Below are 118,045 nucleotides of genomic sequence, written 5' to 3'. Positions count from 1 at the left end.
TTTGTACAATTCTCCTTTAAGGGGCGTGGCAAGGGGTGTGTCCTATGCCTGCATACTTTCGCTGATAGGTGGCCCTCATTCCCATCTCAATGGATATTATCCAATCAGACATACACAAAACAAAATTTAGTTTAATCAGTACAGTTGTCATCCGAAAATACAATACAAATACACTACATACATGACATCACTTCCGATTTTATTCTGTCATACGAGAATTTTCATAGGTATGACTTTAGTAACCTCTCCATTTTTGATATGTGACTAGCATGCAAAAAAAAAAACAGACGATCTGTCGTCCGATTTTCGGACGGCGTGTATAAGTCTTAAAGCACGCAATACACCATTGGACGTCGGGTCGTACACATGATGAGAATATCGAACGAATGATTTTATGTTTTTTTTTGCCTGTAAAGGCTCAAACACACTATAAGTAAATCGGGCAAACGTTTTTGTCTGAGGATTGATCGTACGATTTTTGCATAGTGTGTGCGCAACTTTAACCGATTCCAACCTTCCGAAAGAAAATTTCAAAGGGACAAACTCAAAAATTTTTCTCGTACGGGAACCAAACAAATGATTTTTGTTTAACCACTTCAGCCCCGGAAGATTTTACCCCTTTCCTGACCAGAGCATTTTTTACGATTCAGCACTGCGTCGCTTTAACTGACAATTGAGCAGTCGTGCGATGTTGCACCCAAACAAAATTGATGTCCTTTTTCCCCCCACAAATAGAGCTTTCTTTTGGTGGTATTTGATCACCTCTGCGGTTTTTATTTTTTGCGCTATAAACAAAGAAAGAGTGACAATTTTGAACAAAAAGCAATATTTTTACCTTTTTGTTATATCAAATATCCCCAAAAAAATATATAATAAAACAAATTTCTTCCTCAGTTTAGGCCGATATGTATTCTACGTATTTTTGGTGAAAAAAAAAAATGCAATAAGTGTATTTATGGCATTTTTATTATTATTTTTTTTTTTTTATTAGTAATGGCGGCGATCTGCAATTTTTATCGTGACTGCGACATTGCGGCGGACAGATCGGACACTTTTGACACTATTTTGGGACCATTGTCATTTATACAGAGATCAGTGCACTATTTGTGGGGGAAAAAGGACATCAATTTTGTTTGGGTATAACATCGCACGACCACGCAATTGTCAGTTAAAGCGATGCAGTGCAAAAAATGGCCTGGTCAGGAAAGGGGTAAATCCTTTTGGAGCTGAAGTGGTTAAGATGAAAAAACCTTCTGCCTTTAGAACTACTTTAAGTCTCATATTGGAAGTGGAGAGGTGAAGAAAATTCTCATAAAACAGAATAGAACTTCGGAAGTGATGTAATGTATTTGTATTGTATTTTCGGGCCGAAAACTGTACTGTTTAAACAAAAATCGTACAATCTGGTATCATACGAGAACATTTTTTGTGTTTGTCCCTTCGGATAATTTTCGGATGAGCTGTTGATGATTGGTGTTTGAAAGCTGTATGCTAAGGATTAGATTATTTTACGATCGCTATGAAAGCGGTATTTGTCGTACGATATTCTGACCGTGTGTACTAAGGCCCATGATAATGGAAAATTGAATACTTACCTTTCCGTAATTTTCCTTTCCTGGTGCCTGCCCATGGCAGCATACCCATGGTTGGTTGCTCTGCCCTCTACCAACCCACAGGACCATTTTAACTCTATAAAAAAGAGTTCCTCCCCTTAGTCAGTATTCTTGTAACTAGATCTCATAACGCTAAGGATCATTGAAGGGAGGGTGTATGCTGCCATGGGCAGGCACCAGGAAAGGAAAATTACGGAAAGGTAAGTATTCAATTTTCCGTTTTCCTGGTGCCTCCCATGTCAGCATACCCATGGTAAATAACTCACTTACAGGGAGGATACTGCAATAAAGCAATTTAATTAAACAAAAAGCTACAGTACAGATGACTGCAAAGTCCTTTCCCCAAACTCTCGTGAAGTAAGGACTGCTGGGTCCACACTATAGTGGGACATGAACGTGCTGAAGGACGACCAGCTGGCCGCTCGACAAATTGTCTCAGGGGAGACCCGCGCCAAAGCTGCCCAGGAGGAGGCTATTCCACGCGTTGAGTGCTCATTGACCGCATCTGGAACTGGGAGACCACTAGCCCGATATGCTCTTTGGATTAACCTTACAATCCAGCTTGCCAAGGTCATCTTAGATGCTGCCATTCCCTTTCTGGCACCCTTGGGGATGACAAATAGCCGTTGATCTTTCCTGAACTGCTGCGTCAAATTTAGGTAGTGACTTAGGGATCTGGCTATATCCAACTCATGCAGTTTTGAGGAGGCTGAATCCTCCCCGAATGCTGGAAGAACCCACTCTTGGTTCAGAAGGAAGACTGAAGGTACTTTAGGGATGAACTGATGAATAGGTTGCAACACCACCCTGTCCGGGAAGAAGGTAATGTAGGGTTCTTGTGACCCTAATGCTTGGATCTCTGATACCCTGCGACACGAAGTGATGGCGACTCGAAAGACTGCCTTCAGAGAAATATCCTCCAAGGTGCTTTCTTCTATGGGAGCAAACGGAGGTTTTGAAAGGATATTAAGCACGCTAGTCAAATCCCATTTGGGGTATAGCGTCTTTCTAGGCGGTCTCAATCTTAGAACTGCTTTCAAGAAACGTTCCACCAGAGGATCTAGCGCCCACCGGGTGCCTGTTACAGCTGAAAGGGCTGAAACCTGGACCTTAAGCGTATTCAGGCCCAAACCTAAGTTCAATCCACCCTGTAAAAAGAGGAGTATGTTCTGGATTCTGGGGTTTAGAGGATCGAAATGGTTCATTTCTGCCAATTCCGTAAACTTTCTCCAAACTCTATAGTATGTGGAATTCGTAGATGCTTTTCTGGCCTGTAGTAGTGTTTGAATGACATTATGCGAACATCCTAACGTGCCCAACCTTTTCCGCTCAACTTCCAAACCCTCAAGTCTAGGATCTCCGGGTGCGGGTGACAGAACTTGCCTTGAGACAGAAGATTGTCTATGCGTGGAAGGTGAAGCGGTTTGCACAAGGTCATCTTGATTAGCAACGTGAACCACGGTCTCTTGGGCCAGTTTGGAATCACTGCTAAAACTGTGATCGCTTCTGTGGTTAGACGTTGGAGAAACCTCAGTATCAGTGGAGTTGGTGGGTATGCGTATGCCATCTGAAAGTTCCATGGCTGCGTTAGGGCATCCACCCCTGCTGATTTCGGAGATGGGAACCTTGAAAAGAAAAGCGGTGTCTTCGCATTGAGCTGGGAGGCAAATAGGTCTATTTGGGGAGTGCCCCATTGTTGGCATATCCAGGAGAAGACCCTCGGATTCAGAGACCACTCGTTGTTGTGGCTGAAAGATCTTGAAAGCTGATTGGCTAACTGGTTCTCTGGCCCTGGGATATATGAGGCTCGTAAGTTGACTAAATTCCTCTCGGCCCATGTCAGAATGGGTGTCACTTTGTTCAGAAGGGACCTGCTGTGCATTCCTCCTTGATTCTGAACATAAGCTACTGCCGCTTTGTTGTCCATCTGGAGAAGGATGGATTTTCCCCTGAGGAAGGTGGCCAGAGACAGGATTGCTAACCAAGCCGCACTTAGCTCCAAGGTGCTTGATACTACCTCTGTCGCATTGAATTGCCATCTGCCCTGTACCAACTGGTCTTGGTAATGTGTCCCCCATCCTAACTGACTTGCGTCTGTCGTCAGAACAGTCCATGGGATGGGGCCAAGGGGACAGTGAAGCAGAAGGTTGGATGGTCTTGTCCACCACCAAAGGCTAGATTTCATTGTAGGTGTAATCAATATCCTCTGCTCTAGGCGATCTTTCTTCCACTGTGATAAGAAGCCCACCTGGAAAGTCCGTAGATGCCATCTGGCCCATTTCACCATAGGTATGCATGAAGAGAGGGAACCTACTAGGCTTAGACAGTCTGATGCTGCCATAGAATGGCTTGCTAGCACCCTTTTCACTTTCCCTATCAATGAAGGGATTTTTTCTGCCGGGAGTGAAACTGCTCTTCCTGGAGTGTTGAAGAATGCCCCTAGGTAAATTATCTCCTGTGTGGGCGTAAGTTGACTTTTGGCGTAGTTGATTAGCCAACCAAACTTTATCAGTGTGCCTAGGACCAACTGTACACGTATCACCAAGGTCTGCCTGTGCTGAGAAAGAACTAGAATATCGTCCAAATAGTGTAGTACTCGAATCCCCTTCTCTCGAAGAGGAGCCAAGATCGCTACTAGCACTTTGGTGAAAGTTCTGGGCGCTGTTGAAATCCCGAAGGGAAGGCATTGTAATTGAAGATGTAAGTCGCCTATTCTGAACTGAAGAAAAGGTTGAAACTGAGGGCGGATAGGTATGTGCAGATACGCATCCTGAAGGTCTATGGACGCCATCCAATCTCCTGGCTGAACAGATAGAATGACCGTGTTTAAGGACTTCATCTTGAAATGTTCCACCCGGATATACCTGTTCAGCCTCTTCAGGTCTAGCACCGGCCTCCAACCCCCCGATTTTTTGGGGACCAAGAAGACTGGGGAATAAAAGCCTAAGTGCTTCTCCAAGTCTGGAACTGGTACTACTGCCTGCTGGAGAACAAGCATTTTGACATATTGAAGAAGGGCCTCCTTCTCTCTGGAGGTTTGAATCTTGGTGGCCTGAAAGGAATAGAGGGGAGGCTGCCTTTAGAATCCCCAGAAATGACCTTGACAGACCGTGGACACTGCCCACCGGTCTACGCAACTTTCCACCCAAACCCGGGCAAACGCCTTTAGACGGGCTCCTACCGGACCGGTTTGGGTGGAGAGGGCGTCAAAAGGACTTCTGGCCATCAACTGTGGATGTAGAGGCTTTTGGTTTAGCCGACCTCAGAAAGGTAGCTTGTGAACCTTTCCAGCCCCTTCTATACTCCCTTCCCGGACGGTAGGATCTGGAGTCCTTCCCTCTTAACTGGCCCACTGGGCGGTTTGCAAATCTCTTCCTCCTGCTTCTGTCCTGGGGAATTAGCCCACTTTCCCCCCTGTGACTCTGGTAATTGCCGTATCCATTTTTTCACCAAACAGGGCTTTCCCATCGTATGGAATAAGACACCATGATTGCTTAGACGTTGGGTCGGCCGACCATGGTTTTAGCCACAACGCTCTTCTGGCCATTATGTAATACAGCATGGCCCTGGAAGAGCATTTTAGGACGTCAATAGCCGCTTCTGCTATGAAATCTGAGGCCAGCTTTAATTCATCCAGTGCCTTAATGATTTCTTCTGAACCTACCCCTTGTCTGAGGGCCGTTTCCATGTTGTCTGACCATACTCCGGTGGCCCTTGAGATCGAAGTCAGAGCTACCGCCGGCTTGCATGCTCCCCCAGCCGCCTGATATGTTTTTTTTCAGGTCTGAGTCAATCCTTCGGTCAAGGACATCTTTAAAGCAGACTGCGTCTTCTAGTGGCAAAGTCGAGTTTCTAGCCAACCTTATAACTGAGGCGTCCACAGTTGGTACACCATCAAAAAGTTGTGCATCTGCTTCTGCCAGTGGATATAACTTAAGAAAACGATTATACGCCATAGGTCTTCTGTCTACCTTCTGCCATTCATCTGTTACCACCTCCTTGATTTCTTCCATCAAGGGAAAAGTTGATACCTTTTTTTTTTCAGATGTGGGAAATATTTCTTTGTTTTAGAAGGTGGCTCCGGATTTTCCTCCCACTGGATTGCATCCTTGACCGCGGTTATGAAAGGCTCAACTAGAGCGAAGTCAAAAGCTGAAATATTGCTATCCACCCCTTCCGCCTCGTCTTCAGAATCCACCTCTGCATCCATATGAGGAGTGGACGCGCTTACTGCTGCTTCAGGCGAGGGTGGGTTAATTTGGTCTTGGGAGAGGGCCAACTCCCTGATTGAATCCTTGATCAAGCTCTTAATTGATTCCAGAGACTGCTGCTTATCTTTCTCTTTATCCCCTGTAGCCTCTAGTAGACACTTCTCGCATACCAATTTTTCCGGCAGCGCTTGTCTTCCACATACCCAACAGGTCTTCTCTTTTGGATACACCGGTCTGTGGGATTCGTGTCTGCTAGGGGTATGTCGGGGTGACCTCTGGCCACTGCGGGAGGCATGAGCTGAGGATGAGTGAGAGTGTCTTCAGCTCCTATTACCTCAGATCTCCTATCTGAGGAGCTACGGTGAGATAATCCACGGGATGATCCCCAGTGCGGGCTGTAGAAACAAATATATGTTCTACTTTGCCCGTAGTGCTCTTTTTTATTTTCCTTTAAAACTTACCTGATTGTTGCAGCCCTTACCTAGTGGTATGATGAGGATCTTTTTGTTGCGGTATCTCATTACTAGGGGCAGCTGGGCAAGAAGAAAAACGAAAAAAAGGATAGATTTCTTTCTGCTTTCCTTTTTAACCATATACATATACTGTATATATATATATATATATATATATATATATATATATATATATATATGCACAATACATATATATAACATTAAACAAAAGTACCCATTTGCAAGCCCCTAAATACCTTGGCCAGGCTCCATTGCAAAAAATAGGGAAGACACTTAAGGGAGATGTCTTCACCTTGATAGCTGGCCCTGTAATGAATCCCAGGCTCTCCATTTATGCTGAGAGCACTTTGGGAGTACCAAGATGGCCGCCGACAGCTTCAGTTTGCTACTGGGCATGCATCGTACTGTCACATGTGCAAGTAACAGCCTACTCACATATGGATAGGAGACATACCATCAGGGAAGAGCATAGAGGAGAGGCTAAGCTCCTGTTAATCTTCCAATATGGCCCAAAAAAAGATCCACAGAAAAAAACAGCCTCCCATACTTATCTGGCGCCTTTAGCAGCCCAAGCGATGGGACTCCATACTGCAGGAGAGCATGAACCTGCAACGGTTACACCATAAAGTGGTGAGGTAAGGCTGATAATGATCCTGCAGGCATGAGGACAAAGTAAAGAATACTGACTAAGGGGAGGAACTCTTTTTTATAGAGTTAATATGGTCCTGTGGGTTGGTAGAGGGCGGAGCAACCAACCATGGGTATGCTGACATGGGAGGCACCAGGAAAACACATTACATCACTTCCGAAGTTGTATTCTGTCATGAAAATTTTCGTAACTCTTTATTTTCAACATGGTGACTAGCATGCGAAAAAAACTAACGATCATTCGTCCGATAATCTCATCAGGTGTACCAAGCTCTAAGCTTTACAGGAGTTCTATGGCCACAACTGTAGCTCTACCCTGGAAGGAAGCGCCTGGTAATGCTGGGTTCTCTGTTCTGTGCCATGACTCCTCATCAAGAACAATCGGTGTGAAAGGGGTCTTATCGGTTTTCTGCACTGCCCCTCCAGAGCTGACTGGAGCACCGGACTGTGGAGGGGGCAGGAGCGGCTGGCTCAGGCTCTCAGCGGCTCGCTGAGCCAACTACCAGCACAGAGCTCTGAACTGTGATTGCCGATCAGCAGGTCCTGGCTGTGAATCATTGGGCGGGAATTGATGACAGGCTCCTGCTGTGTACAATCACATGTGGTGCCAGGTGGGGGGCCCGCATGTGCGCACCCTTGATCTCGAAGGTAGGCAACGGTGTCCATGTACTTCACTTTGCCTACAGCGGCCGCTGGCCTGCAGTACATTGCAGGGGGACGTTCGCCCAGTTGTTAAGCATTTTAAATGTTTCTATTGTGAATAAAATACGGGTTAATGAGATTTGCAAATCAGGCTTTATTTAGATTTTACACAGCATAGTGTATACATAGCACAATATATACAGTTGGGGCGCTCTTAAACAGAGTTTTTGTATTTCTACTGGAAAGGGAGTGAGAGTTGGTTCACATTGAGGCAGCACGACTGCCTCAGGCAACTTGAACACGACTGCAGCGGCGACTTGCAAAACGACTTCTATATAGAAGTCAATGCAAGTCGCCTCAAGTCGCCCCCAAAGTAGTACAGGAACCTTTTTCTAAGATTAGAACAGTTCCATTGTACAGAACAGGACGCGACTTGTCAGGCGGCTAAGTCGCCTGACAAGTCGTCCCAGTGTGAACCGGCTCTTAATCTTCAAACAAATCCCTGGGGGGGGGGTTACAAAAGGGGGATGCTTGCTCTTTAAAGAGGAAGTAAACCTTGATCTTTGTTCCCCTGCAAAGTAAAAGCATAATGGGCTAGTATGCATCGCGTACTAGCCCATTATGTGGCACTTACCTGCAGAAGAAGCCCGCAATGTCCCCGCTGTGTGGCCGCATCCATCTTCAACCCCTCTTCTTCCTGGGGCCATGGACTCCAGCTCTGTTGCTGGCCGGAGTTGCGTGACGGGATGGGCACTATAGAAATGCCATGATTGTGCTCTTTCTTCAGTGCGCATGCACCGATGACGACGGCACAAGTGTATATGGCGAATATCTTCTAAACCGTACAGGTTTAGGAGATATTTCCAGTACCTACAGGTAAGCCTTATTATAGGCTTACCTGTAGGTAAAAGTGGTTGTACAGGGTTTACAACCACTTGTCGGCCAGCTGCCATCATTATACTGTGGCAGGTGGGCTCCTTTCTACGAATCGCCGTAGCTGTATGTCAGCTCCTTTAGGAGCCATAGAAATCGCACGCTCGCCCGCTGAACGGCGGAGGACCCGATGCACATGGCCGGTGGCCTTGATGTCCGCTAGCCACCTGCGATCGTGGGAAAGAGAGCCAGAATGGGGATCTGTCAATGTAAACAGCCAGATCCCTGTTTTGACAGGGGAGGAGAGAGAGATCTGCTGTTCCCAGCGATTAGGAATAGCGATTTCTCTCCTCCTCCAGTCAGTTCCATCCCCCCACAGTTAGAAACACATCCCAGGGAACAACTTTAACCCCTTGATCGCCCCCTAATGTTAACCCCTTCCCTGCCAGTGACATTTACATTTGGGGGGATGGAACTGACTGGAGGAGGAGAGAAATCGCTATTCCTAATCGCTGGGAACAGCAGATCTCTCTCTCCTCCCCTGTAATCTCCTCCCCTGTAATCAGTGCAATGGTCCCAAAAAAGTGTCCGATCTGTCCGCCGCAATGTCAAAGTCCCACTAAAAATCACACATCCCTGCATTACTAGTAAAAATCTATTCCCTATTTTGTAGACGCTATAAATTTTGCGCAAACCAATCAATATACGCTTATTGCGTTTTTTTTTTTACCAAAAATATGTAGAAGAATAGATATTGGCCTAAACTAATGAATTTGTTTTTTTTTTTACATTTTTTTTAGATATTTATTATAGCAAAAAGTAAAAAATATAGTTTTTTTTTTTCAAAATTGTCGCTTTTTTGTTTATAGCGCAAAAAATAAAAACCACAGAGGTGATCAAATCCCACTAAAAGAAAGCTCCATTTGTGGGAAAAAAAGTACATCAATTTTGTTTGGGTACAGCATCGCACCACCGCGCAATAGTTAGTTAAAGCGACGCAGTGCTGTATCGCAAAAAATGGCCTGGTCATTAAGGGGGAAAAGCTTCCGGTCTGTAAGTGGTTAAATTATAACTAAAGGCCAAAATTTATTTTGGATAGAGTGGGGAGGGATTAGCATGCTTGTGAGGTTTGTCCGTGTCCCCATTAAGGAGATTTACCATCTCTATTCGTCCTGTTTACCATTATCATTGAAAGTGAAAGTAAAATAGATAAAGAGAAATAATAGAGGAAAAATCTTCCAATGGGGACACTAGTTCTGGTGAGCTGGGGGTCCCCAAGGAATTCCCTTAATTTGCTAGGAATTCTGTTCCCTTCCTGTTTGGCTATGGGACAGGAAGTGAAGGGAAATCATCACATCGGGACACAGATGGCGAAAAAAAATCTGACGAGGGTATAACCCTTCCTTTGCTCTAGCTATCCAATATTAAAAAAAAGTGTTTTCCTATAGTTCCACTTTAATTATACCTTGATACAATAAGAAGTTGTGTTGAAATGTACACCCACCCTTTGCAGCTATTTTTGAGCAAGTTTGGGGTGGAGGAACTTGACTGGCCTGCACAGAGTCCTGGCCACTTTTGGGATGAATTACATCGGAGACTGCGAGCCAGGCCTTCTCGTCCACATCAGTGCCTGACCTCACAAATGCACTTCTAGAAGAATGGTCAAACATTCCCATAGACACACTCCTAAACCTTGTGGACAGCCTTCCCAGAAGAGTTAAAACTGTTATAGCTGCAAAGGGTGGGCCAACTCCATACTGAACCCTACGGACTTATGCTGGCCATACCCTATGCGAAAAATCGTCCGAAATTCGGTCATTTAGACAGTTTGTTCATTTTATTTTTCGGCCAGTTAATGGGCACAAAATCGATAATGGTTCCACAGTGCATATAACAAGCATGTTTTACTGCACATAGAGACTTTTTTATTATTGTGGGTTTAGTAACACGTTAAGACTGATTTTACCTTCAGGCATTAAGGGGTAAATAAGTTTTCAGCAGGTCCCAGTCCTGCACTTCCTAGTTTCTCACCACAATGAGAATGGCACCTTCCTAAAGTCTTCTGGGATACTCACATCACCCTTCCCAGGAGGTTTGGGGGCACTGTCGACCACACTGCGCATCTGCATTGGGGGGGGGGGGGGGGCGGGTACAAGAACCTGGAAGAGATACCAAGCCCCCTGTTGACGTCATTATAGAAGATGGCAGTGCAGGACCCAGTGTGCCGTGGAGAAGCAGGTTTTACCTGATAGTGCCCGTGGTTTTTGAGGACAACCAGCAGTACAGGTAAGGCTGGAAGAAAATAAAAAACTTAAAGAAGGGCAGTAAAGCTTACACCAAAACCAATGAGCCAAAGTTATCAAATGTTGTAAAATGTACACCATTACCACAGGGGGGTAAATGCTGGAGTGGGGGACAGGGAAGAGCAGCACTGCTATACAGGAGAGGAGGATGTGGACGGACAGTTAAAGTGGAACTTTAGTCAGAAAATGAAGTCCTGCTAGATGCAGGTATAGCTATGTAAAACATAAAAAATAAGTGTCTATATGGTTTAAACTCCAGTAATACACTGTCTGTCTCACCTTGCTCTGCACATGCTCAGTTGCTCTCTATTTTTAGGCACTGCCAGGTTCGTAGAGGCCGATCTGATGACAGCCTTAAAGTGGAAGTAAACCCTCCTATCATTTAAGTCAAGGAGGCTGCTATCTAAGCCTCTGTTTAATTTTCAACTGACATGATGCTGCACATGTGATCAGTTATGACCTCAGCCATTGGATGGTTTGACAGTCTGGTTGAGAGTACAACCAATGTGACAGTTACATTCTCAGCATGTATCGGGAATGTAACTGTTTTTTCAAACTGTAAAATCGATGGGTTTACTTCCGCTTTAAATTAAACCCTCCTATCCTTTACAGCCAAGGAAGCTGCTTCTATTTGATCTGCAACTGCTATGGCGCTGCAGATATGATCAGTTATGACACCAGCCATTTGTTGGTTTGACAGTTTGCTTGAGGATACAAGCAAATGTGACAATTAGCAATTCCAGCAACGTAACTGTTTTTTTAAACCGTTATATCGATGAGTTTAGTTCTGCTTTATGATTTACTGCTGTTCAGGGGCTTTGGGCTTCAGCAAAATGGCAGCCTCCAGCAAGAAGAAACAGGAGCAATGCTGGAGGTAATTTACAGCACACACTTATTCAGGTAGCATATCTATTAATGTGGAATGTGTGTTCCTTGCTAAAGAACATTATTTTTTATCAAGTTGTTATGGGTAAAATGATGCTTTAACCACTTATGGACCGCCCATCGTCGTTTTACGTCCTTACTTTAAAGAGGAATACCGTTGTTATGTTAGCAGCTAGCTGCCATAACCCCGGTATCATCTTCTTCAGCAGGAGGTCCGCTTCAAGATAAAAGTGGTCTCTGCGACGGATTCGCCACAAGATCACTTTTATCGGCGGCGGGAGAGGGGACCCCCCCACTGCTTACCGGAGCTGTCAGCAGCGGCGATCATTTCCTGTCCTTGGTTTGGCATGGAGATGAGTGAGGGGAAGATGGCCCACCCATTTCCAAACCACTGCAGGGCAGAAGTGACGTCAAAACGTCACTTCCGCCCACAGCTCTTAAAGGGACGTTTTTTTTTTTTTTTTTTTCAAATGACATAATTTTTTTTTTTATTGCATTTTAGTGTCAATATGAGATCTGAGGTCTTTTTGATCCCAGATCTCATATTTAAGAGGTCCTGTCATGCTTTTTTTCTATTACAAGGGATGTTTATATTCCTTGTAATAGGAATAAAAGTGACATAATTTTTTTTTTAAAAGAACAGTGTAAAAAAATAAAATAAAAGGTAAAATAAATAAGAAAAATAATTTTTAAATTTTTAACATGCCCCGTCCCGCCAAGCTCGCGTGCAGAAGCAAACGCATACGTGAGCAGCACCCGCATATGAAAACGGTGTTCAAACCACACATGTGAGGTATAGCCGTGATCGGTAGAGCGAGAGCAATAATTCTAGCCCTAGACCTCCTCTGCAAATCTAAACATGCAATCTGTAGAATTTTTTAAACGTCGCCTATGGAGATTTTTAAGGGTAAAAGTTTGTCGCCATTCCACGAGTGGGCCCAATTTTGAAGCGTGACATGTTGGGTATCAATTTACTCGCTGTAACATCTTTCACAATATAAAAAAAAATTGGGCTAACTTTACCGTTGTCTTATTTTTTAACTCAAAAAAGTGTATTTTTTCCCAAAAAAAGTGCGCTTGTAAGACCGCTGCACAAATACGGTGTGACAGAAAGTATTGCAACGACTGCCATTTTATTCTCTAGGGTGTTAGAAAAAAAATATATAATGTTTGGGGGTTCTAGGTCATTTTCTAGCAAAAAAAACTATTTTTAACTTGTAAACACCAAATCTCAGAAAGAGGCTCGGTCCTTAAGGAAATGTCCTGCCACACATTTGTTTGATACATAGAAAATGGCACATTATTCTCTAATCTTTGCTAACTCTCCTACATATCTCTGGTAGGATTCATAGATCATCCTTCAATCAGACTCCGCCCATAAGAAGTCAGCTGTCAGCGGCTACATCACATCCTCACAAAGTGAAACTCCCTCCTGTCCTGTCACACACAGCAAAGCTGGAGGAGTCTGCATGACACAGGGCGGCTTCCTGTTGTCTTCTCTCTGGGTCACCCTAGTAACAGCCTGTGTATTCCTCCCATCCACATTCTAACACTAACCAATGGAAGGCTGCCTGGGAAAGGTGAACAGGTTTGACCCAACCAGCTCCTCGTAGCTCGCTGACACTAAAGTCACATGACCTGGTGGAGAAGTAACCAGTGGGAGCTCAGGAAGCTGACAGTGTGGGAGAGCCGGGGAGGATCTGTTCCATGGCAGAGCTGTAAGTGTGTACATAGAACGGTGATAGGCTGTGATCGGAGCCGGTCTACCTTCACTATGTGTGCTGACCCAATGGCAGGGTATTGGCTGCTATCCACATTCTGTATTACTGTGTGAGCTCTGTGTATTACTACGGTGTGAGCTCTGTGTATTACTACGGTGTGAGCTCTGTGTATTATTACTGTGTATTACTACGGTGTGAGCTCTGTGTATTATTACTGTGTATTACTACGGTGTGAGCTCTGTGTATTACTACGGTGTGAGCTCTGTGTATTACTACAGTGTGAGCTCTGTGTATTACTACAGTGTGAGCTCTGTGTATTACTACAGTGTGAGCTCTGTGTATTACTACAGTGTGAGCTCTGTGTATTACTACAGTCTGAGCTCTGTGTATTATTACTGTGTATTACTACAGTCTAAGCTCTGTGTATTACTACAGTGTGAGCTCTGTGTATTATTACTGTGTATTACTACAGTGTGAGCTCTGTGTATTACTACAGTCTAAGCTCTGTGTATTACTACAGTCTGAGCTCTGTGTATTATTACTGTGTATTACTACAGTCTGAGCTCTGTGTATTATGGGAGGGGGGCGCGCTGTACTACTGGGAGCTCTGTGTACTATTGGGGGGGGGGCACGCTGTACTACTGGGAGCTCTGTGTACTATGGGGGGGGCACGCTGTACTACTGGGAGCTCTGTGTACTATGGGGGGGGGGCACGCTGTACTACTGGGAGCTCTGTGTACTATGGGGGGGGGGCACGCTGTACTACTGGGAGCTCTGTGTACTATGGGGGGGGGGGCACGCTGTACTACTGGGAGCTCTGTGTACTATGGGGGGGGGGGCACGCTGTACTACTGGGAGCTCTGTGTACTATGGGGGGGGGGCACGCTGTACTACTGGGAGCCCTGTGTACTATGGGGGGGGGGGCACGCTGTACTACTGGGAGCTCTGTGTACTATGGGGGGGGGGGCACGCTGTACTACTGGGAGCTCTGTGTACTATGGGGGGGGGGGGGCACGCTGTACTACTGGGAGCTCTGTGTACTATGGGGGGGGGGGCACGCTGTACTACTGGGAGCTCTGTGTACTATGGGGGGGGGGCACGCTGTACTACTGGGAGCTCTGTGTACTATGGGGGGGGGGCACGCTGTACTACTGGGAGCTCTGTGTACTATGGGGGGGGGCACGCTGTACTACTGGGAGCTCTGTGTACTATGGGGGGGGGGGCACGCTGTACTACTGGGAGCTCTGTGTACTATGGGGGGGGGGGGCACGCTGTGCTACTGGGAGCTCTGTGTACTATACTGCAGTCCTGTACTGCTGTATTCTACTGGGGGTACTCAGACACTATACTACACTGCACTATATACCACTGGGAGCATGCTGTACTCATGGGAGCACACCATATACTACACAGTACTGTGTAATGCTGGTGGCACCTTATACTAATGGAAGCATGCTGTTCACAGGCCTGATGATCCATGATTGTCCTCCCTGACATTGGGGGTTATTTACCAAAGGCAAATCCACTTTGCACTAAAAGTGCAAACTGCACTTGAAATTGCACTGAAAGAGCAGTCGCTGTAGATCCGAGGGGGGACATGCAAGGAAAATAAAAAAACAGCATTTTAACTTGCACATGATTGGATAAAATCAGCAGAGCTTCCCCTTATTTCAGATCTTCCCCTCAGATTTACAGCGACTGAACTTTCAGTGCAGTTTCAAGTTTTGTAAATAACCCCCACTGTGTGTACAATGAAGCTCGCCATACACAGTTCCAATTTTCTGTCTGGCTTCTTTATTTTTCAGTCAATGGGTGGCAGGGAATTTCATTTGGTTCATTAGGAAGCAGCTGAAATTTGCATAGTATACGTCCAGCTTAAAGTGGAAGTAAACCCTTTTTTGGCACCTACAGGTTAGCCTATAATAAGACTTACCTTTTAGGTACAGTGAATCTCACCTAAACCTGCACGGTTGAGGAGATAATAACGCTGCATGCTGACGTGAATGACGCATGCGCTCTGAAGGGACTGCATACCCGTACCGTCTCTTCACAGCTCCGTGCTGCAGCATGTGACTCTCGTGCAGGAGTGATGTCATTGCAGCGTGGCCAATCAGATGGCTGGAGGACATGAACCCGGAAGGAAAACCAGGTGAAGATGGAAGCTCTGTCATCAGTGACGGCGCAATGCTGGAGAGCTTCGTTTTAATTGAGGTACGTATTTCATAATGTGCTAGTATACGATGCATACTAGCACATTATGCCTTTACCTTTTGCAGGGTTTAAAAAAGAAAACGGTGCTGTTTACTACAGCTTTAAGGGCTTAGTCGCACCATATAAGTTGAGCTGTGTTGTATCTGCACAGATCAATGCAAGGACACCTAGAAAATCATTGTGTATACAATATGTGCCGTGTGCGCCCCAGTACTGCATTGAGGTGGCTTGGGGTTGGTGCATGTCCCCTTGAAGTGATTGTTTATTATACACAGTGCTTCAATCCTATGCTGGCCACACACCATACGAAAAATCGTTCAAACTAATTTTTAAAAAGCGAACACTCAGCCGTGAGAGCAACCGATAGTGTCATCATGTAATGACCGATTAATTGTTCAGTGGACATGAATCCGTTTTTTTTTTTTTTTTCACATATACCTAATGCAAACAGTTTGGTCAAGAAACAAATTAACCTTTCAATTTATCGTTCAGCAGAAAATTTCCAAACTTGTCCTTCTTCCCCTTTTTTTTTTTTTTTTTTCTTGACTTAAACGTCCCAACCGATTTGTGCCGAAAAATGAACGAACTGTCCAAATGACTGAATTTCGACCAATTTGTCGTACAGGGTATGGCAGCATTAGGCCTCTTTCACACGGACGAGCTGATCAGGTCTCCCTGTCAGTTTTTCAGACGGAACTGATCAGAAGGTCCATGGACCGGCAGGTGTAAACAGACTCGTGTCCATTTATAACAGACTACCTCCAGGTCCGAACAGGCCCTCTAAAAAAAAAAAAAAATGGAGGAAAACTGCGTCTTCCTTCATTTTTGGGTGGGCTGTATTGGAGGTAGCTGGACGTAAATGGACAGCCGAGTCTGAGTTACTCCTGGTCACCCATAGAGCAGAGCAGGCTCTGTCCATGTGTACTCGGCAGAACGTGAGTGAATACAGACTTGTCATCCGCCACACTCTGCTCCAATCAGCAGGTTTGAGCGGATCCCCTGCTGATTGGAACTCAAGCCGCCTGTGCGATCGGAGGTCTTAGCCTCGGTTCACACTGGGACGACTAGTCGCCTGACAAGTAGCGTCCCGTTCTGTACAATGGAACCGTTCTAATCGCTCCGACTTAGAAAAAGGTTCCTGTACTACTTTGAGGGTGACTTGCATTGACTTCTATACAGAAGTCGTTTTGCAAGTCGCCGCTGAGTCGTGTCCTGGGTCGCCTGAGGCAGTCGCGCTGCAAGTTGTGCTGCCTCAGTGTGAACCGACCGTTAGGCCCTGCCCAGAATAATACATGTTGCTCGTTGTGTTTAGCATACCTTTAAAGGCGCGTTAAAATGCAACACAGACATTTTTGTTTTGTTTTTTTTTGTGGCTGTTGTGAAGGACAAACGCGTACAAACTTGAATGGAAGGACTGGAGATTCTTCAACACCTTGCTCAAAATTTAGCTTCATTTTTGAAGCACAGCAACACAAATGCCTCATGTTTTCATCATGTGAACAGCTCTGTGTGCTCTCCCAATGATTATCAATTGCAGATTGCTGATAGCCTCTTTCACAAAGACTGCAGCTTGTACAGGAGCAGGGTGAACGGCAGCCTTTGAGAAAGCATTTGCAGAGCTTTCAGCAAGCTTTGTTGAAGCTTTGAAAGTACCATTCATCTCCAGTTTGTAAATGTTGAACACGGATCCTAATGGGAGTGCTGATTGCCACTTTAAACTAGCTGCTAGCAGGCTTCAGCACTTTTTGAAGCTTGTTGTAAGCCTGCTAGCAGCCTGCTTAAAGTGGCAATCGGCACTCCCATTAGTGTTTTAACATTTACAACATCAGGGGGTTAACTGTGTGCCTAACAGTATGTAATTTGTATGCTGATTTTACCAATAGATCAGGCTCTTCCCCCCCCCCCCCCCCTCCCGGCTTTGCAGAAGAAACTAGGGTTGTCCCGATACCACTTTTTTAAGATCGAGTACAAGTACCAATACTTTTTTCAAGTACTCGCCAATACCGATTTAATATTATTTATTTTTTTTTTTAATGTCATGTGAGGAGGAGGGGAACGGAGGGGCAGCGGAGGACGGGGGGACTGGAGGAGGAAAGAGGGGAGCTGGAGGTGGATACAGGGGACACTCGGGAAGAATCGGTGCAGTGGTGGGGGGGGTTATAATCACCAATCTCCCTGTATGGCTTTCAATAAACCAGCAGAAAGCCACGGATGGGAGAGGAGAAGCAGCTGTCATGATTATAACTTCCCCCGCACTGATTTGTTCCTGAATGTCCAGGTATCAGACTAGGCATCGGGAGCATTTGTACAAGTACTCCTGCAAATACTCGTTATCGGGACAACCCTAGAAGGAACCGCCAGATTGCAAATCTGTGTATGTAGATTCTTGTATGTAGACACAGAACTTTATGCTGTGATTTGGCTTAGCCAATCCACAGGTCTCAGCCATAAATCATTAGCTGGCACCTGTTGACAGAATCCCGCTGTAGCCAGTGACAGCGTAGATTTGCAGGGGTCACACGCATGCGCACACCAAAACAGGCTGGATGACATACATGTACGTGATCTAGTCTGCCCGAGCGACTGGTCCACAGTAAATGTAATGTGAGTGGGTGGGAAGCGGTTAAATGGTGTTTTTTGTTTACAGATTGTATGCCTGCCAGGTGCGTGTCACACAGACTGGAAAGAGACAATCAGAGTGGTTCTTTACCTTGTGATCGCTGTGAACCAATCACAGCTATCACAAGTGTAAACTTTGCCTTTGTTTACAAACATTCTGCCCATTCAAAACAGAAGTAGAGGGGGATTAAAAGTGCCATCGACCAACAATGATGGGGGGGGGGGGGAAATCTATTGCTACGATTTGACTCTAGACAGTGGTTAACTTATAAAGTCTAAGGGCAACTTAACTAACTCAATGCCAGCATGGTTCCTCATTTCCCAAAAAATGACAAAGTGGCAAAAAATAAGATCACCTTGGAGTGTCCACTTTCCAAAAATGGGTAGTTTTAGGGGTGTACTGTCCTGGCATTTTTAAATTATTTGTTTTAAAACACAAAGTATAGAAAGCACTGTTTGGTTTTTTTTTTTTTTTTTTTCAAACTTTGTCATTTTTTCCTTTTTTTTTTTTTTTTTATTTTTTTTTTTTTAAATAGCAAGGAATAAAAAAAAAATGTACTGGCTATTAAATATGACCAATATAAACCTCGATCTAAAAAAACAAAAAAATAAATAAAACATGGTTACAGTTACCAATAATGGTATTTCCAAGATTCCTCCAGGACACCTACTTGAGAGATGATTGGCTCTGTCTTCAACAGGAAACGCAAGCCAGAAAGATTAAAAAGCCCCTCATCCTCAGGCTCGGTTCACACATGGGCGGCACGACTTGCAGGTCGCCTCAGCGAGGCGACCTGCAAACGACTGCCGGGGCGACTTGCGAGACGACTTCTGCATAGAAGTCTATGCAAGTCGCCCCAAGTCGCCCCCAAAGTAATACAGGAACCTTTTTCTAAGTCGGAGCGACTTGCGTCGCTCCGATTAGAACGGTTCCATAGCACAGAACGGGAGGCGACTTGTCAGGCGACTAGGTCGCCTGACAAGTCGCCCCAGTGTGAACCGAGCCTTAGTTGTTGTAAGTAAAGAACCCCCACCAATGTACACAAAGAGAATTTATAGGTAAAATGCAACAATTTCAAACACCATTACTTTAAACCAAAAATATCTGAGTAGGAATGTGGATGCTGTCCTGGAAGATTCTGGGAAATACCATTACCGGTAAATGTAACCAAGGTTTTCTGAAATCATCTTCCAAGTCCTGGCTGGACCACATTTCCAAACAGTAAAGCCTCGTGCACACGAGCGGACTTTTCAACTGGACTTTTGACAGACTTTTTAACGAACGGACTTGCCTACACAAGATCACACCAAAGTCCGACAGATTCGTACGTGATGATGTACACCGGACTAAAATAAGGAAGTTCATAGCCAGTAGCCAATAGCTGCCCTAGCGTCGGTTTTTGTCCGTCGGACTAGCATACAGACAAGCGGATTTCTGGGTCCGGCGGAGTTACGACGTAAAGATTTGAAGCATGTTCCAAATCTAAAGTCCGTGACAGAATACCGGTTAAGCCCTGAAGAGAACGTTGGAGTAAACCTGACTGGGTATGCATATCGCCACACAGCAAGCGCAGTGTACCTACCTGTGTAATGCAATAAAATGCACATGATACTGCGCCCTGCTGCACAGCTCTGTAGCTCATAATGCTGGGCTGCAGGCTAGTGTGAATGGGCCCTAAATTTTTATCTGTACAATTTCAAGAAAGAACATTTAAAAAATAACAATATTGAGCCATTACAACCCAGCTTACAATATTGTGAAATGACGCAGTGCCAGTGACTATAGCAAAAATGTGCAAAAAAATAATAAAAACCGTGTTCAATGTGCCAAACATGAAGTCTCTCTTAAATCAAAGTCTGTGTACATTATATGGACTTTGATTTGAGAGAGACTTCACGTTTGGCACATTGAGCACGGTTTGTTTATTTTTTTGTATGTTTTTGTTCTATTCACTGGTGCTGCATCATTTCACGATATTGTAAGGTTTTTAGCTTTGAGTATATCAAACTTTGTTTGTCAGTGGCCACATGTGCCGTATCTATCTCAGTGGTAGATGAAGATATTTATGTGTGTGTTGTTTTTATTTTATTTTTTTATTATTGTTGTTGTTTTTGATGACATACCATTAACATACCAATCATACCTCATCTATAACTATGTAGGTGTGACTGCAGAGCTTTAGCTGAGCCGCCCTGGGATTTTAATAATTAGCAGTGATGTCGGGGTGTGCCCTCCATTATTGCATGTTCTATTCAGATGTTTTGTGTTTATTTTTAGATAGTGTTTTCTGTGTTGTGTGGTTAATGGCAAGGTAAAACTTAATTTAGAAATTTGCACTGGGAAATAAATCTTCAGCCATTCATAAAATTGGGAGGCATTGAACATTATGTTCAATTTCTCTTGATTTTATGAATGGCTGATGATATAGTTATACCCTCTGCTAGCCACCAGTGGAACATGAAACGCGTCAGTAGGGGGGACTGTAGCTGAAGCTTGTGCTTTCACTGTGAGACGTGATTGATACACACAGAGTGCGCCCAGGGCTTTGTATTACTGTGGAGCTGCAGGATGTGTTTAGAGATGGTGGGAAAGATAGATGGGAAAGGTATACATTTTGCCTGGAGTGGGGCATCTCTTTCCATTTAGACCTGTGCAATGTTGTCCTGCTTCAGCCATTGTCCACCATGTGGCCTGTTTATACCTGTGCAATATGCTTCTGTTCAACTTGGAAAGAGGTTCATGTGCTTCTTTGGCGTGACATTTCATTTTAGACCCCGGATCACATCGAAAACCCATAAGAAAAAATAAAATGCACAAAAAAACACATGAAATGCACAAGTTTTAATCTAAGCTTTTAACTTTTAAAGAGCAGTTCCAGCCACCTGTAAAGAAAAAGACATCAGCTACAAAAAAATATAGCTGCTGACTTAAAAAAAAAAAAACAGCCATTCACCTGTCCCATGATCCAGCAGTGTGCTCGCCCCAGTCGGTCTTACCTGGTGTCTTTGGTCCCTGGCATCTTCACTATGGGCACCCGGCTGTGACAGCTTGCGGCATTGTGGATGCAGTCTTTTGGGACCTGTCAGTGTCCCAGAAGTTTGCAGGGTACCTGCTCCCCCCCCCCCCCCCCCCCCCCCCACCACACTCCTCAAAAGTGCCAATTGTGCAAGAGGAGCAGGGAACGAGTCCTTAAAGCAGAACTTCCCCTTTTTGGTGGCGCTCCACTTTAACCTTGTGCCGCGTACACGCGACCGGACTGAAAATGTCCAACGGAACGAATCCGTTGGACATTCCGATCGCGTGTGGGCTTCATCGGACCTTTTCTGTTGAAAAATCTGACGGACCTTAGAAATAGAACATGTTTAAAATCTTTCCTCGATTCCTATCGAAAAGAAAATTCGTCTGTATGCTAGTCTGAGGCACTGAAAACGACGCAAGCTACTGGCTATTGAACTTCCTTTTCTAGTCCGGTCGTACGTCATCACGTTCGAAACGATCAGACTTTGGTGGGATCGTGTGTAGGCAAGTCCGTTTTTGTCTGAACTCCGTCGGAAAGTCCTTTGAAGTTCAGTCCGACGAGAAGTCCACTCGTGTGTACGTGGCATTATAACACCAGCCCCGCTTTCATAATTGGGATCCTTGTTGTAATCCTTCCAGAGCTTGGCTCAGCTCTGCCCCATTAGCTGATAGTAGGAGAACAAAAGCAAGTGCACTCCTGTGACCCAATGAGAAGTATGGCCAAAAAAGCTTTGATCATGCTTCTCTTTTAAAATAACACAAAAGCAAATCTACAACCGCGCTCGGGGTTAGGAACCATAAGCAGCCAGCACACATCTGTGACACCAGATTAACCGAAATTAAAATATAATCGTGCAGCGCTAATATTTCAGATAATCTCTCCAAAATGCAAGTGAAAAATATAAAGGCAAATGTTATGAGTAACCAAAAGTCCCAATAAAGTGTATGTGAACAAAGATGGTGGATCTTCCAAATAGTGTCCAGCAAATATATGGTTAAATCCTCTTCTCCAACAATTCCATGACAGCAAAAAAAAAAAAAAAAAAGACATGCTCCCTGCATCGGTGTGATCAAGCCACTTACCAGATGTATGTGACCATAGATTATAATAGTCACAAGGGCACACCTCAAAGGGTTAATACCTCTGATGTTAACCCAGATATTAAAAAAAACGCCACTTCACCTCACATCGGTATCTGTAGATCGGGTCTCACACTGTAAAAAAAAAAAAAAAAAAAGAAATGCCAAGAAAGAGGACAACAGACTTCATAGAACAATACCATTTATTCCATATATTTCTTAAAAACAGAGTGTACACTTACAGAAAAAAATTGCACCAACTTGCATAGATGCCGCAAACACCATCCAGTCTGAGAACAGATCGTGTGCGCAATTATGTCATGTTCTGGGGCCCTGCTCCACGTGTTTCGCTGAACACAGCATCATCAGGGGACTAACTTCTCTCTTTTAAAATAAGTTCAGGTACATACATATCTAAAGGAGCCTAAAGCCCCACCAATATGCCCAAATCCATAGGCAGTTTTGATTGGGCTAAGCTCACAATTTCTGGTAGTTCTGGAAACGCCCACTTTATCCTGCCTCCCGCCAATGCAGCCTATCATAGTGGTGGGCCAGTAGGAATGTGTGGAACCTGAGAGCAGGCATGCTTTTTGGTAGTTAGAATCTTGCCTGATTTGTCATGGATATTCAAGCGTATCGGCGAGGGCTGCAAGCTGTTGAAGATGCAGGGACCATGAATACCTGATCTTTTGTCCTGATATCAATAGATAATATAACATTTTAGTTAAAGTGTCACTAACCTACATCATAAGAAAACTATCAATAAATGCCGTATTGCATGCTGTTCATACTCACTTAGTCACTATGAGATTAGTTTTCTGTATTCTGAAAAAAACCTGGTTGATCCTGCTTCTCTCTATCTCCAACTTTTTGGCATGTCCCCAATTCAGCTGGGGATTTTGCAGCTGTGGTGGCAACTCTGCACATGCTCAGTTTTCAGTTTCTATGCTGAGTATTTCCTCCCTATTACATCTGAGCAGCCCATGTGACTATAGAGTCACACATGTGGGTGTATACACAGTGGTAAGAACAGCCCACTCCCTCCTCCCACCTCCATGACCACTAATCAGCTAAACACAATGGGAGCATGGTATTAATGTAGATTAATGGAGGCTTTACCTCCCTCTTAGTCTAAGACACAGGCTGGAAGGGGAGTGACACAGCCTGTGACCTTGGCAGAAATCCCCCCCCCATACCATGTTATTGCCAGAAAATAATAAAGAATTCATTTCAAATATATCTTTGTATGACCATTTAAAACCGTTTATTAATTATGTTTGCTCTGTATTCCAAAGGCTGTGTTTTTTGTATTTTTACCATGTAACCAGCAGCAGAGGACTAGAAGCTCCCCTGCTTATATTTCCCTGCAGGACAGGTTGGCAGAGAGCTGGGTCATGTGTAGGGCTGAAACTACTATTAATTGACAACTAATCGATTATGAAAATAGTAATCGATTAATTTAATAAATCGATTAATCGGGCCAGTAACATAATGGGGTTAAAAAAAAAAAACTAAAATGAGCCCTTTATACTACAAAAAGAGCAAATAATCGCTACTGTAAATATTGCTTTCACAGTTGTGCAGTAAAAAAAATTAACCCTTACAGTAGTGATTATTTGCTTTTTTTTATTATTATTATAAAGGGCTAATTTTAGTGTTGTGTGGTGTGTGTTTTTTTTTTTTTTTTTTTTTTTTTTTTTTTTTTTTACGCAAAACGGTGCTTTTTTTTTGGTTCAATATACTCCAATGGAGAAGTGGCAGAAAAGCATGTAATGCATTTTTGCAGCAACTTGTGGTGTTTTTTTTCATCTGCCCAACAACAAATTGGCCCAAAAAATGCCAAAACACAAATCGCAGCAAAATCACGTGCGCAAAAATCAAAACGCACAGCAAAAAGCACTGCAGAAACAGATCAAAATCAAACTGCATAGGTGTGTACCGAGCCTTATGTTGGCCACAGGGATCACTTTTCAGACGAGAATATTCAGACGAAAAATCTTTGTACATTCGCTGAATGAAAGAATGTTGTTTGAAATTTTCACTTGTTTTTAACGTTCTGTTTTTAAAATGAATGTAATTTCTGAACGAAAACCACAAACACTGTCTGAAAATTCCTTTGACCAAGAAGTTTTCTATTTCCAAATTTTCCCGTCGCTGTGGTTGAAAAGGAACATCGATTTGACCCCACTAACGATTAGAAAATCGAACAAACGTTCTTAAAATTACATTTTTTTTAAGGAAGACATTGTTTGTTTTTTAAATTGAAAAAAAATTGATCTGAGTCTGATATTTACCAGATTCGCCCTTTTAATAGTATATCTCTCCTCTAATAGTATATACAGTGTATATCTCTCTTCTAATAGTATATGCAGTGTATATCTCTTCTAATAGTATATACAGAATAGCTCTTCTGTGGATTAGATATTTTGCTCCCTTACCATATAGTTGGTTATTTATATTTACCACTGCATAGAGATATTTAGGAATAAATTGCCTTTTTTTAAAACTTTACATATTAACTAAATTATACACCACACTTTTTTTAAGGTTATTAACCGATTAATCAAAACAATAATCGGCCAACTAATCGATTATGAAAATAATCGTTAGTTGCAGCCCTAGCTGTATATTGGTTAAGAAAAATGTGCTTTTAATTTTTTTAATAAAATAATTACAGTGCCATCATCCATATACTGAAGGGACAGTGTAAATAAAACAATGTGTGTTTAGTATCACTTTAAGCAATTCAACTAACCTTCGGTGGTTTATGCTCTTCACACGGTAATAACTGTAAGTGCAATGAACTTGAAACCTGCAATACTGTAAGCATTCCGTCATATTGTAGGTCTTTCTGGAAGAACACGCCTTTAGCTGGAATGATATGTACAATAGATCTGTGAGCTTAGAGATTTTCATAGAAGGGAACGTGATCGCATTGGGTGTAAAGGGGTTTGTGATCGCTTTACAGTCACAAGACACATTTTACTTGTTTGGTGTCCATAGTAAGCAATACATAAAGGCTTGTTTATAAAATCTGATGCAAAGGCAACGTTAGCAAAAGTCAGTAAGAGCCAATGCTAACTGCAGCAAGAATTCTGGCTACTATGTAAAACTGTTTAATTTTTTGCGATGTTGGCCTAATGCAGGGGTGCCCACCCGCTGTGGCCTGCGGTGCCCTCTGATGTGGCCCGCCACCTCCTGCTATTGCATTGTGAGTCGGCAAACTCAGATAGTGGGTTTCCAACCCGCCATCCCAGAGCATTAGTGTGAATAATGGAGCTGGCGCTAGAGGAAGCCAAGCCGATGCTTCCTGTATAGCACTGGCTCCTGTCACAGGCTAAGTGTTTCGTGTGCTTTTTTTCTGCACTAAAAATGCATGCACAGTGTTTTCCATGTATTTCAATGGCTCTAGTTCACACCATACAGTCACTTTCCGGTGCAGAAACTGACTGCATGGTGTGAACTAGAGCCATTGGAATACATGGAAAACCCTGTGCATGCATTTTGTGCAGAAAAAAAGGGCACGGAATTGCATCTGGTGTGAACTGCCCCTTAGACTCCTCACAGCTGGGAAGCCACGATGAACACCTGCCATTGATGTGCACGTGTTAAAGGGACTTTCCACCCTTGGTGGGGAAAAAGGCGGCCTGCCTTTGTTGCTCATAGGGCCCGTCACCTTTTCACTTTCATGAGTTAATCTTACTTGAAAAATGAAAAGTTGAAAATAACTGATGCTGTTTCATCAGTTTAGAAAAGTCCAAAAAAAGTAAATTAGTACATTTTATCTTCTTAACCACTTCTGGACCGCCGCACGCTGATATATGTCCTAAGTTTGAAGAGGAATATCGTTGTTATGGCAGCAGCTAGCTGCCATAACCCTGGTGTCCTCTTCTTCAGCCGGCGGTCCGGTTTCCCATTATAGTGGTTGTCACGGGCATGGCCAGAGCGGAGGCTGTTGGAGAGGACTGTGTGCAAGCCTGTTGCCCACCAATTATGGGCCCTAGCATTTCTGGTGAATGAGAAATCCAGTCTGAACTGTATTAATCGGACTCAGTCATGTATATATTGTATGGGGACTCCTTACTGTATATTTGTGTCCCTGAAGAGGGAGGGGGGATTCCTCCAGCAGCCCCCTGCTGATAAGACTGATTCATTCTGTTGGGACACATCCTGTGAGGAGATGCTGGTGTTATCAACATGTGTTTATGTTAATTGAGAGAGCTGATCACATTAGCCACCAGCACTGGCTAATAGACGAATGGTCTAGGCTGAGGAGGGGGGAGATTGTTGTTTGTATTGTTAATTGTATTAATGTGTGAAGCTCGGTGCCCACAAGACTGTCATCTGGTCTGGGTACATTTTGTAGTAAATTAGGTCATGTTAATTAGGTTAGCTTTGAGTCATCCCTGCTGTATAAAAAGGTCTGTGAGATCTCAAAATAAAGAGTAGTTCTGATGTACTCCAAGACTGGTGTTGTCTAGTTCTTGGGGTTCCTATAGCCAGATCCATTGGACTCGTGTTCCAGAACTTAGGAAGCGGTATATGACGGAAGCACTCAAGCGGAGTGTGGGACGTTCCGTGACAGTGGTCTCTGTGGCGGATTCGCCATGAGATCACTTTTATCGGTGGCGGGAGAGGGGCACCCCCCTCCCGCCGGGCTCCGGTGCCCTCCATCACTTACCGGAGCCGTCGGCAGCGGCGGAAGCGATCGAATGTTTCTCCTTCCTGGGTATGGAGATGAGTGAGGGGAAGATGGCCCCCACCCGTCTCCATACCATTGCAGGGCGGAAGCGACATCAAAACGTCACTTTCGCCCATAGCTCTCAAAGGGCCTTTTTTTTTTTTTTTTTTGGTCATGCTCTTTTCTATTACAAGGGATGTTTACTTTTCTTGTAATCAGAATAAAAGTGACACTTTTTTTTTTAAAGAACAGTGTAAAAATAAAAGGTAAAATAAATAAGAAAAAAAAAATTTTTAAAAGCACCCTGTCCCGCCGAGCTCGTGTGCAGAAGCGAACGTGGGTAGCGCCCGCATATGAAAACAGTGTTCAAACCACACATGTGAAGTATTGCTGCGATCGGTAGAGCGAGAGCAATAATTCTATGCCTGGACCTCCTCTGTAACTCAAAACATGCAACCTGTAGAATTTTTTTTAAACGTCGCCTATGGAGATTTTTAAGGGTAAAAGTTTGTCGCCATTCCACGAGCGGGCGCAATTTTGAAGCGTGACATGTTGGGTATCAATTTACTTGGCGTAACATTATCTTTCACAATATAAAAAAATTAGGCTAACTTTACTGTTGAATAGATAATTAATGGGCACGGTGCCAAGATTATGTGCTATGTGTTCTATACCCAACTGATGCTGCTCCTAAATTAGTAAAAATACTAATAAACAATATGACAAAACTGTTTTGTTTTGTCGTAACTTTACTGTTGTCATATTTTCTCGAATCGTCTTCCAGGGCAGCATCCGAGAGGCTCCTCCTCCCTAAAACAGGAAACACATTAGTCCACCATTATAAATTTCACAGTCTTTCCTGCGTGCCTCAGTTGTTTTGTGTTTCCTCCGGACCCACAGGAGCTGCAAAAACGTTTGTTATTTTGTCACTTGTCTCTGTGCTTGTTGCAGGAGACGCCCTGCCAGCATCCCATACAGCCCAATGGGCCTTGGGAGGGCGAGCAGGCGCAGAACTGAGCAACTTTGCTCAAGCCTGAGATTTTGCCCCTACTGAGGGGTCTGCAATCATCCCCCAGGCTGCAGGAGGACTCTGTCATCCCCCCATGCCGCTGCTCTAGGGCCTGCCATTCTGTGCTTGTTTAACAGAGCACCCCACATCAGATGCACTAGATGGCCGCCCCCCCCCTCGCCGCCGCCGCCAGATCAGGTAGGTGGGTTTTTTCCTTCCATCCAGGTCCCTGGTGGCCGCGGCCGTTACCCCTAGCCAGGCTACTGATCCGGGCCGGCGCCTGCTCTTTGTGCGGCGCAGTGGCGTCCTCACCGCTACACAGGCCGCTACATGGAGCCTGGGGGTGTACCAAGATGGCGCCGGGAGGAGGTTCCGTTTCCGGGTGGCGGCCATTTTCCCGTAGGCTATCTCCAGGAGGAGATAGAGTGGGACACCCATGACATCCAGGGGCGGGAATTTAAAAAAAAAAAAGGGGGGGGGGGGAGAGAGAATACAAATTAATTTTTGATGCTACCCTTCCTACCAGTATCATGGAGGAATATATTGCAATGCAGCGGCATGTGCAGGTGTGTCCACCAACCTGCACGGGGTCAGCTGGGGGCGGGGCCGGAGCTTATGCAGGAAGCAGTTAAAAAGGCCCTCTAAGCAGAGGATCCTGGTGGCTGATCATGTCTGACGCTTCCCCACCCTGCCCTGCAGATCCTGCAAGTCAGGACAGCTCCAAGGTAAGCCAGAATACTCTTGAATTATCTCTGTCTTAACCTCTCTACAAGACTGCCTACCTACAGGCAGTCTTTGACCACCTGTCTCACGGGGATTTTTGTTCACTATGCTTGCTTCTAGGCAAAGACCCCTGAGGAAAGGAAGGTGAAAGGCAAAACATGTGCCTCATGCAGCCACAGGCTTTCCCCAGATTGGAAAAAGCCCCTGTGTCAGAAATGCATAGACAAAATGGTGGCCAAAGAATCACAGGGATTTTTAAAAGACCTGCTCAATTCTTTTAAGAAAGAAATTCAGAGCACCATGGCGCCACTACGCTCAGCTATTGAAAAATTAGAAACACCATCAAGTGTGGTTCAGGCCAGTATCCCATCTACCAGCGGAACATACATTCTGGCGGGTAACAAGGTACAGGCAGAACAAGAGGTAGATTCAGATGAATCCAAGCAATCTGAATCGGAAGACGGTATCTGTTCAGACTCAGAGGAGGAAGATGACACTACAGACTGCAACCTGTTTCCCTCAGAGGATACAGACAGTCTTCTTAAAGCCATCACTGACACTCTAGGCATTAAAGAGCAGAAAACCGCAGAACTCACTATACATGACAGGATGTACAAGGGGCTACAGACCAAGAAGCCAAGAACGTTCCCTGTACACCAAACCCTTAAAGACATAGTCAAAAAGGAATGGGAAGACCCAGAGAAAAAACTTTTTATACCCGCCACAATCAAACGCAGATACCCGTTTGCGGAAGCAGACATCAAAACCTGGGCTAAATGCCCCAAGGTGGATGCCTCTCTGGCAAAAATTACGAACAAATCTGACTTGGCATTTGATGACGCAGGTACCCTAAGCGACCCCATGGACAAGAAAATAGAAGCCCTCCTGAAAAGGGCATGGGAAGCAGGGGCGGCAAACCTAAATCCGGCTATTGCTTCCACCTGCACAGCCTGGACCTTGTTAATCTGGTTAACCCAGCTGCACGAGCTGCTGGAAAACGACACACCCAGGGAAGAACTAATAAAAACCATCCCCACACTAACTAGAGCAGCAGCCTTCTAAGCAGATGCCTCAGCGGAAACTGTCAGAATATCCTCTAGGACCACGGCACTGCTGAACTCAGCCCGTAGAGCCCTGTGGTTGAAATCTTGGGGAGGGGATGCCCCTTCCAAGAACCGATTTATGTGGGATCCCATTCACTGGAGACCATATGTTTGGACCTGAACTGGAAACAGTCCTGGATAGGACTGCAGCAAAGAATAAGGGGTTCCCTCAAACCAAGAAGAAACAAGGGAAGGTGCCCTTTCGGCATTTCAAGAAATTTAACAAGCCAGGGGCAAAAAAGCGCTGGGGTCAACAAAACAAAAAAGGCAAAGGTGAATTCAAGCCTACTAACCAAAAGAGCAAAAAACAATGACTGCCTCCAGGTGGGGGGCAGACTTGCGGCCTTTTCCCACCAATGGGAGGAGACAACAGAAAACAAGTTCATATTGCGCACCATAGCGGACGGCTACGCGATAGAATTCTCCACCCGCCCCCCAACCAAAAACCTAGCAACCAGGCTACCAAAGGACAGCGACCAAGCAAGAGGTTTTTTAGAATCCCTGCAGAACCTGCTGGATCAGAAGGTGATTCGTCACGTCCCTCAAGAGGAGGGACAAAAGGGGTTCTACTCACATATATTCGCAAAAAGAAAACCGTCAGGCAAACTAAGACTGATACTAAACCTCAAACCACTCAACCGAGGGATAAAATACAAGAGATTCAGAATGGAATCTATCTATTCGATCAGGAACATCCTACCGCGGGAGACATTCATGGCAACACTAGACTTACAGGATGCCTACCTACATGTCCCCATTAGGGGGGATCACCAAAAGTTCCTGAGGTTCGCAATTCAGGGGCCAGCCGCTACTCTGCACCTACAGTACACAGCTCTCCCCTTCGGAATCTCTTCAGCACCAAGAATATTCTCAAAAATAATGGCAGAAGCACTAAAAGGTCTGAGACAGCAGGGTATTGGAATAATACCATACTTAGACGACCTACTGTTCTTTGCGGACTCGGCAGTAATCTTAGAAAACAACCTGCGCACAAGTATGACCTATCTGCAAAACCTGGGATGGATTGTAAACGCAGAAAAATCTCAAATGATCCCAAGCCAGAGAGTGGTATACTTGGGAGATGTGCTGGACTCCAGACTGTCAAAAATTTTCCTAACAAAGGAAAAGGACGAAAAAAATTACACAAGCAATTACCTCCCTGCTAAAGAATCATTCCACAACAATCAGGCACGGAATGTCCATACTAGGACTGATGACGTCTTCCATTCCAGCCATTACCTGGGCGCAAATTCACATGCGACCCTTACAGAACTACATTCTGTCCCAGTGGGATGGCAGGCAAGCATCCCTAGACAAGTCCATTCTCGTCCCAGCCACAGTCAAACAAACACTCTACTGGTGGCTCACCACTTCGGGTCATCGAGGGGCGCAGATGGGCTCAAGTCAATCCAGTCAGGATCACCACCGATGCAAGCGCCCTTGGATGGGGAGCCCACATGGAAGGGCTGTGCGCTCACAAGGGAAATGGACATCCAAATGGTCACAAGCCTCCTCAAACTTGAGAGAGCTGAAAGCTGTGGGGGAAGCGCTAAAAGCTTTCAAGCCAGCATTACAGGGGAGAGATATAAAAGTACAATCAGACAACGCCACGACCGTCGCATACCTAAACAGACAAGGCGGTACAAAATCCCAAAAATTGATAAGGCTGACACAATCAATCCTACTATGGGCAGAAGCGAACACAAGATCGATATCCGGTATTCATCTGAAAGAAACAGACAATACATTGGCAGATTTCCTGAGCCGGAAAACGATAAAACAAACGGAATGGTCACTAAACCAAACAACCTTCACTCAAATCACTCAAAAGTGGGGAATACCCGAAGTAGATCTATTCGCTTCCAGGGCAAATGCAAAATCTCCGATATTTTTCCCCCTGGACCCTACAGATGGCAACAGCGGGGTGAATGCTTTCAACCAAAACTGGAAATGGCATCTGTGCTATGCATTCCCTCCAACTGCCATAATCCCAAAGGTAATCCAAAAAATCAAGGCAGAGAAAACAACGGTGATACTAATAGCACCACACTGGCCCCAGAGAGCATGGTTCAGTCACTTGAAAAACCTCAGCATACAACCTCAGCTGACACTGACGGATCGCCTGGATCTACTGTCACAAGGCCCAGTCAGCCACCCAAACCACAAAATCCTGAAGCTCTCGGCTTGGTTACTGAGAGGGTAAAACTCCAGAACAAAGGTCTGTCAGACAGAGTAATCAACACCATCTTAAACAGCAGAAAGCCAGTAACGAGAGCTATCTATGAGAAAATAAGGAAAAAATTTGTTTCTTGGTACAAAGACAGACCAACCTCCAACGGTGGGATAATTCCAATAGTTTTGGACTTCCTACAAGATGGTGCAGACAAAAACATATCACCTAGTACCCTGAAGGTACAAGTTGCAGCACTTTCCTCGGTCATGGATACTAGACTAGCGGAGGACCCGCTGATAAGACGATTCCTCATAGCACTTAAAAGATCTAAACCAGCCAAAATGTACAGAACTCCCACCTGGGACATGGGCACGGTACTTAAGGGCTTTCTTTCCCCTCCGTTTGAACCTATCGAGGATAGCTCAGACAAAAACCTCACGCTAAAAACTGCGCTCCTTCTGGCCCTAGTATCCGCCAGAAGAGTGAGTGAAATCCAAGCTCTGTCAACAATAGAACCATACTGTCTAATACATCTGGACAAGATAATTCTCTCTCCAGATCCGGCCTTTCTACCCAAGGTCTCTTCTACATTCCACAGAACCCAAAACATCGTCATACCCTCACTTCCAACAACCATGGACAGTAGAAAAAGGGACATTTACAGTAAACCTAGATGTAAGGAACACGCTCATAACGTATCTCGAAAGAACAAAGGAATGGCGTAGAACGACCTCCCTCTTCGTCCTCTATGCAGGAGTCAACAGAGGGAAACAAGCTTCAAAAAGTATCATCAGCAGATGGATAAGGATGGCCATACAGATTACCTATAAGGCACAGAATCTCACTCCACCTAGTGAAATCAGAGCGCACACAACTAGAGCCTGGGCAACCTCAGCCGCAGAAAAAGCAGGGGCAACTCCGGAGCACATCTGCAGGGCAGTGACATGGTCGAGCTTCAGTACTTTCGCAAAGCACTACCGGATAGACCAGCTGTCTGACCAAGACCAAGCATTTGGTCGCAAAGTGCTCCAGTCTCTAACCCTACCCTAGTAAGTATTGCTTGATACATCCTCTCGGATGCTGCCCTGGAAGACGATTCGCGAAAACAGAGTTAGGTACCTGGTAACTCTTTTTCTAAGAAGTCTTCCAGGGCAGCACTAGTTCCCACCCTTGAAATGACAAAAAACAGGTACAGCGGGGGAGCTTGCAGCTTACAGGGAATTCTTTCGGTGCTTTAACATAACTGAGGCACACAGGTAAGACTGTGAAATTTATAATGGTGGACTAATGTGTTTCCTGTTTTAGGGAGGAGGAGCCTATCTCTCGGATGCTGCCCTGGAAGACTTCTTAGAAAAAGAGTTACCAGGTACCTAACTCTGTTTTTTTTAATTAAAAAAAGTGTATCTTTTTCCAAAAAAAAAGTGCGCTGCGCAAATACGGTGTGACAGAAAGTATTGCAGCGACCGCCAATTTTATTCTCTAGGGCAGGGATCCTCAAACTACGGCCCTCCAGCTGTTGCGGAACTACACATCCCATGAGGCATTGTAAAACTCTGACATTAACAGATATGACTAGGCATGATAAGAATTGTAGTTCTTGAACAACTGGAGGGCCGTAGTTTGAAGACCCTTGCTCTAGGGTGTCAGGAAAAAAAAAAATGTATGGGGGTTCTAAGTAATTTTGTAGCAAAACTGTTTTTAACTTGTAAACAACACATCTCAAAAAGGGGCTCGGTCCTTAAGTGGTTAATAAAGGCCAATGTAAAGCTATTTGTTTTTTACATAAAAATTGTGAGTGTAGATTGAAAGACATTTATGGAATGCATGTCTCTGGATTTGTCATTTGAGCGGAGGATTATGTGCAGTAAATCCAGAAAAGATTAAAAAATAAGGTCACATTGCCTCTCTGCATACAGTGACACCACGTACTGCAGATCAGTGAATTTATAATGCTCATTTTAAACCTTTTTTAGGTCTTCTGCCTAAAAAAAAAAAAAAAAAAAAAAAAGACCATATCTGTGTTTCCTAATACATATTTGTGTACGTTCATCACAAGCTTTATCGTCTCTAAGGCTTTTTTTTTTTTTTTTTTTTTTTTATATACTTGGGTGTTTTAAAGGAGTAATGGTAAATCTGTCTGGGGAAATCTGATAACCATGAGAAATAGCCCCATCCAGACTGTATTGTAGAACGTTTTAGAAATATTGTGAGTTGTCATGAACTACGTTTTGTTTGTGACTTCTCTCTGCCCCAGTAAACCAGCAGATAATTATTATTGGCCTTTGGGAGTGAAGAGCGCATGAAAATCAGCTGATAAAATGCAAAGCAAATGTACTTTTCCATGTTGTCCTTACAAACAGGCGCTCAGACACTGCTTTTTCCTGAATCTGATATACATCATGGTTTCTATTGTAGGACAGGAATATAAATCGGAAAACAAACCATTTTGGACAGTTCAGTTGTTTACTACAGACGGTACCCTTTGACACAGTGACTTCTGAGAAGAATCCTACAAGACTTGATACACATCAGTGTTCCTGCGTAGCTTTTGGCTGTTGTAATAGAAGTACCTTGTTCAGTCAATTTTGAAATGTGTTACTTTTCATAAATGTAGCAATGTCCTGAAGATCTACCCATTTTTCTGTACAGTAAAACCTTAGATTGTGAGCATAATTCGTTCCAGAAACATGCTTGTAATCCAAAGCACTCGTATATCAAAGCGAATGTCCCCATAAGAAATAATGGAAACTCAGATGATTCGTTCCACAACCATTTATTCATAGGTCCTTCAGTTTTATAGTCCATATAAAAATATGCTAGCAATGTGATAGATTGTGTAACCGTAAAATGTCCATCCACAAGAGGGTTAGAAGCAAAATCCAGCAGGAGCTACAGATTATAAAAGAGGAGAGGCGCCTCTAAGTGTAGCAATATGGTTACATTTATTGAAGGTACAACATTTAGCACCTCACATAGTTGATGATTAAAAGAGGCACATCTAAGTATGCAGGTGTATGGGGTAAAGCTGTCCACGTAAACCATCCTCCACACTGCTGGCTCTCACCGCTGTCAGTCTGCAATCATGACCGGGAAAACTACCCTACAGTAGAGCGATCTGAAAGCGAGGCTTGAACCTCTCGTGGAGCGCAGCGTGGAAGGGACGATGGCGGTGCGGAGGATGGTCTATGTGAACAGCTTTACCCCGGATGCCTGCATACTTGGATGTACCAGTTTTAATCATCAACCATGTGAGTTGCTAAATGTTGTCCCTTCATTAAATGTATTCATATTGCTACACTTAGAGGCACCTCTCTTCTCCTTTATACTTTAGTTATGACGTGACGCTACTTGTATATCAAGTCAAAATTTATTTCAAAATTTTGCTTGTCTTGCAAAACGCTCTCAAACCAAATTACTCTCAAATCAAGTTGTTTCTGTATATTGCAGCTAGTGTTGAACATTTCAGTGACTTGCATATCGTATGAGACCTTATCTAGGTGTTTTTTGTTGGTAAACAGGCTGGAGGGACGTTGTGTTGGACAATGTAAATCTGCAGATGATGAGCAATAATAGTAGAACATATATATATGACCGCTGAGCTGTCATTGTGCCTGAAATCGCATTTACAAGGTACTACAGCATAGGGCTGTGTTTACCTGCACAGGGGATGCACAGATATTTTGTAAAGTCCTTTCTGATGTTGGGATACAGCGTTTGCATGGACACAGCCGCTGCACCAAATTTTACATGTGTGCGGGTTTGAGCGCACGGTCCCCTGAATGCAAACCACGTGTGTTGAGGACCGTGCACTTGCACAAGTGTCCGATTGGGAGCAGCGTTTGTGTGTACAGCCGCTGCATCCCAATTGACATCACTAGGACTAGCTGAATGGGATTGCACAGAACAGCTATGGATCTCTGTGCATGTAAACACGGCCCTCATGCAAGTTTACGCTAAAGTATGTGCCCCCGTGTAAATGAGGCCTCACACAGAGCCTAGTTGATATCTGACTAGGAAAGTGAAAGTCAGACCAAAAAAAAATTTATTTACAACTTAAAAAATATGTTTATCCAAATAAATAAATTTATACTTCTATTTATAATCTATGTGAAAGCGGGTAACCCTCACAAAATTTGCGGGTACACTGCACTGCAAAAAACCTGCACTGGAGTAGTGTGAAACCACCCTAAATTTCATACAGTCACGTATAAATTCATAAACCCTAGAGATGCACTGAAATTTTGGGCCGAAACATATCGTCCGAAAATGGTGTTATCGGCATTTGCTGATAAGAAAAAGTGCCGGAAACGTACGCTATTTTGCAGCAATTTTCCCACTTTTTTTTTTTTTTTTTTTAACTGACCAAAAATGCAGCAAGCAGAATTTTTACACCACAACAGAAGCGCAACGGACCAGTGTGAAGACATATATAGAATTTAACGGAAAACATTTTTCTTGAGCCTTTCTTGTGCTAAAGGTGCCAGTGGCCGACCAATACATTTCTATTCATGATATTAAAACGTTTAATTTTTATTTTTTTATTTCAGTTACTTATATAGCACCGTCAATTTACGCAGCGCTTTACATATACATTATACATTCACATCAGTCCCTACCCTCAAGGAGCTTACAATCTAAGGTCCCTAACTCACATTCATACATACTAGGGACAATTTAGAGATGATCCAATTGACCTACCAGCATGTCTTTGGAGTGTGGGAGGAAACCGGAGTACCCGGAGGAAACCCACGCAGACACAGGGAGAACATGCAAACTCCAGGCAGGTAGTGTCGTGGTTGGGATTCAAACCAGCAACCCTTCTTACTGATTGGCGAAAGTGCTATCCACTACACCACTGTGCCGCCCATATAATTATCTATAAAAATATATACTAGAGCTGCACGATTATGGATAAAATGAGAATCGCATATATATATATTTTTTTTTTGCTTAGAATGAAGATTCTCGTAGCGTAACATCATCTTTCACATTATACAAAAAAAATTAGGCTAACGTTACTGTTTCGTTTGTGTTTTTTTTTTTTTTTTTAATTCTTTGACGTGTAATTTTTTTTTTTTTTTAATTGCGTTTGAAAGATCGCAAATACAGTGTGACATAAAATATTGCAACATCAGCCATTTTATTCTTTAGGGTCTCTGCTAAAAAAAATATATAATGTTTGGGGGTTCATCGTAATTTTCTAGCAAAAAAATAGAAAAAGGTTTGGTCTTTTAACCACTTGCCTACCAGGCCAATTTTCTCCTACATATAAAAATCATCAGGGTCTCTTTTAGCAGAGACCCTAGAGAATAAAATGGCGGTCGTTGCAACTTTTTATCTCACACAATATTTGCACACCAGTTTTTCAAACTCATGTTTTTTTTGTAAAAGATGATGTCACGCCGAGTAAATAGATACCTAACATCATGCTTCAAAATTGCACATGCTCATGGAATGGCGCCAAACTTAAAAATCCCCATAGGCAACGCTTTAAATTTTTTACTGGTTACATGTTTTGAGTTTCAGAGGAGATCTAGTGCTAGAATTATTGCTCTTGCTGTAACGTTCACAGCGATACCTCACATGTGTGGTTTGAACGTCGTTTACATATGTGGGCGCGACTTGTGTAAGCGTTCTCTTCTGCAAACAAGCACGTGGGAACAGGGGTGCTTTTAAAAATGTTTATTTTTTTTTTTTTATTGATATTTTTGTTTTTCTAGTTTTGCTTTCTTTTTTACTTTTTTTTTTTTTTTTGATCACCTTTTATTCTTATTACAAGGATGTATTGTAATAGGAATAGTAGGAATAGTGCGTGACAGGTCCTCTTTACAGTGATATCTGTGGTCAATAAGTGCCTAGATCTCACCTCTAGGCTAGGAAGCCTGGAATTGAAAAAAAAAATATCCTGGCTTCCCATCCGACGAGGCTGCGGCATTTTTTCAAATGCAGAGGCCGGGAGCGTGACCTCATAACATTGTGCCTGGCCTACAAACGATCATAGAGACTCCGGGGACCATCTGGCCCGCTGCAAATCTCTCCCCTCCTGCCGCCTATAAGAACGATCAATGATTGTTCTTATAGTGAAGGGAATCATCGGCTCTAAAAGAAGATAAATGAATGATGCCTGTAGCTGTAGGCATCATTGAGACATCACCGCTCAAAGTCGACGACGGTTAAGGAAACAGTTAAGTTGTTAAACTGCCCTCCTCTACTGACCAAAGTTCATTCCTTTCATCTAAGACCCCTTTCACACTGAGGCTGTTTTCAGGCATTTTAGCGCTAGAAATAGCGCCTGTAAAGCACCCTAAAAGCGCCCCGCTAGCGGCCAAAAAGCACCACTTAAACAGTACTGCCACGGCCCCAATGTGAGAAAAGAACAGAGATACATTGTATGTCTTCTCTTCTCTAGCTCTCAGTGCTGAGGAATGTTGATAAACATTTGTTGGCTTTTTTTTGACAGCTCGGCTCTGCACTGTTTATATAGAATCGTGGAAACCGTTGATTAGTATCGTGAGGGGGCTGAATCGAGATTGTGATCTTTTAACGATTTATAATATATATTCTTTAAAAATTGTCATTTTCGGTTCAGTTTTCGGACAAATGTATTTTCGGTTTCCATTTCGACCACAATTTCCATTCGGTGCACCTCTAATAAACACAGAGGCTGAATATGTGCAGGTAATTTTTAGCTTTATATTGCAGTGTATTTATCAAACGATAATGCATCTGGAAGGTTTGGAGATTACCAGAACAGAATAGGTCATGCAGTCTGTGTGCCCTCCCACGTGGTTTGTATGTGAAAAACAGGATTGTTGTCAGGGCAGTAATACAAAAAATATATATAATTGCATTTTTCATAGGATTAATATTATTCAGTATAGCCATGGTTAGGATTACAGCAGTTGCATATGCAGCAGTTCTTGTTCAGAATAATACTCAAAGAAAACAGAATGTAGCAAAAGTCCACTTCATAAGCTTTTTCTCTTTCAAGTGTTTCATGCAGACTTTATAAACACTGCTCAAGCTGAAATTCTCCAGACGGCTTCCTGTCTGAGGGATGCCGCATTAAGCATGTCGGCCTTTTTTTTTTTTTTTTTTTTTTTTTTTTTTCTTCACTTTATTGTGTAGAATAGAACCTGACAACATGGACTGATTCCTAATCTAAACTAAAAACCCAGCATCTGAGGAAAAGGTATGGAAACTGTGTGGTATTAACGTTATTGTTGTTGTTATTATTATTATATAGCGCCAACAGTTTGCGCAGCGCTTTACAATATAAAAGGGGACAATACAGCAACAATACAATTCAATACAAGAGGGTTAGGAGGGCCCTTCTCCTGCAAGTGTACAATCTAATAGGGAGGGGCTGGTGAAACAAAGGGTAATAACTGTGAGGGATGAACTGATGAGGGAAGTAAAAGATTCAGTTGTTAGCTGAAGGCAGGATAGGGCTCCCTGAAGAGATCAGTTTGCAGGGATTGCCTGAAAGTGGACAGAATAAGAAGAGATAACCGGACAGATTGTGGTAGTGAGTTCCAGAGGATGGGAGATGCTCTGGGGAAGTCTTGGAGACGAGCATGGGGAGGAGGAGACAAGGGAGCTAGAGAGCAGGAGGTCTTGTGAGGAACGTAGAGGACAGTTTGAGTGATATTTGGAGATAAGATTAGTGATGTAGCTCAGGGCAGAGTTGTAAATGGCTTTGTATGTTAGTGTTTTTAATTGGATTTGTTGGGCAATGGGAAGCCAGTGGAGAGAGGGTAGAGAGGGTAGCAGACACTGAACGGTTGGTAAGGTGAATGAGTCTGGCAGCAGCATTCATGATAGATTGAAGCTTGCGGAGAGGTAGGCCAATGTGGAGGAAGCTACAATAGTCAAGGCGATAGAGAACGAGGAGTTGGAGATGTTACTGAGATGAAGTCTGCAAGATTTGGACAGCGATTTGGATTTGGGGCTGAAAGGACAGGTCAGAGTCCAGGATTACACCTAGTACCCTGGCATGAGGGGAAGGACTGATGGTTGTATTATTGATCTAGATGGAGATAATCTCTGACTGGTGCTGACAGATGCTGGATATAGGACTCAACCATAATGTCCAACCCCAGAAAAAAAAAAAAAAAAATAATAATTTTTGTTTGAATCGGATGTTGAAGAGTTAGAATTTGACAGACTTTATTGCTGTCTGTGACCCAACTGGGGACATCCCCATCTCACTTTGTGTTTCTGTGACATCAGAACAAAAAATGAGGGAAAGTACTGTATATTCTAACCCTTCACCATTGTACTGAAATGGCTGTTATTACTTTTTATGTTTAGAGCGATTTCCCTTATAACTTGCTTCCCTGGCAGGAAACAAGGTGAAAGCTCCCAAATGGACATAGACAGTAACAAAAACCTATGTTTTCCCAAATCATCCCCTTGTCTACCAAAGTCCACTATAGCAGGCCAGAAGGCCCTGTTGTGGAGGCAGAGGTACTGCAGGGCTGGGTGTCTGCTGGGTTGCAGTGGCTAACACTTTCTTCCTATAAAGAAGAATTCCAGGCATGGTATTGTTTTACATATTTTATTGGTCTGTCTTGGACCAATGTAACTTTGTATATACCATACCTGGCTGATGCCCCTTGAAATTACTGAAGTATGTCCACTTCCCGGTCCTATGCTGAACAACCGCCTTGATATATTGTGAACATAGGACATTAGCCGCTCAGTAAGTGCCCTGTTCAGACAATGTTTTGCATCATCTGAAAGCATGCAAAGCCTTTTCTGATTACACGTGGTGAAGTAGCGGGACGGTGATGTCCGACATTGCCCAAGTTGGACCAATGTAAAAATTTATGATGCCTGGAATTTTTCTTTAGATGACTCCCTTTTGTAAAATCAAACCTTTTTCTTTTATTTTTTGGTAAGATTGTACACCAGAGATACAGCAGGCAATACCAGGCTATCTCTTCAAAGTAAGGGTTTAGTCCCTTATTGCAAGATATGTGTTTATAATTTTTTTTTTTTATCTTTTCTTTTTTTCTTTATCTTTTTTTTTTGTTTTTTTATTTATTTTTTTTTTTTACAGAGCCTAGAATGAGGGACATCCTAACCGGCCAGTGAGGGGAAACCACTAAAAGAGAGCATGAATATACACTAAGGGGCTGTGGAGCTACACTACTGATTGCGGTTTGAAGTAAGTGTGCATCACCTGTTTTGCAATACACATGCAGCCTGGCTTTGACCTCAATATGGGAATATTGGGTTGGCACATAGCTGGGGCAGTGGCGGCTGGTGGGTTCTTCTTTGGGGGGGGGGGGCAGGCAAACAAACAACACCCCCAGAGGCGTGGCACCGGCCCAGCACTTACGCGTTCACGTGGCAGGACTGTTGTGTCCTCTTCTGGAGTGTGGGCGGCGGCGGCTCCAGTGTCCACTCCTCCAGCTTCCTTCTCTGTGTGTCTTCCGCCAAAGCGCTAGGCATCCAATAGGGTTGTCTGATGCTTTGGCCAATCGGAAAACAGGTCTCACAGACCTGCCTCCTGATTGGCGGGGAGGAACTTTAGTGTGAGAATAGCGAAAATTCATTCGCTATGGTCACAACTGGGTGAGCTCGGAGCGCAATGCTCTGCGCTCCAAGCTCACCCTTTTTTGAAGCCTATTAGAGCCTCTGACTCTAATCAGGTGCTTAGAAAAAAAAACATTGGTATCCATGCCGGACACATGGATAGGGGAGGCGGTGCCCGTGCGCCTGCTGGGGTCTCACTTTTAGGACCCTTTCACACGGGCGATTTGATTAGTTCCACCTGTCAATTTTTCAGATGGACCTGATCCGAAGGTCCATGCATTCCTACAGACTGGTAGGTGTAAACAGACTTGTGTTCGTTTACAACTGCCTACCTCTGGGTCCAGTCAGGCCCCCTAAAGGAAATGAAGGAGAACTGTCCTCTCCCATTTTGGCAGCCTGGTGTAAACTGACAGTGGAGTTCTGGCCGCCTATAGAGCAGAGCGGAGTCTGTCCATGTCCATTCTGTAATCTGAGCGGACACAGACCTGCCATCTGCCTTGCTCATCGGAATGCAAACTGCCCTTGTGAAAGGCCCTCTTGTAAGGGTTTACGGTTTGGAGACCTATGCTGGCCACACATGTCTAAAATTTCCTGCTGAATTGGCGAAAATTCAAGTTGTGTTTTGGCCAGCATAAGTCTTCCGATCACCAACTCTGTACCCCTACATAGGTGTTAGCACTACAATCTTGGATCTGAAAAAAAAATGAAGGAGTCAGATGAAAAATGATTGGTCGCTCAGTAACTGCATCCAGATAGAGATGGACTGCAATCCATCCAAACATTGTGCTGTGACTTCCAGTGAATGTTATATGATCTTTGGGGAAGGTAATAGGACTCCTAGTGATTTCGCTACATTTGCTTAGGGTGACAGTGCTTTCAGAATTTCTCTCCACCTCTGCTGTGATGTGGAATGTTTTTGGAAACCTCATTTTGTAGATTAGCTTTCAGTCTAGTTCATTTTTTTTTTTTTCGTCAATCTAATTTGTTTACTGTACTTTTTTTTTTTTTTTTTTTTTTTTTTTCGCCATCTAAACAGTATTGTACTCTTGTTCAAATGTAAACAGCCACTACCTCATTTCACCTCCCTGGGCTGTCACAAATGTATAGGACAGCGAGGTCTGCACAACGTCTCAGTTCTTCAGAACCTCAGTGTTAGTGGCCTTGGCTGGCTTTCTTTAGATCAGATTGCCTATGATCTATTTTTAGTAAGCCTTTAGTCAAGCTGTGTCTACCCTTATAAACATTTCACGTGAATGAAAGGCTAATGCAGCGCCTTTATATTGTAGACAGGTTAGAGGGATTTTGACTTCTTGTTTAAATTTCATCTGCATTTCACACATTTGTTAGATGATGTACTAGAATAATTAGACAAACAGAAGTAATGTGCCTAGTGTTTGCTGTGGACGTATGAATATGAGAAAAGAGCAAGTCTAGCCTGTGATATGATATATCAGCTCCTGGTAAAATATAAGAGAATAAAGTGTTATAACCTTATACGCAGCTTACCTACTACAGTATTATCTTTTGTATCTATCTGATCTCCATTTTAAATCAAAAGCTTAAAGCCTCTGCGCTGCCACTACAGAAGAGGGTGTAAAGTTTTCGCAACTTACACTTGTCACCCATATGTATATAGAAAGCTTGTCATTGCCCATGCAGAAGGAAGTATGGCGCTGTCAGTATGTCCATCCAGGAGATGGGAAGGTGAAAGTGTAGAGGCCTACACTAATTGTGTGGAAAGGAATGTCTAGCTCTACATCCAAGAAAAACATTCATTTCAGATGCTACAGAATGCCCTTAAAGATTGTAAAAAAAAAACTACATAAATCGTAACCTATTGTTTTGTTTTGGCAAAGGTTATTTTCTCGAATCGTCTTCCAGGGCAGCATCTGAGAGATAGGCTCCTCCTCCCTAAAACAGGAAACACATTAGTCCACCATTATAAATTTCACAGTCTTTCCTGCGTGCCTCAGTTGTTTTGTGTTTCCTCCGGACCCACAGGAGCTGCAAAGAACGTTTGTTATTTTTTCACTTGTCTCTGTGCTTGTTGCAGGAGACCCCCTGCCAGCATCCCATACAGCCCAATGGGCCTTGGGAGGGCGAGCAGGAGCAGCACTGAGCAACTTTGCTCAAAGCCTGAGATTTCGCTCCTACTGAGGGGTCTGCAATCATCCCCCCAGGCTGCAGGAGGACTCTGTCATCCCCCCATGCCGCTGCTCTAGGGCCAGCCATTCTGTGTCCCTCTCGTATGCTTTCCAGGAAAGCCGCTTCCCTAAGCAACTGTGTCTGGAGGCCGCTGGGGGGATACATCAGCATGGACTGGATGCGCCCCCCGCCGCCGCAGCTCTCCGATCGGGTGGTTGTCTTTTACCTTCCATCTAGGTCCCTGGTGGCCGCGGCCGATACCCCCGAGCGATGCGGCTGCTCCGCCAGCCGCCCGCTCTCCGTGCGGCACAGTGCCGTCCTCGGCACACCGCCATACAGGCCGCTACATGGAGACCCTGTGGGTGTACCAAGATGGCGCCGGGCAGAGGCAGTTCCGTTTCCGGGTGGCGGCCATTTTCCCATAGCCTATCTCCGGGAGGCGATAGAGCGGGACACCCAGGACTTCCAGGGGGAATTTAAAAAAAAAAACAAAAAAAAACAAATTATACACTTAGATTACAAATTAACCCTTGGATACATGCCCTTCCGATCAGTACCATGGGAGAGTATACCAAAAGACAGCGGCATGTGCAGGTGTGTCCACCAACCTGCATGGGGTCAGCCGGAGCTTATGCAGGAAGCAGTTAAAAAGGCCCTCTAAGCAGAGGATCCTGGTGGTTGATCATGTCTGACGCTTCTCCACCCTGCCCTGCAGATCCTGCAAGCCAGGACAGCTCCAAAGTAAGCCAGAATATTCTAGTATTATCTCTGTCTTAGCCTCTCTACAGAACTGCCTACCTACAGGCAGTCTTTGACCACCTGCCTCACGGGGTTTTTGTTTACTATGCTTGCTTCTAGGCAAAGACACCCGAGGAAAGGAAGGTGAAAGGCAAAACATGTGCCTCATGCAGCCACAGGCTTTCCCCAGATTGGAAAAAACCCCTATGTCAGAAATGCATAGACAAAATGGTGGCCAAAGAATCGCAGGGATTTTTGAAAGACCTGCTCAATTCTTTTAAGAAAGAAATTCAGAGCACCATGGCGCCACTACGCTCAGCTATTGAAAAATTAGAAGCGCCATCAAGTGTCGGTCAGGCCAGTATCCCATCTACCAGGGGAACATACATTCCGACGGATAACAAGGTACAGGCAGAACAAGAGGTGGATTCAGATGAATCCGAGCAATCTGAATCAGAAGACGGAATCTGTTCAGACTCAGAGGAGGAAGATGACACTACAGACTGCAACCTGTTTCCCTCAGAGGATACAGACCGTCTTCTTAAAGCCATCACTGACACTCTAGGCATTAAAGAACAGAAAACCGCAGAACTCACTATACATGACAGGATGTACAAGGGGCTACAGCCCAAGAAGCCAAGAACGTTCCCTGTACACCAAACCCTTAAAGACATAGTCAAAAAAGAATGGGAAGACCCAGAGAAAAAACTGTTTATACCTGCCACAATCAAACGCAGATACCCGTTTGCGGAAGCAGACATCAAAACCTGGGCTAAATGCCCCAAGGTGGATGCCTCTCTGGCAAAAATTACAAACAAATCTGACTTGGCTTTTGATGACGCAGGTACCCTAAGCGACCCCATGGACAAGAAAATAGAAGCCCTCCTGAAAGGGCATGGGAAGCAGGGGCGGCAAACCTAAATCCGGCTATTGCTTCCACCTGCACAGCCTGGACCTTGCTAATCTGGTTAACCCAGCTGCACGAGCTACTGGAAAACGACACGCCCAGGGAAGAACTAATAAAAACCATCCCCACACTAACTAGAGCAGCAGCCTTCTAAGCAGATGCCTCAGCGGAAACTGTCAGAATATCCTCTAGGACCACGGCACTGCTGAACTCAGCCCGCAGAGCCCTGTGGTTGAAATCTTGGGGAGGGGATGCCCCTTCCAAGAACCGATTTATGTGGGATCCCATTCACTGGAGACCATATGTTTGGACCTGAACTGGAAACAGTCCTGGATAGGACTGCAGCAAAGAATAAGGGGTTCCCTCAAACCAAGAAGAAACAAGGGAAGGTGCCCTTTCGGCATTTCAAGAAATTTAACAAGCCAGGGGCAAAAAAGCGCTGGGGTCAACAAAACAAAAAAGGCAAAGGTAAATTCATCCTCAAGCCTACTAACCAAAAGAGCAAAAAACAATGACTGCCTCCAGGTGGGGGGCAGACTTGCGGCCTTTTCCCGCCAATGGGAGGAGACAACAGAAAACAAGTTCATATTGCACACCATAGCGGACGGCTACGCGATAGAATTCTCCACCCGCCCCCCAACCAAATACCTAGCAACCAGGCTACCAAAGGACAGCGACCAAGCAAGAGGTTTTTTAGAATCCCTGCAGAACCTGCTGGATCAGAAGGTGATTCGTCATGTCCCTCAAGAGGAGGGACAAAAGGGGTTCTACTCACATATATTCGCAAAAAGAAAACCGTCAGGCAAACTAAGACTGATACTAAACCTCAAACCACTCAACCGAGGGATAAAATACAAGAGATTCAGAATGGAATCTATCTACTCAATCAGGAACATCCTGCCGCGGGAGACATTCATGGCAACACTAGACCTACAGGATGCCTACCTACATGTCCCCATAAGGGAGGATCACCAAAAGTTCCTGAGGTTCGCAATTCAGGGGCCAACAGCTACTCTGCACCTACAGTACACAGCTCTCCCCTTCGGAATCTCTTTGGCACCAAGAATATTCTCAAAAATAATGGCGGAAGCACTAAAAGGTCTAAGACAGCAGGGTATTGGAATAATACCGTACTTAGACGACCTACTGTTCTTTGTGGACTCGGCAGAAATCTTAGAAAACAACCTGCGCACAAGTATGGCCTATCTGCAAAACCTGGGATGGATAGTGAATGCAGAAAAATCTCAAATGACCCCAAGCCAGAGAGTGGTATACTTGGGATATGTGCTGGACTCCAGACTGTCAAAAATTTTCCTAACAAAGGAAAAGGACGAAAAAAATTACACAAGCGATTACCGCCCTGTTAAGGAATCATTCCACGACAATCGGGCACGGAATGTCCATACTAGGACTGATGACGCCTTCCATTCCAGCCATCACCTGGGCACAAATTCACATGCGACCCCTACAGAACTACATTCTGTCTCAGTGGGATGGCAGGCAAGCATCCCTAGACAAGTCCATTCCCGTCCCAGCCACAGTCAAACAAACACTCCACTGGTGGCTCAACCCACTTCGGTTCATCGAGGGGCGCAGATGGGCTCAAGTCAATCCAGTCAGGATCACGACCGATGCAAGCGCCCTGGGATGGGGAGTCCACATGGAAGGGCTGTGCTCACAAGGGAAATGGACATCCAAATGGTCCCAAGCCTCCTCAAACTTGAGAGAGCTGAGAGCTGTGGGGGAAGCACTAAAAGCTTTCAAGCCAGCATTACAGGGGAGAGATGTAAAAATACAATCAGACAACGCCACAACCGTCGCATACCTAAACAGACAAGGTGGTATAAAGTCCCAAAACTTGATGAAGCTGACACAATCAATCCTACTATGGGCAGAAGCGAACACAAGATCGATATCCGGTATTCATCTGAAAGGAACAGACAATACATTGGCAGATTTCCTGAGTCGGAAAACGATAAAACAAACAGAATGGTCACTGAACCAAACAACCTTCGCCCAAATCACTCAAAAATGGGGAGTACCCGAAGTAGATCTATTCGCTTCCAAGGTAAATGCAAAATCTCCGATATTTTTCTCCCTGGACCCTACAGATGGCAACAGTGGGGTAGATGCTTTCAACCAAAGCTGGAAATGGCATCTGTGCTATGCATTCCCTCCAACTGCCATAATCCCAAAGGTAATTCAAAAAATCAAGGCAGAGAAAACAACGGTGATACTAATAGCACCGCACTGGCCCCAGAGAGCATGGTTCAGTCACTTGAAAAACCTCACCATACATCCTCAGCTGACACTGACGGACCGGCCGGATCTACTGTCACAGGGCCCGGTCAACCATCCGAACCACAAGATCCTGAAGCTCTCGGCTTGGTTACTGAGAGGGTAAAACTCCAGAACAAAGGACTGTCAGACAGAGTAATCAACACCATCTTAAACAGCAGGAAGCCGGTAACAAGGGCTATCTATGAGAAAATAAGGAAAAAATTAGTTTCTTGGTACAAAGACAGACCAACCTCCAACGGCGGAATAATTCCAATAATTTTGGACTTTCTACAGGATGGTGCAGACAAAAACATATCACCAAGTACCCTGAAGGTACAAGTTGCAGCACTTTCCTCGTTCATGGATACTAGACTAGCGGAGGACCCGCTGATAAGACGATTCCTTATAGCACTTAAAAGAACTAGACCAGCCAAAGTGCACAGAACTCCCACCTGGGACATGGGCACGGTACTTAAGGGCTTTCTTTCCCCTCCGTTTGAACCTATCGAAGATAGCTCAGACAAAAACCTCCACGTTAAAAACTGCGCTCCTTCTGGCCCTAGTATCCGCCAGAAGAGTGAGTGAAATCCAAGCTCTGTCTACAATAGAACCATACTGTCTGATACATCTGGACAAGATAATTCTATCTCCAGACCCGGCCTTCCTACCCAAGGTCTCTTCTATGTTCCATAGAATCCAAAACATCGTCATACCCTCACTTCCAACAACCATGGATAGTAGGAAAAGGGACATTTACAGTAAACTAGATGTAAGGAACACGCTCATAATGTATCTCGAAAGAACGAAGGAATGGCGTAGAACGACCTCCCTTTTCGTTCTCTATGCAGGAGTCAACAGAGGGAAACAAGCTTCAAAAAGTACCATCAGCAGATGGATAAGGATGGCCATACAGATTACCTATAAGGCACAGAATCTCACTCCACTTAGTGAAATCAGAGCGCACATAACTAGAGCCTGGGCAACCTCGGTCGCAGAGAAAGCAGGGGCAACTCCGGAGCAGATCTGCAGGGCAGCGACATGGTCGAGCTTCAGTACTTTCGCAAAGCACTACCGGATAGACCAGCTGTCTGACCAAGACCAAGCATTTGGTCGCAAAGTGCTCCAGTCTCTAACCCCACCCTAGTAAGTATTGCTTGATACATCCTCTCGGATGCTGCCCTGGAAGACAATTCGAGAAAACAGAGTTAGGTACCTGGTAACTCTCTTTTTCTAAGAAGTCTTTCAGGGCAGCACTAGTTCCCACCCTTGAAATGACAAATACCAGGTACAGCGGGGGAGCTTTGAGCTTACGGGGAATTCCTTCGGTGCTTTAACACAACTGAGGCACGCAGGTAAGACTGTGAAATTTATAATGGTGGACTAATGTGTTTCCTGTTTTAGGGAGGAGGAGCCTATCTCTCGGATGCTGCCCTGGAAGACTTCTTAGAAAAAGAGTTACCAGGTACCTAACTCTGTTTTTTGTTTATTTCCATTGTTGACCTCATATGTATCAAATTGTTGGGGGAGAGGGGAGGGGGGGATACAATTTATAAAGCAACGGTATAGCCATAGTACAGTCTCAGTGCTGCGTTAAATTAAAAGAGAGCACCCTATTTTTCGCTCCATGAGACGCACCTGACCATAAGACGCCACCAGGTTTTTGTGAAGGAAAACAAGAAAAAAAAATATTCTGAACCAAATGAAGTACTAAAATATTTACCAGTGCCATGAAATGCAGCCTGAGCTATGCCCGGCTACTTGCGAGGACATCATCGCATCTGCCTGTCACTCAGATGACAGAGCAAGCAGGAGCATACTCCATTCGGCCGCTGGGGCTGCTGTCTGCTGTGAAAGTCTGATAACAAGCTCTCCTCCATTCACAGAGCTCTCTACTGCATTCAGCAGAGAACTCAATTGGCATTGCAGGCGCTATCAATTTTTACAAATTCAAAAACCAGCGCTAAAATATATCAATCCAAGTTCAAAGTCTGTAGGGTATTATGAACGCTCACCTGTGTGTGTGTGTGTGTATGTGTGTGTGTGTATATGTGTATGTGTGTGTATATATATATATATATTTTAATATTATACCCTGTTTCTCTGAAAATAAGCCCGGGTCTTATATTAATTTTGGCAACAAAAGGCACAGTAGGGCTTATTTTCTGGGTAGGTCTTATGTCATGTGCTGTCTTCTCTCCCTCACTGCCTGTCAGGAATATCTGTGGAACCGTGTAAAAGTGCTTGTAAAATACTAGAATCCACTCTATTACAGTATTCGATAATGTAAACTGTGTATGTTTCTGTAATCTAATTGTGCCTCATACCTTCTTATAGCGCTGCTGGGCGCTTCTGTGACCCGCCAGAGCTCTACAGAGGGAGGGGGTCCCGAGATCCCCCACGGACAGCTTGGAGAAGAGGAGTGCAGCCGCCGGGCGCTTCCGTGATCCGCCAGAGCTCTGCTGCAGAGGGGGGGGAGGGCCCAAGATCCCCAGTTGACAGCTTGGAGAAGAGGAGAGCAGCGTGAGATCAGCTGAGCGCCGCTCGGCGCTTCTATGGCCCGCAGGAGCTCTCTTCCCTGCTCCGAGCACTGCAGGGGGGGGGGGCAAAATCCCTGGCTGACAGCCGGGAGAAGAGCATCAGGAGATCAGATGAGCGCCAGGCGGCGCTGTAAGAAGGTATGTGGCACAATTAGATTACATAAACATACACAGTTTACATTATATATTACTGTAATAGAGTGGATTCTAGGATTTTACCAGCACTTTAAACTAGGGCTTATTTTCAGGGTAGGGCTTATATTGCAGCCCTTCCCGAAAATAACAGTAGGTCTTATTTTCACATAGTGCTTTTCACTGCAGATTTCGCTAAAACTGGAAAAAAAAAAAGTGTCCTTAGGTAGAGAGTGGGTAAAATAAGTATTGAACACGTCACCATTTTTTTCTAGGGAAATTCTCAGTAACAACCCATGCAATCCATACATACAAAGAAATCAAAACAAATAAGTTCAGAAATGTAGTTATTTGTAATAAAATGGAATGGCACAGGGAAAAAAGTATTGAACACATGAATAAAGGGAGGTGCAAAAAGGCACGGAAAGCCAAGACACCAGCTAAAATCTATCAGTAATTAGAAAGCAATCCTGCCCCTTGTCAGTGCAAATTAATAGCTAGTTCAGTCTCCAACTGATGGCCTATAAAAAGGTATCTCATTACCAAGGTGTCACACAAGAAACCTATTGCGATGGGTAATAGCAAAGAGCTCTCTTAAGACCTTTGCAACCTTATTGTTGCAAAACATACTGGTGACATTTTAGTTACAGAAGGATTTCTAAACTTCTGAATGTTCTAGTGAGCACTGTTGAGGCCATAATCTGGAAGTGGAAAGAACCTAATTTCCCCAGTCCTCTTCCAGGATGGCACACCTGAGATGACGAGTCTCACCTGACAGGAAACACAATCAACAACAGTTTAAAAGGCCCAACCCTTCCCTCTGTCCCTCAGTTATTGATTGTGTTTCCCACAGCATGGCAGCAAAACCATTTATTTTTTTTCTATTTCTGAGACCAAGGTCTCCCCCCTGGGATGTCAGACCAAGGGCAGCCAGTTGTGACTGCAGGGTCTGACAGGGCTCTGTTCGTTCCGAGGGGGATCTTTCCCTCTTTCTTCCAGAAAAAAGGTACAGCATGAACCCCCCTGAGAAACTGGCGGCAATGGACGTTGCGCGTGTCCATAATTCCAGTGACCTTACATCCCACTCTCTCCTCCTACCTGACAGTGGTGGATGGCATGGAGGGGCCGCTCGAATATCCCCAGTCTGGTTTGGGATGGAGTCCCGGGTCAGGTGTGGCTGCGGGACCGAGGGTTCTCCTGCTTGCCACTGTGCTATATCGGCGGTGTCCGGCTGCTATTGCGCATGTCCGAATGTCTGTACGGCGTGCTCGGATGACTTTATTTCCGGCGACTCCGAGCTACAACAAAAATGGCGATGAACGGCGCGGCAAGCATGTATTAAAGCGGTAACTGAGTGGGGGTCTGCGGTCCTGTGTCCCCCAATCTACCTCGAGCGATCCTACCCAGCGGTTGGTCGGCTAGAAGGGATGGAGGAGGAGGACGGACCAAATTTAGCAGCATCAGAGGTCACCACAGGGGGTGAGTGACCCAGCTAGTGTGGTGAGGAGATTTGGGGTGGCCCTATTTCCCTCTCCCCCACAGGATACCTGAAGGGTAATGGCTAAAATGGGTTTTTATTGTAATTTACATAGATTGAATCCCTGCCCAGGGGACAACCAGTAGGTCGAAGTCCAAAGCCACCTCAAAATCAAGGCATTGTGGGTACTGTAATGAGAAACTCCCACAGGACCACAACAAGCCTTTCTGCTTCAGATGCATCTATAAGTTAGCGGGCAAGGATACAGCACAAGCTGTGAAGGAATGCCGTGCGCTACAGTCTGAGATGCTAGCAACCCTCCAGTCCTTTAGGACTGCAGTTGAGAAGCGTCAGGTAGAAGCCCCTTCCAGTAGGGAGAGCTCCCCCTCTCAGGAGGGGATGTCAACCAGTAATACTGGGGGGGGTCCCAAGAACCACCTCCCTATTATTCAGATGAGGAGGAGGTAGAGGCATCAGAGCAGAGCTCTCGGGAGGAAGAGGAGGATTCTGACCAGGATAGTCAGGTTGAGGCTAGGCCTGGGGGACATCTTTTCTCAGCCGAAGACATGGAGGGTCTCCTCAAGGCAATCTATGCTGCTTAGGACATTCAGATGCCGTCCACTCAAGTCTCAGCTCAAGATAAGGTATATAGGGGACTGGGCAAACCTCAAGCTAAGTCTCTTCCAGTGCACCAATCCCTTAAGGATATAATCCCCTTTAAGGATGAGGAGGAGGAGGAATTTCTTAAAGTACCGCATTTGGATGCTTCTTTGGCACAAGTATCTAAACGTTCGGACCTCTCATTTGAGGATTCCGGCAACATTCAGGATCAGATGGATAGAAAATCCAAAACCTTGTTGCGCAGAGCATGGGACGCCAATGCTGCAGCTATGGGTCCATGCATCTGTGTCGTCAGAAACGCAGATGCATGGGTCAGCATATTGATGGACCATGTCTTGCGTAAGAACGCATCCAAGGAGGTATTAGATTCTCTGGAGGTTATTGGGAAGGCGGTAGCCTTTCTGGTAGATGCTGCTGTAGAAACAGAACAACTGCCAAGTCGGCGGCTCTACTAAACTCTTCCAGAAGAGCCCTTTGGGTAAAAAGGTGGGATGGAGATTTTACCTCTAAATCTTGACTCTGCGTTATACCGTTTGAGGGCTCCCTGCTCTTCAGTTCGGGCCTAGAACAGGTCCTGTCCCAATCAACAGAAAAGGGCAAGAAATTCCTGACTAAACCCAAGAGGGATAAAGGGAAGAAATTTTTTCGAGGCTCCCCTTCAAAGAGCCAGTTTAAGGGTAAGAAGGAGCTGAGGAAAAAGTGGGGGTTTGGTAAGAGCAAGGAGAAAGGTGGAATCCTTTTTTCCGGGTCCGGACCTTGCAACAAGAAAGCCAAATGATGCCAACATAAAGGTTGGTGGGAGGCTCTCGTGGTTTCTCCCCCAATGGGAGAAGATCACACAGAGCCCTTACATCCTAAGTCTTATAAGGGAGGGTTACAGGTTGGAATTCCTGTCACCCCCCCCTCCAAACTTTCTCATTAATTGCCTCCCCAGGGATCCACTGAAAGCAAGGGGCCTTTTTGGGAGTGTCCGCGAGTTCGCAGTACAGGAGGTTATTATTCCTGTTCCCGTGAGTCAGATTGCCCAGGAGTTTTACTCCCAGATTTTTGTGGTTCCGAAACCTTCGGGCAAATTTCGGCTGATCATAAACCTACGGAAGCTGAACCGGTAATGGGACTTATATCATCTTGCATCCCAGCGGTCCCATGGGCACAGCTCCACTCTTGGGGGCTCCAGGGATTTCTTATCTCCTCCTGGGAGGGGAGAAGAGAATCCCTGGACGTGAGAGTATCTCTCTTAATAGAGGTAAGAAACTCCTTCGACTGGTGGCTCAGTCCGAACAGCCCGTCAGGGGGTCGGACCTGGACACAACAAAATCCACTAAGCGTAACAGTGGATGCAAGTGCCTGGGGCTGGGGATCTCACTTGGGAGATCTCTACGCCCAGGGTCCTTGGGACCGTAAGCAGCGCGAAGCTTCCTCCAACTTCAGGGATCTTCTGGCAATCGGAAAGGCGTTAATCTTTTTCGAGGACCAGGTCCGGGGAAGGGAAGTACAAATCTACTCTGACAACGCGGTGGCTGTGTCCTACCTGAATCACCAGGGAGGGACAAGATTCAGCAGGCTAATGAAGCTGACCCAGGACATCCTGGGGAAGCAGAGAAGAGAATTCTCTGTCTCAGCAGTCCATATAAAAGGGTCCCTCAATTTTTTCTTCAGCAGGCAGCCCATTCATCAACGAGAGTGGGAGCTAAACAAGGAGGTTTTCTCTCTGGTAAGCCAACATTATGGCAAACCAGAGATAGATTTGTTTGCTTGCAGGAAGAACAGAAAAGTTTGGAAGTTCTTCTCTGTCACCAGGGAGCAGGGTTCCTGTAGGGTAGATGCCTTAGCCCAAAGTTGGGATTTCGGCCTGGCGTACGCATTCCCTCCCCTAGTGCTCATTCCCCGGGTGTTGCAGAAGCTGTCCCGGTCGCACGGGTGCCTCATTCTGATTGCACCCTTGTGGCCGAAGCAGGCATGGTTCCCCACCCTGAAGAGGTGGTCGATTGCTCCTCCTTTGCATCTACCGTCCCGACTCGATCTCCTCTGCCAGGGCCCAGTCGTTCATCCCGACCCAGGGTTCCTTTGCCTGACTGCCTGGTTTTGAGAGGGAGATCCTCAGGAGTAGGGGATGTTCGGAAAAGGTGATTGATACGCTTTTAGTAGGAAACCAGTCACTAGACAGATCTATGCAAAAGTCTGGAAGGTCTTCTCTCGCTGGGCTCAGTCTAGGGAAGGCACTCTCCAAATAATCCCAACAGTCCTAGATTACCTCCCAGGAGGGGGTTGACCAGGGTTTAGCGTTAATTACCGTCAGGGTACAGGTTGCAGCCCTATCTGTGTTTCTGGACAGTAGACTGGCTCTGAGCCCCCTTGTAAAAAGACAACCAAGGAAAGGGTAACCCTGGTAAGGACAAACAGGTTTCCACCGTGGGACTTGTCCCTGGTACTGGACGCCCTAACAAAAGGGCCTTTCGAGTCTGTGGCTAAAATTTCATTTACATTTCTTTCCCTTGAGATGGCCTTCCTTCTGGCCATCACCACAGCCAGAAGGGTTGGTGACCTACAGGCTGTGACTATTAAAGAGCCCTTTTTGTTGCTCCTAGAGGATAGGGTAATCCTCAGACAGGATCCGTTTATATTTAAATGATTATACTATATACCATCATTTTGTCAGAACCCCAAAAATAAGGAAGAAAAATTTAATTTATTAGACATTGTCTTCTGGTCTATTTAGAGAGAGAGAGAGAGAGAGAGTTTAGGAGATCAAACCATCTACTAATTAGTTTTTGTGGCCAGAGAAAGGGTCTTCAGGCCTCCAAGCCAACGATAGCCAGGTGGATCAAGCAGACTATCTCAATAGCTTATGTGCACTCGGGTAGACCTGTTCCAGCTCACCTTCGGGCTCACTCAGCTAGATCACTGGCGACCTCCTGGGCAGAGAGGGCAGGTGCCTCGATTGATCAGATCTGCAAGGCAGCAACATGGATGAGCCAAAACACCTTACCGAGGCACTACAGAGTGGAACTGTTGTCCCCTCAGGACTTGGCGTTCGGCAGGAAGGTCCTACAGGCGGTGGTCCCACCCTAAGGTAGGCTTGAACTTCTTGCTCATCGTCTCAGGTGTGCCATCCTAGAAGATGACTGGAGAAAATTACCAGTTACACTTACCAGTAACAGGTTTTCTAGGAAATCTTCCAGGACGGCAGGCCTATTTCCCTACCCTTAATTGTCGGTGATGTTTTAATTCTCACAGAATGTATCCTCTGGCACCAGTGTGGGTTTTATACTTTGTCATAACTGAGGGACAGAGGGAAGGGTGGGGCCTTTTAAACTCTGTTGTTTGTGTTTCCTGTCAGGTGAGACCCGTCATCTCAGGTGTGCCGACCTGGAAGATTTCCTAGAAAACCTGTTACAAGTAAGTGTAACTGGTAATTTTCACCATAAACTGGCCACGACCAGATGCTTCTCGCAAGATTTCTAACAGAGGAAAAGAAATAATCAGAAGAGTTGTCCAAGAGCCAAGGGCCACTTATGGAGAGCTTCAGAAAGACCTGGAATTAGGTAAAATAGTTTTAAAGAAACTACCGTATTTATCGGCGTATAACACACACTTTTTTTCCCCTTAAAATCAGGGGGAAATCGTGGGTGCGTGTTATACGCCGATCCCCACTCTCTGTGTGCCAAAAAACAGCGAGCACCGAAAAAAAAAAACGAGCGCCGCCGAAAAAGACCGAGCCGAGTGCTCGGCTCCACTCGCAGTCCCGCCGTCCCGCCTCCCTGCTGAGGATGAGAAGCGAGCGCTTCAGAAAAAGACCGAGCCGAGTATACTGTGTACTCGGCTCGGCTCCGCTCGCAGTCCCGCCCAGCTTCTTTGATGGACATAACACTCCGTCCAATGGCAGGACTGGGCGGGACTGCGAGCCGAGTACACAGTATACACGGCTCGGTCTTTTTCGGAAGCGCTCGCTTCTCATCCTCAGCAGGGAGGCGGGACGGCGTGACGAGCGGCAGATTTAAATGGCACAAACTGCACACGGCACTGGGCAAGGCTGCACTGGGCAAGGCTGCACATGACTAAGGGCAAGGCTGCACATGACTAAGGGCAAGGCTGCACATGACTAAGGGCAAGGCTGAAAATGGCACTTAGCAAGACTGCAAATGGACACTGATCATTCTGCAATGATGGACAAGGCTACAGATGAACACTGATGAGGCTGCATTGATGGGCATTTAAATGTAAGTTTTTTTTTTCCTTAAACTTCCCTCCTAAAAGTTTTTTTCCTTAAAATGCCCTCCTAAACTTGGGGTGCGTATTATACGTCGGTGCGTGTTATACGCTGATAAATACGGTAATAAGTAATGCACTCAACCACCATGGCCAACATGCACGCTCACCACACAAGACTCCATTGCTGAAGAAAAAAAGCATCTTGATGCTCGTTTAAAGTTTGCTGCACAAGTCTGTAAAATACTGGGAGAATATAGTCTGGTCAGATGAGACCAAAATTTTACTCTTGATGCCATAATACACACCTTGTTTGGAGGTCAAGTGGCACTGCACGTCACCCAAAAAAAACACCATACCAACAGTGAAGTTTGGAGGTGGGAACATCATGGTGTGGGGCTGTTGTTCTTCAGCATACGGTACTGGCAAAGTTAATGTCATTGAAGGAAGGATGAATGGAAAAATATACCAAGATATTCTTGATAAAAATCTGCTGCCATCTACCAGGATGAAAAAGATTAAAGGAGCGTGGACATTTCAGCAAGACAGTGGGTTGATTTACTAAAGGCAAATCCACTCTGCACTACAAGTGCACTTGGAAGCACAGTCGCTGTAAATCTGAGGGGAAGAGCTGAAATCAGGGGAAGCTCTGCTGATGTTATCATCCAATCATGTACAAGCAAAAATGCTGTTTTTTATTTTCCTTGCATGTCCCCCTCAAATCTACAGCCACTGCATTTCCAAGTGCATTTGCAGTGCACTTGTAGTGCAAAGTGGATTTGCCTTTAGTAAATAAACCCCAATGATCCCAAACACAAAGCCAAGGGATCTCCCCATTGGTTTCAAAGAAAGAGAAAATAAAGCTGCTAGAATGGCCCAGCCAATCACCTGACTTGAATCCAATAGAAAATCTATGAAAAGAACTAGTGATCAGAGTTCATAGAAGAGGCCCTCAGAACCTTCAAGATTTGAAGACTGTTTGTGCGGAAGAATGGGCCAAAATCACACCTGAGCAATACATGTGACTAGTTTCTCAATACAGGAGGCATCTTGAAGCTGTCATTACCAACACAGGATTTTGTACGCGCATCATTTCCGGCAATGTCTCCTGGGATATGCATGTCATCAATCCCAGGAGACAACAGATATATAATTAGCTTATCTTCGTAGATATAACAACGGGGTGGGCACTTCCTCTGCCACCCGTTATGAGAACAAGATAATCTTCTTGCGCTACGCCGTGTGTATACTGCGCACACGCGAGATCGGGAGGTGCATGCTAGGTAGCCAGCATCACCATATCCCGGGAGAGAAGTGGTCTTCACATCTCCACAGTGAATATGGAAGGGCTCTGCAAAGCTGAAATCAAAAGTAAGTAATTTCAAAATCTGGGAATTGAGCAGCGAATTGTTAAATGACAGGCATTAAAGTATTTAGACAAGTATAGCAGAACGGATTACCTAAAAAAATCAAATTAAAATTATTCTGGGTCGAACGCCGCTTTAAATACATTTCAGTTAGCGTCTTCAATTGTTTTTCCCATTGTCATTCCATTTTATTACACATAACTTCATTTCTGAACTTATTTGTTTTGGGGTTTTTTGTATGTAATGTAAAGCTTGCATTTGTTGGTACCGACATGTGGTGAAAATTTGATGTCAATAACATTTAGAAATATATTTACCTGGAAAAATGGTGTGTGTGTGTGTGTGTGTATATATGTATATGTATATGTATATGTGTGTATATATATATATATATATATATATATATATATATATATATATATATATATATATATATATATATATATATATATATATATATATATATATATATATATATATATATATATATATTCTCAAAAAAAATGTTCATAGCACAGAGTGGTACTGTGGATACATGAATAGTATAAAAGTGCCGCGTCCTGAAAACAATAATTTAGTGAGAGAAGAGGGGGGGACTTTAGGACTTTGTAGGCACAGTGACACCAAATATCTTACAAAAATAGTTTATTGAAAAAACATAATTAAACAATAATTTAAAAAAACCCAAGTATTCTATGTACAGGAGATACTTTATATTGTTGTTGCTATACAAGACCACCTCTACACATGGGACCTCGAATATAGGGATAACTTATCCAGAGTAAGTAGATATCCGAGGAAGTGGCTGGACAGCAGTTCAACAATAGGTAACTTCATATCAGAGAGTCCTCAACATGTTCCGCGTGCCTAGACGCTTCTTCAGGAGCAAGGACAGTTGTGGCTAACAGATTGGATGAAATTAATATAATTTATATACAATAATTAGACCAAAAAATAATACACAACGTAAAAACAGTGTAAACGGTTCGGGAACCTCAGGCAGCAAAGGTAAGGGCTAAGGCACCCAGAAGGGGTGATGAAAAGACACCACGGGGGCGTGCAAAATATAGTATTAACCTGTGAATAGGGGAATAAGAGAACAAGCATCTCAGGTAAAAACCAAAATGAAAAAACGCGTGTCTGGTGGGTAGAGGGGGGGGGGGGGGGGGAGGGAGAGAGAAAAAAGAGAGAGGGGGGGAAAGGTTGAGACAGAAGGAAAGGGGGGAGGGAAAGGTTGCGACAGAAGGAGGGGGGGGGGGGGACGGAAAAGAGAGGAAGGAAAAGGCAGAAAGGAAGGGGAAAAGAAAAAGCAGGGGGAGGGGGGGAGAAAAGGGAGGGAGAGGGAAAGAGAGGGGGGAAAAAAGGGGGGAAATTGGAAGGAAGGAAAACGTAAGATACTTACTATACTACTATGGATAAAATAATGTGTAGATACACACACACAGTGGTAAAAAAGACGGTGGAACGGGGCTGGGTAGCATACGTGATGTATGATCCAGAATAGATATATGCACTCACATTGTCTAAGAAGGGATATATATCCCATATATATATATATATATATATATTATCCCTACCCATAATCAAACACTCACCGGCACGATGGGTTGTTTGTAGTAATTTATATATAATGTGTAGTATAGGGATAAAGTCTACTCCTAGGGATATTGCTGGTTAGCATATATCCGTGAATGAAGGGGGATCCAGAAACAGCCTAAGCACTATATATGGATCATCCAGCAACAGTCACCAAGAGATATCTGGGATAGGACATAGTCTGCCTGGAGTATAAAGAGAGTACACCAATGAGGATAAAGACCAAGTGATAGTAAAAAAGGGTAATCAAAAGGGAGATAAACTAGTCTAAGGCTGGGTTCACACTGGTGTGACACGACAGCCGTCCTACTTTGGATCCGACTTTGCCCTGCGACATGAAGCCGGCATGCGTCCGACTTTCAATGAACAGGGATCCGACTTGGATCCCCGCCAATGCCCGGCACTGTGTTTGGTATGAATCTTGAGGGGGAACTCCGCGCCAAATTTTAAATAAAAAACCGGCATGGGTTCCCCCCTCCAAGAGCATACCAGGCCCTTGGGTCTGGTATGGACCTTAAGGGGAACCCCCTACGCCGAAAAAACGGCGTGGGGGTCCCCCCCAAATCCATACCAGACCCTTATCCGAGCACACAGCCCGGCTGGTCAGGAATGGGGGTGGGGACGAGCGAGCGCCCCCTCCGAACCGTACCAGGCCGCATGCCCTCAACATGGGGGGCGGGTGCTTTGGGGCAGGGGGGACCCTGCGGCCTCCCCACCCCAAAGCACCTTGTCCCCATGTTGATGACAAGGGCCTCTTCCCGACAACCCTGGCCGTTGGTTGTCGGGGTCTGCGGGTGGGGGGCTTATTGGAATCCGGGGGCCCCCAGATCCTGGCCCCCCACCCTTTGTGAATGAGTATGGGGTACATCGTACCCCTACCCATTCACCTAGAAAAAAAAGTGTCAATGAAAAAACACAGTACACAGGTTTTTAAAGTAATTTATTAGGCAGCTCCGGAGTCTTCTTCCGACTTCGGGGGTCTCTCCGGTGTCTCCTCCCGGTGTCCTGATCTTCTGCCGGCTCCTCCGCTATCTTCTGCAGCTCTTTTGCTAGCGGTGGCCCGGACTTCTGCCTTCTTGTCTTCTTCCCTCTTCTCTTCTTCCGATGTTTACACGATGCTCTCTCCAGCTGGAATGCTCTCTGAGCGCTCCGCAATGGACTTATATAGGCGGTGACCCTGCCCCCTTATGAGGTCACAGTCCCTGGGCATGCTGGGAACATGCCGTCATAAGGGGGCGTGGTCAAAATAACCCGGTGACCACGCCCCCTTATGACGGCACGTTCCCAGCATGCCGAGGTACTGTGACCTCATAAGGGGGCGGGGTCACCACCTATATAAGTCCATTGCGGAGCGCTCAGAGAGCATTCCAGCTGGAGAGAGTGTCGTGTCAACATCGGAAGAAGAGAAGAGGGAAGAAGACAAGGAGGCAGAAGTCTGAGCCACCGCTAGCAAAAGAGCTGCAGAAGATAGCGGAGGAGCCCCCCGAAGTCGGAAGAAGACCCCGGAGCTGCCTAATAAATTACTTTAAAAACCTGTGTACTGTGTTTTTTCATTGACACTTTTTTCCCTAGGTGAATGGGTAGGGGTACGTTGTACCCCATACTCATTCACAAAGGGTGGTGGGCCGAGATCTGGGGGCCCCCTTATTAAAGGGGGCTCCCGGATTCTGATAAGCCCCCCGCCCGCAGACCCCGACAACCAACGGCCAGGGTTGTCGGGAAGAGACCCTTGTCCTCATCAACATGGGGACAAGGTGCTTTGGGGTGGGGGGGCCACAGGGCGCCCCCTGCCCCAAAGCACCCCCCATGTTGAGGGCATACTGGTACGGTTCAGGAGGGTGGGGCACTCGCTCGTCCCCACCCCCATTCCTGACCGGCCGGGCTGCGTGCTCGGATAAGGGTCTGGTATGGATTTGGGGGGGACCCCTATGCCGTTTTTTCGGTGTAGGGGGTTCCCCTTAAGGTCCATACCAGACCCAAGGGCCTGGTATGCTCTTGGAGGGGGGGACCCATGCCGGTTTTTTATTTAAAATTTGGCACGGAGTTCCCCCTCGAGCATCTGAGCACAAGTCGCATGCCGAAGTCGGATTATGCGAGACGGCGATCCGACTTTGATCCGACTTCAATGCTAGTCAATGGGCTGAAGTATGATCAAAGTCGGACCAAAGTAGTACAGGGAGCATTTCTAAAGTCGGAACGACTTGTGTCGGACCAGTTAGGACGGCTCCCATAGGGAAACATTGAATTTCACACGTCATGCGACATGAGCTCCCAATATCGGAGCGTTTGTCGGACCAGTATGAACCCAGCCTAAATCTGCATAAGGCTAATTACTGCAATTAGACAAATTGTACCTGGGCAGTGTGAGTGCAGCGCTCCAACCCGGCCGTCTGTGGTGTCAGCTTGTACAAGGTATAGGACCTAGTCCTATTTAAATGCACATCCCGTCCGTAGTCAACCAATCGGCGCAGCCGACGTGACATCATCCGGACCGGCCGAAAAGATTCCAGTGCGCATGCGCACCGCTCGGCTGAGAGCGTCATCGGATGGGATGTTGCTCCCGTCCAAGGGAGGGTGCGCGCGCAGCATGGAATGACATTGGCCAGGGAGGGGAGAACCGCCGGCTCCCCCATTGGCCAATGTATGCGCCACACCAACAGATGAAGGAATGGTGTGACGCTGAGCAGCCGCGTAGTGGCTAAGAACTCGCCCACAAGGGGGCGTCCGCCCCAGCCAAGCAGCCAGGCAAGCAGAGGAAACATGAACCGTTCAGTATTAGAATATAGCACAAGTTAAAGATTATATAACCAAAATACATAAAAAATTATCAATCGTTCTCTATAGCTGCAGTGCTCAATGCCTAAAGGGGGGACCTGGCAATAATAAATCCAAAAAAGATTTTTATTAATGTAATTTGTACAAGACATGTGTATGCATAATAGAGCTCAGATTGCACAATAGAACTGGAGAGGCAGAAACCCAAAACATAGATTGATCACATCAGTATGTATGAAAATCAAACCATGACTTGGAATGAAATCATTGCACTAGAGGATAGAAAAAGAGACTGAGTAGTTACAGGAAAGGTTTATATGATTTGGGCTTCATTTATACCGGGGGCATGGATGGCATTCAAGCGCTCTATCCAAAGTGTCTCTCTTTTGAAGTATTAGTTTATCCCAATTCCCACCTTGTGGATTCTGGGGGATCACTGCCAGGGCAATAAAGGAGACCAACGAGGTGTCAAATTTATGGTATAGGTCTGTGTCTGCTTACTGAGGTTACCATTTTTTCCCCCTCCGGAATAATAAATATGATCTTTGATGCGAGAACGAAACTGCCTAATGGTTTTCCCGACCTAAAAGGCTTTGCATTTGCATGTCATTAAATAAACTATGCCTTGAGTCTCGCAGTCAGCATCGAAGGTAGGGGTAAGAATTTCCCCATTAGGTAATATAAAACTGGTACCTGTTTGAATCCAAGGGCAGAACGCGCACCTACCACACCTAGCGATACCATTGGAATGATGTTGAGATGTTGTGTTATTGAGGGTAATGGCTTGATGTAAGTTTGTCCCGTAGGGACCTAGACCTGCGAAAGGTGATATTGGGAGTAGGACTGACGTATTTAGCCAGAATAGGGTCATCCCGCAGTAGGGACCAATGTGTTGTCAAGACCTCGCGTAATTCAGTGTGGTTTTGAGAGTATTTAGTGATATATCTAACAATCTGGTTGGATTTGGGGGTCTTAGTTTTATATAACAGAGAGTTGCGTGATTGGCGCAAGGCTCTGTTATAGCCACGACGTAGAAGGGATCTGCTGTAATCTCTTGCCTTTAATCGATCGCGGAGTAAATTGGCCTGTGATTTGAATTCATCAGTAGAGGTACAGTTTCTAAGGAGTCTTAAATATTGTGCGTATGGTATACTGCGAATGAGGGTATGTGGATGAACGCTGTCGGCATGTAGAAGTGTATTGCCTGCTGACTCTATCCTAAAGAGCGTAGAGGCCAGGTAGCCATCACTGTCTTTAGAGATTGTGAGATCGAGAAAAGTGATTTTGGATCTATCACTGGAGAATGCGAACTTAATGTTAAAGGAATTGCAGTTTAGCATCTCAATAAAGATATTTAGACTTGCGGTAGTACCGGACCAGACGATAAATATATCATCAATATAACGTAGCCAGCATAACGCCTGGCTCGTATATTGTGAGAGAGTATCATCAGAAAAAATGCTGCGTTCCCACCCCCCCAGGTACAGGTTGGCGTAAGTGGGCGCACAGAATGTGCCCATAGCCACACCCTGCACCTGGAGGAAGTGGGACTCTTTAAAAATGAAACAGTTGTGTGTGAATATAAACTCCAAAAGGTCCAAAATGAATTCACAATTTTCCCAGCAATGATGAGTTTGTTTGCGGAGGAATGTACGTGCTGTTCTGACACCCTGCTCGTGAGGGATGCTTGAGTAAAGATCCTCGACATCTAGGGTCACGAGCAGGGCGTCAGGAGGCACGACCATCCCCTCAATGTGTTTGAGCAGGTCTAATGTGTCCCTAATATAAGATGGCAATGATAACAAGTGTGGCATTAATATGGAATCAACCAGACGGCTGGCGTTTTCCGTAAGGGAACCGATGCCAGACACTATGGGTCTCCCGGGGGGTTTGGTAGGTGTTTATGTACTTTCGGGAGAGCATAGAATGTGGCCAGTCTCGGATGGCGAACATTCAAAAAGTTGTAGAGGTCTTGGTCAATGAGGCCTTTCTGATGGGCAGAGCCAATGATGGACAGAAATTCCATTTGTATTGATTTATTTGCGTGGCATTAATCCGTGCATACCATTCTTGGTTGCAGAGAATGTTCATGACCATAAGTTCGTAATTGGCCTTAGTCATAAGGACAATATTCCCACCCTTGTCGGCAGGCTTAATTTCGAGGTCAGGGTGATTCTGCAACTGTGAAATGGCTTGTATCTGTGGCGGAGTAATATTATTTGACTTAGGAGTGATCTGCATTTTTTTAATATCATTGACTGTCCCCATCAGAAAGGCCCAGATATTGGGGTTGGTCATAAGATCCGGGAAACGTTGGGATTTGCATTTAAATGTAGCTACAGGTGCAGAACTTGCAGGACAGGAAGTGGAGGCTACCGAGTGGTCGGTTTCGTCCAGTAACAAGATTAAATCTCGGAGAGCTCGAAACTCCTCCATTGTGTAGTTCTTAACTTGTTCAGAAATATGTTTGTCTTGTATGGATCGACAATGATCACTGTCAAACAAAAACTTGTAAGTAAGATTGCGTGAAAATTAAATATAAATCTTTTATGGCTTCGTATTTATACATATAGGTATGTGATACCTTCATTCATGTTTCTCTAATTGGCTGGTACAGTAGACAAGGATGCAGGGACTAGAGGAGAATTGGTTTTACATTGGTTAAAAGAAAGGAGACAAAGGAATGTTGAACACAAACATTTAAATGCTATACTACAGGGTTTGGTTTTGGGCCCAGTTGTTGTTATAGACCTACAGTAGGTGACCGCGATATTGTGTCAATCTCGCCGCACTTCTCGGCGAGATTTGACACCTACGAACCCCGTCGCAGGGGCCAGCGCCGAGATGGCTCACTCATCGCGAAAGGAAAACTTTGTTTTCCTTCCGCGATGAGTGACAGGCAGTGCTGACAGCTGTCTGGTATGAATCCTGAGGCGGGAACACCGCGCCAAATTTTAAATGAAAAAACCGGCGTGGGTTCCCCCCTCGGGGGCATACCAGGCCCTTAGGTCTGGCATGGATTGTAAGGGGAACCCCCTATGCCGAAAAATCGGCGTGGGGGTCCCCCCCAAATCCATACCAGACCCTTATCCGAGCATGCAGCCCGGCCGGCCAGGAAAGGGGGTGGGGACGAGCGAGCGCCCCCCCCCCCCTCCTGAGCCGTACCAGGCCGCATGCCCTCAACATGGGGGGGTGGGTGCCTTGGGGGAGGGGGGCGCCCTGCGGCCCCCCCACCCCAAAGCACCTTGTCCCCATGTTGATGAGGACAAGGGCCTCTTCCCGACAACCCTGGCCGTTGGTTGTCGGGGTCTGCGGGCGGGGGGCTTATCGGAATCCGGGAGCCCCCCTTAATAAGGGGGCCCCCAGATCCCGGCCCCCCACCCTGTGTGAATGAGTTTGGGGTACATGGTACCCCTACCCATTCACCTAGGGAAAAGTGTCAATGTAAAAAAAAACACACTACACAGGTTTTAAGAATAATTTATTAGTCAGCTCCGGGGGTCTTCTTCCGACTTCGGGGGGTCCCCTTCCGACTTCTCCCGGTGTTCGGCCTCTTCTCCCGGTGTTCGGCCTCTTCTCCCGGGCCCCACCGCTATCTTCTTCCAGCTCTATTGCCAGCGAGGGGCCCGGTCTGCTGCCGCTGTCTTGTCGCCGCTGTCTCGCCGCCGCTGTCTTGCCGCTTCTTCTCTTCTTTTCTTCTTCCCCGATGTTGACACGACGCTCTCTCCGACTCGAATGCTGTGTGCGAGCTGCGGAGCCATTTATATAGGCGGTAACCCCGCCCCCTTACGACGTCATGGTCCCAGCATGCGCAGGGACTCTGGGGTCACGCCCCCTTATGACGCCAGAGTCCCTGCGCATGCTGGGACCATGACGTCGTAAGGGGGCGGGGTTACCGCCTATATAAATGGCTCCGCAGCTCGCACACAGCATTCGAGTCGGAGAGAGCGTCGTGTCAACATCGGGGAAGAAGAAAAGAAGAGAAGAAGCGGCAAGACAGCGGCGGCGAGACAGCGGCGACAAGACAGCGGCAGCAGACCGGGCCCCTCGCTGGCAATAGAGCTGGAAGAAGATAGCGGTGGGGCCCGGGAGAAGAGGCCGAACACCGGGAGAAGAGGCCGAACACCGGGAGAAGTCCGAAGGGGACCCCCCCGAAGTCGGAAGAAGACCCCCGGAGCTGACTAATAAATTATTCTTAAAACCTGTGTAGTGTGTTTTTTTTTACATTGACACTTTTCCCTAGGTGAATGGGTAGGGGTACCATGTACCCCAAACTCATTCACACAGGGTGGGGGGCCGGGATCTGGGGGCCCCCTTATTAAGGGGGGCTCCCGGATTCCGATAAGCCCCCCGCCCGCAGACCCCGACAACCAACGGCCAGGGTTGTCGGGAAGAGGCCCTTGTCCTCATCAACATGGGGACAAGGTGCTTTGGGGTGGGGGGGCCGCAGGGCGCCCCCCTCCCCCAAGGCACCCACCCCCCATGTTGAGGGCATGCGGCCTGGTACGGCTCAGGAGGGGGGGGGCGCTCGCTCGTCCCCACCCCCTTTCCTGGCCGGCCGGGCTGCATGCTCGGATAAGGGTCTGGTATGGATTTGGGGGGGACCCCCACGCCGATTTTTCGGCATAGGGGGTTCCCATTACAATCCATGCCAGACCTAAGGGCCTGGTATGCCTCCGAGGGGGGAACCCACGCCGGTTTTTTCATTTAAAATTTGGCGCGGTGTTCCCGCCTCAGGATTCATACCAGACAGCTGTCAGCGCTGCCTGTCACTCATCGCGGAAGGAAAACAAAGTTTTCCTTTCCCGATGAGCGAGCCAGCGCGACATTCACAGTACCCTGTCGCCGAGAACCAGCGCGATGGTATCGCGCTGGAAACACAATCTCGCGGTCAGGTACTGTATTTATGGATTGTGGTGGGTCAAATTAATATAATTTTTGCTCTGAAATTATTTAGAATGATCAAAACTGTTACTAAACCCACAATGGTAAAATCAGTCTGTACAGTGCATCCAGAAAGTATTCATAACGCTTCACTTTTTCCACATTTAGTTATGGTACAGCCTTATTCCAAAATGGATTACTTCCTTATTTTCCACAAAGTTCTACAAACCATACCCCATAATGACAATGTCAAAGAAGTTTGTTTTAAATATTTGCCAATTTATTTAAAAAAAAAAAATCACTTCTACATTCGGTAAATATTCACAGCCTTTGCTCAATACTTTGTTGAAGCACTTTTGGCATCAATTACAGCCTCAAGTCTTTTTGAGTATGACGCAACACCTATTTTTTGGCAGTTTCTCCCATTTTTTTTTTTTTTTTTTTTTGTTTGCAGGACCTTTTTTAGGATTCATCAGGTTGGATTGGGAGTGTCGGTGCACAGCCATTTTCAGATCTCTCCAGAGATGTTCAATTAGGTTCAAGTCTAGGCTCTGGCTGGGCCACTCACGGACATTCACAAAGTTGTCCTGTAGTCACTCCTTTGTTATCTTGGCTGTGTGCTTAGGGTCGTTTTCCTGTTTGGAAGATGAACCTTTGCCCCAGTCTGAGGTCCAGAGCGCTCTGGAGCAGGTTTTGATCAAGGATGTCTCTGTACATTGCTGCATTCATCTTTCCCTCAATCCTGACTAGTCTCCCAGTTTCTGCCACTGAAAAACCTCCCCACAGGATGATACTGCCACCACCATGCTTCACTGTAGGGGTTGATATTGGCCAGTTGATGAGCGGTGCCTGGTTTCCTCCAGACATGACGCTTGCCATTCAGGATAAAGGGTTCAATCTGTGCTTCATCAGACCAGAGAATTTTGTTTTTCATGGTCAGAGTGCTTCAGGTGCCTTTTGGCAAACTCTGGGTGGGCTGTTATGTGCCTTTTCACTGATGAGTGGCTTCCATCTGGCCACTCTACCATACAGGCCTGATTGGTGGAGTGCTGCAGAGATGGTTGTTCTTTTGGAAGGCTCTCCTCTCTCCACAGAAAAATGCTGGATCTTTGTCAGTGACCATCAGGCTCTTAGAGAATGTGTGGGGTAAATCCGCGCAGTGGCTAGACGTTTCTAAAAGTATATAGGGCTGCTGCCTCTACGAATACAATGCCACCTAGGTGGAGTGTATTGGAAAGTGTGTGGAAAGCAGGAGTAGGTATGGCGCTGCCCTAATGGGGTTAGAAGGATTTATTTCAATAGTGAACAATTCCTCTGTATATTACCTGGTATATATAATTCTGTGAATCTTAGGTATTATTTATAAATGGTAAACTTTAAAAATCAAACAAATTCAAGTTAATATGTGTGCCAAAAATGATAACGTGGATATTTTAGGTCTTAACAACCTTGTATCAATCACAGGTTAAGACCTAAAATATCCACGTTATCATCAGGCTCTTAGTCACCTCTCTGAGTAAGGCCCATCTCCCCAGATCGCTCAGTTTGGCCAGACGCCCCGCTCTAGGAAGAGTCCTAGTGGTTTCAAACTTCTTCCATTTATGGATGATGGAGGCCACTGTGCTCATTAGGACCTTCAATGCTGCAGAAATTTTTGTGTATCATTCCCCAGATCCTGTGTCTCAATACAATCCTGTCTCCAAGGTCTACAGACATTTCCTTGGACTTCATTGACCTTTATATAGACAGGTATGTGCCTTTTACAAATCATGTCCAGTCAACTGAATTTATCACAGGTGGACTCCAATCAAGTTGTAGAAACATCTCAAGGTTGATCAGTGGAAACAGGGTGAACCTGAGCTAAATTTTGAGTGTCATGGCAAAGGTCTTTTTCGGTCATGCACTTTCGACAGAAGCCAGACCAGCTGCCATAGAGGTGGGCTTTTAGTAGGTTAGTGACATATCCTAGAATGATCTTGAGAAATTGACAACAGGACCAAATTTACATTTGAATTTATTAAAAATAAAGGGTTTTGCACTCAGGCAAAGACATTGCCCCCTGTGTATTATGTGGAATACATCTGGGTAAAACAAGTTTGGAGAAGGACTTTTAATGACCAGAAATACCGGATTAAAAAAAGTAGCAGCTCCACTAAAGTGAAACACATCTGTTACTAACATAACAACTTTGTATAAATCCTTTGTAACAGCCACATTTAGATTATGGGTTCTACTGCTGGAATACTGCCTTGTAAAAGGCAAATAGGAGTTTTGGAGAAAGTTCAAAGATGGTCAACTAAATTGATAAAAGAGGACGTTTTTAGTTGTTGTGAAATAGAAAACATTCACATCTGAAAGCTGGCTTAATCTGTTTAAATATGTCTAAAGCCGGTATGAAGATTTAGCAAAAAAAAATGTTTTATCCCAAGGATGGTACAAAGGAAAAGGACACATCAATTGAATATGCAAGAAAGACTGTTATCTTGGCTGTGGCATTGGTTTATGAAGGGGTTCTTTACAGTAGTTAAAGCAGAGTTCCACCCACTTATACAAAAAGTGTAGCTGCTGACTTTTAATAAACCGACCCTCACCTGTCCCACGGTCCAGTGATGCGGCCACCCGAAGCCTTGCTCCTCTCTGCGGTGCCAGCATTGTAAGTGTGGGTGCCTGGCTGTGACAGCTTGTGGCTTCATAGCCGGGCATGCGCGAGTCGTGGTGCGCTGTCTTGAATGGCTGGCCAATCTTCTGGAACATCTGACGTGTCCCAGAAGATTGCAGGGAGGGAGGGGGGAGAGATGAACTTCCGTTCGGTGCCGCAGCGCCGGGAGAGGAAGTGGGAGCTAGGTACCTTTCAAAACCAGGTACCCGCTCCCTCCCAAAAATGTTAGGGGAGGAAGCCAGATTGTAGGTGATCGAGAAGGTTGTTGTCAGAGGTAGCAACTTGTATGGTTGTGGACAAGGCATTCAAGATGCTTGGAGGCAAACGGGAGCAAGGAGATGGGTCTTAAGTTACGTTAATAGGTGAGGTCCAATGAGGGGGTTTTACGGATGGGGTAACCAGTGCATGTTTGAGCTGGGAGGGAAAGGTGCCAGTGGAGAGGTTGAAGATGTGAGTTAGGAGGTTTAGGATAGAGCAGGAAGGGGGCTGTAGTAATTGTGAGGGGGCACGTGGTGAGGTGGGCCTTGGAAATTCATTTGCCAACTTCCTCGGTGGTAACAGGGTTGAAGGTGGGAAGTATTGAGTGTAGTGTTGGACTTGGTAAGCTGGTTGAATAAGAGAGCTGGATACTGGAGATCTCATCATGAATTGTGTTGATCTTGTTTTGACAATTTCCTGGGTAGTATGTAATTTTGGAGGTGGAGGCAGTGGGGGGAGAAGTAAGGAAATAAGGGTAAAAAACAGTTGACAGGGATTGGATGCAAGGGTTTTGATGAGAGTGGTGTAGTAGGTTTTTTTAGCAGCGTGAAGGCAGGAGTTGTATTTGAGAAGGGCAGGTTTATAGATGGTAAAATTTTACAGGGATTAAGTTTTACACCATGCTCTCTCAAGAGCACTGCTGCTTCTCTTGAGACTTCTAGTGTCGTCTGTTTGCCAGGGTTGTAACAGGTCAGGCCTGGTTCTGCGTGTACAGAGAGGAGCAAGTGTGTCCACTGTCCAGGGAGGATGACCGTAAGTAATATAGGCAGGATTGGGGTTCAATTTTGTCATAAAGGCAGGCAGTAGCAGTAGAGTGAAGAAGGGAAGAGTTGAGGTGGCGGAGGTTTCTACGGGTAACTATTTGCTGGTTAAAGGCATGGGAGGTTGGAGACAGGGAGAATGTTAAACTAAAACTGATAAGGTTATGAGGGGACAAGGGGTGTTGGATTAGTTGTAGGGAGTGCAGAGGTGGGGTAATACACGTTTGAGGATGTTGCCATTTGAGTGAATGGTGGTTTGTCAATCATGTTAAAAAAAAAGTTAGGTTGAGTAGTTGAGAGGCGTTAACATTGACTGGAAGTCACCGAGGATGATGGCAGGTACTTGAAAGTAGGGTAGCCATACATAGAAGTCATTAAGAAAGGGTGACACTGAGCTAGGAGGCCTGTAAATAACTGCAATCCTCAGACAAACCGGAGAAAAAAAAAATACAGTGCACTTCAAAAGAGCAGAGGGACAGAGAGGGAGGTGTATGAAGAACCTGGAAGGTTCTTTGTGATGAAAGGAGTATTCAAACCATCCTCCCTTTTGTTCAATGGATCTGGGTGAGTGGGTCCAGAGGAGGCCACCTTGGGAGAGAGGGCAGCTGGAGAGGCAGTCGGAGTCCTGGAGCCTGGCTTTGTTAATAGCACGTTTGTTGGAGACTAAACATGACATTTAAATTCCACAAAATTTTACTGTTTCTCTGGGTTTTATATAAACTCCTCATGAACCTTAACAGTCAGATTGATCTGTACTTTTGCAGTGCCTATGTGTTGGCTGTCCAACTTGTCTTGCTGCCCATTCTGTGCTATGTTGCTTCCCTCTCTGATCCTCATCTCTCTACAAACTGTGCAAGTCCTAGAATGTAGAGTCATGGATATTTTTTTGATCGTCAGAGGTGTGCTCAATTAGGCAGCAGAGAACCTTCACTGGGCAGAATTTAGAATCTCTTTCCTGCATAATGAAAGGCCCAGACATTCCCATAAAATGGAACAGAGACAGTGGCAAGGAATTCCAGTGTAATTATTTTGTTCTAATATTGCTCATGTTTTTGTCTATTAGGGTCCACAGATGGGTCAAGGGCTTTGGAGAGTTGCAAGAAACCACCAGTTTCAGCAAGGATATCTAGACCACAGCTACCTGTCCACAGATAATGACAACAATATAAGCAATCGAAGACATGCCCAGAGTGGCATAGACCTTTACCATCTGCTGAAAGCTAGAAAAGCAAAGGATGATCAAGGATTTATAAATCTTGAAAGGATGCCACCAGAGCTAAGCCTTACTATTTTATCCTATCTTAATGCTACCGACCTGTGTTTGGCATCATGCGTATGGCAAGACCTGGCTAATGACGAATTGCTGTGGCAAGGGTGAGTAAATCTATGCTGATTAAACAGTGGAATGAAAAACTGTGTTGAAATGGGGATGGTAAACTGTAACTCTAACTGTAACATTATGTTTTTTTTTAATCGTTTTACGTACATTTTGACTTGGGTGAGGGCATAAAAAAAGTACAATGTTTGTTAAAATGGTAATAATTTTGCTTCTTTAATGCTAAATTTAATATTGAGAATTTAGAATTTTCAATTTAACTGTGTATTTAAGAACTGCATGTGTCAGTTTCATACAAAAATGTCCAGTGGAGACAGCAACAGCATTCTTGTTACTAGAGGAGTACTAGGGAAGCATGCTGTTTTGTACTATGGAAGCTATGTATAGTACCCTGGTCTGAGAAAAAACAATAGGTGTGTCATGAAAAAGGAAATGTTTTATTTAAAAATGGCATTCACATTTTGGTGAAAGGGGTAGGGAGGTACCAAGGAAAGCAAAAAAAATTCCACCATTACCTGTTGATCTTGCCAGTGAAGGCCACCTACTATAGCTGTCTGCAATGCTGTGCAAGAGTGCTGCCCTACCTAAATTCAGAGCAAAGTTGCCACTCTTTTAGACTGTGCCGGCTTGCACTACTGTGGGATGAGATGTTGCTGGGAGTGTGGCTACCAGTCACTGTTGCCTGTCACTGCTGATTCGTAAGCTTGTCCCTTTGGTAATCGATAGCCAGACATGCCTAGCCCTGCCCACTGCGTTCTAGATTGGCAGAACTGACTGCTTCTGAAACCCTCCCACTGTGGGTTTCAGTGTCTTGCAGGGGAGTGTGTGAGACACAAATTTAGGAGGACTTTGCTCAGTCAGGGAATGTAAAGCAAACACTTTGTTTTCTTTTTCGAGGCTTATGCATCATATAGTAACATCTTGGGCACCTGCTTAGACTGTCATACAGGAGCTTTTAGATAAAACATAAATAGATAAAAACATAAATAGAAAAATAATTTTCCTAATTCTCGTGTGCAGAATCTTACTAATGACATGTCTAGATTTTTTTCTAACATTATTTTATTATTTTATGAATCAATAAAAAGCACTAACAACTTATAAACTGCACTTCATTTGTATAAATTCCATTTCTAACTATTTTATTACGTCATTAACCTTTGAGTTATCATCCTTTTTATATGTAAGCCTGCCTTGTGATAAGGAAAACAACCTCTGCTCACAGTGAATTGTTTTGAAAGTTTATATAGGAGAGAAGTGTTAAAAAGTGAAAGTAGAGGGATTGAAGAGGCACTTCACCCAATATAATAAATTACAACAAAGGCACCTTTTTACTGTGTGCAAACAGGAAAATCCGGACAGCCGCACTCCAGGAGTTTATAATCCAAGTTGCTTTATTATAAAATCAGGAACATGTCATACAGGACATCATTGACAGGGTGTACAGGCAATCAGCTAACGCGTTTCGCACTATGCCAAGTGCTTACTCTTAGCTATGAGTAAGCACATGGGATAGTGCGAAACGCGTTAGATGATTGCGTGTACACCCTGTCAATGATGTCCTGTATGACATGTTCCTTATTTTATAATAAAGCAACTTGGATTATAAACTCCTGGAGTGCGGCTGTCCGGATTTTCCTGTTGGCACACAGCTTCAACTAGCATTAGCCAGCACCTGGGGCTCCTTGTCTCTGGAGAGCAACTTCCATTTCATACCTGGGCAGTTTTACCCTTGTGTGGGGATAACATTCGCAAAGGCACCTTTTTAGAAATGTTTGGTAATGGCAGTCAACAAACCGATACTTACAGATAATTGCAGGCGGTTTACCTTTTACATACCTTCTTTTTCTTTTTCCTCCCCATTCCTCTCACTGTGGCAGTTTTTACTAAGAGCAGATGAATTCATCTCCCTTTACTTCCTGGAACTCTGGGTCCTTTTCCTGGAACATGAGACGTGAACTTCCCAGGATGCATCTCAGCAGCCATTCAGAACTACAAACCGTCAGCCTCAATAGCTGACAGTAGTTGTTGTTCATGCATTCACAGGAAACTGAGAATAAATGGCGTGGCAGAGCCCCACACGGCCGCGCTATTTTCAAATAGTGGCACAGGGAGAAGATTCCATACTCGCTGTCACTGGGAGAGGCTACAGCTGCTGGAACATGTTACATGTTCCACCCTAAATAAGCGTGGGACATGTAACATATTTCCAAAGGTGAACTTGTTCTTTAAGAAGAACAAGAGAGATTAATGTGTTCTGGAGCATTTTATCAGCTTAACGCAACCTAGACTCGCTGTAGAATATTAGGCAACAGAACAGACCGCACAACAAGTCATTCCAAGGACATTGTTTTAATAACCTCTTTCTGCAATACGACATTCTAGGAAGGGAATCTGTTTTTATTTAAAGATCTCAACATTGTCATATAAGCACAGAATGCTGTAATTTAAAGAAAAATTCCAGGTATGGATATTTTATGCATAGTTGAATTGGTCCAGCTTGGACCAAAATAACTATACATATACAATATTTGGCTGATGTTCCTGGAAGCTGGTAATCACCAAAATGAACACTACTGCTCCAGTGACCTCCACTTGCTGAATGCAGAAGATCAGCTGCTCAGCACTGGTGCCATTCAGAGAATGATTTGCATTTTTTTAATAAGACTACCTTCACACTGGGGCGGGCTGGCGTCGGCGGTAAAACGTCGCTATTTTAGCTCCGCTTTACCGTTGTTTTAGCGGCGCTATTCGGCCGCTAGCGGGGACAGTTTTTTATCCCCCGCTAGCAGCTGAAAAAGTGTTAAAAGTGCCGCTGCCCCATTGTTTTCAGTGGGCAAGGGCGCTTTAGGAGCGGTGTATACACCACTCCTACAGCGCTGCAAAGATGCAGCTTGCAGGACTTTTTTTTACCGTCCTGCAAGCGCACCACTCCGGTGTGAAAGCATTCGGGCTTTCACACTAGAGAGATAGGAGAGGCTCTTTACAGGCGCTATTTTTAGCGCTGTGTCGCCTGTAAAACGCCTCCGTGTGAAATTAGCTTTAATGAAATGCATTCTCTGAGTGGGCAAGGTGGAGAGACAGAGCAATGATGCTACAAAATCAGAAAAGTGAGTACAACATTCATCACCATACAAATTGCATATCTTCTAGCGCAGATGGCAAATAATTCTCTGCTACTTTATTCTGCAATGCTACCCTATGTATCTGTACAAGTTCCAGAGAGAGATTTTTGCAAGTGCATTAGAGGTTACATTTATCACTTTATCAATTATGATCGAATACATTTCTAAAAGCTAAAGTTAAAAATAAACCCTGTAATCTAAGTCTACCCATTGGAAAAAGAAAAAATATTCCTCTAGTATCGTTAACAAAATCAGAAAAAAGCTGAAAAGATGTAACCCTTAGCAAGTAAATGTCTAATCTACATAAACATCACAAACACCACTCTGTTTGAAAGGTTCCACCACCACTACAAGTTCAGTCAAGAGCTTCATATGCAAGAGACTAGAATCACAGGCCAAACAAAGTTCAATCCTAGGAGTTTGTCTGTAGAACTCCTTGGAAGGAGATACGTTCAGAGGTTTACGGGGTGTGTGCCCGTTAATGTGTGTAGTAGACGTTCGTGCCAAATTCTAAGTCCATTTTAGCCCTGCTCACAAACCTTTTTTGCTTTTTTTTCTCAAATTAAAGTTGTAACGCTCAAGCTTAACACTCCCAGTAGGGTAAAGAGCTGTGTGAAACTGCTGATGTGTTCCTAAATCGGCTGTTATTATTTGCATTACCTGAAACTACAGACTGTTTCTGATGGCTGCTTCCTCACAGTAGTCTTGACTGTCTCTTTTCTAACTATCCATGCTTCTGTTCACTTAGGGAAAGCATCCAAGCACACAAGTACATACTCCTAAAAAAAAGTCACATTTAAGCAGTTGTATAAAATCAGGCTGTAGCCTCTGGAAAGTATACAGAACTTTTGGCAAAAGTTTCTGAGGTGCTTTTTACAGGTTTTCCCAGCATTAAACTTTAGATCTGTCAGACAGGATTGGCCATAGGTGGATGCAACGAATGTAAATCCCGGGATGTACCAATGACCCTGTATCAAATCGACTATTCTTTTTTTGACACTTGTGTCATGCTGTGTGACATAGCAGCCAGAAAAAGACTTGGGCATAACAGACTTATCTCTAACCAATTCTAAACTTGAACACCCCCCTCCCCCACCCTTTAACTTTTCCCAGGACCTTCGTTCAACAGGCAAGACAGAAATGAAAATCTGCAAGGAAAAATTGAACTGAGTGACATCACATACTGCAAGGAGTGGATTAGATGGCTCTTCTGGTGGTGGTGTAGTGCAGTCTCCTGTAATGTTTTTCCCTCAGCCAATTTACAGGCTTCAGTGAAGGTAGCCATCTGAGTAAACAGAGCTAATGCTGACTTAGAGCATGACCCACCTTCACTACAACCTGGCCATAAGCAATTGCATAAGCTGTGTAGTAATGCCCAGAATTTCTTAACCATGCTTAAAAATGTTCTTTCCCCCCTTCTGCTACCTATCCTGCCGTACTTGTAAAAAGATGTGTGTACTTTACCTATTTTCATCATGTGATCCCACAGCATTGGTTCCCTGTGTTAGCCCGCCATGGCTGCAGGGGAGAGTAGGGAGCACCAAAAAATTAAATTCAATTTAAATTAGTCCATGGTTGCTATATTTGTTAAGTCTGCATACAGTGATATGCTGTGACCCAGAATATATAATATGGGTATAGAAAAGAATCACCCCCTTTAAAATAATCATATTTTGTTGCTTTGCTCCCTGAAATGAAGACGCACAGTTTTTGTTTTATCCAGTTGTATTTACTCAGTGCAACTTAAAACATCCAACTGAAAGATATAACATCAACCTGTCAAAAAAAAAAAAAAAAAAAAACGATAGAAGCACTGAGTTGGAAAAAGGATCGCCCCATTGTCAGTACTTTGTTAAACCACCTTTAATTATCCTTTTAAGCCTTTTAGTCTGTTGGGATATGTCTCTACTAACTTTGCACATCTAGGCTTTGCAATATTTGCCTACTCTTCTTTGCAGAACTGCCCAAGTTCAGTTAAATTTGACGGTAATAGTTTGTGGACTACAGCCTTCAAGTCATTCCACTGATTTTCAATGGGCTTTTAATCTGGGGTCTGACTAAGCAATGCAAGGACATTCACCCTTTTCTCCAACAACCACTGTGTGGTCTTGTCTGCTGTGTGCTGTGGGTTAATGAACCTCCTTCCCATTGACAATTTTCTGGCAGAGGGCAGTATATTTTGCAGTATATTTTGCTCAAGAATTTCATGGAATTTTGCCCCATTCATTTTTCCTTCTATCTCGATAAGTGCTCCAGTCCCTGCTGCGGAGAAACACCCCTATAGCCGGCTTTTACCACCCCCATGCTTGACTGTAGGAATAGTGTTATTTGGATGGTGAGCTATATTGGATTTCTGCCAGACATATAATTTGGTGTTGAGGCCAAATTATTCAATTTTAGTCTCATCTGACCATAACACCTTTTTCCATGTGGCCTCAGAATCTTCAAGATGCGTTTTGGCAAAGCTCAGTCGTGACTGCATGTGGCTTTTTACTTGCAAACTTCCCATACATGAAGGATTTATGATATTGTTGTCACATATACCCAATGACCACTCTTTGTCAAAAAAATTCTGCAACTGCTTCAGAGTTGCTGTAGGCCTCTCGGTAGCCTCTCTGACCAGTTTCTTCCTGGCCCCTTTATCCAGTTTGGAGCGCCGTCCTGATCCAGGGAGAGTGTGTTTTACCAAATACCGTCCACTTCACTTCTTAACACCTTCCCGCCAACTACATATATGCGGCTTCAGGGAAGTGTTTTTTTTTTTTTTTTCCATGGGGCCGCATATGTGTGTATCTCCCTTTTGTGCTGGGAAACCACTCCCGGCACATAGACTGTGCTCTCTAATGATCGGGACCCAGGACTTTCAGTTCTGGGTCATCTGATCGCTGTGATAGCCTCTGATTGGCAATCACAGTGATCAGTCACTGCAGGCCTACCCCTGTGTTTACATCCTCTTTTGAATGAAGAGAAAGATACGTTGTATCTTCCACTTTTGAGCAGAAGAGAAAAATGTAAACAAGCCAAAGCGTGTGCAAAAAAAAAAAAAAATGTAAGAAAAATAAAGAAAAAAATAACAAGATCCAGGGTTAGTGTCAGGATCGGGGTCAAAGGTCACAGCCAGCATAATTTTAAAGTTAGTGTGTTTTAGGCAGGATTTTTTTGTAAAAAAAAAAAGCACTCTTGTCTCTGGGCTTTACTACGGGTACAAACAACAACTAACATACGTGGTATCTCTGCATTCGTCAGGAGCAGGAGAATTTATTTTGGGTTGTTGTTTGGTGGTAAATTGTGATAGCAAGAATGATGCAGGTAAATTAAAAAGAAAAAAAAATTCAATTTTACCATTTTTGTGCCAGTTTTCTTTTTGATAATAATAAAAAATGGTACCAAAAGAAAGCCTAAAAAAGCTTAGACATTTACATTTGTTTTACCCTTAGGCATGAAGGGGTACTAATAGACTTCGCTGTGCTTCTAGTCATTGATGAAGCTTTTGAATTTGTTTGTATCCATCTCCTGACTTGTGCCTGTCCACAACTTTATCTCAGAGATCTGTTGACAGTACCTTGCCACCCATAGTTGATTGTTTGCTTCAGTTGCACTATCAGGGACTGAAATGCTCCAGGAAAACTCTTCTCATGCTGAACTAATCAAAATGACCACAGCTGATCACAGTTGAAAGTCAAATGGCTTTGTGTACAATTGAGAAGTTGATTAGCTACACCTGATTGAGTTTACAAGTCATTTTTAGGAGGGGGGTGATCCTTTTTCCAACTCGGTGATTTATGTTTTTGATTTTGATTTTTTTTTTTTTTTTTCTGACGTGTTAGTGTTATATCTTTTACTTGGATGTTATAAGTTGCTCTGAGTAAACACAGCCAGATAAACCAAAAACTACGTCTGTCTCAATTTCAGACTGCAAAGCATCAAAATGTGATTATTTTAAAGGGAGGTGATTCTTTTCTATACCCACTGTATATATAGGCGACATGCATCACCACTGTCTTTTAACATTTTAAATATCCTCTTGTATTTCTCTCTCGCTATAATTGTTGGGGTACTGATTTAGTGGAAACTAAGATGAGAAGGTTCTCATGAGAGGTCTGTGGTTTGCAGCTATTTAGGATCAGAGCTATGATCATAGGTAAGAACAGTGGGAAACTGTATTCTAAAAATACACAGAAAAGCCCTATATAATATTTGAGAGGTGTACGTCAAAGGTCAATTATGTCAGGCTAAAAAGCACTAATACTGAAGTGCTCACTATGATTTTATCCCAGTGCTCAGATTACCAAAGTGATTGATGTGAAACCTGAATGATTGGATTCAGATGTGGCTTAAATACCATAATATATGCTAGATTTATTCATAAGAATGCAAGAAATGTCTCTGGGAAGAAGCCCACTAAATTTTGGGTAGAAGCTGGAAGCATTTATTGAAAGGTACACAATCATGGGAATTGTATTGTTTAATCTTCTTCATATTACCTTTTTTGTAAATATATATTTACATCTTTTTTTTTTCTTTTGAAGAAAATTCAATTCAGTAATTTTCTTCAAGTGTCCGTGGTTGCCATTGCTTCACTATAGGACAGATGTCATTAATCAGAGGAAAAAAGAGCAGTTATTATATCAGCTTATTAGAGCTTACTTTAAATTCACCTGGCCGCACTAAACTGATCAATCTGATGAGTAAGATGGACTAAGCAGGTATAACAACATGCTTTTCTCCATTGACCCTGCCATAGATACATACATACTTATTGATGCAATGACGTTTGATATGTCAGACGGGATGAAAGGGGGATTTCCAATGGGTCACATGAAAATTGACATAGTTTCCTATTTGTCCCTGCTGCTGTTTTTTACATTTGATGTGTTTTTAGCCTTTTTAGTGCATCCAGTACCTATGTGTTCTTATAGTCACAATTTATAAACATAACAATATTGTAGAAGTGAACCCAAAACACTGTTGCTTTTAGCATCTTACATTTATTATATCTCATCTGGAACTTCTCCTGTTACATTAGATCGGATCATCCACTAAAATACTAATTGTCTTGTGGTTCGCATTATTCATGTACAGTGTGTTTTATTTTGTACTATTTGTTATTGGCAATGAAATAACTTAATTTCCTTTGCAGTATCTAAGCACATTTTTCATCATCTGGCATACTTTGATCTTTTGGGGGTTTGGAATAATTGGCAGCACTTCTGGAACATTTCCACTTAATTTGAAACCTGAATTCACAAGATATATCTATATCTAGATAGATAGATAGATAGATACGATATATATAATTTTTTTTTTTTTTTTTTTTCATACATTTGGCTTAGTAAATTTAGTATAGCAGCAGGGTAGCTTTTAAAACAAAACTGAGCCGAGGACATGTCTTATATTACATATTTTTTTTTTTTAAAAAGCAGCTTTCCAAAAATAAATAGGTCTGGAAGGGTGCTTCATATCAGTAGTAGGTATAGCAGAAAGATGGGAGCACCCCCAGTTCTTTAGAAGTACAAAGTCTTTATTGATCACATCAAATGTCGCATAAATAGCCCATGCATTTTAATGGTTCATCAGTCCCCCTCATTAGAGCTTATAATGATGAACTTGTGTATAAAACTGGGAAAAAAGTAGATTTCTTAGAGAATCGCTAGAAAGTAGGGCAGGTAATGAAGTATCAAGTAGCTGGCTACCTGAGTAATTATAAAAATTGACAAAAGAAGGAATTCATTTGGGAGTTCCTGCACACAGACTTTATAGACATTTTTATGCCTAGCGTAAATTTCTTCTCCTGGATGTACAGAATTAAATTTCCTCTAAACACAGCTGAACGGAGTGCACCAAAACACAGGTAAATGCAGAATTTAAAATGTATTAAATACATTTCTGTGTAGAAATGTATTTAATACATTTAAATGTCCTATAAACACAGATACATGCATGTATGTCCTTGCCAGTGTAAAAAGGTTTTAGGGTTTACATACACTTTAAAGCTAGTGATGAAGTTGATAGATGATAGAAATGATTTTCACTCTTTTTACTATTTAGATTATGCAAGTCCACTTGGGGACATTGTTCTATATACAATAAAAGACACCCGCCGGGATTTTCTTACCGAAATCTTTACATGCGACTGGATGAAGGAAGCCTAACCTTTAACGCTAATCCACATGAGGTGAGCTGTCCTTCTTTTTTTTTTTTTATGAGCTAAAAAAAAAAAAAATGATGTAAAGAATAGTAGTATTTTTGCTTCTTTGGAGAACATGTTGCAGCTAGCATTTATAGCTATTGTTGGTTAGAATACAAGATTCATTTATTTTATATAATATTTTATAGTATCCTGTGCAGCATGTCAGTCTCTGCCAGAGCAACCGTGCCTAGTGAAATGACCTGGCATTTTGATGCATCAGGACTGTCGTATTTAATGCTTAGGGCAACCTAGGCATTTTTAAACATGTGTGAATTAAGAATCGCAACAGAAAAAAAGAGTGATCTTTTCTCTGGGCTTGAGTCAAAATGTTAATTTAACTAGGAGAGAAGAAAATAAGGATGGCGCCTCTTACTTACTGTAGAAGCGATATACGATGATAAAAAAAGAGCATTTTGAGGATATGACTGACTTTGGGCTACTTCTTCTTTTTTTTTTTTTTTTTTTTTTTATCATGTCTACTTTTTACAAAAGGGCTATCACATACCCAAGATTTTGTATATAAATAAGGCAGATTACTGTATATTCAGTTTCCAGGAAATATACTGTGTGCTTCTATTAACCACGTGTGGACCACCCACCATACATATACTGTGGCAGGGCGGCCACTCTGTGCCAGATCAGGTACCTGATCTGACACTTCTGGGTCAGCGGCATGTACTGCGGACTCGATGAGCGCTGGCACCTGCCGATTATTCAGTACACAGGCAGAACGAAGATCTGCCTATGTGGACAAGGCAAATTGCCGTTCTGTGAGGAGGGAAGGTGTTGATCCTTTGTTGTTGAAAAGCAGGGACACGGATCTTTGCCTTCTCTTAGTAAAAACACCTCCTCCACAGTACACAAGCACTGGCTAGGAACACATTTAACCCTTTGCTTGCTCCTGATGTTAACCCCTTCCCAGCCAGTGTCATTAGTACAGTGACAGTACATATTTTTTTTAGCACTGATCACTGTATTAGTATCACTGGTCCCTTAAAAAAAAAAAAAAAAAAAGTGTCTGTCAGTGTCCGATTTTGTCCGCTGCAATATGGCAGTCCCACTATACGTTGCTGATCGCTGCCATTACTAGTAAAAAATGTAAAAAAATAAATACAGCTGGTAAAATAAGTATTGAACATGTCACCATTTTTCTAGGTAGATATATTTCGAAAGGTGCTATTGACATGAAATGTTCACCACATGTCGGTAACAACCCATGTGATCCATACATACAAAGAAACCAAAACAAATTTGGCTCAGAAATTAAGTTATGTGTAATAAAATGGAATGACACAGGGAAAAAGTATTGAACTCGCTAACTGAAATGTATTTAATACTTGGTACAAAATCCTTTGTTGGTAATAACCGCTTCAAGACACCACCTGAATGGAGAAACTAGTCGCATGCATTGCTCATGTGTAATTTTGGCCCATTCTTCCACACAGTCTTCAAATCTTGAAGGTTCCGTGGGCCTCTTCTATGAACTCTGATCTTTAGTTCTTTCCATCAATTTTCTATTTTATTCAAGTCAGGTGATTGGCTGGGCCATTCTAGCAGGCATTATTTTCTTTCTTTGAAACCAATTGAGAGTTTCCTTGGCTTTTTGTTTGGGATCATTTTCTTGCTGAAATGTCCACCCTCGTTTCATCATCTTCCTGGTAGATGGCAGCAGATTTTTATCAAGAATGTCTTGGTACATTTTTCCATTCATCCTTCCTTCAATGACATGAAGTTTGCTGTACCGTATGCTGAAAAACAGCCTCACACCATGATGTTCCCACCTCCAAACTTCACTGTTGGTATGGTGTTTTTGGGGTGATGTGCAGTTCCATTTGACCTCCAAACATGGTGTGTATTATGGCATCAAAGAGTTCAATTTTGGTCTCATCTGACCAGACTATATTCTCCCAGTATTTTACAGGCTTGTCTAAATGTTGTGTTGAAAAACAAGCTTCAACATGCTTTTGCTTCAGCAATGGAGTCTTGGCTGGTGCGCGTGCATAAAGGCCATGGCGGTTGAGTGCATTACTTATTGTTTTCTTTGAAACAATTGCTCTTACTAATTTCAGGTCCTTTTGAAGCTCTCCACAAGTGGTCCTTGGCTCTTGGACAACTCTTCTGATAATTCTTTTTACTCCTCTGTCAGAAGTCTTGCAAGGAACACCTAGTCGTGGCCGGTTTATGGTGAAATTATGTTCTTTCCACTTCTGGATTATGGCCCCAACAGTGCTCACTGGAACATTCAGAAGTTTAGAAATCCTTCTGTAACCAATGCCATCAGTATGTTTTGCAACAATAAGGTTGCAAAGGTCTTCAGAGAGCTCTTAGCTTTTACCCTTCATGAGATCTTTCTTGTGTGACACCTTGGTAATGAGACACCTTTTTATATGCCATCAGTTGAGACTGAACCAGTTGATATTCATTTGCACTGATAAGGGAAAGGATTGTTTTCTAATTACTGATAGATTTCAGCTGGTGTCTTGGCTTTCTATTCCTTTTGTGCGCCTCCCTTTCTTCATGTGTTCAATACTTTTTCCCTTTGTCATTCCCTTTTATTATACATAACCTTATTTCTGAACTTATTTGTCTTTTTGTATGTATGGCTTTCATGGGTTGTTACCGACATATGGTGAAAATTTCATGTCAATAGCACCTTTTAGAAATATATTTACCTAGAAAACTGTTCAATGTATATCCCACAGTTTGTGGACGCTATAACTTTTGCGCAGACCAATCAATATATGCTTATTGGGGTACAAAAAGAAAGCTCTCTTTGTTGGAAAAAAAAGGACATCAACTTTATTTCTGTACAGCGTCGCACGACTGCACAATTGTCAATTAAGGTAACTCAAAAAATGGCCTGGTCATGAAGAGGGGAAAATCTTCCGCGGGGGGGGGGGGGGGGGGGGAGTGCAAGTGGTTAACAATAGAGGTCAGAAAACTTGGCAACTGGTTTTCATTTTTTAGTATATAAAATATAGTGTATTTGTGTGTGTATATTTACAGTATATCTTTTAGCTCAAAAAGAAAAGGCAATGTCTGTGTAAATAAAAGCTGCAAAGGTGAAAGATGGTGAAAGTAGACAGTGTTTTTTTTTTTTTCTTTGCCCTACCTACTAATTAAACTACACCTGAGCTAAGCCCACACCTTGTCACTAGGCTTCTGATATATAACCATTTTTAAAGGTTTTGGGGGAATTTGGTGTCACAGCAAGATGCTGAATCCTATATGAAAAGTGTGCAAGATACAGCAAAAATGTATTTAATGTAAACATTTACTGTAAAAATACAAGGAAAATACACCATAGTTTTCCTTTTAAAAGAAACAAAACGTACCTTGTCAGCCATATTAAGTGAATGACAAGACAGACCTAATCTTGAAAAACTAGTCCATTTTATACAAATATTTTTCCAATGAAGCTTGGTAGTGTTCCTTCTTGTGTACTTTCATGCTTACATTCCTTTTCGTCTATCTCTACAATGGCCTGTCTTATTAGCCAGTAGGAATGTCCAGGAGGCAGGAAGGGGCGGACAAGCTTTAGCACTACCAGTAAGTGCCAGAGATTGACTCTCAAGAATGATCTGGCATTTGGCCACAATTGCAGAGCTTAGAGGCTGCTGCGTTAATGCGTGAAACACCCCTGTGAGTCCCTGAACTTTTTACCTGACTGCGTTTTTTTTTTCTTGTGACAGATTTGTTTTAGAAACCCAGTGAGTGGGGACAGGACTGCTATGTAATTCTAGCATTGGAAGTTTGGAAGTCATTAGCCTATATATTGTAATATGAAAAGATTGGCAACTTACCCAATCATTCTAACTCTGGTTCAGCTTGTTTAAATGGAGGTTTTCCATTTTTTGTTTACGTGTACAGTACTGAGCAAGAGTTTTAGGCAAGTGTGGAAAAAATGCTGTAAATTTAAAATTGCTTTCAGAAAATACAGTAGAAATGTTAGTAGTTTATTTTTTTTTTAACTCAATTACCCACATGGAAAAATAAATGAACAGAAGGCTCTGTGGGGGTCAGCTATCACCTCTAGGACTCCTTCTTCTTTATGCTGAAGATAGTTCTTAATGGAATTGGCTGTATGTTTGGGGTTGTTATCCTGCCAATCGCATGCCTCCCTGATGGTATGGCATGATGGATAAGTATCTTCCTGTATTGATTTGATTTCGAGATTTTTTTTTTTTTTTTTTTTTTTCTGTTGGCTCACTTTGCATTTTGTAAATTGATAAAAATAAACAATTTAAAAATGTATATATTTTTGACAGCATTCTTACGTTACAGCATTTCTTCGCACCTGCCTAAAACTTTTGTACAGTACTATATATGCCTTCAGACCTATTCTTAGCTCTTTTTTGTTGTTTTTCAGGGCATTGAATATTTTTTATCAAGAGGTATCCTAGATGATGCGCCAAAAGAAATAGCAAAATATATATTTTATACCAGAACACTCAACTGGAAGAAGCTGAGGATATATCTTGATGAAAGGTAAAGAAAAAATAAAATGATAAAGTACAATATGTTCTGTGGTCGAAAACCAAGTTACAATTTTAAACATTGTTTTATTCCATTTGAAGATTGCCTTTGCTGTATCATCATAGAGATTTTTTTTTCTCTTTTGTTTTATATGTTTTCTTTCTAGTAATAAATCCATGAGAGGCCAAATCCACACAAAACTTTTATTTCCTTTTTTGGTAGATGCTAGAGAGTTATTAACTTGCTGTTTATATTTTTCAAGGGTGATTGAGATACCTTAGAATCACAGAAGACAGAATTATCTTGTAAAGGGGAAGGGGATGTTGTGCACTGACCGCGTACTGTATGTTTGCTTGTATTTCTGAACTGTGACTTATATATATGACTTTTTTTTTTTAATTTTGGTTTTTGATATACTTTTCTATAGGCGGGATGTATTGGATGATTTAGTGACTCTGCACAACTTCAGCAATCAGTTTCTACCAAATGCACTGAGAGACTTTTTTCGACATATACATGCTCCAGAGGAACGTGGGGAATACCTCGAAACACTTATCACTAAGTTTTCTCACCGATTTTGTGCTTGCAATCCCACTCTAGCACGAGACCTTGGCCTTAGCCCTGGTAAGGATTAAAGAGCCACAAGTGTTAGAAGTGGTTTTCAAGTTACATTGAGGGTATCTACAGTAAACTAGGAGTGTTTACAATGGATAGCTTATATTAGTTTATGTAAAAACCCTTATCGCAAAAGGTAAAAAAACTGTTGCTGTAAAAGTGTTACCTGGGATTCAGCTATAAAGCTGTCCATATTCTTGTAGATTTTTGGATTTGTGTGAAAATTCTCAGTACATTCAATGACCTGGCGAATGTCGTTCGAAGTACCTCAAAATTTAATTTGCTTTTAACATTCAATTTTGGAATGAATGGACTTTATCGACTGAAAACCACATTCGAACCTGTTAGTTTGAGAAAAATTTTCCATCCTGCTTTTTGAAAATTTCTTGTTACTGCAATTGAAAATGAATGTCAATGTGACCCCACTAATAATTAGAAAATTGAACAAAAGTTTTTCATGCGAAAAATATCAGATACACCTACCCCTTTCCTAGATTGACAGTGCTGTTGTCCAAAAGTCTCCATTGCTCATCCAGTGGAGTGGAGACCCCTTAAGACAAAAAATATGCTACAGGCGGATCACCAGATTATAAAGGAAAAAAGACCTAATACATTGAAAACCAGTGCAGCCACCACATGTAGGGATTGGTAAGATGCAAACAAAACCTCCCTATGTGACTACTACAGATGATCCTAGATAACAAATAGAAAACTTTATTTTTCTCAGAAAAGCATAAAAAGTTTAAAATCATTTAAGATCCAGGTTTATCCCACTAAAAGTTCAAATATTATTGAATTTGATGCCAAATATTTTATTTATGGGGCATAGACATGTGAATCAATTCTACAGAGTACCAAAGATCTCTTTTAAGCATGACATTCTGCCATGTCATGCCAAGGCACTGGATGAGGCTGTAACTGGGTTCATCCTAATAGGTATACAATAACGTTCAAGGAATTGGTGTTGGGGCAGATATCCGTTTGTGGTTGTATAGAAATATAAAAAAAATGGGTTCACTATAACAAAGGTTGATGAACATTGACATTTTCCAAGCAAAAGAGATACCGGTATCTATTCCAATATATATTCCACATTTCACATTGCACATTGCAAGTTCACTTGGTATTGTATTGCAGTTTAAAAACGAACTCAATGTAAGTGACAGATTCGTTCCACACTTTGAGCTTGGGAGATCTAAGATATCTTTAACCACTTGAATACCAGGCACTTACACCCCCTTCCTACCCAGGCCAATTTTCAGCTTTCAGCACTGTCGCACTTTGAATGACAATTGCGCGGTCATGCTACACTGTACCCAAACACATTTTTTTTATCATTTTCTTCCCACAAATAGAGCTTTCTTTTGGTGGTATTTGATCATTGCTGGGGTTTTTATTTTTTGCGTAACAAATAAAAGATCAAAAATTTTGAAAAAAAAAAAAGGTCCTGGTGCCATCCCTGGTGGTCCAGTGTTGGTATCCAGTATCCACTGGGGGGGCAGGGGGGGCAGTGCAGACCCCCCCCCCCCACGAGAGCCACCGATTGATCATGACAAAGAGCCTCCATCAGATAACTGAACCAGGTGGAAAAGGGTTAAAGGCAATTCAGTAGTTGAAAACTATAAAACTGACTAAAAGTAAAGACATGTTAGTTGAGGTTATCTCCTAAAAACTGGTGGTAAGGAATAATCAGAATGTGACACATAAGATGTGTGTGGAGCTGTAAAGGCTCAGATTCTCTTTTTTTTTTTTTTTTTTCATGCCAAAAGCAATGAGGAAGGATAATAGAATACATTAAAAACCAATTTGTGATAATTATGGACCCCAGTAGGGAAATAGCCTAATTTTCAGATGTACAATGTGTATTACTGTATCTTCAAAGACTGCAAACATCTCCTTGGGTGCAGATAGGGGTCATAACCAGCTAGTTCAATAGTCCTGATTTGAAAGCCATCCAATGCACTGAAGAGCTGAACGGTGTTCACAGAAGAGACTTATTAAGGGGAAAGCAATGTAGTAGAACATGCTGCTTCAAATAATGCGCTATGGCTCCCTGATTTTTTTTTTTTTTTTTGTAATCTTGCACAGCTTTACCTTGTTAGCTAATGCATCCGTTAGATCGTACTTATTTAGTTATCAGATAAACTAAAGCAGAACTCTAGCCAAAACTTTTTTTTTTCGAGTAGGAGGAAGAAGGTCATTACTTTGTTATTGTCTTTTATTACCGTCTGTGTTTGCTATCTCCCATAACATCCAAAGCTGTATTCAGCTGTTATACTATTTAGATGACAACCACAAAATGTTTGGTTGCCTACTTTTTGTTCTGTTCCTGGTGATAATGAAAAGAAAACATGATCTATAAAAATAATGATTTTCCCCAATGTGGACCACCTGAAAACCTGACACCGATGCTAGCTTTTCCCTACTATATCCAAAATTAGAAACAAAAATGTTTTTTACCTAAAACATAATTTAATTACATAAATCTTAAGGTGAGTAAAGTTTCCATATGTTTATACTTTTTACCCTTCCTACCCAGGTAAAACCTTAATTCCTATGTCTTACCCATCAGTTAGGCAACAAAAAAACAAAATTCCATTTGCTCACCCAGGATATGTGTGCTACCTGCAGTAAATTTTGGATGGGAACAGCTTGCTTTTTCTTTCTCATGCTATTATGCTATAGAGGAAACCTAATGTAGAGTACTGCTTTTAAAGGGAATGTATAGTGGTTTTCTACATATTTAGGACTACAATAAATACAATTTTTAAAATGATAATTCATTTTGCTCTACTGAGATAAATGTAACATATAGATGTAAATCATTTCTATTATCGCTCTGAGCAAACAAGTCAAACAAATGGCTAGTTGTAAAAAAATAAAAAATATAGAAAAAAGTATTTAAAAAATATGTTTGTTAAAAAAAGTTATTTTAAAACTAGTCCCAACTAATTATCCACTTGCTGACCACGCACTATAGCTTTACTGCTACAGTGCGGGCTGGCTGCACAGAATCACGTGTGTATATATACGTGATTCTGCTCTTCCAGGTATGTGTTCTTCCAGCGCAGACTGTGCTGTGATTAGTCACAGCACAAGCCGATCAGCGGGTGCCGGCCAACGGATGACTGCCAGCACTGCTGATCGGTGAGGAGGAAGACAGGACAGAGCTCTGCCAGTGTAACTAATACAGGGGTCTGTCCAGTCAGCAGGGATGTGCTGTTTTTTGTATCCTTGCAAAGCACCCCACGGTACAAACATAAACACTAGTTAGGCACACATTTAGCCCTTTGATTGCCCTTTGATGTTTAACCCCTTCCCAGCCAGTGTGATTAGTACAGTGACAGTGCATATTTTTAGCACTGATCACTGTATTAGTGTCACTGGTTCCCACAAAGTGTCAGTTAGTGCCACACTGCCCACCATACTATCGCAGCCCCAAAGTCGTTGATCACCACCATTACTAGTATAAAAAAATAAATAATTCCAGTACATATACCATAGTTTGTAGACGCTATAACTTTTGCGCAAACCAATCAGTATACGCTCATTGGATTTTTTTTTTCATCAAAAATATATAGCAGAGTACATATTGGCCCAAATATATGAAGAAATTAGATTTTTTTTTTTATTGGATATATTTTATAGCAGAAAGGTAAAAAAAAAAAAATTTTTTTTTTTTTCAGTCTTTTTTTCATTTTATAGCACAAAACAAAAAACCAACTAGAGCTCAAATACCACCAAAAGAAAGCTCTATTTGGTGGGAAAAACATTATATAAATTTCATTTGTGTATAGCATTGCATGACCGTGCAATTGTCAGTTAAAATAGCGCAGCCTGGTCATGAAGAGGGGTAAATCTTCGGGAGGTCAAGTGGTTATAGTGTCCCTGTAACACTTGTTCAATAGTTCATCAATTTTATGGGTAGAATGTGCGCACACACTTATCTTCCCTGTCTGAACTGCAGCTAATCAGTACTGAAATCCATTTTTGAGACTAAAGCTGCATTTATTAGTGTTACCTGTACATAGTGTTTGCTTACCGAAATATGTGTTGATAGCTTTTTGTGCCTTTTTGTTTTAGACCGGTAATGGAGGCAGATAGAAACCTAGCTGGATGAGAATAAAAGTGAAAACACATGGTGTAGGCAAAAGGTCATATTTAAAAAATATTAGTTGTAAAATAGTGTAATATAAAGACAAGCACATACCACAGATCATCATTCTGTCACTTTGCCAGGTTTGGCAACCATTTATTCATCTACTTTAAGCTATCCTTTAGCCGTTATGTGAATGTGAGTATTATAAGTCTAGGAATTTAGATTTTTGTAAGCCACAAAATTCCTGGTACTGCCAGACTGTATGTTTACCAGAAATTACTGCCTTCTGTTATCCTGCAAGAGTTACAGCAGCTTTCTTTAATGTTGGTCAATGTTTGTATGGTTTTGCATCTACTTGTCTTTGTGTCCTCTTGTTATTTGTAGAATTTTTTTTTTCAGTCTGTTTGTTTAGGTTACTCTTAAGACCATTTAATAAATATATATATTTATTTAGTTGTGGCATCAAAGTGAGGGTGATGGGAATATCTCACTATTGTATAGGACTAATGTACGGTAAAATATTCATTATAGACATACTGTAGGTGTCCTAGAACAATAGCCATAATATTTATTATTTCATTTGCATATGCCATACGGGCCTTCTTTAGACTGGACACATAGTCCAAAAGTAACTATTGAATTCATTGACTACCTGTACATGATTGAAATGGTGTATTAACAGGTCATAAAGCAAAGTTCTAAAATTTGTAAAGTGGCTCTTGTCCTGTCTGTTATGGATTAATTCAAAGCTGGCGTTTTAACACCAAGATTTGGGAGGAGAAAACAACTTGAGTGCATCGGTTGACAATTCATTATATTCATCACTATAGAGTAATATTAGTTACTGATTTTTGCTATATAACCTAATATCGTGGCATCACATTCATAATTTATTGCACAATATATTTGGCACAAACTTGTGACTGTTCAAACTGTGTGTGTATATATATATATATATATATATATATATATAAAAATTTTTGACCCAAACCTCAATCCGTCTCCTTGTTTAGTGTAGATCACTATGAAAAGGAACTAATATTCACCTTTTTAACTTATTTTTTTTTTTTTACTCAAGTTTTTTTACATAATTTCCAGCCTGCTTCCTGCCTAAAAATAGAGATTTATTATCAGCTACATAGGGAATGCAGTCCTTTAAGTTAGCCAACTTTTAGACCTGCATCGTGAGAAGGCGTAGCAAAGCATGCATAGTATAATAGTATTTAAAGTGGAAGTTTAGTCAAAACCAAACTTGCTCTGAACCTACTCTCTGCCACATTCTAAACCTAATCTATCTAGCCCTGTAGAAAAAAAATTGCTACGCTTACCTGTTCTGCAGCCGCTTCGGTCTGGTCTCCAGTGGTGAGTGCCGTGTGCAGGAGAGAACCGACAATGGCTGTGAAATGCCAGGGATGTGACATCACCCATAGACACTATGGGGCTTCTGTTTTTGGCTGCCTTTCCTGCACACTCCCATTCACTGAAGCCGGCACTGACAGTGGGACCAGACCAGAGTGGTTACAGAACAGGTAAGCATAGTTTTTTTTTTTTTTTCATTTACAGGACTAGGTAGATTAGTCCTAGAATGTGTCAGAGAGTAGGTTTAGAGTTAGTTAGGTTTTAACTAAACTTCCACTATAACTACGTATTTTCAGTCTTACAGGGCAGGGAGTCTGTCCCTCTACCCCAACCTCCACTCTGTACACTCTGTACATCCCAGGCATTCCTGCTCTTCCGGGAGCCTGAGATTACAATAAATGGTCTCAGGAAGGCGAGCAGGAGGATATCGAGGAACATTTGTTCCCTGATCTCTGCTGTTTTTTGAAGTCGAAAGCACTCAGCATTTCCAGTTACAGAGCTGCTATTCCCTGACTGCTGTAGCCGAGGAAGCAGCTATCAACCAAGATCTGTGCTTGATTAGCTGCAGGGAAGACATTGGAGGTTTAAAGAGTCACCTGTCCAGTGCTATCACAAAGGGGGCATGTTAGTCTCCTTATGATAGCAAGGTAAATAAATAAAAAATATATAAATAAAAATCCAATTTTATAGTAAAATTTAATTTAGAAAAAGAAAATGTAATTGTTCTGCAAATTCAAATGCATGCACAAGGTTTGCAGGTATATGTAGACCACAATTGCACCTTACATGTGACGTATGCTACAGGAGTGAAGGCAAAAAATAATACTTGACATATTTGGTATCGAATTACTTGACTCAACCCCTTTCTTTTATATTTTACAAAAAATGGATAGTTTTATATTTTTGTTTTGCACTAAGATTCATTTGTGGGGTTTTTTTTTTTTTTTTTTTCCCTGTTGCGCAGATATCATGCAACATAAAAACCCTCTGCTCTCAGAAAATATAAATTCTGTGGGTTTAAGTAATTTAATAGTCAAAAATGCAGATTTTAATGTGCAAAAAATGAAAATAAAATGCTCTTGCGGGGTGGGCTTGTTAATGAGCGAATATGGCTACCCCCAAGTACACTTGTAAAAATAAAATTATACATAGGAAAAGCTGATCTCTTGAAAAGCCCCTTTTAAACTACCCTGCCACCACAGGATCATTTACTTAAAAAAATAAAAAATAAAAACAGACCAAGGAAATGCACTGTACTTGTCTTTCCATGAACCTGTGTCTTGAAACACCACTGCTTCACTGCTCTCTAGCCTCTGCAAGTATTACGTACCTCGGATGTGTGACTACCTTGTTCTCTCGCCAGAAGCAATGGTTTCTCCCATCGGTAGGAACCATTGTGTGTGATGAATGGAGCAGATATTTCACCCACCTGACCAGTCAAATAACCTGCGTTAGCCAGGGACCAGTGAAATGGCAATGTTTTAATAGACAAGCTGCTGGAAAGGTAAGTAAGTGACCCTGTGGTGAGAATTTATGAAGGATAAATTGGCTAACAACTGAAGCAAGACCTCTCTCTGGGAAGCATTGTCTGGGAAGGCAGATGAACATGTAACTGTGAATCATTTACTGGTTCATTATGATTTTCACAGCAGAGGTGGCTAATTAATTTTCATGTTGTTTCTGATCATGTGGTTATTTGCCTTTGTAGCAGCTACAGAGTCATTTTAACATTAGTTTCAAATTCTGCATTGGATTTTTTTAAAATATCTTCACAGTTTCATCCTAAATTAAACTTAGTATACTGTATGTAGGTGAAGCCAATTGCTTGAGCGTGTTTGTGTTTAAAAAATATATATATACAAATTTAGTCAGCACTTGGGGAGAATACAGCGAATACATTTCTGCATTTAAAGAAAGTATGTGTTTTGTTAGTCAGAGGTTTCCCAAGCATGACATTGTTATATTTTTCTGTTTGCCAATTTTGTATTAATGTCAGCCTGTTTATTTTTTTTTTCTCTGTGTTTTGTTTAGATGCAGTGTATGTCCTGTGCTATTCTTTGATTCTGCTTTCCATCGACCTCGCCAGTCCCCATGTGAAGAACAAAATGTCAAAGCGAGAATTTATCAGAAACACACGGCGTGCTGCTCAGAATATTAGTGAAGAATTTGTAGGGCATCTTTATGACAACATTTACCTTGTTGGACATGTTGCTGTCTAGATGCATCTATAGAGTCTAAAACCGAAGTATAGTCCTAGGACTGCTCCCCAGTGCTGCAACTGAGATGGCATATATTGGGGTTATGTTAGTGCTGGTCATTCTAACCTCTGGCTGCAATCTAATTATGTGTTCTTTTTCTTAGCAATGAATATGATTGCAGAGCTATTTTTTATTAATAGTTTTGCTTATCATGTCCTGCACATACCAGTGCCATTAGACTGACTTAGCCACTTATGACTGTTAAACTGACATTACAATGTAGGCCTTCTTCAGGGTGTTGGATCTAAAAACACTAGATTTTGTTTATGAAAGCATTTACCAATGCATTGTTTTTCTTTTTTAATATCTTGTAATTTGTACATAAACTAAAGAGATTTATAATCATAATATAAAATATTAAATATGTTAAGTATTTTAATTTATATTTTATTGTTTCTCACTTCTTGACTTGGTTATTTATTTTTCCCATCTTCTAATACAAAATAATTTTCTCAAAGAACAGGATTTGACCTTGTGAGCATGGTTTCCTGAGTGAAGTTGCAGCTTTTATTTGAAAAGCTGTATTAGTTTATGGAACAAAAATCAAATGTATAATATTAAGTAAATTAGGGGTCTGTTTATAGCTTATAGCAGATACTGTTATCCACTCTCTTTTGGGTACAGCGATATTAGTCCACATTGAATTTTTTGGCCCATGCATAAGATGCAAAAGTTCCCAGTGTGAAGCTTAACGCAGCAGAGATAACTCCCTGATTATTGGAGAGGCCAGACACATGACGGACTTCCTCTCCAAATTTTTTTTTACATCCATACAGTGCATCAAGTATTCACAGTGCTTCACTTTTTCTTTCCTTTGCTATGAAACTCAAAATTGAGCTCAGGTGCATTCTGTTTCCACTAATCATCCTTGAGATGTTTCTACAACTTGATTGGAGCCCGCCTGTGGTAAATTCAGTTAATACGACATGATTTGGAAAGGCACAACATCTATATAAGGTCCCACAGTTAGCAGTGCGTGTCAGAGAACAAACCAAGCCATTAAGTCCCAGGAATTGTCTGTAGACCTCCGAGACGGGATTATATTGAGTCACAGATCTAGGGAAGAGTACAGAAAAATTTCTGCAGCATTGAGGCTCCCAATGAGCACAGTGGCCTCCATCTTTAAATGGGAAGATGATAAAGGGGTTGGGAGCCTGGTCCCCAGCCAGGTTTAACCAGAAAAGAGGAAGACAAATGGACTATCTTGGTACAGTACAATGAGGGTACACTCAGTTGTATAGATGATTATGTAAAATAGTACAAAAGTTTATTAATACATGACACAAAACAAAAAAAATCAGTTACAAATTAAAAACATGGGTAACAGTCCATGTATATCACCAAGATAATATTCCAGATCACAGTGAGATAGTTGATCACGGATAACATCCCAACTAGTTCCGCGGACTGAGCCGCTTCATCAGGAAGATATCTGTAATTTGATTAGCACATGATCAATAACAATGTAATTAATCACATACAAAGTAAACAGTGTTTAAGGCAACATGTAAAGCAATATGCTAATATTACATAGGGGCAGATGCGAGACTGCCTACCCAAATTCTGGTCAATCCGTAATACTGATTGTAGAGGCTACCCATTTCATCTGTAAATGGAAGAAGTTTGGAATCACCAGGACTAGAGCGGCCGCACAGCCAAACTGAGCAATCGGGGGAGAAGGGCCTTAGTCAGGAAGGTGACCAAGAAACCCGATGGTCACTCTGACAGAGCTCCAGCATTTCTCTGTGGAGAGAGGAGAACCTTCCAGAAGAACAGCTCTCTGCAGCACTCCACCAATCAGGCCTGTATAGTAGAGTGGCCAAACGGAAGCCACTCCTCAGTAAAAGGCACATGACCGCCCACCTGGAGTTTGCCAAAAGGCACCTGAAGGACTCCTCAGACCATGAGAAGCAAAATTCTCTGGTCTGATGAAACAAAGATTGAACTCTTTGGCCTGTATGTCAAACGTCATGTCTGGAGGAAACCAGGCACCGCTCATCACCTGGCCAATAATACCATCCTTACAGTGAAGCATGGTGGTGGTAGCATCATGCTGTGGGGATGCTTTTCAGTGGCAGGAACTGGGAGACTAGGCAGGATTTAGGGAAAGATGAATGCTGCCATGCACTGAGAAAATCCTTGAAAACCTGCTCCAGAGAGCTCTGGACCTCAGACTGGGATGAATGTTCATCTTCCAACAGGACAAATACCTTAAGCACACAGCCAAGATAACAAAGAAGTGGCTACAGGACAACACTGAATGTCCTTGAGTGGCCAAGCCAGAACACAAACTTGAACCTGATTGAACATCTCTGGAGAGAACTGAAAATGGCTGTGCACCAACGCTCTCCATCCAACCTGATGGAGCTTGAGAGATCCTGCAAAGAAGAATGGGAGAAACTGCCCAAATATAGGTGTGCCAAGCTTGTAGCATCGTATTCGAAAAGACTTGGGGCTGTAATTGGTGCCAAAGGTGCTTTAACAAAGTATTGAGCAAAGGCTGTGTTATGAGCAAATACTTATGTACATGTGATTATTATTATTTTTTTATTTTTTATTAATTTGCAAAGATTTCAAACAAACTTCTTTCATGTTGTCATTATGGGGTATTGCTTGTAGACTTTTGAGGAAAATAATGAATTGAATCCATTTTGGAATAAGGCTGTAACATAAAATGTGGAAAAAGGTGAAGCGCTGTGAACACTTTCCGTGTACACTGTATGTAAAGTGCTACTTACTTCAGAGTCTCATAGCAAGTGAAGTGCAGTGCTTGGGTATTTTTAATTTGTAAAGACTTCATTATTGATATTGCCAACCACAACTGGATCTATTCTCTCTGCAACCATATGCCAGTACCTCACAAAAGTGAATACACCCCTCACATTTTTTTTTTTTAATATATCTTTTTCATGTGGCAACACTGAAGAAATTACACTTTGCTACAATGTAAAGTAGTGAGTGTACAGCTTATATAACAGTGTAAATATGCTGTCCCCTCAAAATAACTCAATACACAGCCATTAATGTCTAAACTGCTGGCAACAAAAGTGAGTACACCCTTAAGTGAAAATGTCTAAATTGGGCCCAAAGTTTCAATATTTTGTGTGGCCACCATTATTTTCCAGCACTGCCTTAACCCTCTTGGGCATGGAGTTCACCAGAGCTTCACAGGTTGAACTCCTTTTCCCAAATCCTCAGGGTTCCCACAAGCCATTGGGCTCCTGGACACAGCCAAGGAATATCAGACTCTACCTGATGTGGCTTAGTCTTCAAAATACGGAGTTGCAAAAATAATAAATCTACGTGGAGCCGCTCATATGTCTGTGATTTTAATCAATCTGCAATCTTCTTAAATTCTTCTCCCTAATAAAAAAAATCTAATCTGTTGATTGACATAGGTTATTGCAACTTGCACATGTGTTTTTGTTTTTCTTTAAGCATAAATACATGGAATGCAACTAGGAATGAAAATGTATTGCACTACATAATGCTGTTAGAGCATCACCACAAATATTTCCTCCAAACCATATTACTTTGCAATACAGATAACTCATCCCATTTACAGTTTGTACCCAAATAATTCTAGTTACACCCACATCTGTGCAGTTTAGTCAAACAATTTTTAGGTCTTTGCGGTAGAGGGCGCTTGCAGAAAATAAACTTTCTGCCTCATCTTTGTTCCCTTATTGAAGCAACTTCTACACTATATTATTACTATACAGGATTTATTTAGTACAAATACAATTCGATACAGTAAGAATCGGAGGGCCCTGCTCATTAGAGCTTACAATCTATATGGCTAAAAGTATATGGACACCCCTTTGAAATTATTCAGTTGTGGGGCACAAAATCAGGTCCATAAAGACATTTTTTTTAAAGTATGGTTAAACCCTGATCTCAACCTTGTTGAACACCTTTGGGATGAATTGGGGCACTGATTGCATGCCACCCTACCCAGTCTTCTCAGCAGACATCAGTCTCTGACCTCACAAATGCTCAATTGTACAGTACAGGACACTTGACCTGTATTGATAGACTGTGGGTCATATGCAGGCTACATTCAAGTGATTGGACACTGGCAAAAAAAACCTGCTAGGGTGGCCCTCTGTGAGATAGTTTTATTAAGTGGCAGTAAGTAATTAGGGATGAGCCGAACACCCCCCTGTTCGGTTCGCACCAGAACATGCGAACAGGAAAAAAGTTCGTTCGAACACGCGAACACCGTTAAAGTCTATGGGACATGAACATGAATAATCAAAAGTGCTAATTTTAAAGGCTTATATGCAAGTTATTGTCATAAAAAGTGTTTGGGGACCTGGGTCCTGCCCCAGGGGACATGGATCAATGCAAAAAAAGTTTCAAAAACGGCCGTTTTTTCAGGAGCAGTGATTTTAATAATGCTTAAAGTCAAACAATAAAAGTGTAATATCCCTTTAAATTTCGTAGCTGGGGGGTGTCTATAGTATGCCTGTAAAGGGGCGCATGTTTCCCGTGTTTAGAACAGTCTGACAGCAAAATGACATTTCAAAGAAAAAAAGTCATTTAAAACTACTCGCGGTTATTGCATTGCCGATCCGACAATACACATAAAAGTTCATTGATAAAAACGTCATGGGAATTCCCCACAGGGGGACCCCGAACCAAAATTTAAAAAAAAATGACGTGGGGGTCCCCCTAAATTCCATACCAGACCTGAAGGGTCTGGTATGGATTTTAAGGGGAACCCCGCGCCAAAATGAAAAAAATAAACCGGCGTGGGGTCCCCCCAAAAATCCATACCAGACCCTTATCCGAGCACGCAACCTGGCAGGCCGCAGGAAAAGAAGGGGGGGACAAGAGAGTGCCCCCCCTGAACCGTACCAGGCCACATGCCCTCAACATTGGGAGGGTGCTTTGGGGTAGCCCCCCAAAACACCTTGTCCCCATGTTGATGAGGACAAGGGCCTCATCCCCACAACCCTGGCCAGTGGTTGTGAGGGTCTGCGGGCGGGGGGCTTATCGGAATCTGGAAGCCCCCTTTAACAAGGGGACCCCCAGATCTCGGCCCCCCCTGTGTGAAATGGTAAGGGGGTACAAAAGTACCCCTACCATTTCACTAAACAACTGTCAAAAATGTTAAAAATGAGAAGAGACAGTTTTTGACAATTCCTTTATTTAAATGCTCCTTTCTTCTATCTTCCTCCATCTTCTTCTTCTTCTTCTGGCTCTTCTGGTTCTTCCTCCGGCGTTCTCCTCCAGCATCTCCTCCGCGGCGTCTTCTATCTTCTTCTCCTCGGGCCGCTCCGCACCCATGGCATGGGGGGAGGCTCCCGCTCTTCTCTTCATCTTCTTCTCTTCTTCATTTTCTTCTCCGAGCCGCTCTGCACCCATGCTGGCATGGAGGGAGGCTCCTGCTGTGTGACACGTCTCCTCTTCTGTCGGTTCTTAAATAATGGGTGGCGGGGCCACCCGGTGACCCTGCCCCCCTCTGACACACGGTGACTTGACGGGACTTCCCTGTGACATCACGGGGAATGCCACAGGCAAGTCCCGTCATGTCCCGTGCGTTAGAGGGGGCGGGGTCACCGGGTGGCCCCACCCCCATTATTTAAGAACCGTCAGAAGAGGAGACGCATCACACAGCGGGAGCCTCCCACCATGCCAGCATGGGTGCGGAGCGGCCCGCAGAAGAAAATGAAGAGGAGAAGAAGATGAAGAGCGGGAGCCTCCCCCCATGCCATGGGTGCGGAGCGGCCCGAGGAGAAGAAGATAGAAGACGCCGCGGAGGAGATGCTGGACGAGAACGCTGGAGGAAGAACCAGAAGAAGAAGAAGATGAAGGAAGATAGAAGAAAGAAGAAGCATTTAAATAAAGGAATTGTCAAAAACTGTCTCTTGTCATTTTTAACATCTTTGACAGTTTTTTAGTGAAATGGTAGGGGTACTTTTGAACCCCCTTACCATTTCACACAGGGGGAGGCGGGATCTGGGGGTCCCCTTGTTAAAGGGGGCTTCCAGATTCCGATAAGCCCGCAGACCCCCACAACCACCGGCCAGGGTTGTGGGGATGAGGCCCTTGTCCTCATCAACATGAGGACAAGGTGTTTTGGGGGGCTACCCCAAAGCACCCTCCCAATGTTGGGGGCATGTGGCCTGGTTTGGTTCAGGAGGGAGGGCGCTCTCTCGTCCCCCCCCCCTTTTCCTGCGGCCTGCCAGGTTGCGTGCTCGGATAAGGGTCTGGTATGGATTTTTGGGGGGACCCCATGCCATTTTTTTTTTTTTTTTTAATTTTGGCGCGGGGTTCCCCTTAATATCCATACCAGACCTGAAGGGCCTGGTATGGAATTTAGGGTGACCCCCCACGTCATTTTTTTTTATTATTTTGGTTCGGGGGTTCCCCTGTGGGGAATTCCCATGACGTTTTTATCAATGAACTTCTACCGTATGTGTATTGTCAGACCGGCAATGCAATAGCCGCAAGTAGTTTTAAATGACTTTTTTCCTTTGAAATGTCATTTTGCTGTCAGACTGTTCTAAACACGGGAAACATGCGCCCCTTTAGAGGCATACTATAGACACCCCCCAGCTACGAAATTTAAAGGGATATTACACTTTTATTGTTTGACTTTAAGCATTATTAAAATCACTGCTCCTGAAAAAACGGCCATTTTTAAAACTTTTTTTTGCATTGATCCATGTCCCCTGGGGCAGGACCCAGGCCCCCAACTCAAGCTCGAAGCTCATCCCTATAGGTAATAGACCTGATCTCTCGAAGTATTCTTTTTAAACCATTCAAATATTTTTTATTGAAGCCACTGTGGGCACTGGATCCTGAGTTATGAGCTAACCTTGACACGTAGAGCAGCATATGTAGTTAGCCACAGAGTGCTATACAGGTCAATCTCTATGCTTCCCAGACCCTGAAGACTAGCAGTTTAAAATTGACAATTTTTTTCAAAAGTAATGGTGCGTACACACGAGCGGACTTTACGGCAGACTTGGTCCGGCGTACCGGATTTCGTCGGACAATTCGATCGTGTGTGGGCTCCAGCGGACTTTGTTTTCTCAAAAGCTGGACGGACTTAGATTTGAAATATGTTTCAAATCTATCCGACGGACTCGAGTCCGGTCGAAAAGTCCGCTCGTCTGTATGCTAGTTTGACGGACAAAAAGCCACCCTAGGACAGCTATTGGCTACTGGCTATCAACTTCCTTATTTAAGTCCGGTCGTACGTCATCACATACGAATTCATTGGACTTTGGTTGATTGTGTGTAGGCAAGTCCGTTCATTCAGAAAGTCCGTCGTAAAGTCCATCGGAAAGTCTGCCAGGCAAAGTCTGCTGTAAAGTCCGCTCGTGTGTATGCGGCATTAGTCTCAGGAGGATGAGGTAACTGCACCACGCCTCCTGCATAACACATTCTTCCTGGCCTTTGCACACATAGCATGTTGCTGCACTCTTGCTGTCATTCCTCTGCAGAGTCACAGCCACAAGAACATGGTCAGCAGCTGGCTTATAGTGGCTCCTATATTTGGGCATGCAAACCCCCATACATTCCAACTTCCATGCCATGAGCATCCCACAGAGGATTCCCTCACTCAGCAATGGAGGATCACAGGCACAAGGGAACTGGGACAGAGGGCCTGCAGGAAACTCAAACCACTGCTCAGGGTGATAGCTGTTGCCTTGACCCAAAGGTTCAGACTGAACTATGGATGTTCTGGAGTTTTGACCCCCCCCCCCCCCCCCCATTCAGCAGAATCCGAACATCATATGTAGACGCGGTATTTCTACGGCTTCTATGTATGACAGCTTCCTGCTGCCAATGGCTCCTAAGCAATGTATCCCTTTACGTCAGTGGTCATCAATCCTGTCCTCAGGGCCCACTAACAGACCAGGTTTTATGTATTACCTTGGGGAGAAGCAGACTAGAATACTGCAATCACTGAGCAGCAAATAATATCACCTGTGATGTATTTCAGTTATCTTGCAAACATGGCCTGTTAGTGGGCCCTGAGGACAGGGTTGATTACCACTGCATTACGTGGCAGAGCATTAATGGATATGTAAGCAATCTAAAGGGCAGGGATAGTAGTGACATACAGTAACTGCCCAAATATTGTCACTTGCCATATTTGGACAATGACATTGACCTAAAATGGACATGGCCATAATGTCACTACTATCCTTGCATTTCCCTTATATAGCTAATGGCAGCTCTGGGAGCTGATATTTCAATGCTGGCTCCTTTTTTTAAGAGAAAATGAAATGCGCACCCCACCAAAGGTCCCTGAAATAATTTTGGGGACCTTTGGAGGGGTCTGAGTGTTGTTTTTTCTTAATAGAAGCCAGAAAGAAAATGTAATTTGCCAGCAATTTTAAACCTTTTCTCCTTTGTGCACTGGTACATGTTCGCTATGGCAGTGCTCACTCTCATACTTTTTATTGTTTCACAACTATTTGTCTGTTAACCCAGAAAATGTGCATTTTATACATTCTTTAGTTTTATCAGATTTCAAGATTTATAGCAATAAGAAAGTTGATAGTAGGGGAAAAAACACAACCAGATGTCTCGCCCAATATTAAGGTAATACAATGTCATTTCTAGTATTAATAAACATACAGTCAAACTCATGGGTAAATATACAGAGACAGGACAATGTATAGGCATAACTGACTCATGATACCATAACTGGGTCTAAGCTGTTGTACCAATGAACATGACATCTGCTAATGGTATTCCATATGTCGTCCTGCAAAATTATTTCTTAGGAGCTTGTCATTAAATATTATACTATGGTATTGGCATGGGACTTTTAAGGCACAGCATGTGCGCCCAATGGCAAGCAGTTTTACCCTGGTTTCCACGTAAACTGCACCACGACAGGTATGGTCTATCTAATCACCTGCACCTGTGGTGCTTTTTACATGGGAGAAACAAAGTGCCCATTCCACAAGCGAATTCATGACCATGTATATTATGTGCCAAGACTCAATACTCCTATTGGATGCCACATAGGTTTAAAACACAACTATGATGCATCAGCTATGAGTTTTATGGCATTAGACCATTCCCGGTAGGACCCTAGAGGAGCAGATTTTGATAGACCGGTCCTCCAATGAGCAACAAGATGGATACACTATCTCAGGACCACTATGTCACCGGGGTTAAACAAGAGTGGCTTTTGCGTTATCCATAAGCGTAGACATAAGACGTGGTGGAGATCTGTTGAATCCATTAAGACTTCCGCATTCCTCCTCTTCTGCAAGGGTAGATTTTCTGGTTTCATTGTGCTGAGGCGATCATGGCAGAAATCCAATGTCAGCAGTACACAGTATAACAGAGTAGCAGGAGATGCTCCATAAACATAATACAATCAATATGTCTAACTTGAGAGGATACGTATACAGGACAGATCTAGCTCCAAACTCATTGCTATGTATCAACACAAAGATTTGGCAATTAGTGTGCAACTATATGCCTGATGGCCAGACAAGGACATTGATCCAGTGTTACCCTGACTGTTCCTATTCTACTTGCACAGGTCCCATCCTCCCAAATAGTTCAGACAGAAAAAAGTAAGGAAGGTGTCAATACAAGTTCTGGCAAATGGCATTATTCCTCGGTCTTCACTGCTGGTGGCTGTAGAGGACTGTAGCCATATGGTCAATTGTTGATGCAGTGCCCTTTGCCTTTACGGGTGCGGGGGATTCAAGTCTTGCAGCACACAGAGTCAGTCATCCTGGAGTAACTGTGGGATCCCCAGGCATTCCAGGGCAGAAGGATCAGGAATGTATCTGTACCTTTCCTAACTATCAGATGTGGCTCATACATAGTTACATAGTTGGTAAGGCCGAAAAAAGACAATAGTCCATCCAGTTCAACCTGTGTAGGTGCCTGTATCAGTGTATATGCTGATTTCCAGTATCCCTGTATGTTGTGTCCTTTAAGATGTATAACGAAGAGTCTTTTAAAGATGTCCATACTCCCTGCATCCACCACCAATTGTGGGAGAGAGTTCCACATCCTTATTGCCCTGACAGTGAAGAACCCCCCTACACAGTTTAAGGTTAAACTGCTTCTCCTCCAGTCTCACTGTGTGCCCCGTGTTCTTTTACACTCCCTAGGACTGAATAGTTTATTTCCTATGCTGGGTTTCCCATTGAGATATTTGTAGATCGCTATCATGTCCCCTCTCAAGCGTCTTTTCTCCACCGAGAATAAATTTAGTGTTTGCAGCCTTTCCTTGTAATTGAGGTCCTCCAGTCCCCTTATAAGTACACCCATTCATAAGTAGCACCGACCTCATGAAGCTTATTTAGAATGGGTTTCAGAATCGCCCACCATCATAAGGTATTCCTAGACAGATCTGGAAGGATTTGCAGGGTGGCATCAAAATTGATCCTTTGCTTCTGCCAGGCCTTGGGGAGCACTTCTACCCTTTGGATATAAAAATGGATGCGGCATAAAACATCACATGGGCGACTGGGGCCTGGGGATTTGAGACCTAGGGACCTATGAACTATGTACACTGCTCCATCCCCAAGATATACCTCTCCCGGACGCAAAGAATTCCCAGCAGGAGGAGAGTTGCACCCGCTGTGAGGTGTCAGTGACGGTGGATTCCACAGAATCCAATCTCTCCACAAGCTGAGAGGTTGAATGCTGCAGAGAGCCATTGTCCTCATGGAAGGAGTTTTCAATTAGCCATGCTAGAGCATTAAAGTCCAATTTAATCAACGGGTACGACCGGTATTTCAGCAGCTCTCTAAGCTCCACAGGCAGCCTGTTCAGCCAGTACAATGCACAAGGAGGAAAGCAGCTGTGTCAGGCTTATGCAGTGCCCAGAAGTCCTCATCTTTCAGCGTCAGCACAGGTGAAGGGGTGCCTAGTGACTGCACTCTGTCAGGTGAGAGTGGGCCAGCTAGTCCAAAGTTTGAGAGGCAAAAAAAACAGTAAGTGTCCAGTTCAGAGACATCTCTACTCATCTATTGGGGATGTTTCTGTTAAGCCATAGTCCTGGGTGTGCTGTTGCTCATGCTTCATGGGGTAATAAGTAAGTAGGCAGCACATGTGCAGCTCAGTCAGCCATGTACTGGATACGCCCCCCAAAAAATGGGAATTTTTGATTTGGGAGAATTGGCTCCCATGGATTTCAGTAGAGTTCTGTTTCTGCATCCTGCTTCTTTGAAGTTTGCCAAATCCTCCTCAAAAACCAACCCAGAGTAGTTTGGCTCATCCCTACTCTCTACTGTTTGATAAGGTGAGTAAAAAGGAGCGCCCAGTGGGGTTGATTTACTAAAGGCAAATCCACTTTGTACTGAAAGCGCACTTGGAAGTGCAGTCCCTGTAGATCTGAGGGGAAGATCTGAAATGAGGGGAAGCTCTGCTGATTTTATCATCCAATCATGTGCAAGCTAAAATGCTGTTTTTTATTTTCCTTGCATGTTCCTTGCATGTCCAAGTTCACTTTCAGCGCAATTTCAAGTGCACTTTGCACTTGTAGTGCAAAGTGGATTTGCCTTTCGTAAATAACCCCCATAGGCTCAATGTATTTGTTGCTATATTCAATAAACGAAAAAGGAAAAAACAGGTGCCCTTATCCTTTTAAATTAAATAAAGTGTCTGTCCCTTTAAGAACAAAGTATAACTCATATACATAATATCTTATGCAAAAGTGCTATAAAAAAATCAAAAATGTATAAAATAAATATGGACAAAATAGCCATTTATCAATTTATATAACTGAAAAAATAAGAATCCAATCCACATCGTCAGCAATGAAGATCAGTATGTGACTGTGATGGAAAGTGCTTTCTGTACATAAAACAATTTACCAATTCATATACAGTATGTACAACTTAGTCCACGCGTGCAAATGCTAATAAGGTCCAGTGCAAATCCACAGCAATGAAGAATAATACATAACTGCGATGAAAAGTGCTTTCTGTGCATTACATTGATGAGAGCTGTGCTCCAGCGCCCGTGTGCAATATATAGCAGCTTACTGACAGCACAAAATAGCAGCATATATGCATGAGGAACTCTCCCAGCCAGCTTAAATTGCAATCATCCTCGCTCGAATCACCCACACGAAACTCCATCCCTCCTCACAGGGTAGCTAGTTATAACATAAAACAGGAGAGCTCCATAGTGCAGTAAAGTCTTATATTAAAAATAATTGTATTTAAAAATAGATGCACTTAGATAGAAACAATCACAGCAGTAAGGTCACAGATGAAAACCCCACCACACAATCAAGCGGCCTGAGACCACAATGATGTCACAAGATTGGCTCTGCCCAATGCATTTCCCCCAAAAGAGCATCTTCAGGGATAGAGATTGGCACAGGTTTTATATTCTTGGTATATTTAATAAATGCCTTGTAACTCCCCTTCCAACTCCTATCTTACTGGATATCGGCACTCCTTTTTACTCTCCTTTCCAAATCTACATGTAGAATGACCCTAAAGCCAGACCCAAAGGAAACAGCCACAACCCTAAAATTCCAGTGCGGTCTCCAACCCTAACAAGCTATTCTCTAATGTGGACACACTAAATTGACAGAGCGCACACAAGTCTTTGTCTAGTAGCATCTGATCCTTCTCACCCTAAACAAGACTCTATGGGCACTAAAAAATTGACTACATCCAGTAAGACTTTTCCAATACATGCACAGATTGATTATGCACTTTATGAGGACTCACTCAACCCTAAGAGGAGTTAAACCTCTCCTAAGCTTTTTCCTATAATTTGTCTTATGGAAAATTATTTTAGGAAGAGATAGGTCATTCCTGTAATGTATCTTGCCATTTCAGTTCTCAACAAACACCTTAAGGTTCCTATTGAGGATGTTCCCTTTTTTAAATATTCTGTTGATAGGTGTTTTTGAAGACTCCTTTGCCCTTGCAGGGTCAGCCCTGCAGTCAGCAGTTGCTGCCAGGTCTATTCGACAGACTATTGCTAAAAGGGCGAGACATATGAATAGAGACAAGGAACTTGTCTTTGAGGACCCTGCTCTTACAGCTGATGCCCTCAGCATTGTTGTTTTTGTGTTGCTCTACAAAGTGTAATTCACCATGTCTTTAAAAGTCCCTTATTTACGTGAATGTGCACAGGATTTTGTGTCTGGAAAGCCTGGGCTGCTAAACCTACTTGTAAAAAGAATCTTTTACACATGCCTTTTGAAGATAAATGCCTATTTGGGGAATCCCTTGATAAATTTATCAAGGAAGTTACTGGGTAACAGGCGTTTCTGCCCCACAAGAAAAAGTCTCCTACTCCTACAACTACTACTTCTTTTCAGTAGAACAGTTCTTTTTATTCTCCCCAGGCATCTACTTCCAAACCAAGGCTTTGAACCTCCCCTAGTTGCAAGCCCTGGACTTCCAAGTCCACCAAGCCTTCCAAAAAGCCCTCCTCACACTGAAGGGATGCCTCTATTTGTTTGAGTGGGGGTACATCATTTGGCATTTGTGCCAGTATGGGTGCAAGGCGTCCCAGACCTCCTAAGTATGATCAAAAGAAGACAGATTTAATGACCATCCTTGCACCAATTTTAGACACAAGGAGCCACACAAGGAGGTTCCAGTTCCTTTGGAAAAATGGTTTCAAGGTTTCTATTCAACCCTATTCACAGTACCAAAACTAAATGGGGGCATCCGCCCAATACTGAGGTTAAAATCCGTAAGCAGATTGTCTACCACAATTCTGGATGTAATCAACAAGATCTAGATGGACTTTATTCAACCTGATTTAACTATGTAAGATCTGTCATTGCTTCTCTTAGTCAAGGGTAGTTTCTGGCTTCAGTAGGCATACAAAATGATTATATGCACATCCCATCTTCCCCTCACATCAATGCTTTCTGCTGTTTGCTGTGGGAGGCCAACACTTCGAATTTGCAACACTATCATTTGGGCTCTCCTCTGCACCCCAAGTGTTCATAAAAGAACTTGGCCCGCACCTGGCCATATAGTATATTGTAGGTAGTTTAATGGATTATTTTTTGCAATAGGAGATGATAGATGGTTCAGAAAAAAGTAATATAGTTTAAATTCTGCTGGCTGTTCTCCCCTGTCTTAGTTACACTGATCACACAGAGCCAGATTTTGTTTAAGTTTTAAAAGAGGAGTGTGAAATACGAAAAAACAAACACACATACTCACCTAAGTGGATGCAGCAATGGTGGATGCTGCATCTGTTCCCTGCTGCCTCTAAGAACTGAGCGATCAAAGATCGCTTATGGCTCAGTTCTCAGTCTTCAGTGAGCAGAGAGCAGATGACTGTCAGTCACTGGCTCTCTGCTCTGCTCCTCCACCGATTACTGGAGCACTGGCTGTGGAGGGGAGGAGAGCGGCTGACTCAGGCTCTAAGCAGCGCGCTGAAAGGCTGAGCCAGCTGTCATTCAGGCATCTAGGTGGAGCACAGCATTAACCTTGTGATCTCTTCAGAGTCTGAACTGGCTGAATATGGTTGTTAGGAGGGCAAAAAGAAGTGCACTCATGTAATCCCCAGGAGAATTAGGGCCAAGAGAGTTTTGGCTTTACTTCTCATTTAAAGTGTAACTGCACTTTTGCCCTGTCCCCTCTCCAATGAGATATCATTGACTAGATCGCTCAGCTGTTTGTCAAAAATCTTCCTGGTTGAGCCCAGTCCATAGCTTTGCGATCCTATTAATTTCTATGGAGTATAAGCTTCTACTCTACTGAAGTCTATAGAAATAGGGGGGAGATGGTGCTCTTAAATAAGTTCAACTCCACCAAAGGTGTAGCTGGAGCTGCATATGTCATAGTCTTACATAAACATAACTCAGGGCCGGGACAAGAGGCGGGCTGGAGTGGCGGCAGCCCTGGGCACTGTGGTATCATGTGAGGTGGGAGTGCACCACAAGGAGATTGGACGGGAAGGGATTTGTGTTGGAAGGGGGAATTTTGGGGCAGCAGGCAGTAAAAATCATTCTAGGAGGGGAAATTTGGGGGCGTGTGTGCTAGGAGTGGTGATTTAGGGGGACCTGTGTTGGGAGGGGGATGGGAGACTAGCATTTGTGCTAGCAGGGGGATTGGGGGTTTGTGCTTGAAGAGGTTATATGGTAAGAGGGGGAATTGTGCTAGGAAGGAATTTTTTTTTGGGGGGAGGGATGATTTGTGCTAATAGGGATAATGTGTGTGTGGAGGGGGATTTGTGCTAGGGGAGGATAATTTGGAGATGGGGGGGGTTAGGAGTGGGGGAGAGGATGTGTAATTTAAGTAGTAGAAGTTTTATGCTAGGAGAAGTGTTTTTTTTTTATTGGGGGGGCATTTGTGCTGTGGGGATAGGGGGGCAAAGATTTCTTCTGGGGGGGGGATTTCAGCAGGGGGAGGATTTGCACTAGGAGGAGGGGGGATTTATGCTTAGGGGGTAATCAGGCAGGCTAGTGCCCCGTTTTTTGGGGGGAGGGGGGATTTTTGCTGACATGCATGTTCGGCCTGGGCTCTAGATTCCTTTGTCTTGGCACTGACATAAGTGTTAGAGAAACACCATCTATACACGTGTAAATTCTGAAAGGGTGATAGTAGGCAAGTCCTGTTGCTGTTTTCAGTCTTGAATTTAGACATTTTCAAACACTTTAAATCAATCCAGGAGACAGGGGGTTAACCCTGGAGGAGCAGTGTACAAATATTGTATACAACTAAATATGTGAGCACATTTCTGATCACTTTAAATAGCAAGCTGAACAGAGAACAGTATTCACTGTGTAATATTGTTACCTTTTCTGCTCTGTTATGTAGTTTAGAAGTACTTCCCTCAATATGTTGTTTGGTAACTCATTCCATTTACTCCCCCGGGCATGGTATCTCCCATCCATTTCATAATGCCACATGCTTGCTCTCAATTCTCCTGTGTGGTAAAGTTTATAGTTGTTCTCCATCTATCATATAAAAATTAATTTGTATCCCTTCAATAAAATTTGCTTTTTTTAACCTTTTTCATTTTACTGTAAATTAATTTCACTAATAAACCTCACTTTGGGTTTTATCCAGATGAAAGATGATGATATGCCAAAACTATGAGCAATGGCATAGTGCAGGAAACATGAGCATGGGCACCTGACATCATCATACATTATAGGAAGGAGATACTCCACCCAAAAAGCTGAAATAACTTGAGGGAGTTGTATCCTGTACAGTCATATGCTTGCCAGTCTGTATTCAAGGTCAGAATACGGCCACTGGATCTTTAGTTACAGGCCTATAAAGCATTCCAATAGCAACATTTCTGAGCTAACAGAGCAATATGTAACTATTATTTTCTAAACTTGTTCTAGTTTCACTGCTGGCTCACTGAATCCTTTATTAGCTTTAATTTTTGTATTTATTTTAACAAAATAAAGTAAAAATCCCCCCCAAAAAACGAAAAAAAAATCTATAGTCCTTAAAGCTGGCCATACATGAGTCATTTTTTTCGTTCACCCAGCTGGTTCAATGAAGAAAATGAGCTGATTTTCCCATCCACACATTCAAGGTGGATGGGGGAATCCTTCCTGCTGTGATATTGTATTCTGACAGTGGGGCACGGCCGAATTTTAATCCATATATGTCTGACTTAACTGCCCCAACCTAGGTTGCAGTACAGAAATCCTTGTTTACTGATTAACAACTCCATGAAAGGATGGCTGCATATATTCTGACCCTGATGCGATTTAAAGTATAAGTAGACACTAACCCTAGATAACTTTTCTTATTTTCTCCCTTTGGTATGTTAGATAACAATAATTTGAAACTTTTTTTTTAATCTATTCATGCTGAATGATATCTTGTGAGCTAATACATTCCTGTGCTTTCTGCTTCGGCTGCACTCTTATTAGTTACTCTATTCCCAGTTTTCACTATGACCTACTGTGAACTACAAAACACTTCCCTTCTATGTTTTAGAGGAGAAGAGAAAATGAGGTATTCTGTAGTCCAAAATAATTTCCCGTCTTAGTGTCACAACACTGCACCTCCATAGATAAAATAAGGCAAGTGAGCGTTGTCACCATAGGGCAGGAACCTTTTTATTGGTAGGATCACTAGGTGAACATAAAGGAAAAAAGAAAGAAAATAGAAAACTAACACAGCCTAAACATCTGAGGAATGGTGAAGTTACATTTACATTTTTTCTTGGGTTTGGATATGCTTTGTGCTTTGATGATTCTGTGAAGGCTTTTCTAACTGATCTTCAATACATGTGACTAAATATTGATCTTCAGCTCACCAGTGATTGTGATTGTGATTGTATTGTGAATGTCTTAAGCCCACTTGCTTAGCAATAGGGACCCTGGCCTTTTCCTCTCAGGGAGGGATTGTTTTCTCGGGATGTTCAGAACGATTTCTGCCAGTCACTTTAGTTAAGGTATTTGTAGTATTTTACACTTGGAAGGAGGGTGAGAGGAATACAAATTTTGGGTCCCTCTCTCACATGGCTATACTGACTGGTTTCTTAAACTTCAATGTAGGACAGCTTGGAATGGTTCCTGTGTTAATTTCCTGTTCAGTCAGTCAGTCAGCACCTCCATTGTGGAGGACAACTGCAGTCTCCTTCCTCTAGGCGTAAATAGAACTCCATGACAGCCAATATCTTCAAGGGCTCCTCCCAGGCAAGAAGATCCTTGCAGCATTTCAAATCATTAGACCCGAAGACCTAGGAACAAATCAGACATTACACTTGCATCCTCACAGAGAAAAAGCCCAGGAGGTAGAACCATGTGTCAAGAAGCGTCAGATAATATTATTTCTCCAAGCATGCACCAGAAGGCCCCCCATGCCTGCTGACTGTCCAAGTATTAATTATCCTAAACAAAGAATGATATCTCTAGCACACTCTGATGGAGCCAGCTTACACAGCAAATGACTAAATGCTAATACAGTACACTCAGTACTTAGAGAACACTAACAGACACATAGCTAAACTAATCAAAGATCTGTGATTACTGTAGAATCATCAAATCTACAAAAAAAAAAAAAGAGTTCGAAAAAATACTACATCCCTACATTACCATTTGGTAATTTAAATACGAAATTCCAGTCTGGATTGTGCTTACAGGAAGTGAGTTGGGCTGCCTGGAATGATGATACTGCTTTATTTGGTGCTGTATATATTTTTTTATTATTATTATTTATCTGTAATTCTGCTTTATTGTATGATATATTGAGGTGTTGACATCCAGACAAGTTGCCTTTCTGGGTTTCCTTACAATTGACTTAGCAAATTGTACTTTGGTACAACTTAAAAGCAGCAAGTAGGAATTTTTCCCAACATACACTGGTGTGAACAGATCCTATTGAAAATGTATATTTTGTCCATGCATTTTGCTTCGTTAAGAAGTACAGCAAAATGCATTTACTACTCAATCATTTAATCACATATGAAGAAACAATGTGCTATTTTGACTAAATATTTTAATTATTATTTTGTTAAAAGCCAGAGAAAAAAATCTGTACGTGTGCTTGTAGATTCTAATAAAGGTTCGTTGGCTGACTTTGTAATTGTCCTTTCCAATCCCACAAGTACAATTACAGAGACAAAGGACAGGCATAGAGGATTTCCTGCTTCTCCCATGGGTATATAATACTTTCAGTTTGGAGAGAGATGGAATTTTAGAATTCTTGGTCAAGAAAAAAAGTTCAGTTTAGGCATGGCCGTTTGAACACTGATTCTTTATTTCTCCACATTTTAAACAATTTCAAACAAAATTAACTTCTGGGTTGAAAAACGAAGGGGAAATGCTTTCCTGGAAGAAAACACTCAGCGTAGTTACCGTACATTTATGCAAACAGCTCTAACCGCAATTTGGTAAAAATGGTTTGATAACTGTAAAAATAGAAATGTGATACCCAACCGTTCTTTCTACATCGAGAGAGGAGGAAGTGTTCTTCTTGGAGCTAAGGTTTTCTCCTCTGAAGAACGTGATCATCTTATTCATTTTTCTCTGTAATTTGTACCCTGACAATTGTTTGTTTTTAGAATCTGAGATTTTTTTCTCCCTTTTTCCAATTAAACTGAAGAGCCAAAATAAAAAAGCGCACACAGCTCTCTTTGGGAGGGAAGTTGTAATTGCAAATGTTGGCTTTTTTTTTGCCACTGCGAGACAGGATGGTTGGATTTAATTTAAAATGATTAATGAGATTTTCTCAGACTCCCTGCCTTCAGCATCACTGCAGTATGTCAGAACAACAACTTGAAATAACCGGACGCCACTCTGTCGCCCAAAACAGTGCTCTCAGAGAAAAATAAACTGCCTAACTGATGCCAGGTACATCTCAGTAGCATTGTCTCAGTGCTGTTGACAGTTTATGTCAATAGGCCTCACTGTGTCTAACCTTTGATTGGCATTTAATGCAGTGCACTTATTGCTTGGAATTAAGTGTCCTGCATTGATATTTAAAGGACCTGTAGCCTTATAACAAAGGTTACTTTATGTGAAAGATATTTTTATAGCAAAGATCTTTCTATTGCTATTGCTATTGTGATTGTGTTAACAAAAAAAAGCAAATTAGCTTTCTAAAGAAGGTAACTTTGATGTACCTAGTATAATGTCAACTCTCCAGTGGCTATACAATAATTTGGAATAATATTTTAATCTTGAACACCACAGTAAAAATAATGCTGACATTATTAACACTAAAGTGCGTGTTGCCAATTTTTTTCCTTTTTTAGTGTAGGGAGTATAGAGTACTCCCTACATAGTATAGAGTAAGGTAGGTCATACACTGTTTGAATTAGTTTCGAACCGTGTATGGGCAGTCTGAATGTACCAAGCTAAGTGAATTTGGGTACAACCAGCATGCCTGGTTTTCCCTGTGATTATCACTAGCAGCTGATATAGCCGCTGGCAGTAAGCACTTCTTCCGGCGGGGATGGCCTCCGCTCCCCCCCCCCGCTGGGAGAAGACAATGGCCCGGCAAGAGAAATTCCCGCATCAACACTGTCTATGTTGATGGGGTAATCAAGTGAGTTTATCTTTGAATGGCCAGCCTAAGGAAGGGTTAGAACTTTTATCAAGCTTTTATTTCTGCCTGTGTCCCCTCTGGGAAAATGTACCCCTCCAATTGTCCTGGTGACCATTGTCCCTAAAGGCTTGGACACACGGGCCGCATATCAGATAACAGGTATCGGCCAGTTCAGCAGAAACTGGGTGACATTAGGCCCATTCGTACAGCAGCCTGTCTGACAGAAGCCGGTCTAAGGACTGGCTTTTATCGAACGCGCATGCTGGAAAACCGGCATCTGATCAGCGCCTGCAGCCAATGGCTGATCACTGTGTTTGGGGGGGGGGTAGTCCCCCTGTTGGAACACAATAACTCAGCAGGGAGATCACTGTACTAACATTGCTTGTGTTAGTACAGTGATCTGTCAGTTTTTTTTTAATTCGGTCTCCTGAGTTGAGCAGAGACAAAACAAACCGTATGTACCTGGCATTAGACAGGAGGTGAAATTCGACAGGAGGTGAAAGTTGTTAACAGAGCAAAAGGTGAGGAAAAAATCTTCAATGGAGACATTGTTTCTGTGACAACTCTTTAAGATGGAAATTATGATCACTTTGGAGAGATTTCCTTTCACTTCATGTGGCATCTCCTGGACAGGAATTAAAGGGACAGACACACCCTTCTCTACTCTGTGTAAAACTTAAAGCGGACCTTCAGTCATTTTTTCATTTTTCCAACTATTAAATCTTCTGCCCTTGTTGTTTAAACTTTGGTTGATAAAACGTTTTTTTTTTCTGCCAGTAAATACCTTACACAGCCCACTTCCTCTTTCTTGTCTGATAATTAGCCTAGGCTTATGACATCATGCACAGCTCTCTCTCTCACTCTTGTGAGAGTTTGTCAGTAAGGGGAGGGTGGGGGGGCAGGAGAGTGGAGGAGGGATGAGTCATAGGAGAGCCAAGGAGAGCTGCAGTGCTGGAAGGGGCTGGATGAGGGCAGAGATAAAAGGAGACTGCAGAGATCCATGTGTATTCATGGAGAGAGAAGAAATGTGAATGCAAGCAGTGGTGTGAGTGTGTCTGTTTGTCTGTATATGTGTGTGTCTGTATTTAGGTGTATGTGTGTGCGTGGGTGCCTCTGTGTGTCTGTGTCAATCCAGGAAATAACAAGGCAGCAGCTTCAGCTGCCCAAAGTTAAAATGGCTGCAACCAGACTTAGTGAAGGGAGATTACTGCAGCATATTTGGCAAGTACAGAATGACATTATATACAGTATAAAATAATATGCAAAGTGGTTTTACATACACTTGAAACATAACAATTGTGCTAAAAAAAAAACACATGTATGTTTCAGAAATTAATTGAGTTTAAAGTGATATTTAGTAAATAAACAATTTTTTTTCACAAAAATTTGTACAAAAGTGAAAATGAACAACCAGCTCCTACGGCAAATCCAGCCAAGTTTGAGCAAATGAATATCTACTTTCTCTGGTTAAACAATCATTTTTAAGTAAAAGATCCTTTGATACATTGAAATCTATAACCAATTGTTTGAAATCATTAAATGTATGACCAGCATTAAGGTTCTTTCTTGTAAATCTCTTCTCACAGCTCTCATAACTTTTTAAGTTTCAGTTCTGAAGTCAGCTATTTGAGCTTCTGTAGAAGGACCATCGGAGAAGGATTCCATGGTAGAGTAGGCAATATATACTCAGTTTTAGTTTTGTTATGTTGTTGTGTTATGTTTTAGCTTGTATAGATGTAATCTTTAAACAATAGATAAAGCAACATATAGAAATAGGGATTTAAACCACTTACGGCCCGCTGCCGTCATTATACGGCGGCACTTTCAAGAGGAGTATCGTTGTTATGGGAGCAGCTAGCTTCTTCAGCGGGCGGTCCTCTTTCAGATAAAAGTGGACTATGCGGCGGATTTGCCGCAAGATCACTTTTATCGGTGGTCTCCGCCGATTACAAGAGGCGCCGTTAGCGGCGGAGATGATCGGTTCCTTTACCCTACTTGCTGAAAGGAAGATGGCCCCCACTCTGCTCCATAGCATTGACTGGCGGAAGCGACGTCAAACATCACTTCCGCCCAATGCACTTAAAGGAGAATTTTTTTTTATTTTTTTTTTAATGCATTTTAGTGTAAATATGAGATCTGAGGTCCTGTCATGCTTTTTTTCTATCACAAGGAATGTTTATATTCCTTGTAATAGGAATAAAAGTGACCCAAATTTTTTTTTTTAAAAGGACAGTGTCAAAATAAAAAATAATAAAATATAACAATATGTGTCCCTGTGCCTGTTATATGAAAAAAATGCTGATTATACCGTATATCAGAGCAGGTCCCAGTGCTCACGTGACTCCTCAGCTTTCTCCTCTGCCCGGCTGACAGCTCCAGCGGGCGGGGCTGAGCACACCCACTGACAAGTCACGTGAGCACCGGGGGACGCGCTGATATAGGTACAGATCGGCATATTTTTATATAACACAGTCACAGGGACATATACTGTTATGTTACAGAGGGGATGGGAGGATTTTATAGTAGTTATGAGAGCAGCAGGAGGGCAGGGGTGGGCACTGACACTAGCAGACAGGCGGGGGGGGAACAGAGAAGGACAGAGCAGGGCTGCAGATGATGGAGGCACATAAACTGACCACAGTGTTAGGGCTCAGCAGTCATGATAAACTGTGGTCAGTTTACAGGGGGGGAGTATAACCAGGCAGGATCAGCCAGGTTTTTAGGTTAACAAACACTTTAACACTTGTCCACAGGCACACTCAGCACTTCCCTTATTCAACCCTGCTACTATAGACAAGGTTGCTAAACTGTTTTCTAATGCCCACCTGTCACCTGGACCCTATTCCATCTCAAATACCATGATCACCCTCTGGCTCTATCCTGCACTCTCTAACTCACATCTTCAATCTCTTCTGCCATCTCCCTCACTCTCTAAAACATGCACTAGTCACCCCCATACTAAAAAATCCATACTTGGACCCCACCAATCCTAACAACCCACACCCATCTCCTTGCTCTTCTTTTCCTCCAAAATTCTTGAATGCCTGGTCTACAACCATTTAAGTGACCACCTCGTTAAGAATAACCTTCTTGACCCCCTTCAGTCTGAATTTTGCCCTTAACACTCCACAGAAACTGCTCTCCTAAAACTCACAATCGATTTACTAACCAATGGACACTGTTCTGTACTCCTACTTCTGGACCTTTCGTCTTCCTTTAATATGGTTAAGCACCCACTCCTCAAAAAAAAAACATTTCTCCTTTGGTCCTTGTGACTGTACTCTTTGTTGGTTTTTATCATACCTAACCCACTGCACCTCCAGTGTCACTTACAATTCTACTGCCTCCTCTCCTTTCTTTCTCCTTTGGGGTCCCCCAAGGTTCTGTTCCTGGACCTCCTACCTGGGTCAACTGATAGCCTCCCATGGCTTTTAATATAATTTCTATACTGACAACACCCAAATCGACCTCTCTACCCCTCAGTGCACAACATCAGTCTCCCCACGCATCACTAATTTACTAACCAACATATCAGCCTGGATGTCACACCACTTCCTCAAACTCAATCTATCCAAAACCAAGTTCAAAATTTTTACGCCCCCATGTGCCCCCTTCACCTGATTTCTCATGGACTCTGAACTCTCCTTTTGGCCCCACATCTAATCACTGTCCAAAGCTTGCCTCTTTAAACTCTGCAACATCTCAAAACTTTGCCCCTTACTAACTAATGACGCCACAAAGTTCATAATTCACTCTCTTGTT

The 118,045-nt window shown here is 43.3% G+C and overlaps 1 protein-coding gene across 4 annotated transcripts; it reads left to right on the top strand.

Moving 5' to 3' along the window:
• Positions 1-13,055: 13,055 nt before the first annotated feature.
• On the top strand, positions 13,056-94,713 carry FBXO8 (F-box protein 8). Of its 4 annotated transcripts, XM_073606465.1 has the most exons (8): positions 13,056-13,366; positions 41,052-41,159; positions 49,002-49,062; positions 71,940-72,250; positions 81,386-81,512; positions 85,897-86,015; positions 86,431-86,627; positions 94,108-94,713. In XM_073606465.1, the coding sequence occupies exons 4-8, from the start codon at positions 71,949-71,951 to the stop codon at positions 94,293-94,295; spliced, it is 933 nt and encodes a 310-aa protein (XP_073462566.1). In that variant the 5' UTR covers positions 13,056-13,366; positions 41,052-41,159; positions 49,002-49,062; positions 71,940-71,948; the 3' UTR covers positions 94,296-94,713. The 4 variants fall into 4 exon arrangements, with proteins under 4 accessions (XP_073462566.1, XP_073462580.1, XP_073462561.1 ...); XM_073606460.1 differs by lacking the exon at positions 49,002-49,062 and having other exon boundaries at positions 13,057-13,366; XM_073606471.1 differs by lacking the exon at positions 49,002-49,062 and having other exon boundaries at positions 13,057-13,478.
• Positions 94,714-118,045: the final 23,332 nt, after the last annotated feature.

Source organism: Aquarana catesbeiana, linkage group LG01, assembly GCF_042186555.1.
Source record: "Aquarana catesbeiana isolate 2022-GZ linkage group LG01, ASM4218655v1, whole genome shotgun sequence".
Classification (NCBI taxonomy): domain Eukaryota; kingdom Metazoa; phylum Chordata; class Amphibia; order Anura; family Ranidae; genus Aquarana; species Aquarana catesbeiana.
This window is presented reverse-complemented; position numbering and strand designations above follow the sequence as displayed.

Excerpts from the sequence above, each read along its gene's own strand:
- FBXO8 (XM_073606479.1), top strand. The coding sequence starts at position 71,949 with ATGGGTCAAGGGCTTTGGAGAGTTGCAAGAAACCACCAGTTTCAGCAA. Across the intron at positions 72,251-81,385 it reads GACGAATTGCTGTGGCAAGG|ATTATGCAAGTCCACTTGGG; the intron begins GTGAGTAAATCT and ends TTTACTATTTAG. Across the intron at positions 81,513-85,896 it reads TTAACGCTAATCCACATGAG|GGCATTGAATATTTTTTATC; the intron begins GTGAGCTGTCCT and ends GTTGTTTTTCAG.